The sequence below is a fragment of the Motacilla alba genome, chromosome 4 (assembly GCF_015832195.1).
Source record: "Motacilla alba alba isolate MOTALB_02 chromosome 4, Motacilla_alba_V1.0_pri, whole genome shotgun sequence".
Taxonomy (NCBI): Eukaryota; Metazoa; Chordata; class Aves; order Passeriformes; family Motacillidae; genus Motacilla; species Motacilla alba.
In genome coordinates, this window is record NC_052019.1 from 41975857 (window position 1) to 42120035 (window position 144179).

The 144179-nt window shown below is 39.7% G+C and overlaps 6 protein-coding genes across 7 annotated transcripts; 3 read left to right on the forward strand and 3 right to left on the reverse strand.

The window, feature by feature from the left end:
- Nucleotides 1-9109: 9109 nt before the first annotated feature.
- On the reverse strand, nt 9110-15039 carry LRAT (lecithin retinol acyltransferase). Its single transcript, XM_038135064.1, has 2 exons — nt 14314-15039; nt 9110-13835 (listed from the first exon to the last, which is right to left on the reverse strand). Exons 1-2 carry the CDS (start codon nt 14854-14856, stop codon nt 13683-13685), a joined length of 696 nt encoding a protein of 231 aa, XP_037990992.1. The 5' UTR covers nt 14857-15039; the 3' UTR covers nt 9110-13682.
- Nucleotides 15040-19004: 3965 nt separating this feature from the next.
- On the reverse strand, nt 19005-76797 carry LOC119700908. Its single transcript, XM_038136617.1, has 20 exons — nt 76443-76797; nt 76119-76219; nt 75698-75767; nt 74480-74610; nt 72709-72797; nt 71450-71549; nt 70068-70111; nt 68840-68917; nt 59946-60142; nt 57647-57711; nt 57266-57372; nt 54106-54217; nt 50758-50857; nt 39877-39916; nt 38813-38864; nt 33247-33358; nt 28407-28490; nt 26746-26869; nt 21773-21863; nt 19005-20871 (listed from the first exon to the last, which is right to left on the reverse strand). The coding sequence occupies exons 1-20, from the start codon at nt 76795-76797 to the stop codon at nt 20797-20799; spliced, it is 2127 nt and encodes a 708-aa protein (XP_037992545.1). The 3' UTR covers nt 19005-20796.
- An 8874-nt stretch (nt 76798-85671) lies between these two features.
- On the forward strand, nt 85672-91050 carry FGG (fibrinogen gamma chain). The gene is made up of 10 exons (XM_038136607.1): nt 85672-85820; nt 85916-85960; nt 86375-86558; nt 86663-86756; nt 87713-87843; nt 88481-88614; nt 88749-88933; nt 89662-89939; nt 90285-90454; nt 90821-91050. The coding sequence occupies exons 1-10, from the start codon at nt 85749-85751 to the stop codon at nt 90833-90835; spliced, it is 1308 nt and encodes a 435-aa protein (XP_037992535.1). The 5' UTR covers nt 85672-85748; the 3' UTR covers nt 90836-91050.
- A 4451-nt stretch (nt 91051-95501) lies between these two features.
- Nucleotides 95502-102066, forward strand: FGA (fibrinogen alpha chain). Of its 2 annotated transcripts, none has more exons than XM_038136522.1 (6): nt 95502-95637; nt 97466-97594; nt 98514-98697; nt 98982-99127; nt 99800-100847; nt 101209-102066. In XM_038136522.1, exons 1-6 carry the CDS (start codon nt 95587-95589, stop codon nt 101916-101918), a joined length of 2268 nt encoding a protein of 755 aa, XP_037992450.1. In that variant the 5' UTR covers nt 95502-95586; the 3' UTR covers nt 101919-102066. The 2 variants fall into 2 exon arrangements, with proteins under 2 accessions (XP_037992450.1, XP_037992451.1); XM_038136523.1 differs by having other exon boundaries at nt 99800-100859; nt 101209-101341.
- Nucleotides 102067-103805: 1739 nt separating this feature from the next.
- Nucleotides 103806-110636, reverse strand: FGB (fibrinogen beta chain). The gene is made up of 8 exons (XM_038136524.1): nt 110483-110636; nt 108744-108947; nt 107804-107987; nt 106997-107224; nt 106294-106407; nt 105627-105749; nt 105162-105447; nt 103806-104315 (listed from the first exon to the last, which is right to left on the reverse strand). Exons 1-8 carry the CDS (start codon nt 110555-110557, stop codon nt 104087-104089), a joined length of 1443 nt encoding a protein of 480 aa, XP_037992452.1. The 5' UTR covers nt 110558-110636; the 3' UTR covers nt 103806-104086.
- Nucleotides 110637-116297: 5661 nt separating this feature from the next.
- On the forward strand, nt 116298-132170 carry PLRG1 (pleiotropic regulator 1). The gene is made up of 15 exons (XM_038136174.1): nt 116298-116414; nt 118130-118236; nt 118465-118607; nt 119677-119730; nt 120964-121057; nt 121461-121551; nt 121748-121849; nt 122735-122827; nt 123547-123696; nt 123805-123906; nt 124356-124458; nt 125032-125140; nt 126635-126774; nt 128053-128246; nt 129267-132170. The coding sequence occupies exons 1-15, from the start codon at nt 116406-116408 to the stop codon at nt 129324-129326; spliced, it is 1551 nt and encodes a 516-aa protein (XP_037992102.1). The 5' UTR covers nt 116298-116405; the 3' UTR covers nt 129327-132170.
- The last annotated feature ends 12009 nt before the right edge of the window (nt 132171-144179 follow it).

Sequence of the window (144179 nt, forward strand, 5' to 3'; positions counted from 1 at the left end):
GAAAAGTATTCCGTGTTTATAATCTCTTATTAAACATCAAAGGTGAACATAGGAGCTAAAGACCCCTGCCTTTCTAAAGAAATTAATGATCCCTTTCTTCCTCTGTTCCCCATGTGCTAGTTGGGTATCTGAGTTCCCAGTGCACCCTTGCCCACAGGTGTGAGCTGCTTTTCTTTGATGATCTGACTGTTCACTATAATTAGGCTTTACTGAGAACAACTGTTTATAACCTGTATTTTTCTTGGATTTTGCTGTGACTCGTAATAAAATCTAAGCTTACTTTTTTTTCCTAGTAAGATGTAATTTACAGGGGAATGTAATATTTTTTTATTAAATTAAGAACTATATTGGATAACTTCAGGACTTCAGAAGAGATTTTACACACCTGAAAGTTTTATTCACTTGTTTTTCATGAATTTTTAGAAAAGAATGGGAAAAAAGAACCAGGCCCAAAACATGTTTTGGTATTTATCACAGGATTATTTTTTTTATTGCTCTATTGAATCAGTACCTTAGGACATAGCTGTTTAACTTTCCAACCTGATAAACAGAAACTTATTGTGGGATTATTGTACAAGAATTACAGCATAATTTACCAAAAAGCATTTGGCACCAATTCTGGTTAGAAAATTACCTTAAATTGCAAATAATATACTGTTTGCCCCAAAGCTTTATACAGCTCTTTTAAACACTGAGTTCATTTCCTCACTAATGTCTAGTTGAAACTCTCACGAATCTGATGGATGAGGAATGAGGGCCGAGTCTTGCCAAGATTATGACATTGATTCCTTTGGCTAGATTTGAAAATGTGAAAGAGGTCTTTTTCTTACACATTTTATTTTATAGCACTGCCCCAGACAGTGCTTTTCCTTCTAAGTTATTTTAGGTAGCTGTTACACAGAAGTCCTTGATATTTAACTTCTGTTTTATTGGAATGCTAGCAAAGTCCCACTATATATATCCCTGGAGTGGGATATTACTGCAGTTGTAATATACTTTAATAGAAGCATTAGATTTTTTTAGTCAGAGTAAATTTTACTATGGCCTGAAGCAGAAAAAGAGGGTATGTAGTATTTCTCTGCACTTTGACAGGTTTGATATGTAGGTAGGAGAAATACTTTAAAAGGAACCAGACATCCTTTGAAGTTTAGACAAAGGTCTCTGTAGAAAACCTAGACATAATATGATTGTAAATCTAATTATAGTAAGCTGTCTGGAAAGACTTCATTTCAGTCAATCATTTTATTTTGGGTTTCAGTTTATCAAGCACTGCAGTGCTTGTTTATTAGGATCCTCCTAACAAGGCATCCTACTGCCTAAAGGGTCTTTTTCCTTGAAAAGCATGTTTTGGTGTCATTCAGCTTTCTGCCTTAAAAAGTTGGAATCTTTTTAATTATAAAATTACAAGATCTAATATTGCTGAAATGAGCATTTTGGGGGAACTGAATATCAACTGTAGAAAAAAAATGTAATACAGATTTCCTTTTTTGGTAAACCACTTCGAGACACATGCCGCATGATTTTAACACGCAATGTTAAAAGATATACAATGAAGATGAAAAAATGGATCTTGGAGCAAGTTCTGTCTTCACTTTGATGAGTACAAATGTCAACAATTGCACTGATGTAAATTGAATTAAATCAACTTTAAGCCAATATTGCTGAGTGTGGAGTGATGTAAAATGTGCATTAACGAAGTGTATAAAATCTCTTTTCTTGTTTTTCCCCTCATTACATCCAGAACTATTGCTTTCTGTTCTCTCTAAAAACCTGGGCCCTTCACAACAAAAGCCGTGCCTTTTATCACTGAACAAAATGGCAGTTTTCTGACAATATAGCTAAGCCTGAGAGGGAAGGAGCAGAAGGGAACTGCTGAAAAAGTAACACCACAAAGGGTTGGTGGAAAAAGTGGTGAATGTCAGGAAAGTGAAGTGAGGGAAGGACAGGAAGGAGGGAAGGGCTGAGGGAGACACAGAAAATCCTGTCCTACAGCCCTGTGGTCTTTCGATGTTCCACCATCACAGAATGCTTTCCAGTCTGCTTTTTAGGCATATGTTTCAAAAGCATTCTGAAACAGAGATATATAGGCAGATGTTTCAAAAGCATTTTGAAACAGAGATATATCCTCTTCACCTCTGTGAAGGAGGAATTGAAGAGGATTGGCAAGAAAATGGCTACTGCCGCAACAAGCTTGAAACTAGAGTTTTCTTCACAGAAAGATGTGAAGCACAAAGAACTACAAAGCACGCTTCCTTCGTCACTCCACTGGTGTCTCAGTCCTCACCAAAGGGATTGGAAAGTTCAGACACAGTCCCTGCTTAGTGTTTCATTTCTCTGCAAATATTGCCAAAAAATACTTGAATTTATGGCAGTTTCTGTGAAAATCTTAGAGCATATCTCAGCAGAGAAACCAAATAGGTGTTAAACTTTAAAGTCTTTGGTCATACTGGATCTGACCTAGACATTAGGTGGAAGTTTATCAGGGAGTCTGAAGACTTTTATATCCCGTTAGCTTTTGAATATTAAAAAATTCTGGAAATAAATTACATTGAGTGCAACAGTGGATGAGACAATTTCATTCTACTTTTTCTAAATTTAAATATTGAAAATACCTTTTGAGCAATTTGAAAAGCGGAAAGAGTTCAATGTTTCTTTAGGTTGCTCATACTTGGCTTTGAATTCCTGCTTATACTGAGAATCCTAAAAGGCATTGATGTATCCAGTTCACATCCTCTAAATTTGCAGTCCAGCTGCTGTGAGCCGCTAGCTAGCTTTTAAGTCAGAAAACTCTGGACTGTCACTACCAATTGTAGTTGAACAACTTACAGTGCTTCTGTGTAATTTTCTTTATTAGGGATATAGTGCTCTGCTTGGAGACACAATTAAGAAAGCCTGAAGCAATGTTACCTGTAATTTTGGGTGTTTCTTTCATTTATATATATACACATTTTTATATATATGTCTCTTACACACACACAGAATACCACAATTTCTCTTTAAGGTTTCTCATGGTACTAAGTACAGCTAACAGAATGGTTTTTAAATGCTTTTCTGTATCTAGTTATTGTCTGTCCTACAAAGCCTAGTGACACGACCAAAACTGTGGTGAAAAACTGAGCTAAGAATCACTAACTACATAGTAGGCAACTATATACTATAGTAATAACTATAGTACTAACTATAAAATCAGTGTTATGCAGCTTAACTGTTCCTTCCCGATTTCTGGTTAGATGGTACAGCAGTGAAATATGAATTCAAAACCAACTTTTCTAGACCTACTGAGAAGTTATATCGACTTAGTAAATATCTTACTTACTCGTTCTTTAAATGCGAGTTCCATAGTTAACTTCTCAATTTGCTGGAGACCGTGCATTTTCCTGACTCTAAGAGAGCCACTAGGTGGGAGTATATATCTTAAAAGGTGCTTGGTCAGCCACGGCAGTTGTCATTCTGGAGAAGCTCCACTCCTCTTTTCCGGGCAGCCGGGAGATGCTGCAATTCTCTTCACACCATGAAGAGTTGGTGATCGATTTGGCATTTTTCGACGCTCGTCTCCACACTGGACGCTGGGGAGAAGCTGCCTGCCTCGCTGCACCTCTGGCCCAGGAGGACGCAAGCTGGGGCAAGCAAAGGCAAAGACTTCATAGAATCACAGAGAATCCTGAGATGGAAGAGACCCACAAGGATCACTGATTCCAACTCCTTGCCCTGCACAGGACACCCAAAGAGTCACACCCTGTGCCTGAGAGCATTGTCCAAACTCTTCTTGAACTCTGTCAGTCTTGGTGCTCTGACCACTTTCCTGGGGAGCCTATTTCAGCGCCCAAACACCCTCTGCATAGAGAACCTTTTCCTAATGTCCAACCTAAACCTCCCCTGACACAGCTTCAGGCCATTCCCTCAGGTCCTGTCACTGGTCACCACAGAGGAGAGATCAGCGTCTACCCCACCTTGTCCACTCACAATGAAGCTGTAGATCACAATGAGGTCTCCCCTCAATCTTTACTCTAGACCAACCTAAGTGACCTCAGCTGCTCCTCATATGACTTCATCTTCCTGGCCCTTCTCTGGACACTGTCTAATAATACTACAAGTGCCACGCTTCAAAAAGTCTATCTCATATCCAGACAAAGAACACAAGCTAATTATGTAGAAAGCTCTGAGGACCCAGATGAAAATGGATGCAGAGGATCACCTTGCTAACATAAAAGCTAACAATAACAATAGCTAAACAATAATAATAATAACAGAAAGCTAATAATAACAATAATAACAAAATTTTTTAAATGTCTTGTTAAAAGCCAGGCATTTGCCAGAGATAGAACTGAAAGGTGATAAAGAAAGGGTCTTTTGAGGAAATAGGCTATAGGGAAAAAAAAAGTTGTAGCAATATTCAACACAAAAGTGATAGAGCAGTTTTAAACATCTGCTAGTTCTTTTTTTAAAGGAACAGAGCCTCACATTAGTTTTAAACTGAGAATACAATAAAAGGTATTTTAGCACAGATGAGTAAATTCCAGGTAATGACTGAAGGATGTGTGTGTGTTCAACCCTTAAGATCCAGGATGATACTGTTGGACTAAGAAGTGTAATGTGTAGTAAATTTTGGAGGGCAGCCATGGTAGTAGAAAGATGGTGCCAAATAAGCTGTTTCCCAATGTATAACTTTGGGCAACTCTGATTCTCACATCAGGAATATCTGAGCTGTAAGACTGTAAGTGGAAAAAAAGTACTGCAAATGATTATTCATTGTTCCCTGTAGTACAAGAAGGGGAGAGACAACAAATTTTTAAAAAGTGGTTTTTCATATATCATAATTTATCTTGCCATAGAGCCTTTCAAAGGTCAGGCTGTAAACTAAAAATGAAGTAAGGTAAGTTCACACAGGGTAAGAGTATTAAACGTGCTGAAATGAATGAAAGCTCTAAAGCTGGAAGTTTGCGAATTGTAAACTTCTGAGAAAATATCAAGAATCCATCTGTACCTATACCCTGTCCTCAAGTGTTTACTGTTACTCATCAGTGGAGAATGATACTTTGCTAAACTGACTTCCACATGCTGCCAAGGTCATTCCCAGTTTCCTCTGAGGGTAAAAATCTGGCCCTCATCTATAAGATCAAGGTGCTCAAAGGTAGTAAAGTTGTTAACAGTGTCTGCTTATCTTGCTGCAGCTCTGGATTGAAAGTCCGGTTTTCCTAAATAATAATGGGAGTAGATTTGTTTTGTTCACAGAAAAAAAAAATCTCAGAAGCCACATGAAGGGTGCATTGCCTAGACCAACAGAAAATTTGGTAGAAACAATGGTGGCAGTGGAAAACCATCTGCAGACAGCTGCCTGTAAAGATATGAAAAACTACAAAGAAAGAAAACAAAGCTGCAGAGTTTTTGATGTATAGGATTCTTGGAATCATAATTCTATGCAAAGTTCATTATTACTGGGGTTCATTTCTGACCCTCTGGGGTCATTTCTGACCATCAATATTAAATTTTCACAGGTACAAGATTTTGAAGAAGTCAGGGAATTGGTGGCAATATTTCATACTTAATTTTGTTCTCTATGAAGACAGTAACAAAGCTCCAATTGGTTTTAGCTGGAAGAAACATAACCCAGTGATGCTGTTGTAATAAGCCTGTAGTACTACTTAATTATAAATGTAATGCTATAGCTTTTAACGGTGCAGTCCTAATTATGCAACTTTTTTTAAAGAATTTCTCTTATGATTTTTTTTAATTAGGGTCAAATATTTTTTGTATAAATAGATATCTTGCTCATAACCCATGTTCCCTTCCTGCTCTGTTATATACTGAGCTCACAATTAATGTCACAAATACACTGTCTTTCCCATAAGAACAGACTGTTGCAAGCACAGATTTGTATTTAATTGCAGCATTAAGTACTGTCTGTTAGAGAACTTTTAATGCAAACGTTCTACAAAATTAAAAATGCAAACTAGAAGATTACTGAGGGAAAGTAACTTCTATAACTGGTTTGGGTAGATATTTTCAGCTTGCTAGTAAAAATCTCTTTGCAAGTCATAAAAGCCTCATTATAATTTTGAAACACATTTCATGACTATGCCTCAGCTCTACTGCCTGTGCAGTTCTCAGTGCTTTAACAGTATTAGTTACTGGAATTGGTCAAAGACATCAGAAATAGAAGTGCTCCGTTCCTTGCTGGAATTTCAGTTTATCAGCCAAGCAGAATTACTGCTTTCTCCAGGCAAGTTTTTGAAAAGATATTATACCCAGTCTACACCCTGTCTGTCAATGCATGATGAAATTGTCATTCTAAAATAGTTACTTGTACACTGGAGTGGCTCTTTCTTGCATACTGTGCAACCAAACCTACTTACTGCCAGAAATTGGGAGTAGTAACTAAAAGAATACGAACAGCTGTCTTTACCAATCATCCGTGATAAATGGCTGGTGTACTGGATGAAGAAATGTTATTTTTACCTATTTGTCAAGGCCATGTCCTAGTTTATTACACATTTGGATTTCCAGAGGAGCTGAGGTTTGTCTACATACCAAGGTTGATGAAAAGATGAGTAATGGGATGTAGTAACGTGACTGTGGATATCATGGGCTACATCTTCATGTATACTTCAGGCCATTACAACCTTACACACTTGACAGTCTGAGATGATTTGCAGCCCTAAGTGAGACCTTCAGGCTCCTCTTCCAAAATTTGAAATACTTTGAAAGGGACTCCTGAGATACTGTCAGAGTTGCAACCTGTGTAACTCACCCAGTGTGGCGGTACCAGTTGTCGGTTTCTCTGGGTCTGGATTGAAGGCACCTGAGACAGTAGTTCATGTTCGGACTCAAGTGTTTATTACTTCTTATCAGTAAAACAGTCTCACTACTGTGAGTTTGGCAGCTTTTCATTAGAAGGCACAAAATGGCTAACAATCTCTTGTTGCGAGGTCTTTTAAGACTAAACTATCCAATTAAGAACTGACACCTAGGTTATTTTCCCTTTTAACCCAATAACTGATCCCAAAGAGCCCGCAATGCGGACTGTTCTGCCCAATTACAAAATGCCACCCAAACCCATGAAGAAGAAGGAAGAAGAAGCATGAAGAAGAAACCCAGGTGACACCCTGTGCCCTCCATCTTGCTTCCATCCACAACATACTAAAAATCCCAAAACCTAAATTTCTCACCAAGTGATACACCTACACTACTCTCTATTATCTATTCCACGCTTTTGTGGATTCTAGTCTATCTTGAAGTCTAGAAACATTTCTCCATGAGTAAGGGTCAAAGTCAGTGCTCCCCTGGGGGTCAGGGCACCCCAGAGCAGACAGAGAAATATCCCCGGTGCCCTGGATTTCCACAACCCAGGAATAAAATGAGGCTTGGGATACAATTGAAACAGTCTGAAGTGTATCTGCATGATTCAGATCTCTTGCTTTAGGTGAGCAAGTATGACTGCAATACAGGACAGGGTCACAGAACATTATCTGCTCAGGCTCCAACAGAGACAGAGCTGGGATAGATGGTGCTGTACTGAACAGCCGCCTCCTCCCAGGGCTAAATGCACGGCTCCTTTTTTCACAGCCATGCTGTTTCTGGTTCTGGAGGCAACCAAGTCATCCTTGGCTTCAGGCTACTTACACAGTGCATTATCATGTCATTTAGACACTAAATTAAGCTGTTGAAACCAGTTGCCTTCCTTCTCCTGAATATTCACTTGGAGCTACCTACAATCCAGTCTGCAAATATAAATGGCAAGTTACTCTGTTTAATATCTAACCCTAATATTTCCAGCAGGAGTGCGGGAAATTCCTCATTATCTTCACATCCACATTTCTTCACTTTTGATTAGAACTAATTACTAATTTTTTCCTTCCATGTAGGAGTAGCAGACCCACCCCTCCCTCTGTTTATGTGCAGTACTAAATGGCAACATGCAGGTACTTTCTGCAAAACTACAAGGAACGTGGGTGTAAATCTCAGCCTATGCACAAGCAGAACATAAGGTAGCTTGGCAAGTTAAGCAGAGCATTGCCTTTCATTTGAATGTATTTGTAATTACATACTATAATATGCCTTCTTAACCTCACAGAACTCTGGTTTCACAAGCAGAGAAAATGCCTTCTGGGGAGGAACCATGCATTTTATTTATTGGGTATGTCCAGAGTGAAAAAACATACAACCTTATGCAAATATTAACCAAGTCCTGGAAGCAGCCAGAAATCAGATTATTGTAGTGGTTATAGAAAAGGAAAGAGTTAAAAAAGAGACACTGTAGCCAATAGTTTGGGAGGTACAGGAGGTTATTTGCTTTAATTAAGAGGATTTGTTACAATGAAAGCAACAGTGCAGTAAAGAAGCAGACCTATGATCAAACATAATAGTCTCTCCCTTATTTTTGCCTGAAAATTTTATTAATTACTTCCAGAAATGCCCCAGTCTCAGCAGTTTCTGACTGCATCCAGAGATCTGTTTCCCATTCTGAATGTCACAGAGGCAAATAGACCATGAGAAGTGACACCCTCCTTTGGAGATCCCAAAGGAGCCTGTTCCAACACAGAGTGGACAGAGAACCATTTTGTCCTTCTAACTCAGTCACAGGTGTTGCCTGAGTTGATTAAAAAATAAAAAAATAAAAATCACTGTTCTAACAATGAGACTAAAAATAAAAAAAATTGAAGGGTAGCCACCCCATAGCCTTATCCAAAGTCTTGTAAACTCCTGCAGGATGGACTGAGAAGGTCCTAGGAACAAGTCTCCCAAATCCCCAGAAATTCTGTAACCATCACATTTTTTTCCATTCCTTGTAAATTGGTAATGCTGTTTCCATTCAAAGTGCTGCTCAGTCAGGAAGGGGCTCAAGGTTTTGGGTAACAAATGGGGATGCCTACCTTAACATTCTGGCCAGGGTTATCAGATGAACAAGGTTTCAGGAGAGGTTTGCACATTTGTACATGGTCATCCATGTTTGCATGATTCCAGTTGCAGCACCTGGTGTTCTCTTGGAGCATACTAAGGCATGGTCAAGGGCGGGCTGGTCAAGGCAGGCAAGGCAGGGGTACTCACAGCCAGTAGAGGTGAAACAGTGGAGTAGTTCAGCTACACACACAAGTCACAGTGTACCACCACATAGTCAGAAGATGGACCACCAGTCATTTTATTTACTAGGTTAGATTACAGCCTGTGGCATCGACAGCATACTTCAATTTAAGGGAAGGCAAGTTAATCCTTTTAATCTCTGTGCTACCATGAGATCTTGCAACCCCACTGCAAGCCTCCTAAACTCCAGCTGGGCACAGGAAAGCAGACACAACACTGTGCTCTGCATCTGAGTCTTCAGGCACACACTTCTGCATTCACCCACTAGTCCTTCACCACACTTAATATGCCCTGCCCTTGTAAGTAAAACAAACCCCCATTATCTGCCCGTCACATTCCCACTGCTTTGTTCAGACCAAGCACCAAGTTGTAGGTGTTGTGTTATAATTGTAGGGGACTGTGCAGCTGATTTGCTCCGAATCACACTAGCACAGAGCAGCCACCAACAGTTTTGCAGTTTACAGACACACAATACAGGAGAGGCAATTTCAGAAACAAAGCTACACAGCTAAACAAAGTTGTCTTATAAAAAGGGAAAACCTAAAAAAGATACATAAAGTCTTACAGGAAGTTTTTCTACCCTGTGAGACACAGAAACAGTAACTCCAAATCCCATTTTGTGACAGACAGAACTGTGATACTGGAATCAATGTAATTTTAACTTAAACCTCCTAAAGGTCTCCCCACTTGCCCTCCTTCTCCCACAGTCTCTGAGTACTCAGGACCATATCCTAAATGTTGTCTTGACTTCAGAACTGAAGCTACGTCACAGAATACACCAGAATAATTTTTTTAAAGAAATTATGCCTTTAAAAGCCTTCAAATACTTTTAGTGTTCCATTCCCGCAGGAGAGGAGATTGTTTATTTTACCAGCTCAATGCTCTGAAAGATTTTTGTAAGGCTGACAAGAAAGTGGAATGCACTACAGCAAAGAGCTTCAAAACTACTAAGCGTTTCTATCTTCACTTTTCATTGGAAAGCTCATTCATGACGGTTAAGTACTCAGATGAGTCAAGTCCAAAGCTATTACAAAGCATAATGAGGAAATGCTCCGAGTCACCCGAGAGCTTTTATTTCAGTGGATAATGGAGATGCTAACTAATGACTGTCTAACATGGTTCTGTATCATCCCGTGGTGTGTGATGCTTTATTTAATGTGAGAACATGCAGCAAATAATACAGCACCATATAATTTCTAGGATCACAGTTCTAATGATTCTTGTTGCTGCATTTTGCATTTTAAAACCTGTCTGGATGATGTCAAGTCACACACAAGTTTAATTCCCTCTTCCCTACCCCCTCAGCCTTTAACAAGCATTACTATGATTTTGTTTTCATTAAAAGCCTCAACGATATTTATATGTAGCATTCTCCTCCAGGAGAATGCAAAGTGAAATCAAGCAGCAGATGACTGTTCACCACAGAATGAGTAATCATTTATGTTCCAAGCTAAAATAAATGCAAACAGAAAACCAAAAAGCACACTGTTCTAATGTCTTCATTTAGTAACTTACCTTTTTCGTTCATTTTTTTTTAAACAAGGGTTTTCTAAAAACATTTCAAACCTTACTCATTTTATTTTTGTTTTCTTTGGAAAGCCTGAAGTGAAACATCTATCCTTTAAACCTGATGTCTTCACTACTTGCCTTTTCCAGTGGCACAGAAATACTCCTTCGCTCCGTATAATCCTTCATTACGTATTCTGGTTTAACCACACAGCTTTTCAAAACAGCCCCCACTATAATGAGCTGTGGCTCTGGATTTACCCTCCCCATCACCATCACTTACAGTTACCAAGGAACAATTTCACTTCTAAGCACACACATTTCCCCAACAGCTGAACTGCTCCACAGTTTTCTGTGTTTTTCTTATTGTAACTAGCTCCTTCATTTCAATGGCATCACAGTTGAGCTCAAGTCTGAAATGCAATGCTCCAGCTAGTGCTTATTTTTACTCAAGTAATTACAGAAAAAAAAAGTTGACACTGACATTTACCAAAATATTTCAGAGCACAAACACCACCCGCTGAGCTGAACACGAAAATTCATGCCTGCTAGTCTTGTTTTTCTCCTCAGAGTATGACTGATTTGACTCATGCCTGACTTTAACAAAATTTCCAGATCTTTGCTAGGACTACAGTTGGTAGGAAAAATGCCTAAACATGCAGCTGAAATTCTGCTCCTATGCCATTATTACTTGTCTTTGATGAAAGCATGCATCAAGACATTCTAGACCATTTCATAACATTTCATAAGTTTAAAACTTTGTATGCTGAAGGAAAATTCTCTACTAATACATCTGAAAGCCTGCAAGGAAAGCAGTTGCTGTCATTTCTTTCGTAGACACCTATGAAAATTCCAATTTAGTCAGTCTGGATGCTTTTTGCTCAACAGTGTTAGCAGTGCAGGAGCACAGGTCCTTTGATAACCAAAGCCAGAGCAGGAACATTTCTCTGCCTTCCAAGAGTCCCTCGTGTGATTTGGTTACTGGTCATGACCCCGTTGTTTATTGTATATGTGGATCGTAAGAATTACTGGAATTCTTATAAATCCCAATTAAATAAAAGGTAAAAGAAAAGCCCACCTGTAATCAGACACCATGTAACTGCATGTTAATGGCTTGTTCAGTGCCCTACTGGGATATCTTACAGTAATGCTACAGCATTATATTCGATTTCAAGAGGTCAGTAGACATTTTTAAATGAATAAAATTTATATAATTACAGTTATGACTACCGCTCATGCCTTATTCACAGCAAGTAAAAAAAACACATTGGAGTTTATGTAAATATTACTAATGTATATGCTATGAAAAAGTATCTCGTGTTAATTAAAAAACACCTTAATTTCAAAAGTTTACCAGAAACAGTTACACTGAGCATTGCAATCTTTCAAAGCAGAACAGAAGTTGTTTACAAGGATCCAGCAGTAATTGATATCCAGCTGCTCGGAGCTGGGCTACCGACTGAACATGTGAAAGCTAGACTGAAATCCCCTATTTGATGGCAGCAGGAGTCATGCTGCTCTTTCCTATGAGCTGGAATTTCACCCCAGTCTTTACATTCTTCGTCGGTTATGGTGGAGCAGCCAGAAGACGACGATTAGAGAGTAGCTAAGTAGACTCTCAGTTCTAAAAATCCAACCTTCAAGCATCTGTAAGGTCTAGGGGAAGGAGGAGGGGGCTTACAGCACAGTTAAAAGGAGTCTTTCTGAAAATGGGCAATTGGCCATTTCAGCAACAGAGCTGATGGCAGGACACTGCACACCATTAGTAGAAGTAAATCTGAGGTTGAGTCTTTAGTGAAGACACCATCATATTGGCCTTTAACTAGAAAGGAAGGCAAGCACAGCATGTGAACAAGTAAGCACATGTATGCACACAAGGCATCCATTCCAGGAGCTGAACAATTTCTCTGCATACATAAAAGACCTTGCTAAGAAAAAAAAATAGCAAAAGATTTTAGCATTTAAATAATTGCCTACATGAACTTGATTTCAAATCCAACTTTACACATTCTTGATAAACTGAAAGGCCTCAGCATTGAAGACAAAATGTTTCTAGCACCAGTTACTGTCTTGAAAGTGAATACTTACAAGAGATGAGTCTAGGAAGACATGTTGTCTTTCACTGAGAAAGTGTTTTAAGGCAATATCCAAAATGACAATATAGCCTCCACAGAAACTGCTCCAATGATCCCTGATACTTTACAGCACCTACACAGGTTTCACTGCTGAGGAATGATAGGAACTAAATTGGTGTCTATCCTCCTCCTCCCTGCCATGTGCCCTGGAATGCTGGAAATGTCCCAACATCTGTAATCACTAGTTGACATAAAGCAAGCAAATTTCTTCCTATAGCTCCTAAATTCCTCTGTAGCCATTTATATTAGCCATATTAGCCACTATCACTGGCAAGGAAACTGGTGAGGAACTGCCATCTTTCCTTATCACTAACCCAATTAAAAAGTTGGTCAATAAGGTAGCAAGTATTTACACAATTAATGCAAATGACAGATTCCTGAACATTTCCCAAAAGGGAAACAACTTTAACTGGTCTGGCCAAATGTGCTCCTGCAGCACCCAGCTCAGGGTTGGTTTTTCTTTGCTCTCAGAAAAGAGTCAATTTACTTGCATTTCCACCATGGAGTATTTTAGGAATGGAGACAGTAATTTCTGAATATACACTATATCTACAAAAGGAAGAGGTAAGCAGTTTGTTCTCCATTTCCATCACTTCGTGGAACTCCATCATATATTTTTATTAATAGTTATGGCACCCAGGTATGCAGCTAAAAGACTGAAGAACATGAAGAATGTTATTAGAATCATTTTTGGCTAAGGACAAGGAGCAGAACTGCATCGCAACCCTACTTTTTCCATGATTTAAAGGTGTGTTAAAATATACCAAGATTTTCAGGAAATCTGTTATTTGGCTTACACAGTAAGCTATGCCTTGTGCACTGTGTTCTAGACAAAGTTGTACTTTAAAATGGTGCACAAAGTTAAGAAACTTTACATGATGCCAGTGAGTAATGTGTGCTTTCATAAATACTGTAGTATACATCCTATATACAGACACTGGATGGAAGACTCCAGGAAGGCTGTTAGCCAGCCATCCACAGAAAGAAGGGAATGAAGATGGTGGGGAGTGTGGTGGACGGTGCCACACCTAGGCAGACTATTGACGCTAGTCCCACAAGCACCGACGCGAGGACGCTCCTCTGGTCCCGAATAATCATCTTCACAGTCTCACAGAACTGGAGAAAAAAAAAAAAACAATGCAAAAGATGAGACTTAAAGAGGAAAGCTTTGGCTGCAAAGCTGGCGATGCCCACTCTCTCGGGACAGAGCAGGGTCGCTGCCTCAGCTTTCACAGGGATTCCCCGGAGGGAGGGGAAAAGAGAAGAACTGGACTGGCACCGCATCACCCCTAGCATCAACCCCGCTACTGCCTGTGGCTCCAGCTAGAACCTGTAGCTTCAGAGCATTTTAGATGCGTATTAATTGTTCTACTAATTCAGCTTCACTTTCCTCGCCGCTTGAGGCCAGGCTCGCCGCCGTCCCGAGCAGCTCCGCGCCGGCGGCACTGCCCGCTGCGGGAAGAGCGACATCAGCGGCGGCCGGGCCGGCGGGCGGCACCGGCACCCCCGCCCGGGGCCCGCGGCGGCGGCCGGCACGGCTGCGGGGAGCGGGGCCGCCGGGGGAAGGGCAGCGCCGCCGCTGGCCGGGCCGTACCTTGTCGGTCTGGAAGCTGACGGGGGCTCCGTATCGGCAGTAGGTGACGAAGTGCTCGCAGTTGTTCCAGAGCAGGCTGTAGGCCGTGGCGCCCACCAGCTTCTCCGCCCGGCGGGCCGCCTCCTCGCTGCCCAGCACCTGGTCCTCGAAGAGCCGGTCCATGTGGTTGACCAGGATGCTGCCGCCGTAGGCGAAGTCCTCCACCGTGTCCACCCGGACGCTGGCCGTCCTGGCGATGACGCCCAGGATAAGCCGCTTGTTGGTCACCACCTGCTGGATCTGCCGACGGTCGCCGGTGATGGAGGGCAGGATGTCGGGCATCAAGTGGGCGACGCGGTTCTCGCCCAGGTAAATGCCGAAGTGGATGAAGAGGGTGCGGGGCACCTCCAGCAGGTCTCCTCGCTTGAAGCAGCTGGTGTCGTAGTAGCCGGGTGCGGGCGGTGGTGTTTCCCCGCCGGAGCCCGCGGGCAATGGCCGGATGTGGACGAGGAGCATCAGCTTCTCCAGCAGCAGCGAGGCCGCCTGTGGCACCGGGTTCTTCATGGTCGGCGGGGAAACCCTCGGTGCCTCCGAGCAGCTGCTGGCCCCCGGCACCGCTTTTCTAGGCCACCGGCGGGGCGGGGCGGGCACCCGGGCCGGCCCACCGGGTGAGGGGAGTGCGGGGAGCGCCCGCCCTGAGCACCGGCCGGGCTTTAGTAGGGGCGCGGCGGGCACCCTCAGCCGGCCCGGCGTCCCTCGGTCCAGCCGCGGCGCGGCTCGGCCCTCGGGATGGCGCGGTGCCCGCAGCCTGGAGCCAGCCGCAGCTCCGCCCCGTCTACCGTCCGCGCAGCCCAGGTAGAAGTGCACGGAAAAGTGCGGGTAAAGCCCTTCACCCGCCCCGGGGCGCGCAGCGAGGGGCTCCGGGGGCCACAGCCGCTTCATGCCCCTTCCCCCGCCGGCGGGACCTGAGGGGCTCCGTCCGGGTGCCCGCCCCGGCCGTCGCGGGGTCAAGCGGCGACCGGATCGGGTCCGGGGGGGGCGGCTGCCACGGTGCTCGCACGAAGGCGGGACAGGGGAGGGAGCGTCTGTCTTCCCTGAAAGGAAACAGGTCTCCGAGGGATAGCGGCAAGTCACATTTATAAATTAACTCGCCCCAAAGGTCCGCCAGCTAAGAAAGAGTGGGAAACGGCGGAGCGGCATTCCCGTGCGTTCAGTTTCATGCTAATCCATTATGCAAATAGCTAAATCCTGGCAACGGAGCGCACAAAAGAGGCAGCCCTGTCAGGTCAACAATGCCGCCCGATCGGGGCTCGGAAGTTTCAGTAACCAAGCAGGTTCCCGCCCCCTCGGGGATGGCGGGATGATGGATGGGACAGACATTCATTTTACCTGGAAGATGACAGGGCGCGGAGTGGCAGGGGAGGTGGCCGTGGCTGCAGCCTTTCACCGAGTCCCCGCCGCCGCGCCCCGTCCCGCTGCCATGGATCTTTGTTCGTGCCGCAGCCGCTGTCGCTACGGCTGCAGGGGGGAGCTTTCGCCTCTGAGAAACGCGGAACGGGTGGAGGGAGGGAGAAAGAGTAAGGGATATGCGTGTAAGAATGCTGGAGAAGTTTGGTGGAGCACCTTCCTTTAAACTCGGGCAAACACTGCAACCTCGGGATGCCAAATACGAAACGGGGAAGCGGGAAGAGGAGCGATGGTGTGTAACAGCTTGGCAGCTCTCCACAGGCAAACCGCGTTGAAACAGTAGGCTATTTTTCTTTCCTCAGTCACTTTAAACTCTGTGGAACATAAATGAGACCTCTAGACCACCCCAGAGCTGTAGAATCCCTTTGGTCACACCAGCAAAAAAATTAAAATGTTCACTATCCCTTTTCTTTCCATTAGCAAACAACTCTGGTATGATTCGGAAGGCAAAGGGGATGCAAAGGGGCCAGCAGGTGAGAGCCTTCTACCCTCACAGATTCTGAACCCAGGTTCAGGACCTTGTAAACACGAAAGCTTATTGATGAACCAAAAGCAAGTTTTCCCACTTCCTCAGTAAAGAAAATATTTTAGGGGAGGGGGTTACCTCACTACTTGTCAACAAAAGACAATGGCTGGTACCCTTCTGTTTCCTCCTGCCTGGAGTAGAGAGGAGCTTCCTGGGAAGCTAAGACTATCCTCACCTTGCTTTATCTGCAAAGAAAGAGCCCCCCCCATAACCTCTTGTTCACTTGCTGATTACGGGCCAGAGCCCCAGCACTACTAACAGAGTGATCAGGCCTTTGGGATTTTGTCTGCAGTCTCAGCCAAATTTTTATGCAACAGAGGCTTACCCCTCTTAAGACCCCTACTTCAAATCACATCACTTACAAAAGAGAAAATACCTTTTAGATGTAGCTTATGATGCTTGTACAGGAGCCCTGTGGATTAGCCACACAATTATATAATTAAACCAGTGTATTTTCAAATCCAGCTGTTAAAAAACATATTTGGAAGGTTTCAGGCTTTTGCTACTAGTAAGTATAGGTGGGGGGAGAGAAGGAGGAACTTCTCATTTTTAACTAGTGCATTTTTTTAATGGATGAGGGGAAAAGAAATTTAAACACCTCATTCTCATGAAGGGTCTCACCCATTTGGTGATGGTCACAGCAGGTGGTCCAGAGCTGGAGGCACAGAACGTTGTCAGACTCCACAAAAAGTCCTGGCACAGAAATGTTCCTGTTTCCCTCCTGTGTGGATAAGCACCATTCCTGCCTTGCCCTGCCATCTCAAGACTCCCCCTCTCCCCTTCCCTAAAGCTGTCTAGGGAGTGTCTGAATGGTCTTTGCTGAAACAGGTGGTAGAGATGCTTCAGTCCTACAGTTCAGGTTTCTCTTCCCTGTCCAAAGGTAGGTAGAGGAACTCAGTGAACTCCCTGGCAGATACAGACACTTCCCACTGGGATCTTTCACATGGAGGCAACCTTTGTTTGCTTTCTTCATGCCAGTTACCTTTAATCCCAAAATCACCAGGATCCATTTCAAGTAAATCCAGAAAGGAAACCAGGATGAAACTGAAGAAGAGGAATTGTCATGAGAAGGAGACTCAAAGCCTTTTCACTGCATGGGAGCGTTACAAGTAGTAAGGTGAAAGGTGTGACACTTCTGCTCTGTAATTTCCTCATACCTCAGGGACTGAAGAGCTTCCTCTCTCCCTGCCCCCCAACCACTCACTCACTCTCAAGCCCAGAAACCCCAGCGAACAAGCCCAAAAGGCATTACAGAGCAGACAGGTCTGCGGAATCCACCCAGGTGATGAATGCTTCGTCACTACCTTGCAACTGTTGTGAGCATTACTGTGTGCAAAGCACTTAATACCATGCATCAAAGTAATTCCTGAATGAAACCATTCAGATTCTTGAAAAGCAACCTGCAACCCAACATTTTCTGCTTTCAAACCCAAGGGGCTGCACTTCTATTAAACTTCTACAGTGCAATACAATGTATAGTTATCATAATTTTGCATCTGAAAGAGGGAAGAAAACATGTTTAATGGAAAAACATCTCTACTGGAGATGGCAAAAGTATAAATATACACTGTGCACCAAATACTGGCACAGCTTTGTGGGTGACTTTTGTATAATGGCTTTTGTACCTTTGGTAGACAAATTTAAGTGAGAAAATCACTCTGGAATATTAAATATAAATCTGAAACATGGAGGAAGTATTTGTTTGGACTGTTAAGTGTCGTGAAATAATTTAATTATAAAGCCCATGCTTTATTTTTGAGAGTTAGGCTGAAATGCACTAAGAGAGCTGTGAGAGGTAAGAATGCAGCCTTTGTTTAGTAGTGCAGATGAGCCAAAGTACAAAAACTTAACTAAGAGGTGTAAGCCAGTTTCCATTACACTGAAACTCCTGTATTAGAAGGAACCTTATTTTATGCACTAGACATTACTATTTCCATCCTGCTCTCACAGCTAACACAGTAGGGAAAAAGCAGGAAAGGCGGGGAGTTGGAAGGGTATGTTCTTGCCTATATGAGGAACAGACCTGGTTTAACGAGCAGGCAAAATGAATTATTTAACTGACTGAAGTTAAACCAATGCTGACTGCATACATGCTCACCTTTGTGTATATTTTACCAAACCTCTCTCAATTAGTCAAGCTTTACTTTCAGATCATTTGGGACTGCTGAAATAAGCACAGTTTCATGAATTCAAAACATGTTAAGTTATTCAAGGAGAGTAACATCTTTGGATAAGGGTTTTTGGAGGATATAATTTGCAAGAAAATATCTGAAAAGCAAAGCCATTTGGTTTAAGCTGGTGTGCTGAAAGAAATAATGGACAGGAAACATGTTTTTGAAGGATAGTTTAATAGCATCCAAAAGGGCTACTCTAGAGACAAAAAAATAACACCTTTGTATTCCCATATCCAATCCATTTGAACACTGTACCATTCCTTTCAGCAAATTACAGCTTCCATTACAGAGCTGTAAGTGACCAGCTCTCCAGCTGGTATCATATACTGTATCATTTACAAATGATAAAAATGGTATCATTTACTTTTTTGGTTTTTGTATTTAACAAAGACTAGGGACAGAACAGAAAAAAATCTGAACAAAGACGGGAACCAGCAAGACAATGCATGAAATTGCAGGCAAGTAAAACAACTCCAAACAGAGAACCTCTGAACTAAGTATCACTCTCTTCCAGCAGAAGAAACAACATAAACAACTAAAACAAATTTATACTTTATAAATGTTCACTTTTATTCAGAAACTTATTGCATACACATTTCCAGAGTCACTTAAGCAGCATATTGAGTGAACTGCAAAAATTTACTGTAGCCTTTTTATTCTTCTAGGTTTGCTACTGAGGTGTATCACTTTTTCTTTTTTACTTCTCTCCGTAGGCTTCCAAATTATTAAGGATAGTTTTCTAACAATGACTGTAAACATCATAAAACCTGCATGCCATTTTCCCTTTGAAGTTATTAACTTGGCTATTTTTCTGCAATGAAGTAATGACTTATTTTTTACAACCTGACAATCACGTTGTATACATGGACAATACCTATGACTTGCTCAGGTGGTAATTGTTTAGATGGATAAAGCATTCATTTATGATGCCTTCAATTCAAATGAACAAAACCACAAAAAACATGGGAACAATTCACTGCAGAGTCCTCATTAGCAAGCAAGAGGCTAGGAAATTAGTAACAGTGATAGACAGCACTGGAAATCTAGGAACTAACAGATAGGTTTGGTGACAATTTTAAAAGTCACCAATAATTTTGTCTGCTATTAGTAATTCCTCGTTTTGTCAGCACTAAACAATTAATACAATCTCCCCAAAATAAACAAAAATATTCATTTCTGAATAAAAAATGCCTGAACATGTAGAGTAATATTTTTATGGTTTCTGCAGAGAAAATACAGTTATCACAATTTCTACCTTGCTATTGTCCCAGAAAATTTGATACAGATTTTTAAGTCTGTTCTTAATGAGATGAAGAAGTTCAGAAGTATCCTAATTTGATCAGGCTAATCATATTGTGCAGGAAGGGAGATGGAGAGGTGATAACTGGGAGTCAGAAGAAAGACAGAGTACACTGTGTTCAACATGGTTTTCCTTCACAGCAGAAGACATCTTTTTGTGGGAAGGGCAATGCAAATGACAGTCAAATAAACTTAATCCAGGCATGGCTCTGCGGCACAAATCAAGGATTTAATAGCCCCGGAACAAAAACACCCAGTCCTGCTTCACCCCCTGCTAGGATTGCACCACCACAAGAAGGAGTGAGCAGGCAGACTCTCTTTTCCTAATCTTCAAATTTATTATCACACTAAGATCTGCAATTTACTACTACTCAGTGCTTTCAACTGAAGGATTAATTAGTTAAAGATATTGGAAAATGCAATAAAAAAGTCTGTCATTAACCAGACAAAGTGCTGGAAGTTTGGTGGATCACCACCAAAGGTCAGCATTTATGACCAGTCACTGTATAACAGTACCAATTATTACTTTTCTTTATTGCCCAGCAGGGAAAACTGTTTCCCAGTACCAGACAGTGCTGCCTTCCCAGCAGTGCAGGGCAGGTTACCCAGCCTCACTCACTGCACAGGACAGACACAGCTGACAGGACAGCAGTCCCAGCGATTTTCAAATAAAGGATGAGAGAAGGAAAAGAGAGATGGACGGAACAGGAGGTAATTTCCATCGTGAAATAAAGATTATCTTGTCTCATAATTAAGTGTTATGTTGCAATTTGATTAATTCTATTTTTCAGGAAATAAATTGATTCTTCATCCACTGTATTATCTAGACAGGAAATGTTATCAGGCACAGACAAAGCTATTAGTCTGGTATTACTCAAAACATTTGCCAATCTGTGCCATATAGCTAAACCTGTGAGAAATAACTGTAAAATTTGTACTCTTTAACCTTAAAAAAAAAATCTCATTCAAGAAGCCAGTTCTTGTTTATAACATGTTTTTATACCACATAATGTTAAAAGCATATATATTAAACACCTGTTATTCTATCAGTGATTTTAAATCAGGAACATTTTTAATCTGGAAATCCAACAGCATCTGTCCAAGTGCTTTACCCTGTAAGAAAAAGAACCAAACCAACACTTTATTTTACTATCTAAGTAGACCATCTTTTTAAAATAAGGTTTTTTTGAAATGGTTTCATATGAGAATTTTTCCTATAATCAGAGTGAGAATTCTAAGTTTCTTGAGTTTTCAAGTATCCAAATCTGAACAGATTGAACAGTTTCTTCCATTTATTTGATGCCTAGTGCTAAAATCAATTAATTTGGGGTTCAATTCTATCTATTCATACATAGCATCACCTCACTTGGTGAGCAGTCTTCTTGACTATGCTGCGATTATATGCACAGCAGCATTTCTGAGCATTTCTGAGCCTATGAGCACAGCTGCGTAAGCCACAGCACTACTCGGGACCTCATCTTCAGGTTTAGATGTTTTAAATATTTATTACTCAGATTTTACATTAGCAAAAAAATTTCTTACTTTCAGATTCACATAAAATCATCAACACAAAAGACCTCATATCCATCTGCTTTTCATGTTTATATACAATATTTATCAGTATTTTAACTATAGAAGGCATAGGCTAAATAAGGAGTTGTCCTACAGCACGGTTCCTACATATACTTGGAAACATCAGAACTGTCTAGTAAATCTGCATTTTTCAAAATGAAAAAAAAAGTTTCTGATATTAAATTCTGAAATTAGTTTCTGATTTCCAGTTTTTTTGATGCACCAGCAAAATTAGTTTGTCTTCAAATCAGTAATGCTCTTTACAATGTGCTATCTTATTCGTACCAAATACTCCAAATCCACTTTCTACTGTCCTATGTTGTTTTCAAACCTTACAAAATTAAATAGACAGTATCTATTAACAGGAAATTAAAGGAAGTGGAGTCAAACCCCAGAGACCCATAAAAGATGACTACATTAAAATGACTGCTTTGATACATGCCTGTGGGTCACTTCTTAGGGATGCTATACCACCACCACCAAGGGAATTCTTCAGAACAAAATTTAATCCATGGATTCCTGGTAACTCATATCTGTAAAATAAAAACTGCACATTATTTCTCAGCAGATTTTGGAAGAAACACGTAGAGAACACCAAACAAAAACTGGCATGCAAAATTACTATGCTTCTGATCACATCCCACTGCTGAGTCAAGTACAAAAGGTAACAAGATTAACACAAGGCCTTACTCGCCTTCTTGTTCCTTCCTCTTACTCCAAATTACCAGCCCTTAATAGTTTTAAAGCTGGACCATAAAGTAATCATTCTCTATTCAAAAATCACCAATTTCTAATAGGGCTGTTTCTAGAGTTCTTTCTTTCTGTGAGTTAAAGTCCGTATCTACAAGCCAGAGGTTCAGGATCCAATATGAACTCAGACAACACGATGGGCAAAAGAAAGTATTTGTATTAGCTCCTAGTTCTGATACTGAAAAGTACAATCACTTAATTCCTGGAACTCACTTATGCTAACAAATACTGCCAGCTAATTAGAAAGACACCCTCTTCATTACTGAGAAACCTCTATGAGTCACTATATCAATTCTTACAACAAACAGATAACTTTATGGCAAATTCAAATCAGAGCTTTCCTGGAGCCATGTACTTTGTTCAGATAAAACTTCATTTTAGTGTGACAGACCTGTGTTTCTGTTCCATTGCCACTGTAAGCATTTTTCCATCCTTGCTTTTGACTGGTGGAGTTCCAATTTGGAAAATTCTGCAGCAGTTTGGCAAATGGCTCTGTGGTTTCCTATTGTTTCAAATTCTATAAATAGGCCTACAGTATATTTCCATTTGCCTCTCTTTGCAGTGTTTTGCCATCTTCTTTCTATTGTTGGTTTTGCTTTCCTCCAATATTTTCTTCCTCTAAGTCCTGATATCTTTGCTTTAATTCCATAAGAAAGAATTTTAATCAGAACATCATCAAGCCATGAGGAATTAACAGAGAGAGATGATATCCAATTTAAATCCTGCCTTCTCCAACATCACTTTTTTTTTAGTTCCCTACCTGATCTTCATCTGTTTGGGTCAGATTCTTTATACCTTTCCCCTAATACAGGTGCAATTTCTTGCAGTGCTCTTACACTGCTGATTTTGTCACTTTGAGGGTTATCTCTTTCAGCTCCTTTTGAGCCCTGTGAATACCATGGCTGTTGCTGGTGCTCACAGCCCTGTCTGCCCTTTTATCTTGGGCATATGACCTAAACCTCTTGTGGAAAGAGATGATTCTGCTGAGCAGTCTGGCAATCACTTCCGTTCTTGTTCTAGAAAGCAAGAACTCATTGGAGCGTCCGTGTCTTTCTCCCAGGCAAAAAGTTTTAATGAGTTCCTTCAAATTTTTCATTACCACATTCTACTTTAATATTAGTATTATTAGCTGTTATTAAGAAAAAAAATTGGTGTCGGCGTTCTGTTACCCTTTCTCAAAAACTAGTTGACAGGCACCATTATCATGCTTGAAGACAAATCCACTGGGAAGGCAGGAAAGTAGACTAACCCACCAGTGCTTTATTAGACAACAAGAATATGAAGAATAAAGCAATGCTACAATAAGTTACCTACCTAATTTACTAAAACCATTATCAACTATATAGCATAACTCCGCCCAATTTTCTGAAAAACTAATAAAAATGTCCAATCACCACATACCATGAAAGCCAGAGATCTACCAAAGCAAAGCACTACACTATGAATTTTACTCTGAAAAGCTGGCAAAGATTTCCAGGCAGCAAAAAATTTCATAACTGGAAGAGGTCCTCTGAAGAACTAGACTGATGGAATTTTGATTCCTAATATCTCATCTCTCAAAAGAAGTGTCATGAAAATCAATCAGGAAAACAAATCAGGAGAGAAACTCAAGAGCATATAAATGCAAAAACAAATATGTGGAAGAATTTCATTTCACCTTCTGATGTAATTTTGGCACAGGAAATATGTAATACAAGCAACAAATCTTAATTTGGAACACTAACATGGCATATTAATTCTATTTACTTTGAGAAAGTATTTACAGTGGGGTCATCTAGCTAAAATGAGAATTACAAAATAATATATGATGGCCAACATCTTCACTATTTTAAGGCTTGTCTGTAGCATCTGAGTTTCCAAAATATTTCCACAAAGAATATAAACTTGCACAATAAAAGGAAGAAAAACCACTATAACAATTATAATAGTCTTAAGCAGCAGCAATACATTGACCAAAATGCTGGCAGGCATTTACTCAGCATAATTAAACAATTTAAGCTTAATTAACTGAGATCTAAAGAAAAAAATCTAGTTGTACAACTTAATTAAATGTTTTAAGAGCTGCTTTTAAAAACACAGAAAACAAATAAACCTTTCAAAGAATACTGTATCTGTGACAAAAACCAGTAAGACAAGCAATATTCATTGCTCTAGCTGAATTCCTATGCTTATGCACAACAGAGTGCCTGCCTAACTACTTTCTTTAAAGTGCTGTGCATAATACTCAGAGAATTAATGTCTTCTGGTGAATCTCCCATTAAAAAGCATGGAAATAATAATGATATAAAATTATTTAATGAATTTAAATCAAAGAAAAGACATGATTCTTTTCATCACAGGAAAGCAGGAGCCAAGTCCATAGGCTTAAAGAAGTGTTTGCATATGAGATATACTGTAGAAAAATACTTCTTTTTCTTAGCAAATGTATGTAAAAAAAAAGCCATCTAGAAGGATCAGCATCCACATTTGTTGTTCTTCAACTCTTGGTGAAAACATCGCATAGGAAGAAATCAGCTGTCAATTTTAATATTTCTGAGCATTGAAATGTTCTCAAAACATTACATATACCACATTTCAGCAGATGAAAACAGCAAAATCTTATAGCATAGTTTTACTGTCCTTCTTACATGATTGACCTAGTACCACTGCACAGAAAGTTTCCTGTTCTGCATCTTAAGATACTTGGATCTGTTAAGAATGTACTCCAGCACTCTACTGTGGGAAGCAATGACCTGAGGATTGAGAGCCCATCTTTTTCTATTATTTTACCTGCAGATCTGGAAATTCATGAGTTTTTGGTGTCCTCTACCAAAATAATCCCACCTTTTCTCTGTTTAGTACACCTATTTAATGCCTCAGGTGAGAAAGCATGAAAGGCAGCTGGTTAACAGACTATTCTGTAGTGAGTAAGAGCCAAGGTTGGTATGTTTATAGTAGCAAAACTAATACATAGTTTTTAACTACTCACCAGTTAAATAAAGGAAATTAAGGAAAATCAAACAGTAAGACGACTCTTTTTTTAAATGACAGTTAAAACTAAAAATTAAACAAGTAATTAAAAAAGAAACTACACAATCTGAAGCACATGAGCATAATCCTTATAATCCTAAATATTTCCACAAAAGGTTTTATTCTTTTTCCCCAGTAGCTTTCCAATTTACTCAAAGAGCTCCATTATCACATCATTAAAGGAAGCCAAAACCACAAACAGATAATCTAATTAATCAAATTAATTTGGCTACATCCAAACAGAGCAAATTTCTACTTTTATTTATGAACATGAACAGCATTAAGGAATGACAATGAATCCATTTCTAGAACTATCATTAGGAGGAATGACATTGTTTATTTCTTCTCGTCTCTGCTCTGTTTCTGAGGAAATTAAATTACAATTCTTAATATCACAATTTATTACAGAGATTTATTAGCACTTATAAAACAGTGGGTGAGATCTGCACTGAGCTGCTTATGAAGACAAAACTAGCACTTACAATTCAAAGATCAGGGGTTAAAATAACTCCAAGTTCTCTCTGAGCTTTGAGCTGTACCTTTCTGACTCAAGCTTTCTGAACAAACAAAAAGACAGCCAACAGTTTATCCACTACCCATGGAAATACATAAAGGATTTTAGCAAAATCTCCTTATGTGCAGCATAACTGACTTTGTATCAAAACATGTTTTAGAAGACTGAATGTTTTGTGGCAGTATTCAGCTTTTACTTGTTTTCAAAGAGATAAATAGGTTTAAAATCTGTTGTCTGTTTTAACGGACATCCTTAGGAGATCCAGCTTCATTACCTCATGATACAACAAGAGCAGTTTATGTTTCATTCAGTCCCCAGGAAGGGGGGACTGAGCATCAGCCGTACCACCAAAATAAGAATGTTACATATGTTATCTGCTGGCAGAGAATATTCTTTATTAGGTGAGTATCACATAAAAGCGTCCCATTTAGGATGCATTCTCTTTCAGATTTTAAGAGAAATTAGCTATGTTTTTTCTTTAAAAATTCTGGCTTGGTATATATGGCACAAAAGTGGGTGAGAGTGGAGTCCTAGAAGGAATACTTGAGATAAAGTGAGTGAACATCATAAATATTAAAATGCTTTGCAGAAACAGGGACAGTATGAGGCCCATTTCTAATGGATCATCAGGTAAGTTTGGGCTCCAGACTGGGAGTCCAGTTTGGGCTGTGTGAATGTCTTTCAGGTAGTGTTTTACAGATTTCTAACTCTGAGTTCAGCATTGGCTCAGAGGCTTAGGAAGCTTCAGTTACTAAGGCTCCTGCAGTTCCCAAATGGTGCAAAACTAGAGGAAAGACAAATTTCTCAAAGGGCATTGGAAGCTATTTCTAGTCGGTAAAGACATTCTGTACTGGAACAAAACAAAGGAACAGCCTCAACACTACTATGCTAATTCAGAGAATTTAAATGCCTTCACTAAACGGATTCACGGCCTTTGTCCAGCTTCAAGGGAGGCCCAAGTTCATGCTCTTTCTCAGTGACTATGCTCAAGGTGTTATTTAAAAAGGCAAAGGAAGATACATTAAGAAACCCAAAGAAAATACATATAAGCTGGCAATATTTATATTAACATATTTTAAGATAACTTCCGATACCACCATGTATCTACCATAAAACTGTGGGCTGCACAGCAAGCTACTCACCTTGTTACTAGATCTTCTTCTGGTTTCTCACGTTCTAAAAGGTGTTGAAAGTAATTCTCCAGGGCTTGAGCAGTTAAAGTTTTCTTTAGGTATGGATAGTAGAGGGGATGCCGTGCTATCACACCTGTTAGGCATTAACTGGCATTAGATGAAATAGGAACTGTTAAAACCAATTTGTATTTATCCTTTCAAAACCAATTTGAGGTCCTCCGCTTAACTGAAACTGTACATATGGATCCCCTTTAATGAGCTCCTGAATACAAAACACAACAGTATGACAGCTCTCCCTCTGTCAGTAGAGATGTAGGGTGGAGCATGACACCAAAGAATGCTAAGTTACCACTAAGTGATCACTGGATTTTTTTTCTGCTGCAAACAGTCCCTGCCACTGAAAAGACCTAAAGAACAACAACATCACAACAAACAACCCACAGGCAATTGTCTTCCCTTAAATGGTTTGCAAGACTTAGATATTTAAGTAATGACAATTAACCACAACAAGGAATGATCAGTGACCAAAGGTTTGGTCCTTGCCCCACCTCTTGCACGGGATTCTGACGCAAGTATGACAAATGGCAATTACATTTTTACTGCTGTAAATATGCTTTATAAGCTTCAGCTAATTTTATGCTGAAGCTGAGGTTCCAGAGCAGGATTGGGAAAACAGCTTTGTACCACTGGGACCTTTCTATCTGGACTTAAATTAGAGGTTAAGTTTGTTGTTGTTAGTGTTGTTCCTTAGAAAAGCAGCAGTGTCTTTGTATCTGAAGCACTCTATTAGATATACATCATTCATGACTTAGCAAGGCTACACTGCAACAGTGGTCAATCATGGAGTAAGAAAAAGAAAAAAAGGGAAAAAGAAAAAAAAAAAATCAACATTGTTTCATTGTTCAACCCAAAAAAAACCTAGTTTCACAAACAAGGACAAGAAAACTATATTCCTGAATACAAATGAACAAAATTCATCAGTTTTAGCATGACAGCTAATAGCAAATCAAATCCCAAACGCACCTTTAATTCATACTGAGCTTTGAACACCACACGCTCTCATCTTCCAACAAGTTAGAGAGCCAATTGTTGCATGCAGAAGTAAGGAATAGAAGGAATTATTAAACAATGCAAGAAGCAGCACAATCAATGCAAAGAGACTGCATACTGAAATATACCTTTTGCATTAGCAATATAATAAAAACATTCTTGTACATATGAGAACCACTTTAGTATTTCCTAATACTGTCAATGTTTTAGCCAAAGACATGTTACAAAATTAATGTATGAAAATATTATACATGATCAGACAACCAAGAAATTCTATTATGTAACATACATACATGAAGGAGTAGCAACTGATGTGTAAAAGAAACCTCAAAAAGGCATTTCTTAACTTCTGGGAGCTCAACTTTCCAACCCTAAACAAAAATCTTTCTTTTTAGTATGACATGCTAGTATTTTTTTAGTACCTCAGATTACAAGAGCTGCTATCAGAAGACTACAGATATTTCATTAGTAAAATCCATATTCAATACATATTCTCTTTTGTTTCAGCACAACTATAAAAAAGGTCAAGTGATGTTTAAACAAATTAAGACTAGCACTTGATATATAACTCTTATGTGAAAATGTTACATTGCTTTAGAAAGCAAAAGAAAGAAAAATACCTATGTTTGCAGAATTGCCTTTGTCTCCACTTCTAGTATAGGCAAGATCTTCTAAGCGGTAAGTATGTGGACCACTTGGCAGATCTGTTCAACATAAAAATGAATTTATTTTAATGGCGCTACAAATAATTGCATATTTTGAAGGAATAACTGTCAGTTTAAGTGCATGTTTTTTGCATTGTCTGCAGTACTCTGAAAACATTTCCAATCCTTCTTCTCACAGGAGCACCTAGAGAAAAAGAGGCAAGACTGGGGGGCCAACATCAGGAAGTTGATCCCTCCTGCTCCATCTCCCAAATACCTTTCACTTTTTTAAAGCCAGATGCTCTACCAGGCATCCCCTCTTCCATGGCCCTTCAATATGACTTCCATCTTCGCCTTAGCAATGCAGTATCTCTGAAGGAGGGATAGCAGCTTGTCTTTTCTTAACTAGCCAGTAACTTTTGTCCCCTTAACACACAGATCCCTGCTTCCAGTGCAGGTGGAAAATACCTGCAGTTGCTCCTGTCCTGATTGAATAGACATTACAGAATTATCTGCTAATGCCTGTAGAAAAGAGTAGCAAACTCCTTTTCAAGACAACACATCGCATCTCTCACTTGCACTATACAGCTTCTCATCCAGCTGTATAGAAGAAACCTAAGATTTCTTTAACAAGTTACTAGTTTTGTAAATTCTTAGTATTATATAAGAAAATGTTTGCTTTCTAGGAAACCAGTCTTGATTTTCTAACTTGTTGTTATTATTGGGTGTTCAAGAAACACGGAGGTTGTTGCACTTCACTGAACGAAGTTCATATGAAATACTTTTATCCATCTATGTATCAAAAAGCAAACCCACTCCTGTCTAAATTCAGAAATTTAATATTGTGGGATTCACAGTATATACCTGAGGTTTGACAGTTAAGTTACACAGCAAAGACCTCTTGCAATTTTTGATTCTGAGAGTAGTAGGCTGTCACCATCTACCTCCTGTTCTCTGAAGTGAGAGATGAAGCACCCACTTTACTAATGAGTTTGAGTTACTCACTGATCACAGCATAACACTGAAACTTGAAGCACGGGCTATATCCAAGCTTTAGACAGCAAGAATCAAGTAATTTTCAGTCAGTTTCGCTTCTGATCCAACTTTCCAACACCATATGGACTCTCCTGGACTCCTGGCTTTCCAATCTCACCATCAATAACAGACTGACCTCCACTCCTGACTCACAGTAAACTTCTCATCCCTCAGTCCTTCTCTCCTCTGTTGCCTTCCTGCCTTTTTTTCCATCCTTCTGGATGCAAGTGGCGATTCTCCCCCTCTCTCTGCTCTTTGGACACCAGTAGGGGGAATATGCAGGGTAGGGAAGTGACAGCCTTCCTGCTTTGTGGCAGCTTCTGGTGCAACTGCTGCTAGATGCAGCCAGAATAAGCAAGTCACAAACTTCCTGAATTAAAAGGAATTGAATATACAAGGTCTTGTAAATCAATTATGCTGGACTAACTTCATGTTGCAAGGCACAATGCAATTTGAAAACACATCAGTCTGTCCTTTTTGTACTATTATTGCTTCTGCTGAGAATACCAAACTATTTGGTATTCTCAGCAGAATACCAATTTGGGTTGACTTTTTTTTTCCTTTTAAAATTTTGTTTTAATTTTAGGGAGTAGGAGACCCAGTATTAAACATCTTATGCTCCAAATGCTGGCCTGGGGCATCATTTAGACCATAGTGCACCTACCATGTAGGCATGAGTAGATATGTAGTCTGTGAACAGCATCAGGTGATCAGGTAAACCCAGCCCTAGCCTTATCATCCTTACCTTCAATTCCTTCCTGCCCACAGAAAATTGCTGAGAATGACATGAGCCAGGCTGACCTGGGTAAGAGAGAAACTATGGCCAGATCCTACTGGCTGCAGTTTTCACTGACCCTGTCTGTGGCAGTGGCAGCTGGACAGATCCCCCAAATCCATTTGGATACAGGGTGTTAGACATATTGGATAACAAAAATGCCTTAGTATGACATGACACATAATTTGTACAGTGTATCTGTGTTTGGTTGAAGGAGATCAGTGAACACTCACAAGAGGAGCTCTCCTGGCACGTGTGAGTGGCAATAAAAGGAAAGCATAATGAAGAACTAGGGGTTCACCACAGCAACCTCTGCTACTGGCACACCTGCATCAGAAAATCTTCCCACAATCTGCCCGAACAACTTATCAGCACTGAACTGCTTTAATTAAGATCTAGAGTTTTATCATATCTCTTGGGTCACTGTGAAAGGTGAGCTGAGAGAGTGATTATAGCTCAGTCTGGCACAATAGCTCCTCAGAGGTACAAAGTCACAGTAGCATGAAATTCAAAGAAGCTACAGCATACACTGAAAAAGAGGATCAAAGCAGGATTGTTTTGAGCTTGAAGCTCACAATCTTTTCCACATTCACATGCAAGCAGAAATGTGCCATGAAATGTGGCAGAAAATATTTAAGGGTGTATTTATTTAATTCGGAAATGTTATTCGTGATTAAACATCTCCATTGAGAGTGGAGCTGAAAGTCCAGCTAAAACTCATTGCTCATTTTGGACGAGACTACCACATGTCATACTACAGAAACCATATTAATTTTAATAATTTCAATCAATATACAATTCAAGACAATGTGGTGCTTTATCAAAGGCTGAAATTTGACAATATCTAAATTGCATAAGCTACAGAAGTCCTTTCTCCATCAGACGTTTTACACAGTCCGTCTCTGACAATCTCCCTTTAAACAAAACCAGTTCAAGTCAGTGTTTCTCGTGTTCTCATTTATTATTACCCTAATTGATTTATCTTTCATGATCTGTTTATCAGGAAATTGTTTTCATTTAATAAACATCTTAAGCAAATCTACGAAAGAATTCCCTTCAAAGCTAGGGAAAATGGTAAATACAAATTCCACCCTCCCAGAAGCACATCTAGCACATATTTTAAATCCATTTTCACATATTTCTCTTATCTATTCAACAACAACTAACAGTCCCTCACCCTTGAGAAAACCATGAAACTAAGAAAAATACTTTCCTCTCTAAATGCTTACAGAAAATGCTTTAGCAGAAGTATTCCTTTTACAGTTTAACTCATTTGTCTTTCTCATCCATGCTGTCCTACATTAAGCCACAGAAGTAGGTAAGTATTTAGTCACATGCAGAAAACATTTATATTTACAACCAAGGGCAAAAGTTTAGAGATGCTTCTCAGGGGAAACAACCGGAGAAGTTCTGCTGTCTCTCAAAAGTGGGGTTTTGCCTAAAAAAAGGCCTGAAGAATTCAGTAGTTAACTGCTGGTGTCAGGCACCTCAGAAATTTTTCTCAAGTTATAAAAAAGCAGAAAAGGCAGTAGGGAGTCCAATAGCTTTTTGCTTCTCCAATATTTACCACTGTAGTCACCTTGAAAAAAACCCAAACTCAGGACTTTTGCAAACCCTTTCATTGAGCAAAACGATGACTTCCTATTCCTTAACTCGCCCAGTCTGATGGTGCAAATACCATGCTGCCCCCTCCGGAGAACTCCCAGGGAGCTGAGAGATGCTGGTGAGACATCAGATTTCCAACAGACAGAAGAGCTGAAACCTACTTAAGACTTGAAATTGTTTCCACATGGCACAAATCATTCTATTGAAGAGATGTTTGAATAGATGGGCAAAATGAACACATGCATGGCAATAAGGCATCCACTATCAGTGGCTTTCAAAGGGCAGTAAACACAAAGTCACGTATGTATTTCAAAATTTCTCTATGTGATACAAACATTCCCTACTAGCTCATATTAGTTGTTACACTGTTCTATTGCTAGCTTTGAGAAAACACTGCTCCCCTTTATCTGGAATCCAAAGTAAACCTTAACATATAAATGCCTTAATAGCATTAATTTTTTAAGTATACACAGACTTTATTACCTGAATTACTCTTTCACCATCAGTATTGTTTTCAGAAATTTTTCTAACTTGTAATTTTTAGGTACAGTCACCTGATTCAGATTTTCAAATACCTAGCCACAGCTTTAAATTAATTCTCTCAGTTCTCTGGTGAGCAGAAATAAAATAATGAAGACTGTTTGGACCAAAAGGGTGGAGCATGGTATACTTTAAGAAATACTGTATATAGTTCAGCCATTAGAAATAACAAAATTTTCCAGGTTTCCAGCACTTTAAATAATTGCTTGTATGAGCAAATCTGATTTAACACTTTCTTTTCATTGCAGACATCCTGACCTGCTCCATTCAGCTCACTGGTTAGCGCTTCTCAAGGTTCTTTTCTTTCTCAGAGAAAAGATTTGGTGAGACAAGTCTAGCAGCAACACAGTAACTATCACGCTGGATTATTACCCCAGTATGGTTTCTTTTAAAGTCACCAGTTCCATGTTGATCCCGTTCTTGCTGATTTTGTGAAGGCTGCCATATGGAACAGGAGCAAATTTTAATTATGTAAGTGCTGTGAGTCCATAAGTCATTCTGTTCATCTGTCCTCTATTCTGAACGCTATTTTGATGTAAGATAAACCCAAGTATTCCCAGGATTCACAAAAACTAAGATTACAGTATAATTTGAAATCACATTTCAATTTCAAGCCAGCTTTACATGATCTTCAGTTATATTTAAGGCTTAAAGGTTTTTAATAAAAATTTACTTCCATACTTCTTATAGTCTCAAATACATGTTATACTGCATGACACTTCCAAGAAAACAGTTTTTATACAACAGCCATGAAAATGTATCACATAAGGAGGCAAAATGTATTTCACAGACAAAATCCAACATGATTTACCAGGACAAAGATAGCAAATGATAAATTCACAAGTACAAAGATGAACATACCTTTTAATTCACTGCTAATCTCGGGCAGATCAAATGAAACCACCTCATCTGATGTAAACGTGAGATCCTCCTCAAATATCTCAACATTCTGCCCATTTAAAAATAGATTGATCTGTACAAAGAACACAGATTTTCAAACAGTCAAATCAGAAATCCATTACAATGTGAAGAAATAAAGCATATTCCTAAGTACTAATGTAGTAGACTTCCAGTAATAGCTTTACAGATAAGGTTCTGTTGCTCCCTTTTAAAAGGTCACAGTACAATAATAATTCATTATAAACCTAAAAGAAATCTTTGTTTAAGGAAAAAAATGGTATAAAAAACCCCAAAGGAATTCTTTTTCCAGTTTGGTATTTTTTAAAGGAAGACAAATCTCTTTCCATCTCACTCTATATACTGCAACACTGCATGGAACTTTGTGTCACATCTCTTGACAGCTGAATCTCAAAACTTGAACGTTTCCATCTTTTCCATGATGCAACCCCCTTTTCTTCCTAATGTTGCTGCCTGTATTACAGACAAACTGCTCTCTGCATTCTGTGTTCATCTTCACATATATTTTGTGAAAGCTGCTAAAAAAGTACATCAATACAGGAATTTTGGGCTTGGTTGTTGCTCAGTAGCAACACTTAGAGTAGACTCTAAGTGAAGGACTTTTCAGTTTCCCATGCTCTGCCAGCAAGCAGGTGCACAGGGAGCTGGGAGGGAGCATGGCCAGGACAGCTGACCTGAACTGGCCATAGGGATATTCCACACCAAAGAGAATCATGCCCAGTACATAAACAGACAGAGTGGGGAGTTGGCTGGGAGCTGCTGATCACTGCTGGGGGACAGGCTGGGCATTGGTCAGTGGGTGGAGGGACACTCTACGAGGCATCACTTGTCTTTCTTGGGTTTTATTCCCCTCTTACTTTTTTGTCACCTCCCTTTTTTAATAATACCAACAACTACTATTTTGCTTTAATTATTAAACTGTTCTTACCTCAACTTGTGTAGTTTAATTTTTACGATTTTTCCAATTCTTCTCCCTATTACACTGGGGAGGAAGGAGGTAAGAGAGTGGCTGAGTGGCACTTAATTGCCAGCTGGGAATAAATCCTGACAGGCCTTTTTCATGTCCGGCACGGGGCTTAATGGGTTGAGATAACAACAGATTGGACTAGAATATGTTAGAACAAATTTCTTACAAGCATTTTTTGTATTAGTTTAATAGCCACTGGCCACAATGACTTATTTGCTCACCAAGTTGATGTGTTTGTTCCTTAAGTTCAATTACGTACCGCCTGGCTTGCAGTGTGTGTTCTCTGTTAGGATGTTTATCACCCATGGAAACTAGGCTGAGGTTATCAAGCTGTACTTTGTAACACTGGATAATGATATGATATGATATAATTACTGGTTGTGAAACTAATCTGGTATTTGCACTCTGCATTGCTGTCATCCCTGTACTTGGGAGTCATCTATCAGCAACTATTAATAATTATACCTTTTACCTTTTCTCTTTGGAAACTCAGACCATGGAGGGACACACTTCCCTTCCTCTTCCCCTTATCCTCCAGATTAATTACAATAGATCTTGAGAATTTTAAATATCCTGGGATGTTCAAAGTAGCATGTTCCTATCATTATCTCTTCACAGAATCAATTAGATTGGGAAAGACCTCTGAGATCATTGAGTCCAACCTAAGATCCAACACCACCATGTCAACTAGACTTAAGTGCCACATCAAGTCTGTCCTTAAACACCTCCAGGTATGGTGACTCCACCTCCTCTCAGGTAGTTGTAATGTGTGATAAGATCTCCCCTGAACCTCCTTTTCCCCAGGTTAAACAACTACAGCTCCCTCAGCTGTTCCTCGTAAGACTGGTCTTCCAGATCATTCACTAGCTTTGCCAGCTTCCCTGGACGTGCTCCAGCACCTCAAAGTCCCTCCTAAATTGAGGGCCCCCAAACTGGACACACGACTGGAGATGTGGCCTCACCAGTGCTGAATACAGGAGGATGATCACTGCCCTGGTCTGCTGGCCACACTATTGCTGATACAGGCCAGGATGCCATTGGCCCTCCTGGGCACAGGCTGGCTCATGTCTTGTGAATGTAGTCCAGGTCTTGTTTAAAGCTTAAACAGCTATTTAAGACTATTTCTCAGAGATCAGCCCTGCAGAGAAAGACTCGGGGGTGATGTTTGATGGAAAACTCAACCTCTCATTGTACATTCACAGTCCAGAAAGTCAATTGGATACTGAGCTGCATCAAAAGGAGTGCGGCCAGTCAGCTGCAGGAGGTGATTCTCCCCCTCTACTCTGCTCTCGTGACACCCCACTTGCAGCATTGTGTACAGTGCTGGTGTCCCCAAAATATGAAGGGCATGGACCTGCTGGAGCAAGTCCAGATGAGACCACGAAGTTCAAAAAAGGACTTGAGCACCTTCCCTACAAAGGCAGACTGAGGGAGCCTGGAGAAGAAAAGGCTGTATGGAGACGTCATTGCAGCCTACCAGTATCTGAAGGGGCCTACATGGAAGCTGGAGAGCAGCTCTTTGTCAAGAACTGTAGTGACAGGACAAGGGTAATGGGTACAAACTAAAAAAGGGGAAATTTAGTTAGCTATTAGGAAGAAGTTTTTCACTGTGAGGGTGGTGAAACACGGGAACAAGTTGCTCAGGGAAATTAGGGATGTTCCATCCCTGGAGGTGTTGAAAGCCAGGCTAGTTAAGGCCTTGAACAACCTGATCTAGTGGGAGGTATCCTTGCCTATGGCAGAGAAGGTTGAGACAAGATGATCTGAAGGAAAGGTATCCCTTCAAGGAAAATGCTGTATGTCACCCAGATAAGAGCACCACAATGCAGGGAAGTATCCAGTTCTTGAAAGAATTAGCCATGCTAGAAATTATTTATTGTGACCTAACTAATGTGCAGATTAGTCAGGTCAGATCCAGATGAGGCCCAATTCCCATGACCCACAGGACAGCAATTTGTGTGCAGCACATCATCACTGTATCCCAAGGATTGGCAGCAATGACCTGGAGGGACACAGACGCCCCAGCAGTGGATCAAGTGGCTCAACACCTCCAACAACATGGGGGAAAAGAAAAAAAGTCTTGCTCCCCAATATATTATGGACCAGTATCTCAGCTTTTTTAACAGTAACCATCCTTTTGATCAAGAGGAAGGATGCAGAAAGTACACACACAGCAGGCTTCCCTTCAGTTTTACCTGTGGGACCACTGACAGGACATGAAGAAATGGGATGGAAGTGAATGGCATTCATTTCATCTGTATTGGAGGACTCCCAGTATGAAAGATTCAGACACAATCAGGTTAAACTTCCAGAACAAAACAATATAAATTAACTTAACTGCAGCAGTTATTAGTGCTCAGTTGTCAGCAAATGCAAAATAACTCTACTCAGCACTCTTTCGTAAGATTGTCCTTAAAGAATAACTAATAGTGACTTGTCTTCAGTAGGTTTGCTGCAATTTCTCCCTGTGTAAGTTTTGGTTACCTTCAAAGCACACATGGAAAACAACTACTATTTGAACTGTAAAATCACTGGTGATCTATGATAAAAACAGTACAATTGCATAAAACCAGTGGAAACAACAAACAAAACATTGAATCCAAACTGACACCAGAAAGGCGTTACCTAACACAAAAGAAAAGAACCCACTGTGGCAATGTTAACATAACTCATAATCTGCTTATGGAATTTTTTTTAGTTTTAGGTCAAATGCTGATCTAGAGTAACTAGACTCTTTGTAACTGAACTTCTAATTTAGAAAATCAGTTAATTCATACCATACTCACTCTAATCTCTTACTGGACAATAGTTTTTAAAATACAGCTAGAATTTTGAATCAAGGACTTGAATCATACCACATTTTTACCCTCAATATTACTGCAGGACAACAGTGATAGGACACATTGCATTTTGCTGACAGCACAGCAGTGCTCCTATCAGATTAGTTACACAGAGCAAGGATCTTGGTTTTCTGTATTGAAAAGAGTAAATGAGACGCTTTCTTTACTTGTTAAATTAGGTTACTGTTTAATCTCAACAGCATTTTACCAAGTCTGGAACACAGTGCTAATTAGGTAAGTTAATACTGAATTTGAACAACACATTGGTAGGCTACACTCTTATAAAGATAATAATTTCACACTAAACTTGGCAAAGACAAGCCATTTATATAAGGCAAAATGTAAGTGATGATAAAAGTAATTCAACTTTAGACAACGAGAAAGGTGGGTTTTTTTTTATGTTTTTCCACTGTGAAGAGTTTGTAATTAACTTAGATTAATAACTAAATGGCATCTTCTGTATAAAATTGTAAAATGAAAATATTTTCCTTTAATGAGGAATACTACTTAAAGAACAGGGCTTGGTTGTGCTGAGCACTGTATGAATGTTAAAGAACAAAACCAAAACTGTCCTTTTCTGATCAAGTTGGTTTTTTTGTTCCCCCGTGCCCACTTTTTCACTTGCTGCCTGTGCTCCCAAAGCTTCCCAGAGCCACCCTAAGCAGAAGCCTGTACAATACCTGCGACCTAACACAGACCAACATTCCAGCCTTTGGCCACTTTCTTGACAGTAGATGGGCGAGAAGGCTCTTACTGAGTATTAGGATGCTTTGGCATGAGAGGGATGCAATAGTTACAAGCTACTTGAGAAAGAAGGGCATATATGTAGTTTTGTCTGCAGTTTCCAAAGGATGAATTCAATATCTGATGGCACTCAGAAGAACAGAGACAATGTTTATAAATCCAATATGGTTTCAGCAAAAAACAGCAAGTTTATCTTGAAAACTTTGAACTAGACAGGGGTACCTGCACCACAGAAAAGAAGCAGGCTCCAGATGAACATGTCATCTTACATGGTAATGTCTCACCTAGGGCTGCCTAGACATCTGAACTGTAAATTCTTGGACTGAAAGAAACTACTGCTATGAACTGAGCATGACCACAGAGTCACAGGTTCTTCCATGATAGCACAATAGTAGCACAGGCTTTCATAGTTTTGTCAGTTTTTGTAATACAGGCAAGAACAGAAATTACTACTTCTATTTTTATAGACCTGTTATAAACCTGTTCAATCAGAGGAAATGCAATGATTTGAGTATTTCCAGTATACACAAAATACACAAAAACTCACAAGATGTATTCAAGTTCACAAGAATAATGTTCCGCTCTCGGAACACCCAACTGCCTACTCTTTAAAGAGTCTCCATTAACCTCCAAAGAAGTCTACAGTTTTCTTAAGCACTCTTTGCAAATGCAGTAAAAATAATTCTACAATTCCAGGAACCTGAAAAGAGAAGCTCAGTTTTGATGTAAGATATTTCAAAACTTGCAGTAATTAAAATGGAAGGTTGGCAAGTTCAACTGTTGCAAAATATTCTGTGTGAGTAACATTAGTCTCTCAGGAAATATTTTTTAATCCAAGTCATTAGAGTCACTACTTTGCAGTTTTATTACTGAAAGTCACCAAAAATGCCAGAATCAGCAGGATTTTTCAAATTACTTCCAAGAAAACAGAACTCAGACTTTAAGCAGTAGATCTTACCTGAACATTGCTTTTGGGATAACAGAAGAAAAATGGCTTCAAGACCGGAGACCTAGACACACAAAACAACAAGCATAAATGCATTTACCTCAAAATCAATGAAACTTGCAAATCATACACCTTTGGACTATTCATACACCAAACATGTGGGAAGTCAAATCCATTCAACCATGACTAGCAATAGTTTTTCAACCAACTTTGGAAAGTCTGAGGAGTGTAAAAACTCTTTAAATTCCATTATTAATAATGTAAGATTTTGTTTAAAAAACTGAAGAAAATTTTACTGAGGGGAAGTAGGAAAACCAGCAAAAATATGTTCTTGACAGAGGATGTACTTCTTGACATTGAAGTCTACTACACTGCCAGCAGCCCCACACTGAGACCTAGGCCAGCTACACAAGGCTACTGGAAATACAGCCACAGGTTCTTCTTCCATCTTCATGTGCAGTATTTGCTAAATGACAGGACAGTTTTAGATGAATAAGCATGAAGAGGTAAGGATATATATCACTACAAGATTTTAGCCATATCTAGAAAGAAAGTTAATCAAGCAAAGTTTTTTTTTCTAAACATGCTCAATATTGCTATGTTCAACTCAGTCATGAAATGGTTTCATGCTAAAATTTTGTGGGATGTTCTGGCATTTGACCTTAGATTTCTATGTGAAGTGAATTCATACAAAGGTAAATTTGGTGGGCCCATATTCCAAACTACCAGCGACAAGAGAAAACTGGTCCAGAAATTTGCATGTATTAGTGTGGCTGAGCTACTGCCTTGCCACAAAGTCACATTCCAAGTTTTCCCTACAGCTCATTAAGCAAAGACATTGCTATGAGCTGATCAGAAGCCTACATAACTCATATTTAATTCAATAAAAAATTTTACTATCTGCATGCATACTGTATAGCACTATTATCTTGTTACCAGTTATTAAGCACAGAGTGACACAGGAAGATTTAGTTGCTTCTGTGGTTGCTGTCCGAAGCTGGGGAAGCTTGTGATGGTGACGGGTAGAACATTATCATCACACATTACAACAAGTTAACGGTCAGGAGTTAACTTACACTCTGGGGCGCCCTCCAACAATTCCAGTGAGGCCAGGGGCTGGAAAGGGAAATTAAATTCACAAAAGAATGGTTAAAGCCTTCTTCAAAACATCAGAGCTTGCAGCTTATCATAGCTTGAATTGATCCATTATTAACAAATGCAGGGGAATCTCTAGAAAATTACATACATTCTCATAAATTAACAAAACTGTACATTTATACAAGTTAAAAGGCAAAACACATAACTGTGAATTTGAACCAAAAAAATTTAAATTTGCAAAGTGTGAACTAAATCTTTAGAATCTTTTTCGAAATATTTGTATACGATTGCCATTGAGATAATACATTTGATAGAAAAAGAACAATTTAGTTTTTTTGTCATTCTTGTTTTATTTACTTTCAAAGAGAACAGAGAAACAATTCTGATGAACCATGGTTTCTTTTAGTATTTAATATGACTTTGATTCAAATTTAACAGTTAATCTACACAAGCATTCTCTTTAGCCTTTAAACTAACTTTGCTTTTTTAAGGTGCTGGGTACTGCAGATCCCATTCTCTCTCTGTGGTACAGAGGCAATTCAGGGGTTTAAGGCTCTAGCACGAGCCCAGATCTGTGCTAAGTCAGCACTGTATTATCAGGCTGCCAGGCTCTACTAGCATTAAACCCATCTGCCCAGCTCAGTATTTCTGAAAGAAACAGTTCTGCTCTCCTCATGCTGAGCATAGCTTCTCACCCTGGCATGGACAGCAGGAATACATGATGCATCAGAGCTCCAAACAGTATTTGCAGGGGAAAGAAACAGTAAAATGCATACATTACATCAGCCTAGGAATTAATTAACAACTATGTTAAGCAGTCCCTTTAAAAGAACTGCTGTGGAAAGCTGCCCACATGGTACATTTGGCCAAATTAATTCTGGCTAAAAAGGGCTTCACACTTTCTGCAGGTGCGAATTCCCTCAGTTAGTGCTCCAAGCAAACTAAAAGCCAGGTAACTGTGCTGTTGTGAGACTAAAGCTAACAGTGATCAGCTCTACTCCACTGAAGGCTGTTCTAGCTTGGATTCAGTGCCTTGTCAATGTGGACACATACCAGTGGCAGCAGAGATTACACAGCCTTGCCATATTCATGTCCATCAGAAGCGACTTCCCCAAAAAGTCTATGATGTTTTATAGTACACAGAAAAAAAAAAACAAACCAAACCTTCAAAAGAAACAGCATCACAAATAACCACCTCCCTGCTTACTACGTACTGCTAAAAAGAAATGTGGTGGATAGAAAACCTAAGAATCCCTTATGTAAGTATTACACAATTTCAAGTGATCCAGTGAGGTTTCAGCCCTATAGATCTTACCTATGCAACCATCAAGCAGAACGGCCACTCAGCAACAAAAGCAGCTGCAGAGATTTTATTGAGTTATGTGCCTAGTTTGTTTATTTAGGTTGCTGGGGAAGGAGGGTAGATATGGTAAGGTCATGTTGAAAATACAGGTCCATAAAGCTAGCTAAATTATCTGCAGATTGTCATATGGGTCACTTCCTGCTAGGCAGCTGAACTGCTCATTAAGGATACCAGATTTTGCTCCAACATCAATTTCAACTTCCTGAAAGCTTTTAGAGAAAGCTCTTCATTTGCTTGCTTTCACTCAAGGGATCTTGACTCCCACAACAAAGTAGTTCTCAACACAGACAAGAAAACAATCCAAGTAAGAGCAACAATTGCTCACACCTGGAGGCTAGGATAACCTTTTGTTGGTCTTTCAGAAGTTCATAAGCACAAGCTGCTGTAACAGCAGATCAGTCTTTGGAGGTACTACAGCTATCCCTGCAACTGCAAAGCAAAGCTACACCAATATCCCAGGTGCAACACTATTAAGTTCTATGCTATGATTATTGTTTATGTAAATATAAATATGATGAAGGCAATTTTAAGTCCAATTTAATTTTCATCTCTAAGAAATTCCTAGTTAGGTCTCAAGCAGAGATGACAAAGCAAATCTTCAATTACTGCTTGTAAGCCACAACCAGTTCGTTATTTCTGTAAACAGCACAAGAGCACTACACCTCACCTCAACCCAGGTCTCAGATTCCTATTACATTTCTCCAGTAAACCAAAAGAAAGCAATGGAAGGTGTAGTACAACCAAGTAATAGTGAACTTGTCACTGTGGTCAGACCTACCTTCTGCTAATTAAACTATGATCTCCTTGGATCAATCACTGTCCCAAGAAAACATCTTATAAAAATATCTCCTCATGCTGCACTAATTTATGCTTATGCTGCACTACTTGCTTAAATATCTGTACAGATGCTCTCCCTCCTTTCTGGAAGGCTTATCTTTATCTACAATGACACAAACAATTTGTCATACTTGTAGAGAATATCAATCAGGCTGCAGTCTCAAATCACTAAGATTCTCAGCTAAATTGAAGCTCTTGATCTTACTTTCCCAGAAACTTCACATGACCATTTTCTGTCATCAGAGCTCCATTCCTTAGTGCCCCAAGGAAGATAAAAGTATTGTCTCCTCTGCTACCAGTGAACCTCTTGAACAAGTTGCTTCACTTCAAGCCAATGAACTCACCACCACTCTCTGCCAACTTCTGTGCCTCAGAATAGCATAAAACTGATGCACTGCAAAATGGAGTGATTACCTTTAGATGCATCTATATCCTGTTCATCTGTAGGTACAGTGTTTGTTTGGTGTCAAACTGAGTATCATGACACTTATTTTGATTCAAGCGTTTGATCCAAAAGCTTTCTATTTTCTCACAGAGGCCGGGGACCAAGCCTAAGAACTACAAATTCTCCATGTGGCTGAGCACTTTAAACCAATGAGTACTGGGGATTACACCACTGGGATTCCACTGTTTTTATTAACTCCCAAATATACTACATGGTTGGAAAAACTTAAGGCAGTAAGAATGGTAAATCTACTCCTTTCTAGGTGACTAAGCTCTGGTATGGGATCCTTCCTTCAGATTCTGTGTTTAAAGGTTTAAATCTACACTGAATCTATTAAATAAATATATTATTAGTTAGAAAGTGCTTTTCTTTGAATAATCTGCACAATTCTTCATACAGTCTTATCCTGTCTTTTCATTTTATGACTCCTTCCTCTAGTCTACTTTATGTCTTACTCATTATCAGCCCAAGTATCTTCCGAAAAACAAACCATCATTCTCTGTGTATACACCTATGCATAATTAATTATTTGTCAGGTTTTCTTCCTTTGTCCTTTGTTCATCATTCTTTCAGCACACCTGCCGACTCCCACATTTTGGGTCCAATGGCAAATTTGATCCAAATCTGAAGGATGGAGAGGAATCTCAAGAATACCAAAGCACACTAACACCCCATGACTGGCACTCCCCTGTGAGCAAAGATGTAGGAACAGATATCCATGTAAATAATAAAAGGTGAAGCCCAACACACTTCTTGCTACAACAGCTTGACTATTTCTGGTTTCCCATGTATGTTTTATCTCTCCAGCTGCCTCTTAATCTTTTTTATTTTCTCACCCTGTAAAACCCTTCTGTGGATGGACTTGCAAATATAAATTCTTCTAAAAATCACATATGATGTGCTGGAAAAGAAAGCATGATAAATTTCATGAGCAGAGGTAGCAGGCAAACTAAAGAGTACTTGGGAAAACCAATGTTGCTCTCAGCTAGGGAAATTCAGGGGAATGGATGCACCGATAACCAGGCTTAATAAAAGATGCATAAAATTAGCCCAAAAAGGCATCCATTTCAATATGCAGAACCACCATGTTCTAATACATTATAATCTACATCATATACACCACACCCCATAAAATGCCCCACAGCAGAAAAAACCCTGGTTGGAACTTGCAATCAACCGATGAGATGCAAGTTTCCAGCAAAACAAGCCTCATTCCTTCTAGCTCTCATTAGCCACCACTAGATTTACAAATGGCAGAAAAGCCAGATGTTTTGCCTCCTTAGTATTCCCTCTATCCTACTCCAATCCTACTTGCACAGTCACACCTAATTTTGGATAATTACTTCTTATTCTTTAATCTACTCCTGAAGGAAAAAAAACAACCCTTCTGTAGAATTCCATATATTTTTCAACAGAATAAACCATAATGCAGTAACAAAGGATGCCAGACTGCATGAAGTGTTTTGTAAAATGTTTTGGAGTAAAAAAAGCATGAAAATGCTCCAACTACTTGAAATCCAAAAAGCTTTAAGCACTTTAAGTTTTATTAAACTTAAGGGCGTTTTTTTGAAGTTTCACAGAATTTCAAGATACAGTGATGTCTCTTGCTGAACAGCTTTCAGCTTTTGACCCTTATACTTCCAGTGATTGAATTAGCTCAGCCAATAGGTTATTAATGTATTTACTAAGGAATGAAACATGTTTTTATATATAAAACCAGACAAAGTAGCCCACTTGTCAAGCATTATTTTTTTAAGTGATCACACTGGAGAAACCTGAAAATCTCAAGTTTTATACTCAGCAGTTCTTACAATACAGTTGAGCACCAGTACAAAATGCATACAACATTTTTTTTTACAGGGGTTAATTGTATGTTCTTAATTATTCTATGTCCTCTGAAAATAGCAGATAGTTTATCTTCTGCACTATTATTCTCAAAAAAACAGGGACTGCAATAAACTGCTACAACAAGGACATTTCTAAAAGTATCTTCCAACACACTCAGGACATCAGTCAAAATATTTACATATACTCAAGCACTTTAAAATCTCAAGTTGTATTAACCAGCTGTCATCTTAGTGTCAAACTCCGGTCATTTTAATGTGAAATAAGGGTCAGCACATGATTTCAGCTATTAGTAAAACATTTCTTAGCTACTGAACCCCCGTTAAACTATAAATGCCATATTCCCACAGTAAGGCTCTTCTTGAGTCTCTTCTATACTGCATTTTACTCAGAATAAAGTATCTGAATTAAAGAAGACAACATAAAGACATAAAATCAACAGAAATTATTTAAATTCTAACCATCTGGCTGACTGGAGTGTACATAATGAAGAGATTTTCACTGAGTAATACAAACCCAGGTCTGGGTTTACTAGCTTTTATGAAGTGAGGGTGAACTTCTATGGACTGAATGTTGCAGAACTGCACTGAACTGCCATAGGTTACTACAGATTTAAAAATCTGAGTCTATATGTCTAGGATTCTCCTTTGCCAAGTATAGGAATCTCACTTCACAGAACAGGAAAAAGCTGTGAAGATCCCACTATTGGGACCAAACCGTACTGATGGATTGAAAATTATTATCTTTTTCAGGAGACCAACAAGCATAAAACCAACCAAGCTTGCTGCTTGCTGATAGAAAAATCCTGGCCATTATCAACTTTCAGACTACTGAGGACTACAGAGAATTAATCATTTTATCAATTAAAAGGTTAAAAACAAATATTAATTGCAAAAAAAATTAAAATATGGGATAAGGTGTGTTTGGCCTTTTTTAAAATAGTATGTATTCCTTTAAGTTCATCAGAACAGCATAATCTAAATGAAAACTGATTAAGCGTTTGAACTTGTGAACTAAATACCACACTCAACAGAAGTTTACAGTAAATGTCTTCCATTCCAAACAGAAAATAAACAACAAATCACTCTCCAACATGGCATGTCTATATACAGTAACTTCAAATTCTTCTCTGGGCTTAAGTGTCTCATCTGCAGTTTTAATACTTAAAAACAATTTCAGTGAAAGTATGCAAATGTGTCCTGCTGGGCCTTACAATGGGAATTTAAAAAGAATTAGGAAAAAAAAGTCAGGGAATAACTATGAAAATCTCAGTCAGTCATTGTTGACTATAGAAGCTTCTTAAAAAATGCAACATCTCAAAATTCCCTCTTGCACATCTAACTCCTTGCATATACTGCAGAGCACAAACACACATAGGCTTCAGCCCGTTTCAACATACAGACAACATTCCTTCTTTTTATGCAGAGGATGCAATTTCATAAGAAACTGAGAATTTCAGGTCGGCACAATGCCTTTAGATGGTTCTACTAGTGTGGAGGGGAGGAGGGAGGAATCACAATTTAAGCATTCTTAAATTGATCAGAAGCTATGCAATGCTCTCCTTTTACAAGGCTGGAGTTTTATTATTCTTGACATACACAAATTACCAAAAAATTTATCAAATCCAAAAGTTATATGCTGCAAAGTAAGTCAGAAGTTATTAAATTCTGAAATTAAGACAAAATTTGCTAAAAAGCACATCTGATACTCAAGACCTAACATCCAGTTTTAAGTCTCTGAAGTGAATGATTATGAAGATCACTCCTCAACAAAATTATTATGATGTGATTTTTAATTACAGGAAGGAAAGCAAGTTATTTTATTTTTACTGTTGTTCCCTGCAAAATCTGAAAATCTGAAAAACCACAACTAAAAACACCCTCCAAAGTTTATCAGGCAAACAGGTAGAACATTGTGACTCAAGTGATTTAAATTCAGCCTAAGTGAAAAACACCAAAAGTAGGCTTTTAGTACTGATTATTAAAGAAATCAACACCTCTTTTTACATACGATTTGTAATTTTCATATTATGATATTGCCAAAATAAAACTACCAACCAACTCCAGCTGACAGTTCCACAAGTAGTGACGAGCAGGCTAAAAATCACCTGATGAAACACTAGAAGTGACAGTCCTTTTGGATTTCCCTACAAAAGATGCAGCAGGAGCTCTTGTGACTCTCCACCCTTATTCTGAACCATCAAATCTCTTTTCTCAATCTCTCTTTTCTACCCCCATTCTTAAATTTTAGCCAGCTTGGTCCCCTTAAATATCGGTGGAGCTGCTTTTCAGCATTTCTTATAGGGAAAGCAGAACCAAGGACTCTTGATCCACATTCTTTTGTGGTTATGCTTTCTTTCACTACCTCAGAAAACCATCTGTAAAGCAGACAGAATACTTTCCAATGCTACTAGATGTTAGAAAGCTTAGCTGATCATCTTTACACAGCTTGCTAAAGGTTCTTGGATGAAAGGTGCTATATGTGAAGATTATTATCTGTGCAACTGCCTACACAACACTTCAGACTAACATGCACCAAACTGCTGAGGGGAAAGAATATAGTTTAAAACAGTACTCCTCAACCACTATATACAGTCCAAGCAGAAGAGAAAATATTCCCCCTTTTTATTCCCTTTTTGTCCAGTACAGATCTGAAAGTGTACTTTGTTTTTTAAAGGTCACTCAAATGTCCAAAAATACTGGAACGAAGTGTTTCAGTTCAGGTGACATCACTCTGCAAGTCATCAGCTTCTCCTTCCTCCCTGGTGTCCATTATAAAAGATTTGTAATTTGTTCCTGCTTTCCCTCTGTCCTTCATTAAAAAAATATGCAGAAAAAGAAAGAAGGGTTATCTGCAATGACTCTCAGTCACTATTTCACCTCCTGGAAGTGAACTAACATAGGAGAGTCGGGAGGGCTGTAACCAAGCTGGCCATCTTTGAAACACAGGACTCACTGTTTAAAGGATTTTCAGATGGAAAAGCCACTCATGCTTAAAATCTCACTTGGTGTGTATCCCCACAGCTGCCACCATTTTGGCAGAACAAAGCCACATACAGTTACATCACACAGATCCATGTGCAAAGCACAAAGCCACATCTGACAGGCATGCTCTATCCATGTACGAGACAGCAGCCGCAGCTGTTTTTATTCAATGTCCAGTGAGAAAAAGTGGTGCAGCACAGGACCTCAGGTGCTCACTGCCCAGAGCACTTACACAGGGCATGAGAGGCTCAAGTTCTGGGCTCTGTGCCTGTGGACAGTCTGACCCTTTCATGAAGGTGACTACAGTGCCATGGGGCATGCTCTGCCCCTCACTGAAGCTGGGACACTCTGGAGAATTGTAATCATTTGCAAAAACGTCCCGGTAAAATACAGTGGAAGGGAATAAGCTCAGGGAAAACAGGGAGGGAAATGAACACCAGGTGCTGTTACTAGAGAATTCACCCAGGACAACAACAATCTCAACAGTCTTAGTTCTGGCTTCTGTTCCCAAGATCACTTACCCATCCCTACAAGTCCTGTCTGTGGAGCTGCTCGTTTTAAGGCAATTAAGCATCAAGAATTCCTTGTTCTGCTCTTCACAACAAGGCCTGGAATTCTACACTACTGTCAGAAATTAAGCATTATTAAGCTGGTGCAGTTATTAGTACACCACTAATTACTGTTTGGCAGTGTTGCAAAATTCTAAATCTCACTGAAGAAAGAAAATTAAAAGCATTCTTCTTAATCACTGCTTTAAACATATTCCACATGAACAAGCAGCTTACTAAGCATTCAGACCCCAAATCTGACCCTCCTCTGCTTATGTAAGAGTTTATGGGCACAGGTAATACAGAAATTTACCACATAACAGCAAACGAAAGAAGTGACTGTATGAAGCAGTCCCAGTACATCCTCCACAAATTAAAAAAAAAAAGGAATGACTATGCACTTGGAAGCATGTCAGTAAACAGCCCTGATAGCCTTTGACAGCAATCACTTATGTCACAGAGGCCAAAAACCTTTTTACAGTCCTGTACCTGGCAAGGAAAAGTGCTATTTATCACCAGATGCCTCGGATGATTCCAGAAATAGCCTCTTTCCCATTGCTGTTCATTAGCAGCAGCTCTAAGAATTGAAACAATTTTTTTTTTTTTCTGAGAAAAACTTCTACAGGATGTTCTAGAAAGCTTGAACTGTTCCTTTAGGAAACAAACTCAGCACCCTAACCATCATCCACACAGACTAACCCTATTCCACATAGGAATGCATTTGTTTCATCACTGAAAGCCCTGATAACAAGAACTGAAAGTTTGCCAGCCACCTCAAGGCACAGATGTTCACGTTACAGTAATTCAATTTCAATTCTACATATTTCACCCAACCCATGTACGGCAGATTTTTCACTTTTTCATTCTAGAAAGATCAGTGGGAAAAGGAAAAAATTGAACCCTTAATAAAACCAACACTTTCGGACTTCAAACGAGGTTTAAATACACAGCAACTGCTTTATTAAAAAAACACAGATTAAGAATGGAGAGACAAGTACAGGTCCATTAGCTTTGGACCTTAGAAATAAGCAATGATTTTAAAATCCACACAGCTTTCTTTAATTCAAAAGGATGTTTTCTAGGGCATTGTCTATGCATACATGGAATAAATAGTAAGTCTCCTATGGAGAAATCACTATGAAAAAGGAGAAACTACTTCAGTTATGATTCCCTAACTAGTTACAAAAATGATAGTTTGGTCCAACTGAAAATACTATCCTTCATTCATAAGGAAAACTCCAAGTCTTTAGAAGCAACTTACATCTATGGTAAATGCTGACCTGCTGATCACCACTCAGAACTGCAACATTTTGAACAATTATCTCAATTAATATTTACAGGTAGTTTTACATGATCACATGAATATTGTAGAGACAAAAAGAAAAGGATGATCATGCACTGACCTTGTCACTATAAATACAACTTTAAAGGAAAAAAAAAACCCAACCTGCATTGAACTGTTCTCTGCAGGTCTGTTAAGAGCGTAACACAACACAGAATGTGAGAATGTGCACACCTCTACACAATTTTTAACCAACTGGAAAAAAATTAGTTCCTTAATTGCAAGGCAACACCTAACTATTACTCCATTAATCAGTATTTTAGATTTGCTATGGAACTTCAGGGTTTCAGGTAAAGCCCATGGAATTTAATTTTGAAGATCTATGTAAATCCTAGATATAGTCTTCATTAAGGCATGCAGAAGCCACTGCAAAATATCTAAGCTCTGGTCCTCAAATTAGGCTGCCAAAATTTAAATTCATTTAGAATGGATAATAAAAGTGGGATGATTTATGCACAAAACACATGAAAGAGAGTTATAGTGGTGACACCTAAGGGACTTGGGAGTAGAAGAAAAAAAATATTTTGCTCCAAATAATCACAGAGTAGGTCCCCCTTGAAAATTTAGAGAAACCAATGACATTTACAAAAAACAAACGTGCTTTTTTTTGGAACAAACATTTGGCAAGCAATAGAAGCACAGATCATTTCACATTACATGGTCTTCAAGCAAATACTTAAAAATATACCCTCAAAACTAAGATGGGCTTAAACAGATTCCAGTGGTTTGATTTTACTTCATACATCAATTAAAAAATAAATCTTGCAATTGTTGCATTACATCACAAAATCAAATCCTGAGGACAGAATAATTTGAGGTTAGACTTAATACTACAGGATGAGAATTTAAGTTGGGTACTTAATACGAAATGTGAATTAAGATGCAGATTGTCAGCACCATCACTGCAGTATTTAATTTTTTCAATTATACCTGAACGTTGTTATTACTTACACAAGCAGCTATACATTAAACAGTTGAAAGTACAGTAGCATCAATAAAAATCCTTCATAGCAACACCAGATAATGAAGCATGAAGAGAACCTTCCAAACTCTCAAACTGCGTATCTCTTCATGAGCTGCAGTGTTATAACTGGACACTGAGTATACTTTTGCCAGTTGAGTAACACTCAGTGAAGTCTAATAGCATTACTGTGTTTTAGGAACGTGGTAAAAAAGTAAATCACTGCTGCACATCAGTGTAGTCACATGAAGAAAAACAGACAGATGAGGAAAAGGAAAAAAACCAGGACGGAACAGTAGCAGCAAGGGAAGAATAAAGAATCTAAAATGAATACAAAGGAGAATTTTGAGGACTTTCATTTTATCGTTCTGCTAATGTCTGTCACATTTCTACACCAAGCTTATATACCTTTAAAAATTATTATTGCACTATGAATATAAGGAAGCTTAACATGACTAAGTTTTTGGGTGCTAGTCATGCTCAGAGAATAAAAAAGTAACTTTAAGATTCTTAGAAGATGATATGAATAATTACCCATGCCAGTTCCAGCTGGTGCAATCTCTTTGGAGAAGATTTCTACAGCTTCTCTTTGTTTATGGTGTACAGCAAGCCAAATAACAGCTTCCCGAGGTCCCTGCTTCAAGAAGGGTGAAACTAGATTAGCTTAGATGCAGAACATTGGTTAAATTTACAAAACTGAAAAATAACTGTAGGTCAGTATTCGAGTTAAATCATTCGGTGAATTTTTATCCACCACCACTATCATTTGCTATTAGCTTTTCACTATCTTTATTTTGGAATACCATGGAATCAACTATCGGGTATTTCAAGCCACTAGGGCACTGTGCCTGTTCTCCAGCATTCTCCAAGAATCAAGTACTGTAACTAACAATACCAAATACTTGGCTTCACTGTCAGTGGAACTGGCAAACAAACTTTGCTCTTATTCTAAGAGCACTGAGAGTACTCTGGGGCCAAGTCAGAGAGCCAGGTTCACTTCTCTTAGCATCAAGAAGGAAGCAGATCGGTCCACAGAAAAGAATTCAAACCTAATCCTTGGGAGATAAATGTGAGAACTTGTAAAAACCACCAGGCTTTCAGAGAGAGGAGCAGATGCTCCCTCTAAAGATAAACCAAATGTACTCCCTACTCTAGTGAAAACACCTGTCCTTCCAGATAAGCACTGTCTCTCATTTCAAATTTTACTTCTCCAAAAATTCTATTTTCAGCCCCTGAAGGATCTACCAGTGGAATCAATACACAAAAAATATACAGTCATACAACAACCCCAACAAGTGCTCAATTTTAACATTCAGTGTTCCTAAAGCTATCACAAGATTCATTAAATTACTACAAATAATAATCAACTGGAAACATTCTTGCAAAAAACCATCCTCATTCATTCACATCTGCTTGCTGGTTCTAAACTGTACCATATAATCAACATTCCATTTAAAGTTCCATGTTTACCTCCTTGCCTGCAAATGCAAGGTACAACACTCTATGAAAATCAGCTGAATCCTGTTTTGAGTTGATGAACCAGTATTAAAACTGGTATATATACAGGCTGAAGCAATTAATCTTACAGTATCAGAATTAAAACAAAAAAAACAACAAAACAAAGTCTGAGCAATGTCTTGGAAATCAATTAACAAAGGGTTAGCAGAAAACTAACAGAACACATACAGTTTTTATTTAGCAAACTCTAATGCCTGAGGTACTATTAAAAAATAGCTTACATGAAACATATCCCAGATTTCCAAACCACAAACTCACTGTCACTATCACAACTCCTTCCTCCCCAACAGAACAGAGGATACTAAAAATCAAACACCACTAAAATTACTCCGTGCTGATTCAGGTCCCTTTCTAGCTCAGGCTGGGCTGGTGCTAACAAAGTGCTATCAAGAGTGACAGGCAGCAGCCACGTCAACAGGCAGAGAAGTCTGAGAAAAAGAAGTGCTTGCCACTCTTTCCTATTTCTCAAGGACATTTTGCATTGTCAGGAACAGTCAATACTCCACACAGCAGCTCAGACTACAGGCTGGGAGACACAGTGATTTCACAGCTGCAACCAACCACTGCACCAGTATGACAGATGTGCATGGGAAGTAGTCCAGCCACACCGTATATCGACACTGAGCTCCAAATATTGTTCAGCTTACCCTGTCTTGGTATTCATTTACATATTTGCCTCTTTGCTTCAAATTTAGGTGGTAGAACTTTCAAAGCAAGAACTATTTTCCTCATGTGTTAACATACTGCCTAGCACAGTGTGCTTCTGGTTTTGAGTACTGTGATTCGTAACCCAAATAACCAGGTCTAGTTTTGCATGGAAGGACATGGTAAGAAAGAGTGTTTATGTGACTACACTACCCCTGCCTGAAGCCCCAGTGAGTCAATGCTTTCCTTGGGATTCTATGACTTTGTATTTTAAATGGAAAAGCAAACTCCACTCCCCAATCCTTTTTCTCAAACTACCACGGCTGCTTTCCAGATGAAAGCTCCCCTGGCTAGTTTCTTCTAAAATGCTGGGGAAGCATGAAAGGCAATAGAGTGATTTCCTGTATTTCAGCCTTAGCGCTCACATCCTGTTTCAGGCATGGATGAGAAGCACATACAATGGTGATAACACTCTGTTTACTTTTAATATAAGACCTGGGAACTGAGGCTGGAAATACAGAAAGTACTACAAATATTCTCTTTCACTGAAAAAATTTGTTTAATGTACTATAAGCAAGGCAAACTGAACAATCAGGAGGGAGAAACTGCTCTACTTCAACTCATTATTCACTTTGTACAAAACTTCCTATTTAACAATTCAATTAAAGAACATATTACAATGTGTAATGAGCAGGAGTCAGTACAAACTGAACACAGACAAGTCGAACATCTGTTCCTCTGTTTCAGAATTTTGATTCTGCACTCTTGGTAAGACACTTAAAAGTGCAGGTTTTATGGTCCTAAAATAAAAGAGACCACATTATAAAGCTCAGTCTTCAAGAGGCAACTCTTGCTGCTTTGCTGAAGGAAACTGAAGCTCAACACTGAAATGAATAGCTGCAGATATAACTTGACCAATTTCTAAGAACACTCAATTTCACTAGTAAGAAGTCCACTGAACTTCTCTACACCACATTCACGTTTCCTTTCAGATACAAACTGTTGGATAAAATGTTGGCAATCGTAAGAACAAACTCAGAGTTGAGTTTTGCCACGTGTACCTTAAGAGTTTTGCAAGACTGCCACTGACAAAGAAGAATTAAATGCTACTGTTTTGGAACAAACTAAACTGTCTAAATATTTAAACTGTGTCTAAGTGAGGACATGATTTACGGTCTTCTTCCTTTAAAAAGGACCTTCATTCTCTAGATTAGGAAAACAGACCATGAATATCACAGCTGCAGTGGCTATAGCCATCATTCATATTCTTACATATGCACTCATAGTGCAGAATTACATAGCTAAAGATTATTTCTGAAGTAGTACTCACAGACAATTTGAAGTTGCGCAGGCAACATTCATGCTGAGATTTCCTGACTGCAATATTTATAATGTGGTCTTTTTGCATTACATCTAATACAATTTAAGTCTATACCGCAGCAGTTATTATAATATAGAATTTCTTTAGGAGACCATCAGAACTAAGTACAACAACACTTTTGTAATATTTTGTATCAGTGCTTCTGGAAGACCCAATACTGCAAAGACCTTGTCACTGTTGATTTTGCACAATAAGTAGTGACAGTGAGTTCTTTGCAACATGAAGGGGTGAAATTCCCAAGATGATAATGACTTCCTTTAAAGTTGTGGAAAAGATAACAATATGGAAAGATTAAAAGAGGTCAGTAAAAGTTTAAGAACACTCCACTGCATACTTACACCATCTATATTCCTTCTAGCATGAGGTCCGTATGTATCTTCAGACCCTAAAACCTGTATGTTAACTGCACTGTAATCTTCATACCCAAGTTGACTGAAAATAAGACGAGTCCTGCAACAAATTATATTTTGTATTAGTAAACTGTCTTGAAATTATTATCTGAAGTAGCCCTGCGTGGTCCACAGAAGTTAACTCTGTCAAGTAGTTGTATGAAAGATTTTATCAGTTGAAATACTGGAATTTTGTTAGGATATATATTTTGCTTGGTGGAACAAGCAACATGTTTTGCTTTGGTGGAACATTTTGAAGACACTGCTAATGTATCACTGTTGTTATAAATATAACCATAGCACCTGAAATATGAAGCAGTGTACACGACATTAATACAAATTACAATTTTTTAATTGCTGTAAAGAGATGGAAAGGTGTTCACGCAACACAAATGACTCCACCTTTATTTTTGATGAGATAAAAATAAGACAGACAACCTATTTGCAAACTGTGTCTGTACTAAGTTATTTTAAATTATTTATCTACAAAGATTACAGTTTCAGATACTACAGTTGAAAATACATTCTGCAGGTCATTTTTAGCCCTTTCATGTGTTAGTAATGTAACAGAGAATCATGAAAATAAAAGGACACCAGAGACTATTTCAAAAAGACTTCTTCACACACATATTGCCAAACCCCTTCTGCTTTCAGTAATGAATAAACAAGTAAAGGAGAAGTACACAAGAAAGAAGCAAAATAATTCATCTTACAAGCTGCCGAAGCTGCTCAATGTCTTAGGCCAACAACTAGTTTGACCTGCATAAATGAAGCACATTAAATTTGTGTGCCTTTTCCTGCACTTGCTGCCACTAGACCACTGGACAGAACTTAGCCTAGAACAGACTGGAAGGTGGGGAGTTGAAAGATCACATCCTTAGAACATTCTCTTGAAACAGAGAGACCCAGACAGGCTCGATCAATGGCCTAGAGACAACTGCACGAAGGTCACTCAGTTAGGCAAAGTGCTGGGTCCTGCACTCGGGTCACAGCAAGCTCAGGCAGCACCACGCTCTGCGCCAGGGTGGCCTGAGAGCTGTTTGGCAGACAGACTCTTGGGTGCTGGCTGACAGGCAGATGAACACAAGCCAGAGTGTGCCCAGGCAGCCAAGAAGGCCAATGGCACCCTGCCCTGGATCAGCAGTAGTGGGGCCAGCAGGGCCAGGGCAGGGACTGTCCCTCTGTACTCGGCACTGGTGAGACCACACCTCAAATCCTGTGTCCAGTTTCAGGCCCCTTTTAGAAAGAACACTGAGGTGCTGGAGCATGGCAATAGAAGGGCTATAAGACTTGTAAAAGGTCTACAAAACATGTCTTACGAGGAATGGCTGAGAGAGCTGGGGCTGTTTAGCCTGGAAAAAGGCTACACATAAAAGGAGGGTGTACCGAGGAGGAGGCCAGCTCCTTCTACTGCGCCTGCAGTGAGAGGACCAGAGGAAATGGCCTTAAGCTGAGACAGGGGAGATCCAGATTAGATATCAAAAAAAAAATTGCACTGTTCAAGCTGTCAGGCATTGGAGTACGTTTCCCAAGGAGGTGGTGAAGTAACCACTCCTGGAGGTGTTTCAAGAGATGTCTGGATCTGGCACTGGGCGATGTGATTTAGGCATTATAGTGATGGAGCTGAGTTGATGGTTGGACTTGCTGATCTTAAGTGTCTATTCCAATCTTGACAATTCTATGATTTTATGAACAGAAACCGGTAAAAAAAACTGATGCCAACATTTCTGAAAGAGTTACAGTTGCTGAGAGACCATCCTTTGAGATGGATGAGAACAGCTTAATTCTTAATCTGGGCTGACATACACCAATCTTTTGATGTGTCAAAAAATCAATTCTACATATTAAGCTGTTTAAGACTACATTTGAGATGCAGAATGTGTATATTGTAATTTTCAAAACAGAACTTGCCCACAAGGGCTAGAGGCCACTTCTCACACCAACTAATCAGCCCTCAACTACCTAACATCAGCTTTCCTCTGATGATTACTCAAGAGAGCAGAATTAATTTTCTAGATGTCAGAGACAGCAGCACTACAATCTGTTTCAATCAGACAAAGATTCACATAGTCCAGTCTGAAATAATGTCCAAGAGCAAACATGAAATGGAAAACACACAATTTTTTTCCTAAAATAATCATCTAGGTTCCAGAAAGATGGCTTTTCAGAGGTTCTGAGTCTCCAAGTCTTTTTATTTACCACTTCCTGAAGGGTTTTTCCATAATTTGATTTTCTCAGTAGCTCTTGGACACGAGTTTTTGGCATTTCCAATTACACAGCCCCTATCAACCTGCTCTTATCTGCCATATCTCTTGAGGGAAGTCAGACAACTCCTCCTTCACCACAGTGCTGAACACAGACTCACGAATAATCACTCCAAGTTCACAGTAAACCTTGGATTTCTGTCTTTCCAAGTGTAGTTTCTGCATGGGTCTACAACAGGATGGGAGGAAGCTTTAAATAAAACATGGCACAAGGAAACAGATCTCTTAACTAGAAAGACTGGAGCTACTGGAATAAGTACTGAGAGATTCCTGACATGAAATTATATTTAAGAGGAATTCCTCCTTGTCCAAATATACTGGCATAACAATACAACTGAAGGTTTATCGCTCTGTCTTAGAATTGTAAGTCTGTCCTAGGAAAAAAATGCAAAACAATCACTGGGTCACATTTTAGAAAGTGTGTTTCAAACACAAACTCAGTAAACTTCCTATATTTCATATCAGTAAGGCTTTAATTAAAAAAATGTTGTGAAAGCTGAAAACTAGTTTCATATGAGTATATCTCTGGTATCTAATTAAATTTAATCTCAATCACAGCTCGTTCTCCACTAAATTTGGTTTCTCTCCAGCCACCTGTTTTCAAATGTATTTGGTACTTTTCTCACTGTCAAACCTAACTGAAGGGCACTTACAGACTGAAAACATTTCTTGAAAAGGTTACTTAAGTCTTGAAATGTCATCCCAATAGGAAAACTAGCATCTTCTAGGATTCTTACAAGGTTAGTAATGTTGCCATCATGTGCCACTGTTCTATTTTCATCACATCTGGAAAAAAAAAAAAAAAAGCAACAAACCAGAACCCCTTCCAAGACTCAAATACCAACCTTTGCAGAATAGCTTCTGCAGTGCGTTTTGCTTTTTGTACTGCCTTTGGGCCTCCCACTGGACAGACAGCAGTAGCTCTGAAGCCATCATGATAAGTGGCATTTACCTAATGATAAAGGGATTATGAAGTTACATGGAATTCAGCACTGATAGGCTATAAATGCTCTCTGGCAATCATTATCTATACAAATACACACTTTTTAAACAAAGCAACAGGTTTTTACATACAAAATAAGGTTTGCCTTTTCAAATTTTCCACCTCTTTCTTTCACCCTTGAGGCAGAGAAGATGAGGATAGTGCTAAGTTTTAGCAGTGTCTCCAAAATTTAGGATTTTGTAAATCAAAATATATCTTTCACATCAAAAAAATGAGGTAATACCTTATAAAATGTTGAAGGAGGCAATCCTTTTGCTCCACAAACTTTCACTGCTCCACCATCAAAACCTAGTGGTTAAAAATCAATATTTCAGCTCCTTCAATATAACATCAAAGACATTCTTTTGTGATACATATTAATCAAATGCACTTAATTAAAAAGCAAATCATTGATAGCTGTACTGCCAGAGAAGAGAACCTTTCAGAAAACAGTCCTTCCTGCCTTAGAAAGCACAGCAGCAAACTGGTGACTGAATTTATGTCTGCTATGAGCCTTTTAAAAGGGCGATTGAAATGTTTATTCATGCACTTAAAAATACTTAACAAAGAAAGCAGCCTTAGGACATTAGACTCAATAGTTACATTCCTCTTAATATCCAGTTATTGCACACACACACACAGAGCATACAGTTTGCTGCAGCTGGCTGGAGTGGACTGCAGTCCCTCACTTGGTAAAGAATCAAAGCAAGATGAGAAACCAGTGAGAGCTATTGGCTGAGAGCTTAGTAAGTGAAGGGTAACTTTAGCTTTCTTATCAATAACAGGAACAGTCTGAACATATGTTCCAGGGCAGCAACCATGTCCAGTATTAGGAATATTAATGCAAAAAAAGAAAAGCAGAAAATTGCTGTGATGCCATCAGGTGCAAGCTTGAGCTGGAGAAAATCAGTAGGTGCTACCCCTTGAAAATCAGCAGTGCAGGATTGGCACCTCATGTTTTAGAGCCAGAATTATAGTGTAGTTCACCCGTGCCTAACCTGTGTTTGCAAATATTTAAACAGCAGTTCAAAGCCTTATACAAATACTCTGAAAAGATCAGATCAGAACATATCTAAAGAAGTAAATGTCACTAGTACAAATTTTACACACCACTCAAATAACATCATCACTGTCTCTCAAGACTGACATAAGGTTAATTTAACTCTCTCAACATAGAGCTACATCCCTCCATTCAGGGTGAAGATATGGAAGAGTTTTATGTTCCATGTGAAAGCACAGTATGAAAAAACAAATACCACAAAACCAAATGCATAGCATCCATTGACAAAAAGAAAACAAGCACCTCTCAGCTCAAACCCTGCAATCCAGCAGGACAATAAAACTGGCAATATAAACAGCAAAATTAGATAGCTTGCCTCTTTTTACTGGTGTACGTGTCAAAGCACTTCAAACTAAAATATTTAAGCAATCTGCCCCATTTTCCATCTGTTATATTTCTAAGAGGACTAACGGAAAGTTCATATGAAAGTTCATTTTAAGTTCAAACATGTCATATCAGGTCATTTGCAAGCTAAAAGTTCATAGGAAGGTTAGGGATTCTTTTTTTAAAAAGAGAAAGACTAGGGGCTAAGAGCAGCAAGCTGGCCTTATCAGACTGCTGTTTGTTGCATGAGCAGAAGATTCACTGTACCATGTTATGTACTTTTTTACTCAAGCAAAGTATTTTTATGTTACCACATTTTCAGTTTTATCCCAGTGAATTTTTAATTTGAGTTTTCAATTGTTCTAAGCCTTAGAAAGACACTTGGCATTCTGTCACAAGTAAGTTTCATTAGAAGGAAAAAAATACAATATAGATCCAGTAAAAGGCAAACTTTAGATGACTGTAGATAAAATTCTTTTCAAGCTGTCTTACTCAAATTACAGCTCTTTGAATTTGTTAAGCCTGGATTTTTTTTGTTTTCCTTTTGAAGCTAAATTCTGAACATACAATTCTGAATATTATATCCATCTTAAGTCTACTGGCTGTTAGGTGTTTTGAGGATTGCAAATGGACTTTAAAAAAAAAGATTCTCTGGTGGAAATCCTGTACCTAATCATTCTTCTACCATGATCCATCTAAATGTGTAAGAAAAACTCCATTACCAAGTAGTGCTTTGAAAGACACAGCCAACACTTCAAATGCCCTAAGTAAAACCATGTACAAAACATTTTTTTGAGAAAAGAAATTTAGCTGCAGTTTACAAAAATACTGAAATCATAATGAAGCTGTCTCGATGTTGCTCACACAGAATACACAGTTTAAGGACTTGACAGGCGCAAGGCAGGCATCAAAAAGTAAAGCAAAAGGAGCAGGGATCGAAAATATAAAATAGTCAGCCAGCAAGATAAATAAGATTGTGTTTAAAATTTCTAACTGAATTTCTAGCAGAAGTCCTTGAAAGTATCAGTTTAATACAGCATGACACTAAAGAACTGATTTAACAAGAAATATGCAGAGACTAAATGGAAATTAAAGTAGCTGCTTCTGTTTGATAACACACTTCATTGACACAGTTATCGTTACATGAAAGATGACTAACCTGGAATTTCAGTGATGGAAACCTGGGAAAAATCACATGTAACATCTGGTAAAAGATAGCGCTGAGGATTGCCCAATTCATACACCAACTGCTCAGCTACAGTGCCAAAAGAGATTAGTCCCCCTGTGTCTGGTGGTTTGGAAAGAATAAAGTCTCCTTCAGAGGAACATTCTACAATGGGAAAGCCTATGTTGTGCCTAGAATATGAAAAACATTAAGAAAAAAGCTTTATAAATACGAAGGGAAAGGGAAAAGCAACCTTAACAACACACCAGAATTTCATAGTAATGGTCAATCAAGTAAAACCTGTCAAGAGTTACAATTTATCTGGTTGTTTCTACAGAAACATACACTAAAAAACAAGCCCTGAACAAACTGCTCAACTGAAATAATATGATGATGTAGTCCACTGTCTGGCAAAGAAACATAGATATAACAGGAGATACCACCTGCAAACATGGAGGTAGGGAAGAGAATGGAGAAGGACACTAACAAAAACAGTTCAAGTAAAAAGAAGCTGAATGAATTAGAGGACTATGATTAAAGATGGAAATTTAGAGTAAAATAAACCGTGGTTAATTCTAGCCTCATTTGGCTACAGCAGCACACATAGCATGATGGTGAAGATATCTAAATACACCTTGCACTCTGGATTTGTAAAAAGGCAGTCAAAGCAGGAAGAACAAACTGTGCTGGGAACCTCAGAGATGAAGGGAAGTCGGAAACAGGATTAATCACACTTACAAAGGATAATTTCACAGGTCAATAATAAATTATACACAGGAAAGTCATAATCTGAAAACAGAAAGACACATGAAAGTAAAGATCTTCAGCACACGGAAGACAAAACTAAGAGAAAATTACAAGGCACAGCAAAAATAAAAGCAGTGACATGTTCATAAATTAAAATATTCTTCTTCCTCCCCACATTCTCACAAGCAAAATATACAAAAAGTGATCAAATAACTCATAGTAAGAGGCACATACTGGTCATTACAGTAGCAAGGCAGAGTTTACAGAATTATGTGGACAAAATCCAGACTTATGCTTTTCTAGCTAAAAGGCTTTCATTTATTTACAGAGAATTTGAGCAAAATTAAGAACTTCAAATTTTTCAGAAGTACCTGAGAATTAAAATTAAGAGTGCAAAGATTCTTCTGAAAAGTCCACCTGGCTCCCTTCCCTCCCACAGGAAGCCTGAAATTTATACAAGTGTCCCGCAACATAAAATGAACACAAAAAGAGGAGTTAAGGAGATACAGTCCCTTGCAAAAGCTAAACCATTCTAAAAAGGTCGTAATAATGAAAGGTGGTGAACTTTACCATGCTCGTTAAAGCCAATGACCTTCAGGTCTTCCATACAAACTTAAAACCAGTTAATCCCTCAATTTAATTATTTTTGGGTGGTAGTGGTAACAATGTGCTGAACATACAACTGAACTGGTTATCAGCAAAAGTTACATGAACACAGTTTGTATAACATAAATCCACAAAGTCTGAAAGAAAGTAAGCAAAAATACCAGTGAACTCTTAAGGGACATTTGCAAAAGTTCATGGGAGTTCGAGCAGATTCCTTATCACCGAAATTATTCAAACATAACTCCATTATTTAAAAAAAGATTAAGACACAAGATCTGTTACCAGGGATAAGCAACTTTTAACACTTATAGCAGACAAATTTGAAAAGTATGGTAGCTGGTGGACACCACATCAAATCAGTTAAGATAATACTTCATTTGACTGGTCTTTGAAACTATTTACACCACTAAAAAGATATAGGAAACAAAAAAGCCCACCCTGGTAAATGTAAAGAATTGAATGGAATCAACAATTTCATATACAGGCTATTCAAGGGGGGGAGGGGGGGTGGGTTGAGGGGAAAAGGAGAGAGAGAAGATGGTAGTAGAAGTATGTACTATTCAAAATTTTGAAGTGTGAAATAGAAAAAAACCAACACCAAAAAAAGCCCTCAATTCTTGGTCTGGAACATTTAGTGTATGGTAACTGACTAATGTGTAATTATCCATATTTTAGATGCAAGGAGACACACAGAGGAAGCATCATGATTTGGCCAGGATAACAAAGCAGGATCAGTGACTGAACAAGACTAGAATTAAGAAGCTTTTGCCCTCTCAGTTCCATGTTTGTGCGCTTGACCCTAACACCTATCTGTCCTGTCTTAAGGCAACAGCACCAAGTGTCCTGCTAGCAGGCTCAACGCAGCTTGATCAGATCAGGTACCCAGAAGAGACACCACTCACATGAAGAGATCACCCCGAGCAATCCATCTCCCTGCACTGACAGCCAGTGTCCCTGCTGCAGCCCACTTTGATCTCAGTCATCAGCACATGCAACTCTTACAGTACTCTCCAGTGATCTTTGTTTTGAAGGAAGAACTAAACTGTAGACACTCAACCTCCTACTTTGAACCACTGAGTCTCCTAACATTGATTCAACTCCATCTTGCCCAACTCGCACTCTCAAAACCCCCAAACCATTAAAAACAAAACCCAAATGTAATGTGAGACAAAGTGAGAAATTTCATCCCCTAATACGATCAAAATACAGCAGATATTGTTCCCCCCTTCAGGGTACACCACCACCCAATGAACTTTTCTGTATAGCCAGTTAGTTGCAGAAGATGTGTGTTCCCCCAGGTTATGCCAGCCCTGAAAGCTTCCCTCACTTTAAGAATTCACAACACAGAGCTGCAATGATCTGGATAAGAAGCACCTGGATTCTACCTGTATTGAAACTGGATGACTGGGAAAATACAAATACCCAGTATTATCTTGTAGCAGAGGGCACCCATAATCCACATTAACATACACAAACTTAAGACAAAAATGTATTTTGTAAATTGCTAAAAGACATCACTTTAAATTAATTTTCACCTTGGAAACAAACTGGTCTGTCACTCCTGAGATACAGTCAGATGACAGCTACTTAAATCAGGCATAAAAAGCTCTTTAGCAGCAGTAGCTGCCTGGCTCAGGTACACCACAGGCAGTATAGTCACACCATCACCCTGACCACCACTTTTAAAATAGTGACTCTTTGCCTCATTAACTTGTAGGTTTTGCTGAATGACTACACACCATATGACATCTGCTCTGTGGGGAACGTGCCACCTTTAGGCTGTCCATAACCCATAGCCAAGCTGTACTTTTGTATAGTGTAGCAGGGGAGTAACCACAGAACTATGAACTTTAGCAGCAACTATGGTCATGGCATCTGAAGGTACCTTGGCAAATTGGCATCCTTCATCAATAAAAGAATTTACTCAGTTTAGTGACAAAATCCCTATGGAGGATGAGGCAGTAGCAAGCAATGGAAACAATTCCAAAGGGGAACAAATACAATTCATTCTAATTAAATCGTATCAATTAATAAAGTACAGTATGAGAGACAAATATCAAGCACTATTTTTAAAATATTTAAGCAGTTCTTTTAGCACAGGGTCAACATACAAAAGTAATACACATCAGTTTGTGACAGGAGACAACTACCATTCTTTAATCCAAAAGGTCCATTTCAGGTTGCATGTTTGCTACTTAGCAAGTAAATATATTATATATAAATGTATATATAATATAGACATTAATAAACCAGAGCACTGAATGAGACCAAGCTAAGATTACACCTCAGAAAACCCCTCCAAACTGGGTCTAGATAGGAGTCAACAGTTAAAGCAGATCTTTGTGAAGACCTACAGCACAGGAATAACCAAGTTACAAAGCTAGTTTTGCTGCTGAAGCCTCCATCTCATCAACCTACTCTCACAGCAATCAAGAATCTGAGCTTTCTGTCAAGTTCTCTGCCTGCCAACAACTTACTCTTGGATTTTTTCCATGTAAAATGTTATTTTTTCTTCAGCTTTGGCTCTCAGAAATGTTACAGTTTATGGGCATGTTACAGGTGATAAATTAAGCTGTCTAAGCAAAGATCTCCTCCCTGTCTACTCTGGGACACTATTCAGAAGCCTCTGAGGAGCCATCAAGATAAACTTCCTCCTGGTTTTGCCATACTTCTTACACCACTTGAATCACAAGGCAAGTAAAATCCATGACCAGTACTTTGGCTCAGGGAGAGAGACTTTACTTGAGACAGAACATGTATTTCTCCCCTCAGAAGTGTCAAATCCCTCAAGTACCTCATTCTCGCCACTGCTGCTCAATGGAGATTACTGGCAAGAGAAGATGGAACAGGGAGTGCAGAACATTTACTTGCAGGGGAAGTTGCTGCAAGAATGAAAACAAAACCCCACAGCAATGCATGGTGGAAGTGAACCAGGATCCAAGTAAGCTGTGGTATGAACTTTTAGCTTTACAGCTAATACAGTTGCCTGGGACGTGACTCAGTGAATGTCACACCAAGGAGAGCTCTGAGCCAAGTTTCCCAACTCCTTAGGTATGCATTTTAAGCACAATGCTACTAAGCAAAAAAGCAGAGGCTCCTACCACTTCTAGCAGTGTTTTGACAACAGGTTCAAAACTGATAATACATCAGGCAAGACCAACACAAACTTACAAAGTAAAGGAATAAGCTTCTCTTCACATGTAGGTACCATAGCGTTTCCCAACATGCAATTCTGCTTTAGGCAAGACTTACTGGTTGCATCACTTATCCCCTCTGACTAGGGCATTTCTGACTATGTCTTGCACCTCCACTTCTAATGGCCAGACAATTTCAGGCAAAGCAGACCAGCTGCTTGGTGATCTCGGCTGCCTGGTGATCTCAGCTGCCTGGAATAGATGGTGCTACAGAGAAAAACAACATTCCACACTGCTGAATGGGACTTGCATGCTGGATTTTGTTCTAGTCCCAAATTAAAAAATCTGGATCTAGCTCTTAAGAATCTACAGCTATTGACTTACCCTTTTGGTCATCCCAGGCCAGAGGATTATGCAGTCTCAACCAATGTACACTCTTGGCTTAGGGCAAAATGTCAGTGTTTATCATCTCCTCAAAATGATTATCTACTGATCAGCCTTAGTTTATTCTCTCCTGCATTTCAAAACAAAACAAAACAATGTACTAATCACCCACTGGCACTAAATAATAGAAACAGACAGCAATGTCTGGGGACAAATGAAATTAAATAGAGATCTGTGAATTATCAATGTAGCTCTGGCAGTACAGTTCGTTTTCACACATGGCAAGATTTCCCCATTGGAAGCTGTAGACAATGTAATGTCTGCTGACAGACATTAAATAGGGAGCAGTGATGTATTATCACTTCTGCTGACCCTCTGTTGATGTGTATTACTATACAAATAACAGAAATTGAGTAAGTGCCTTTCTTAATAACACTAACTTAAAATCAGAATTCAAGAATGCACATTACTCTTTCTACAGACTATGAACTAATGGTTTCTTACACTCTCTCTGCCAAACACCAGAGAATCCACAGAAGAGAAGAGTCAAGCACCCACCTTCTCTCCTCCTCTCTCTTCTTTCTCACTGGAAAAATAAAACAGCACCTATCCTCTCTACCTGTCTGTCTGTCTGTCCTCATGAAAACTGGACAAAACCTTACAGCTTCAAGACTGCCACCTGTAAGTCAAATGCACTAAGGAGATACACACAGCACAAATCCCAGTGCCTTAGCTGAACACAAAGAAAGCAACTAAGTTTGGCTTCTACCAACTAAAGTAACTTAGAGAGTCACAAGCTGGAACATGCACTTCACTTGTTTTACATTAAAAACTTACTTTAAGGAGACAACAAAGAAAATGAAATAATAGCTTAGGTTTTAATAATTAACCACTAAATGCCCACACAAATATTTATGACATTCAAAGCACCCTTTTGCAGTGGAATTGAGTTCCCAGAAGTATCTGCATCAAACATTTCAAGAAAATTAAAAACAAACAAACAACCCCCCCACCCACATCAAAAACCCAACTAAACTATGTTGGATGAATGAAGTGGATTAAATCCAGTGCCTCAATACTCACTGAGATATGATAGTAAATGCACAGAACGTAAGCTCTACCTTGCCTGGCTTAATTTACATTAACTGAAGTACTCTTGTTTAGAGAGTTAATTATTTTTGCTTATGCATAAACAATAGACAGATAAGAATTATAAACCTGAAATGCAGCAAATTCTTTGGGTTTTGCTTACAAGTTAGAAAAAACCATACCCATCAGTCCTTCTTAGACAGAAGAGCCATGTGGATTACTGTTCTTGGAGAGAAAAAAACCCCAAAGACAGTCCAAAAAATGACCCCGGCTGGAGGCTAATGAAGCTCACCCTCTGCAGTAAGGTGTGAGGAGGAGGGAGGCTGCCCTCCAGTGTTCAGTTACCACACAACAGGAAGGGATGGGCTTTCTGCTCTTGGGCTGCACAGATGCATTCATGGAGTGGGAAACTCCTCTGTGAAAGGCACATTAATGATAAGCACAGATTTAACTAGGCTTCTTCCCGCTCCTATTTACTGATTTAATTGGTCTGGTTTGGATTTAACATTAGGTACCACAGACACAATGATTTATTGAAATCTAAATTATTTTCACTTATTTTCAGGAGACTGCTAAAAATGTCATTTTTTCTAAAGGAGGGAGAAATCCTTAATAGACAGAGTCAAGTAACTTCTGCAAACCCTGTCAGAGCTCTGGTGACCTATTTACAATATAGCTAGTTAGTGGCTGCAGGTATGGCATGTTTTGGTCACTACTAATACTGAGATACCATGTTATTATTGTACATTATTACAAATGCATTATCTGCATGCACTGAAAACAGATTCAGACTGACTAAACAACGAAAACCCTATGCCACCAAATTTCTTTAAACTCAGGAGAGAACAGGTTACTATTAAACTATTAAATGGGAAACACATTTTTCTGCATCCCAAGAGTGTTCATATCATCTGCCCTCCATGCTTTTGGGCCTAAATATAGCAAACTGCAATTTATCAGGAAGTCAAAATTTATCCAAATAATCTTCTGCCTGCCTTCCTTCTCCCCATATTCTAAGTAGATGTACTGGATCACAATTCCAGTTCAGTTAGAGAAGTGGATCTCCACTCTCCATCTCAAAACTAAAAATCAAAGCTCATACATTATTCTGGTTTTCAGTGCTTTTAGCAGGCTGATGTGTCACATTATTTTATTTCAAGAATTTCACCAATTACATGTCTCAGACTCAAAAACTGCCAACAAACTGACTAGTTTTAAGGCACCATGATCAATTCTTTGGCAGACTTAAACTGAAGGTAAATAAATAACTCTTATATTAGCACAAATACAGTCATGTATGGTTTCTGGGTATGTACGCATATGGATGGGGACAAGATAACAGAGCAGTATCAGGGGTTAAACCTCTATGTTTTTTAACAGAGATTCAATTCAGCACCATTCAGCTCTAAGCCACAAGTCTAGTATGATTTTAGACAAAGTTCTGTGATTGTACAGATACAAAACTATTAGCTATGCATATTCGTGTACGTAAATCCATGTGTAAAATAAGCTATTTCCACTCCAATAGCTCACAATTGCTTCATATATTCCAGCTTCCTTTCTTTTTTAAAGCCAGATTGACACTCCTCACTGAAAAATCCTTAAAAATAAACACCTATCAGTTTAATAAGAAAATTACTGTTCTGTTTTTTCACTTTAATTCTTTTATAAAGCAAGATCTTCTGAAGTCACAGTTACCGAAGATTTTAAGAAGTTTCATGATGCAGCACAATTACATCAGAATAGGAATTATAGATTTCCAAACCAAACTTGTTACTATAAACTCTCTCCTTTGATTTCCCACAGTATACAACAGTGAAGAGTGAGTGCACTTTGTTCAGTAGCCTTCCAGCAGGTGAGAAGAAAAGTCCAATTTCGTTTGTTTCAATGCCATACATGCATTCACCTTTAATCAGCAGTGCTCAGGAACTCAGAAAAGCAGCACACATCTTTTAGGATCACACTCTGAGAATCAGAAGCAGTCTCTACAAGGAGAAGAAAAAATCCAGGCAGCCCTACAGCTCTTCAGACAGCAGGGCACAGTCCTGCTGGGTCACCCACCTGGACCAGAGTCAGCCTGGGAGCAGGAACACGCTGTGTTAAAGCACTCCTCTCCGGCACCTCCCTGCTGCTCTTCAGCCTTTTCCTCCATCACATAAAAGAAGAGCTGCCTTTCTCATGATACAGCACAGGACAAGATTCCTCCCTCTCATCCCAATAAATACAGAAGTAACTGCAGCCAAACCTACGCAGAAAATGTGTCCCCTAACTGTTTTTAAACTACTCTTAAAAACAGGTTGGTAAAAGGCATAGAAAGCCGGCTCCCTCAGCAGGCAGAACAACACACCTACGTGTAACTCTAACTCAACAGCTCTGAACACAAGACACACAAAGAACTTCTTGCAAGGACTGACCATCCAACACATTTGTGTTCAATCAAGTTATTTAGCAGGACAGAACTAGGGCATATATTCATCCCTACCAAAGCAAGTTATGTGAAAATTTTGACTGACCAGCAAGCATCTCTCATCTAACTGAAGACTACTGTAACAGCATCCAAAACATCAATATTGTCTTTTCCAATACAATCATACATCAAAGTCAATAAGTTATCTTTTCAAAAAGCAGAGGATACTGAAAGAAACAGGAAAAAATAGCTTTAAAGGGGAAAAATAATCAAAGGGCTAATTTGTTTTTCAAAATCTGCTGAAGTTAACAAAAGAAAGACCCTGTCTGAGCAAAAAGGAAAACTTCAAAAGGGAAAACAGAACTTGTAAAAAAGTAACATTGAGGTGGCAAAATATCAAGAGGCCCATACTGTGTCCCCAAAAAGAGAAAGGTAGAAGCAGTTGTCATAGCATAGATACAAGCAGAAAACCTCGTCTTTGGTCCACTACAAACATGCATGCTGATATCACGTTTACCTACCAGTCTGGGACTGTGTGCCAATCAGTGAATATTCCACCTGTGCACTGAGCACCACATTCAATGAGATGACCTGCAAGACTGGGAAAATGGCATTAAAGTAACTAAGTAAAATGCAAAATAATTTTTTTAAAATCCAGCTTTAAAATACAATGGAAATAGAGCTAAATAACAAAACATGCTATTTTCTTCCACAAGTATCTAATACAATTATGAATTATAAATTAAGCATAACAAGGGATCCTGAAAGACAAATAGAATGTTTAAAAGACAAAATTTCAAAAGAAGAATTTTCCTACCAAAAAAATGAATACCTAGAAGATTACCTCACACCTAAGACCAAGTTTTCTTAGTAATTTCAAATCTTGATCTAAATTCAGTATCTTTGTAGTCTGCGCTACGTGTAACTAAATAGACTAAGACCATTTTTAAATGAAGAGACAAAAAAATTTACCTCCACATATTATGTATTCACCACAGTGTATTATCATTATTTGTTACTACTTTCAAATTTTGATTGTGATAGTCCATAACTATTCAACAGAATTATGGGGAAAATCTTCATCTCCATCATCCCCAACACAGTGGAGCCTGAATGAATTTCTGTCCCCATTTTTCCTCAAGCAGAGGTTCAAGAACATTAACACTACAGTGTGCTCAGGCCAAGTAATCGCTCTTTAATGAGCACTTCAATTCAGATAAATGATGCACAGCATTAAATTAGGCGGCATAATTCTGCTCCTTTCTGAATCCGATTCCTAACCTCAGGACTACAACAAGGATTTGTAAATGGGAGCACTGACACTGAGCTTCAAAAAAACCATACCAGGATGCTGCCTTCTGACTGAACCTGCTTTTGTGCATCTTTCAGAGTAAGCCCTGTGACCACCCCAACTATGAGCAGTGGCAGCCAAACAGAAAAACCTGGGAATCAGTGGCCTATAAGATTTCATCTCTCAACACAAATGGTACAGCAAGAGAAAGTTAAGCTGTTAAATAAAATCTTTCAACCCTTTCTTCCTTTTCTTGTTTTAAGCTGGTTCCAGAATGAAGTTGCTATAATTTCAATTCCAAGTGAGAGTAGCAAGTGAGCCTCGAAAAAGAACTCAGGACCTAACAAAAACATGCAAATAAATTAATGCAATGATAATATGAAAAATTAGGATGTGCTGAAAAAGCTGGTACCTTGACATTATGATATGAAATATAGATTTCTTCTAATATCATTTACCTTCCTGCAGCTAGCAAGTCATAGTCATCCCTATTCCAGCCAAACTAGAAGAAAAAACACATATATTTTAAATGCACAGAAGTTTCATACAGTACAAAAAACTGCACACCATATGTTCACTGCTTTGAATAACGATGCATTGGATATATTTTAAATCTAAATAACAATAATTGGCAGGCACTGTACATGGATTTGAGTTCCTATACACCAAATCAGCAAAAAAACCTCTGACACATTTCAGTTTTCCTCCTATTGATACGCTCCAACAAATCTGAATTCTGAAAGTCATATCCTCTTCAAAAAAACTGTAAGTGCAACATCCATATTACTTAAAACTGCACAACCTACAGATTTAATAGTATAGTACCTATCCTGTGTCACCTGGACAAATCACTATGTGTCTTCAACTTCTGAAAATTATCAGTTCCTGCAGTACTACCAGTCATCCTCAAAAACTAGAAGTATGCTTTCTGTTTAACTGGAAATTTTAACTAGAATCTTTTCAGAGTTCAACCCGCATGCAATACAGTAATTGTCTCTTATTTAGCACTTTGCAGAAATCTTACTAAATCATTTCCTAAATAAATTAGATAAGGTCTCTCTGGAGTAGGTAATACACACTGACACTTGTTATTTTGAGAATGTAAACAATTAGGAATAAAGTAAGAAGTCATAATGGAAATTATAAATGGAAAATTAATTAGGCAATGTTCGACATGCATGAAGTCAAAACAGTATGATGTCTTAGGAAGTATGTTTTCAACTAGACACATACCCTCCTATTTTTTATTTATCCTCCTTCTATATTTCACCATGTGTGATCCTTCACACTAGTTCATGAAAACTTATTAAAAATACTTCAGAAAACTACATACCACGCTTGTATATTTTTTTTAATTTCAAGGAATTTCAGAAATGCTGCTTTGAAGCTTGACTACTTTAAACAAAACTGCCTACCCACTGAACCAAAAAACCCCAATGTTTTAAACCACCACACATGCTACCCCCCAACCAGAGTGAGCTCTACTATTGACAATTTGTGGTAGAGAAAAAAATACTTGCACACCAAATTTTGCAGAAAGGCAAGGGAAAAAAACCCAAAATAAATGGTAAGAGTGAAATATTGGTGAAAGAGGCTAAGACTTCCTGAACTTCACCTGTGCTTTCCAGCTCAATGGTATACAAGTTAACAAATATGCCTGCTATCAATTTAGGAGAAGGGGAAGCTGACAACTTTTCATGCACGTAAGAAAAAAAACCAGAGATGCTCTGTATCTCCATTAGTATCTACATTTTCATAATGGACAAAAATTGTCTGACAATGACTGCTGAATATTCACTCACATATATTCATTAGCATTTGGAGATTAACTTGTACTTACAGAATGAATGAGTGGTCCTAAGACAATCGCGCTGTCGACACATCTGCCTGTCACAACAATATCAGCTCCAAGGTCTAGAGCTCTGCTTATTGGTCTTGCACTAAAAATGACAAAACACACCAGTAAGTACTTTCATCTTTTAAAGCATCATTTAAAAAGCAGTTCCCTGACACACACAGGTTAAAAATCACTTAAAAATTACATAAGAAATCAATAGAATCTACTTCAACAACCAACTTGTCATTAGGTATGTACATCAGGAGTATTTTAAAGAGCAGCCATCAGGGCACTATCAAATACAGGGACCTAAATAACATAACTGGAACACTTCTCTTAATGTGCATAGAAACTTCCTTGAATAAAGTGCAGAGTAGGACATTTCTATCATCAATTACAGAAAAGAGTGTTTTTCAGAGATTCATTAGCCATTTAATTTTTAGATGAGTGTATAAAGATGAACATTCTTCAGGGATAAAGCCTGGTGACTTAGCCCTCCAATTTTGAATTATCTAAGTGATTTAAGAACTCGCAATATTGTCCAACTTCAAGAGCACTGTGCAAGAATGGGATCACCAGGATCATGAACGGGAAGAGATGCATGAAACCACAGTCTCGTTCGTCGGTCCTCTCCCTTAACTAGACCTGACTAACATTGATTCACCTAAAGTGGATGGTGACAATGAAAATGTGATTTCACTAAGAGGTAGCCAGAACACCTGCATTCACAGAAACCCCATGGTTTCTGGGACCTCTGGAACCCCAAGTATGATAAATAAAGGAGGGAAGGGAGATCTTTCAAAACAAGTGACCATCCTGAAAAACTGGTTTTCAAAACTTCAAGAGTACAAAGCCTGACACAGAGTTCAGAGCAAGGGAACCTCCTCCAGCACTGACTACATCCCAGTACTTGAATTCCTTGTTTGCACTTCTCCAGTGACAACACAGTAAACTACTCCATTCTGCAACAGAATACTCAGCATATGAAAAAGCATTTTTGCAATTGTTGTAATTGAACTAACATTGTTTTGTCTTCAACCAAAACCTGATGATTCACAGATGGTGTACTGCTAAGAGGTAATAACTTACAAGGTTATAACTAAAACCTACAAGTTACAAACAAATTTTTTCTGGATGCCTGAATAATTCAGAGGTGAACCTCATCTACTAAGTTATTCTAACTGCAAAGCAAAACAAATTCCTGTATTCAAAGTGTTAAAATTAGTTGTTCAGAATAAATACACCTTGCTAAAATAACTCACCCAAGATATACATTCATGCTGTGAATATTCTCTGGAAATTGTTTGCCACTCTCCAAATCGGTGATACCAGCTCCTTTTAAGTTCTCCTTCTGTTAGAAAAGAAGCAGAACACACAAGCAATGAGTATTTTGAAGTTTCTACTGTAAGCCTCTCATTAGTACCAAACAACAGATCCACTCAATAGCACCTCTAAGCCAAGTATAATTATTAAAAGTATTAACAATACCAATCAGTTGAATGGCTAAAAGCCTTAGATACACTTTTAATCATAACTTTTTCAGCATACAGAAGATTAAGGTAGTCTTTAAAGAATGTGATGTTCATTTATATATGACCAACAACAATGAAAGCCTATTTCCTAGGCTTTAAACGATCTTTAATTGCTGTAGGACTAAATAAATCAAATCCTGCAAACAGAAATGTATCTGGCACATCTGCAGTGGTGTCATGGCCAGAGAACAAGGTTAATCCTGCAGCTTCATATGGCACTTAGAATAAGCTGTGTTTCCAGAAAAGTAGGGGCGAGGGGAGGGTGTGTTTTTGACCATGAATTAGGCATTATCTTGGCAATCCAGTGGATTGAGGGGACACTGAAGGCATAGACACAACATCCATGTAAACTATAAATACTAATTTATAGGTGGGATCTGTAGTGTGGGGAAAAAACCCCAAACGTCCACTCCGAACTAATCTGGTATTCTACATTAATGACTGAAATCCTCCAAACCACAAGTAGCATTTACCATGTTTCATGCATCAACAGTAGAAGTTGTCTGTAGACCACAAAAGCTGTGTCTTTTTGTTCCTGTATGTTATGCACTGGCAACAGCATAGAAAACAATGCATTTCAGATCAGACACGTCCATAACAAGCTCAAGTAACCACTGTTGTACCAGTAATGAAATTCTGGCCCACAGACAGTAATGTCAGCAGTGCAGAACTTTCTTTAAAAGGAAGTCCAAGCACCACACATAACTTGCAAATGAAGGATCTTATTTGACAATCTTCCACATTCAAGAGCATGCAAGGGGTAACAGATCCTGTGCAGATAAATAATTTTCCAAGTTACAGGCAGAGATTTAACCACAGTGCAAACCTCTCCTCTCTTAACTACTATTGTGTATAAACTCTTTTCCCAGTAGCTTTTCAGATATGGCCACCATTTTTTTTCAGATTTCATAGATAAAGTAAAAAGTAAAGTAAAAAAAAAGTAAAAAAAAAAATCCCATGTATTTAATCTTTCTATTTATTTTTTTTAATATTTAAACTTCAATACTCTAATACTCTCACTTAACATTACCTCACTGGCTGTAAACTAATTACTTAAAACCAGAAAACCAGCTATCTATAAACAAAGTAACATCAGGAAATGCCTGTAAACCACTTAAAAAGCTAGAAGGGATACACATTTGAATGTGTGGTAGCTACACAATATTCAGAAGAATTAACAGGCATGATTATCTAGGTTAGACAGAAGCAGTAACAGCACGTAATAGCTTCTCCTGAAGAGCAGGCAGACCTTACAGCAGATTCACATTTTGATTCAAAAAGCTAAACAGAAGATCCAGAAGCTTATAAAATTGACCCCCACTATATACCAAACAGCAGATGTGCCAAGAATTATATTTATGCACTAAAAAAACCTAAAAGATAATGAAGAACAATGCTGAAGACCACTGCATAGAGACACACAAGGTTCCTATGGGACAGTAAATCCTACCTTCATGCTATACAGACTTTTGCTACTAAGGCTTAAAGCAAAGTGAAATACCTTACTCATCAGATCATCTCCAGCAACAACAGCTATTTTCAAATCAACATCTGCTTTCTTTGCCACCTCCTGAAGGGCAGCTGCACAAGCAAGTGGATTAATTCCACCAGCATTACTGATGACACGAACACCTAAGAGAAAAAAAAAAGGCAAATAAAGTTCAGCAGCATCAGTAATCAGTCACCTGTACTTTATAAAGTGTGCTGGAACACAAGCAAGGTATCACCTTAGCAAGGTAACAAATTCAATCAAGCAAAATATGAAAATCACATTAAAATAAGAACCACAATTAACCTGTGAAAGGATCAGAATAAGCCAGTACAAAATTGTTTAGAGAAAAGTAACTGCTATAGATACTTCTCATCTATCCTTTATGAATGGAAGGAGAAAGTGACCAGAAAGACACACATAATGAGGCGGACAGACAGCATCAAACAACTCTGACAGGAACAGTAATAGACACTGTGAAGCTTTATTAATGTAAACAAAACAAAAAAAACCAAACATAACAGTTGAAAATCATATTGTAGAACTATGTAATCATACTGTAGAACTACATGGGAATTTTGAAAAACTTAAATTCCCTTGAAAACATCTAGCTCTCACATTTTAAAAAAGATCTGTAAAGCAATCTGCCATTCACAGATTGAAGCTATAGTAAGAAACACATGGAAACACACATATGTATTTACAATTGTAACAAATACCTTAAATCAACCCAATTTCACCATCAGACCTGTACCCCACATCAATTACAATGGCATTTTTCACAGAATTCTAGAATGGTTTGGATTAAAAGGACCTTAGAGATCACCTAGGTCCTAGTCCCCTGTTGTGGGCAAGGTTATTCAAGGCTCTATTCATCCTGGCCTTGAACACTTCCAGGGATGGGGCACTCACAACTTCTCTGGACAACTTCTCCACTGCTTCACCACCCTCACAGTAAAGAACTTCTTCCTAGCAACCAATCTAAATCTACCCCAGCTTATGGCCATTCGCGCTTCTTCTGTCACTACACAGCCTTGTAAAAAGTCCAACTCTCTTGCAAGCTCCCTTTAGGTAAAAAAGTCCAACTCTCTTGCAAGCCCCCTTTGCAAGGTGCTGTAAGATCTTTCCAGAGCCTTCTCTTCTCCAAACTGAACAGCCCAAACTCTGTCAGCCTGCTTTTGTAACAGGTGTACTGAATTAACACACAAACTCATGCAAGGAGTAGCGTACCTTTCCTGTGAATATCTTTTATATACGGAGCCATGGCAGTAGAGACAAAATCCGGAGTGTAACCTAAAACCTGAAATAATAAAGAGCTGAAACTATTTCTTACAGGTAGTTCAACCCAAGCCCTCTCCTTGGTTAACACAGAAAACAGGGAAGAACAGCTACCTCTCAAATAATACCATCGTTTGGCTAACACGATGGGAAACGACACGAACATTTTCACTAGATGACACGGAACAGATGCAAACAAATACATGCGAATAAAAAGTACACTTAAGAAACCGTGTCGCCGTAACCAGGTGTGTCTTAAACAGGTACCGGGCACGATATGGGCTGAAGGAGAGCTCGGGAGGTCAGAAAGCACCGCAGCGCACCCGCCCCGGCCAAGCCCAGCACGCCGGGGCCGGACACCGGCACTACTTACGGGAGACCGGGCCTTGGCGGCCGTCAGCAGCGACATGGTGATCTCGGAGAGGTAATCGAAGACGAGGAAATCCAGCTTCCCTCCGTACAGCAGCTGCGGCACTGGCGGGGCAGGCAAGAAGGCACCGTCAGCTCGGGGCACCGCCGCCCGCCCCTAGCCCCGCTGCCGGCCCCGCCCGGGCGTGCGGCGGCCCCGGCCCGGCCGCTTGCGCAACGGGGCTCTCTGGGGCGCTGGGGCCGCCGCCCGCCGGGCTCGCCCGGCCCCCGCCGCCCCGCCGGGTCTCCCGGCCGCCCCCCGAGCGGCCGCTGCCGCCCCACCGCCCACCTGCGACCGCCGTGTCCCCCCAGAAGCCCGAGGCGCAGCCGATGCGCACCGCGGCGCCCGCGGGGGGCTCGCAGCCCGCGCTGCGCCGGCGGCTCCAGCGGGGCGGGCGGGCGGCGGCCCCCAGGAGCCGCGGGCCCCGCAGCGCCAGCAGCGCGGCGCAGCTCATGGTGGTGGCAGCGGCGGCGGGAGCGCGGGCACCGCCCCGGTCGGGGTTGCCTAACGCAGGGCTGGGGAGGAGCTGGGGCCTGCGCAGGCGATCGGGAAAGGGGGCGGGAGAAAGTTTATGAACCCCGGGTGCGCGGGGCAGAGCGTCGGGAGCTGCGCGGGAGCAGCGCGGTGTTGCGGCTGTCCCCATGGGCCAGTCAGCTGTAGGGCAGTGATGGGTCCAGCCCGCGGCGCGTCCGAACGGGACCTCTCTGGCTTGCGCTGTGCCCAGCCCCATGCTGGACACGGGTCGGTGGCGGGGCTGTCGCATCCCCGAGGAGCTGCGGGCTTGGAGAGCACAGCTGTGTCACCCCCCCGAAGCGAGCGGCGGAGTATCGGGGGAAAGCCTCCACAGTGGAAATCCCGTCATGAGGCTCGGGATAGCGCCAGAAGCGTGTCAGATAGCCCGGTTATAGAGTCCTTACGAAACCTTTTCCTCCTGGCCTAAATACAAAATGTGTTTATTAAAGAATAAGGCTTTCTGTGTGGGAGTGCCCGTCTCTGTTCTGACATAAGGCGTTTCTCAGGCCCTGGACTGAATTTCTAGTCTGTGGACGTGAGGAAAGTGTCACCAAGCCAGGAAATTCCCTCATGTATAAGGAGGAGCGATTTCCTGGTGTCTCTGCTGGAGGGCTGTCTCTGGATAGCTGCACAGAGGGTTATTCATGTACAGGTGCTCCAGAGCGAATCCTCCGTGTCTGACATCAACGAGGGCTGTGCCTGAACCAGTCTTACGTGCTACTCTGACCCCGCAGCTTGGCTTTCCATAGCAAGTACACTAATATTCCAAGTGGGTTTGAATTACATCTTGCAAATGGTGCAATAATAAAATTGGGAGGCTTTGCAAGAGTGATGGGAAATAAAACGTTTGGTGTAACACTGGCAATGCAAAGTATGTGGTGATGATGAGAGGGGGTTTTACTGATATAAACAGTAGTCATGTTGAAAATAAATAAGTACTTCTGGAAATTGTTGATAAGACTTCTAGTTAGACTATTTCCAAATTGTGATTAGAAATAATGCAGTTGAGAGAAGATAGGAAATAATCATGCCGAGATCTCAGAATTTGGTTCCTTATTTAGCAAGGTACGATGTTTTCCTACAGCAAAGAAGGGCTATAAAGCACCATTTTATGTTCCCAGGGCCTGAGTGATGAACAATTCCTGTCCTAATCTATTAAAGAGGCAGAACCAAGGAGGTCATAAAGAAAGAAAATTTGGTTCCCTATACAGATTATTATTACACTATGGAAGTATTTAATTATTATGTTGAAAATTTGCAGGTTTTGAGTCCCTATAAACTAGTAAACATGCAAATAATCACAGTAGGGGAAGAAAACCACCAAGTAATTTATGCATATTCGACTCCAGAGAGCTTTGTCCTAAATATATATTTATTGTAGCTCCTTAAAGTTGGCTTCAAATCAAGAATCAGAAGGAGCACTGTCTGGTACAAAATACATGGCTATCCATATAGACATAAAGACAGATGCTTTCTGTAAATAAACTTTAAAGTGTCTTCCACGTGTGTTTTGATACGGAATGCATTGCAGTCAGATGCCAACATATTGCAGTGTAGCAGGAGGCATGGCTAATCCTCTGCAAGTCATACAACCCTCTCAAATCCTGCGGTGAAATTCAAGTGTGCTTCGCCTTGGCTGACACACGATTACCAACGTGCTGCAGTCCTGCCTTCTGTGCTTGAACGCATCCAGAATAAACGCCAATCCCTGATAAAGAGAATCACTGATAACCCATGGATGTAAGTCACAGTTCCACTGGAATGGGTTGTGTCGCGGTGCGCTAAGTCCCGGCTAGATGATAACAGGGGCGCGACAGAGCCCCCCTTTCGAGCTCCACAGAATCCCAGCTACCAGTGGAGGTTCGGCACACAACTTTATTCGATGGTCCCCAGGACCCCGAACTGAGGGCAGACAATAGCTTATAAACAGGGGGAGGTCTCAGGGGAGGATATAATCTTTACCTAATCAGGAGAACTGGGGCGGGGGAACACAAGGTGGGGATTACAATGTGTAAACCAGTGAAGGATTTCAAGGGAGGAGAACAGCTTTAGTACACTAATGGGGTTTCGAAAAATACAAAATTAATAGGGAAGTTTCTAAAGGGAAGGGCAGGTTTGCGGAGGGATTGACATTTAATGGAAGGAGGAGTAAGGAAGTTTCTGGGGAAAGGGTAGGGACAGGAGGGGTTAACAACTGGGAAGGGGAGGGGGTTTAAAACTTGGCAGGGAGTAGCTAGGTAACAAACAGAAAAATTGACACTTAACTAAACTAAACAACAATGAGGGAGCAAGTGTAATTTTAGAAACATAAGATACAAAATGGGAAACCTGTGCCACTCTAAAGGCAGGGGGAGGACAACATAAGGGAATTACAAAATCACAAATCGAACAGTAAGCATACCAATAAAACTAAAGAAAACACACAGCGACAGGTTGGGCCACGTTTTCATGCTGCAGAACTGAACTCCTGGGCATGAGAAGGGCTGGCTGCTGAGGCCAAGGGCTCAGAGGCCGGTAGGTGGCTGTGTTTCACCACTGTCTGCACCCTCCTCGCCTGCAAAACAATCCCCAGCCCCAAAACCAGCCACCTGCTCCACCAGCGTCCTCTGCGTGGTTCTGTCTCTCCAGATGAACTGGGCATTTTGTCTATGTTAAGAAATAAATATTCACATGCACATGTGTACGTTGGTAAAACCGCCTTGGACTCTAGAAGGTGCTTTATTCTTTTATCTTCTCTCAAGTGTTTTCATAGCATGGATTTTGACAGCCACTGCTCATGGTTCGGGGGAAGGACTGGATCTCTCTTGGTCAGAAACCATTTCAAGGTCCTTATGGAACCTTAAATACAATTTTAGCAAATTTGTATATGGATGTTGACAGCTGTGTGAGACAATATTCAACATGTATTTAATATTAAGACACATCCATTAGTTAATCTCCCAAAAACACAAGGAAAGGATTTAGGACCATTTCCATTATTTGCAATGGTGCAGTGAAGTGATAAAGGGATCAAAGCCTGTATTCTGTTGGTTCCTACAGTGAATGTGTTTCTTACTCAATTTGTACTTGTCCATAAATAAGTTGACTATTTAATAAGCTTATTGAGATTCCAGCAAAATCATCTTTTTTTTTTTTCTTTCTGAGAAAGTATACCTCTATCCCCTCCATTTCACAAATTATTTTCTTAAAATATACTGTATTTTCATTACCATCATCATTCCATCCTGAGCAGTAATGGTTAGCTCAGAAACCATTATTTCATACATGAAGTTAGGATTGTTTGAATGAAAACGCAGACAAATTACGTAGTGGTTCTTTTCCAGGTAGACTTAGGAAGCAATGCTCTGTGATGGTCAAGTCTTTATTTTGAGATTTTTTTTTTTTGAGGTGATTTAAGAGATTTTAGGAACAGTTTATTGCTCTTTGAGGACACCAGATGGCACTGTGTGGTTGTCAGTGAAGCCCAAAAGAAACCACAATGGGTATCAAGCCTATGTGGAATTCATAGATAGGAGGTGCTAGGAAGGGCTTGACTGTATTTGTGACCTGTGTAGGGGATTTGGGTCAACAATAAAAGCTGTCACAACTCACTCACGTGATAGGAACCCATTGCTTAATGTAAAATTTTTAAGAGTAAGCCAGAATTCCTCTCATAATTTGTAAGAAGAAAGCAAGATAAAGAAAAATCTTCTGGCTTTGTTTTTTATGCCAGAGAAAAAGAAAAAGACTACAGATTAAAACAAGAAGAATAAAGAAGACCTTTTTTTTTCTGCTCATGGTTTACATGTAGATAAATCTGAGCTTCTCTTTCCTTCAGTGACCCTAAATACCTATATTTACATTTAATCAGCTAGTGCTAATAATGTTTCAAACATATGCCTGTGCTTCTCTTCCTGTAAACAGGAAGCAGCATGGAGCACAGATAATATGTAAGAGAACTGTGGAATTCATTCTTCTACTTCCATCATCCTGAATTAATGGCATTCAAGCCTAATCCTGGAAGTCAGGGAGGACAACACAGTGCATTTTTCCAAAACAAATACACTTTCTATTATATTTCTAGGATTTTTCTGACAGTCAGGCTTCCTCTGATTGCTTAAAAAAAGTACAAGCAAAGTATTTCCCAGGCCAGAGGTTTATTGTGAAATACATTAATTTTTTGCTGTATTTCCTTTAATGTTATTGTCAATAAATTCCTGTCCAAACCAATAATATCAGCCTATATGTTTGATTACTGAAGCAGGCTCTGTCCTCTCAACTAATTACAAAATACTCAGCAAATATTTGAATTTACTACTTATCTCATTCCCACAAATAAGTGTATCTCTCTGTTTAACAAATAAGTTCACTGTTCTTGCCCTCAAGGTAAAGCATACACTGCAATCTCTCTTCTGCAGACAGTCTGAATACCAAGCTTTTCTAAGTGAATCAGCAGTTGAAAATGGTTTCTGTAGATCAGTAAAGGCAGAGAATTTTGTTGCATCAAATACCCCTAAATAAGGCCCTAAATAAGCTCAAAAATGATGTTTCACTGATCATGGTTTAGGGCTTTGTAGTAGATTTTTAGAATTTCAAGTTATAACATCCTGTACTACAGGATTCAGGAAAACTTCAGCCATGACAAAACAACAGAATGAGTTATCTTCTGAATCATCTTGACTCCATTCCTTTATATCACATTCCTTTTTTAGCTAAAAGATCACTCTTAATACCTTAAGATTTGAAAGAAGTTTAAATAAAATCTTTAATGCATCAAATTACGTAAGCAGAACTAACTAAACAGAAAAACAATAGGATTTTTTGAAAATAAGATAATAGCTCATTCAATCCATCAAATATCAGGCTTAGGGATATGAGGTGTCTTCAGAAGTATTATGATAATGAAGTGTCTTGATTTTTGACGCTTTAATTTTTACATATTTTAAATATGCTTTAATTTTTACATATTTATTTACATTTGTTTGTAGTGATAGTTTAAGTCAAAATAAGCACTGTGTATTGAAGTGATAAGCGATAAGCCTTGGTTATTCTTTGCCAAAAACAAAGCATCTTTTATGTCATTAGAAGTGCTGATATGAACAGTCATGAATCAATGTTACTTCCATGTTTTGATTTAAGAAAATACATTTGCCTATAAGTATTAAAGAAGACACTCTAAAGTGCATATTCCCAGTGTGGACGCAGCAAAATAGCCCATAATTTCTTTACAAAATGAAAGGTTCTGCCTGACATGAAGTACATACATTTCTTACTGTTCTTCACTTGCAAATTTTCAAAGAAACAACTATTTCCAGCCAGTATTTGAGCTGAAGCACAGCAAATACCTGTACTGGTGTCACAAGTGTAAAGAAATTAAAGGCTCTCCTTTGCACAGCTACTGATTTTTGTTGACTCGCTTCAGGAAGGCTGAGGAAGAAATGTGCTGCACAGAGTGGACTGTGCAATTGGAAAAAATGTTATTTACCTTCCACCCACATTTTGAAAATTGAAAGAGAAAGATAAATTACAAAACAAATTACAAAACTTTTTTTCATTTTCACTTTAGTGCACTAGGCTTTCTCGCCCACCAATGGCATAGCTTTGCTAATAGACAGCTTTTTAGGTGTCTCTAGTTCTCATCCTAATTATCTCGCTTATTGATTGACCTAGCAAAGGGGATTTTTCCCCCTAATCTGCTTAGTAATGCAAGCAGGTTGATGCGTATTGGTGATGGATAGCAAAGCATTGTAGGGATTTTTTTTTTCATAATTTACCATTTGGTATTTTTCAATATTTATTTGTTTTTAAATAGGAAAATTATCTTCTGGACCATATAAAAAATGCAAGTTCATGTCAAGTCCACTGAACACTTTCAGTTAAATAGTAATAAAAGCCCGTTGGAAATCTTAAAATTCATCACTAAACATTTCTAAAATGTTGTGGACTGATTTCTCAGGTTAGATACTTAAGGCAAGTAAGTATAAGCTTAAAAACCAGATGTTTTTCCAAGGCAGCCATAAGGATATTCTGATATTCAGAAATTAATTTAGAGAGACAAATGTGTTTCATCTGGTTTGTTTTTCTGAGGAAAGGTTTTCTATGAATGATGGGCAGGTGTTGGCAAGTGTCCCAGTGGCTGACAAAAAATACTAATCAATATTTAGTTGAAGAAAGCTCTTTCAAACAAATAACGATCTTTACTCTCTCCTCAAAAATAAATTTCAGGAAAAGAGTACACTGAGTTTGAGAACTGTTCCTTCCACCTGTGCTACCACGAATTGTTCCTCATCTGTTACCACACCAGCAAACAGACTTAAACAGACTTACTGGAAAGAACACACTGACTGGAAAACCAACATGGCTAAATTAGGCTGGACATGTCTGAGGGTACAATTAGGTCTCTAGCACACTGGTTTGGTAAGTGGGTCAGCTGTTTTGCAACCAGGACCCACCAAGACAAAATAGTATGTAGGAGAGGAAAAATACCACAGAGTAATTCCACTAAGAATATGTACTGCTTTCAACTTAATTAAAAGTAGGAATAAGATCTTTCTAAGTAATGAAAGGTGAAGTAACAGAAGAAAATAAAAAAGAAGCAAATATATGAAATGATTAATTATTCATGACTGTGTAATCAGTAAAGCAAACAAAAATTTCCTGAGGTTTAAATATTTACGTCTTCTGCTGAGAAGTACCACAGTTGTAACCACAAATACAGCTAAGCAACACTTATAATTGCAGTGTGCAAATATTTGGTAATCATTGAGGCAATGTTGAAAATTGACTCCTTCATGAATGTAAATATGATAATTTTGTGTAACATAAGCATCTGACTGAAAATTCAAGTTTCCTATTCCTAACCCATTCATAAGGATAATGATCCTTTTGTTTTTCCCACCAATTAGACATTTACCTTGAACATTGAAACTCTATTTATATAATGTTATTATGTCATTATAGCCGTTCTCATACTTTAATAATAAAATCTTGGGAGTTTTAACTCAAGATGTGAACTAGGCTTTTACTGCTAGAGTTCACTGTTGTCATCTTCTCTGACTCCTGAAATTCTTGCCTAGGAAGACGAAACTTTTTTTTTTTTTTGTTTTCCTTTTCTGCTACCAAATAGTCTTCTGACAGAGTTTCAAGCCTATATGTACTACTAGTGACAAAAGGGAAAGATGTGCTCTTTATTCTGTCAGAGGATGAGGGATACCTGAATTGTGCTGCATGGTTCACCTATTGCATCACGAACAGTACGTGCCCATCTGTATGTACTCTGCAGTGCACATCTGTGTTCAAGCTGTTACTTAACAAAGTTCATACCAGCAACCTACTCATGCTATCTTGTCATATCTAAGGGAATCCTGCTGGTGCACAGCCTCTGGAATGGTATCTCTAGAACCCCGTGGACCCTTGTGTCATGACCTGCAAAGATAAAGCAAAGCAAGCTCGGTGTATGAGCAGCAGTGACAAGGAGGTTCAGAGGCGGTTTCCTCAGCCCACATTAACAGCGCCAGTGAAGCAACAGTAAAAAACACAACAGCAGATAGACTTCTGCCCAGTCCTATTTACTTTATTTTCACACTTTAGGAAACAGAAGTAACTCTGTAAAAGGTGGAAACATGTCCCATTTGTATCAGTAAGGTCAACAAGAGCACATTCTGCACATAGCTCTTGAAGGTAATTAATAGCAGATTTGGAAACACCAACCTTTAGCGTCAGTCGTCCTTTGGAAAAGACTTTTGGCAGCCTGGTAACTAACTCACTGGTCATCAGTACAGTTACTGGAAAGCTGACTTTCCCAGGCACAATGCTTACAATGCTTCAGCCTCACTTAAGTGTCACATCAGATTGATTTTTAGCATCTTAAACGCTCACATTTCCTTCTGGCAATATGTGGGTGGATCTCTGAACATGATGGGAGCCTTCTGTTTGATCCGATTTGACCAGATTAAAAGAGGATATACAGAAACTCTCCATGTTTCAGGGCGTCATCATATCTAATTTTCAAATAATCTGTTTCCTATAGAATGTTTTTTTTCAATTTTTAAAATTCCTATTAAGCCAAGTTGAAACATTGATCCTGCTGTACAGAGACGAAGCCGTTTGCCTGAAATCACAAAGCTGATTCCAGTAACAACAGATCTATCCATGAGCCCCATTCTCACCATTCTTCTCATCATCTGGTCAAACACGTAACGGAGTCAAAAGCCTCATTCAACACTGCCTTATCGCACATTGTGCTGTACAGACACAAAATCAGCCTTTCTCTGCAGAAACCATAGTTCAGAGACTAGGTCTAGGTCATGAGTGGAAAGGTTTTAATGCTCCCAATACAGAGGGCATGCAAAAGGACATACTGAAGTAATTTGCTGGAACAAACCCATGGCAGAAGACAGGGCTTGTCATAGCAATATTGATTGAATAAGGCAGATTCCAACAACATTGGTTCCCCAGCAAGGAAGCATTGACCAAAGTCGTTGGAATGGACTCACTGTGTTGAAGGATAGGGAACATTCATTGCCTGTGAGAAATACCACAGACTTCTTTTCCAGATATGCCACTGCCCAATGACTTCACACCTTTCTCTGCCTTAGTTTTGTCATCCACAGAATAGGGAAAATGGTGTTGTCTCTTTGCAAAACATGAAGAGATCTGTGGCGAGAAAGGTCTACATAATCCTAAAATATCATTTGTTGTTAGGCAATTGATAGCTGGTACAGATAATTCCAATTGCTACTGTGGCTTTTCCCTGTGTTATTAGAGTGAAACTTCTGCCAGCCCCCGTTACCAAGTGATGTGTGAGTTTGATTATGCTTGTGACTAGGTGTAGCATCTCCATGCCTTGTCTCACCTTCCTGCCTCCTCTGTGACCTGGCTGAAGCAGAGATCAGGCAACTAAGTGCGAAGCGGGTTCTAAAAATGGGAGGAGTGTATGTGCAAATTCTGGGAATCCACCTCAGATCCCTACCCCACCTCTTCCCACCACCTCCCAGTGCCCGCCCCCAGCTTCAGCCTGCTGCCTTAAACTGCTGCCACCCTGCGCTAGGTTGAACATTCTCAGCTGCTGACTGCACAAGTGCACCTGGTGGGACAGACGTGATGGGGCTGAGGTTGTGCAGCTGGGCTCCCCTGGGGTCTCTCCTCTCCCTGCTCTTTTCTACCAGCGTGGCGGTAAGTGAATAGACAGCGTTTAGGGAACGGCATCTTAGCGCAGAAAGTGGTGTTGGAGAAAATCCACTAAAAACAGCCCTCTTTCTTCTCTTTAGTACATTGCTACCAGAGAAAACTGCTGCATATTGGATGACAGATTTGTAAGTACCTGAACAATCTTCTTTTATCTTAAGAATGTAACTAAAGCTTTTCTGTGTTGATTATTAACTAGCGTTATCCCTTGAACCTCATCCTTTTTTCAGTACTTATTAAGTGTGCTTTGCTTAAACCTGTTGTTTACTGATAGCAATATATGCTTGGTAAAAGTGTATGGGAGGCTGCACTGTGGATGAAAGCACATATCCAGCAGATTCTACAATAATGGCATGCACTGTTTTCTTGCTGTATGCACGTAGTGTGAAAGTAAACTGTCTCTGAAAATTCTGCTGGGAGTGCCTGCCCTTTTTTATCCTTTATCATTTGTGTCAGCAATGACTGAAAGTTCCTCTGCCCAAACATTCTGCTCTGCTTGCTTTCCCCCGAAACATTGCCAGCTGTGTCTCTTTACTCCTTAGGGTAGCTTCTGCCCAACAACTTGTGGCATTGCAGATTTCTTTAGTAAATACCATTCCACTGTGGATAATGACCTGCTGGAAATGGAGAGACTTTTGCAGCGGATTTCTAATGCCACAGTAACAGCAGACCATCTGATCCAACACATCCAAGGCCTCTATCCTTCAGAAAAGCAGACATTACCAAGTGAGCATATAAAAATAAGTACACAACTGAAAAATATTATGCTGTTTTCTTTTTTTTTTTGATTTGCCTAACTACAATTGTTTTGTACCTTTTCTGTTTTAAAGATGCAATTGATGATTTCACTCAAAAGTCAAGGAAAATAATTGAAGAAATTATCAGATATGAAAACACTATATTGTCTCATGAAACTACTATACAGTAGGTATCTTCCACTTCTTTTATCAGTGATAATACAATTTGTTTTCTTTCTGTTCTTTTGTCAAGTGCCAAAAAGCCTCTCTCAGAAAGGATTTTGTGCTGTTGTGGACAGTTCTGCCCACACTGCCATTAGTAGCTGCCTAGCAAGACACAGAAGGATCATGAGGATCTGATACTGAATTCTCTGCTCACCTGGATAAACTGTTAATTGTGCAAGAAGTGCAAGATAAGAATGCCATGAAGCCTGGCAATATTTTTATTTATGTTTCTGCTGCTGTGCCAGCTATCCCTAAATTTTTTTTCATGACCTTTGGAGGTCATGAGTTTTTGCTGTAAAGTGGAGCATGTGGAATGTTTGTGCAATCATTTACTCTGGCCAATTTTTCTGCATACATCCATGAAAATTAGCTCAATTACCTAGTTCTACATCATAAGTAACTACAAACTTAGTGATAGTCTTTTATAAGTTGACATTGGAAATAGAATTGAAAACATCGTTAAAGTTACTAAATCTTAAGGATACGTTTTTTGACAGATCTCCACTTCTATGACATTATGTCAAAGATTTTTTAGGCATTCTGACACTTACAGCAGTTTATTTAGAGCACTTATGCTTTACAAATACATCCATAATTGAAGAGGAGTTTATCATGTACATCAGGAGAGCAAAGTAAAACTTTCCATGGAGTTATATTAATACATTAATTACTGCTTAGAGTTTTGCTGATTAGAGTCAAGTTTTGCATGTGGTTAAGTTTTGCATGAGGTAAAGCCTGTGCTTTCCTATTTTGCTTGTCCTTAACTCTGAATACCTGTGCTGAGAGAGGCACCCCGTTTCACAGGGTTGCATGTAGCAGCACGTCAGATCCATGAGGCGTGTGTCCAGGAAAAGGAATGAGTATTACACATTCTCAAACGGCAGATACAACAACCCATTTTTGTGTCTCTCTGTCCAGACAGTTGACAGACATGCATATAATCAATGGCAACAGGATCACAGAGCTGAAACAGAAGATTGCCCAGCTTGAGTCACTCTGTCAGGAGCCGTGCAAAGACCGGGCTGAAATTCATGAGACGACTGGAAGAGGTGTGCAAAATGCTTCCTGTATGGTGGAGGGTTAATTCAGCTACGAGTGCTGCTGCTTGGCATCACAGCAATGATTTACTTGGAATCTTATGGGTCACAGACTTCTGCAAAGATATATAAAATTGCACATTAGAGAACCAGTCAGTACAAGTTAGATGATCTGCAGGCAAGGATTCAAATGGAACTTAGTTCTTGCTTGGCCTTTTTAGCCAAGCTACGATTATCCCAAAATGTGTGCTAAACATGAGGGACATGACTAGAGTTTCCATGGGCGAGGGACAAAGAGAAGATAACTCATCACATTTCTACTAAGCTATGTGGAAAAAAAAATTAATTATTCTATTAGGTCCAGAAGTCTCTTTCTTTGTTGCTGTACAAATCAATGCAAGGACTATGTTTTACACTGCTTAAACTCTATGTGAGACTAAATTCATCTTCATCTTACACAAGTCCTGTGACCCTCGGTAGGATTTTTTATGGCAATGACATTGAAGTATGTGGACTATATAGCTAACTTTGCAACAATGGTATTTAGATAAATTGCATTTCTTGCACTAAGAAAGTTACAATATAAAATAAATGTAAGGATAGAATTGTAGCTAGATTGAAAATGATCTTTGGAATATCTTTACTTCAGATTGTCAAGACATTGCAAATAAGGGTGCAAGGAAAAGTGGTCTGTACTTTATCAAGCCTCAAAGAGCCAAGCAGTCATTCCTAGTCTACTGTGAGATTGACTCATATGGCAATGGCTGGACAGTACTACAAAGGGTATGTCACTCACGTATTATTGCTATGAACAAACTTTTTGCATGAGCACTGTTTTTATTTACCTACATGTGATACATATCTTTTTGACTGAGGTTTTCATTTTTGTTTTTGATGTTCTTGGGTTTTTTCTCCAGAGACTGGATGGGAGCGAAGACTTCAGTAAAAATTGGGTTCAGTACAAGGAAGGATTTGGACATCTATCTCCAGATGACACCACTGAGTTCTGGCTGGGCAATGAAAAGATGCATTTAATAACTACACAGTCCACTCTGCCATACACCTTACGAATAGAGTTGGAGGACTGGAGTGGCAAAAAAAGGTATTTGCTTATTATGCTCCTGAGAATGACAGCTTAAAACCTATTGCTCCCACTGCTGCCTCAGTTTGTACTGACAAAATTTCACTCCTAAAAATGTATGAACTCTTAGACCAGATAACGTGTGCATGGACCTGCTTTGGCTCCTGAACTTACAGCTATGGGAGCAGTCCCTGGGTGTTACTTTTTGCCAGGCACACGTGCCTGTCAGAAGGCCACATGCTGTCAGCACTCATTTATTAGGCACAAAGAATCTGTTTCTTCTCTTCAAGTTTCTTTCTTTGTCTTACATATCTTATGGACTACATGATTATTATAGGTCTGGTCTACACTGTTCTGTTCTGTTCTATTATTTTATTTTTTATTTCTATTTCTATTATGAACCTGGGAGATTATATATATGTGTGTGTGTGTGTGTGTGTGTGTGTGTGTGTGTGTGTGTGTGTGTGTGTGTGTGTGTGTGTGTGTGTGTCTGCATGTGTAGTGATAATGTAGATATTTCATACATCACTAAAGACTAGTAGTCAGAAAATATGTCTGGTACTGGAGCACAAAAGTTGATTGGATATGTGTCACTAAACTGAGGCCCACAGTCCCATGAAAACAATTCGCTCTAAAATGCTAGGATGCAATAAATGCCTTTTCTGCAGTTTTAATGCTGATGCATTTTTCACTCGTGCATGTGCTGGGAATGCAGCATGCTCATATTCAGCACTGCCCTCTGTTCACAGCACTGCTGACTACGCTGTGTTCAGAGTGGGAAGTGAAGAGGACAAGTACCGACTGACTTACGCCTACTTCATCGGGGGTGATGCTGGGGATGCCTTTGATGGATACGATTTTGGGGATGACCCAAGTGATAAATCCTACACCTACCACAATGGCATGCGGTTCAGTACCCATGATAATGACAACGATAACTATGAAGGCAACTGTGCTGAGCAAGATGGATCTGGGTGGTGGATGAATAGATGTCATGCTGGCCACCTCAATGGCAAATATTATGTAGGTAAGATGTCTTCTAAGAGCTTATAGTCCAGGACACCACGTTTCAGTGACAAAGGAAAATGAGTCATGTTTATGGAGTACACTTTGCCTCCTGGATTTTCCAAAGCTGGCACAGCCCATTCTTTGCAATAATTGTTAACACCAGTAGTAGGAGTTTATGACTGTTCTCCATTCCAAAGTGGGAGAATCAATCCTGAGAGAAACAAAGTAGGGGGAGAAAGGGGGTGAACAGGGTCTGTTAGGACACCCAGGGGTGCCAGGGAGGTGTCAGGACCAGAAAAATGTATGGGCACAGTAACCATTTTAGAAAGCAACCAACTGTTTTGCTCCAACTGGTGTTTCCTAGGTGGTGTGTACACATCAGAAGATGCTGGTCCATCTGGATTTGACAACGGCATTATCTGGGCAACCTGGCGTGACCGGTGGTACTCCATGAAGAAATCTGCAATGAAAATCATCCCATTCAACAGACTGTCAGTAGATGGACAGCAGCACAACTTAGGCAATGTCAAACAGGTTCGACCACAGGGCCGAGGAGATATTTAAAATGAACACAGAACATTGTAATAATTTCAAACAGTGAGCATGGACAGCTGAAGTTAAGCCCACTGCATCTTAGAGAAGTTGGCTTTGTTTACCATTTTGTCACAAAAGTATTAGTACTTTAATTTTAGTGTACCTTCTACATTGCTGTTCATTTTAATGAATAGATAAATGGACAGTCTCATGATCAGGAGATCCCTTGCCTTTGTGTATTTTAAATGCTACATTTTTAATTCCCAGTAATATAATTATTTATGAACACTATCAACATGTCATCATAGCCTTATGTACTTCTTTCATTAGAAGAACATTAAAATACTCCTTTTTTTTCTGTTTCAGGTTGGAGACGCATAAAGGACGATTTGACAAAGACCACTCTGAACAGGAAAAGCACATATTTTCTGTCTTAGACACTCAACTTAGCAAACATTACACAGTTCAGTTTTGACCCTAAAGCAACAGTGACTGTAAGATACCCAAACCTCTTCCATAAGCAGTGCTTACCTCTGTAGATGGTTATTTTTTCTGTACACGTTCTCAATAAATTTTTGATTATTAAAAAAAAAAAAGATCTGAGTTTGTTATCTGTGGTCTACAGCTGGCTAAACAAGACTAAGAAACTTTTGATAGTTGGATCAAGCCTACTTGATTTAGTCATTCTTGAATTTCACACCAGCAGCTCCTGCTCTTTGTTTAGAGGCATGTGTTTGACCTATTTCTCCAAAAATGTGTCTAGTATCCATAAGTTTTCAAGTTTTATAATAAAGTTTTTTGGTGACATAGATCAAAGTACATGGCAAATTGAAAGTAGCCTATTTTACTGCTGAAGACTATTTAACTTAGCTTACCATTAAGTAACGAATACATTTTCAGTTGGAATGTGCTAGCTAGTATTAATGACCAAGAAAAGGTATTTTACTCCAGACCATACATATTAACGAGTTTCTAAAATTTTACTTGGAATAGGTTTCATTTGCTATATGACACATAGCAGTACATAAATATTTTAAAATTACTTCAACATATTCAATACCACGCAACCAAGAAATGTTAGAATTTGCAGCAGAAATTAATTGCATTTTACTTGCATTTTCTCTCTCTGGATCTGATAATAATTTCCCATGTGATCCACATAAGCAAATCCACAGCACAGGTCATGACCAGCAAAGAGTTTGCAATGCTGTGTAAATGTATCTCCTCAAAATCTGATGAGTGCATTTGAGGGGCGTGTAGCAAACCAAATTAGGTTTGTGGATGAACGCTCAACAAAAGATACACCCAGAGCTAGAAACTATCACTATCTCAAGGTGATGCACTAAGAAATAAAATAGGAAGTGTATCATGGTCTTTATATTTTTAGCTACTTATGAAAGACCAGAAGTTTGCCTGGTATCTCTAAATAGCACAGTCAAGTGCTTTATTCTAGAGACAGGAGGACATTGCAGTGATAAAAGAGACCTTACAGTCAGTTCATGCTGCCTCAGCAGTTTTCCAGTTTTGATGCCCAGATGCCTCATGAGGCTGGTGCTGAGCATCTTCCCTGTATCTGAGTCTCCACATCACAAAAAACTACCAACTCTTTCTCATTTTTATTAAGATTTTGACATAGTTGAATTTTTACTCTTGGGCCAAAATCTAAGAGAAAAACAGGTTTCTCAGGAGAGAAGAAGGCATCATTAGCTAGGGTCAGATGAGGTTAACAATAGCTTGAGAGCAGGGGTGACCCCTCCACACCACTAAACTGGTATATTTGCATAAGTCTGTTGCATCCATGCAACGAGCCATGATGCACAGCTCCCTGCCAGCCTTGACACTCAATTCCTCACCAAGCAAAGCAGTTTTCCTGAACATTTTGTGCTGTAAGGCCTCTCCTGTTGCTCCATGGAGCTGAAGCAGTATGTGTAGAGAGGCTGGAGAGAAGGATGAAAGGGAAGGGTTGGCAAGTCCAGTCTCCTCTTTGTTCTGCAAACAGCAACTTGAGTTGCATTGGGTGAGTCCCTTCCACTTTCTGTTTTCAATTTATGCCACCTATGACATGACTTTAAGTTGATATTATTTATATATTTGCAACATGGATTTAAAAATATTCCTTTCATGTCTGTCACTTTGATATCTCTATTTACACTCTGCTAGATGAGAATTGTTATTGCCTCTCCTAGTTTAGGTTTTGGCTGCAATTTGATGGCCATCTGCTGTAATTACACACATTTCATGGATATGAGCTGGCATTTTATGGATTGCTCACCATTACTAAGAGCAGCTTATTCTTCCAATTGGTTTGCTGATGGGTGTCTTTAAGTTTTCAAAAATCATTTTAATCTTTGGAGAGGAGCATTTGCTCCAGTGGTCAGAAGGGTCAGAGTCAGCAAATCCAAGAAGCCTGATCTTTCAATGAAGTTCTATGCCAGAGTTAATCTGTGAGTCTTCAGGGTCCAAGCCCACTGTTGTGTTCTCTGGGCCCTGAAAGAAATCTTGCAACACTCATGCCTCTTGAAACTCTTTGCTAAGGTATCCAATACCATATTTATCAGAAAGAGGCCAGAAAAGACCTGGTTTTTCCTAACTCTTAAAAATAGAATAATACTCTCAGTATTATTTTTTGCAAGCAAATACATTGCAATTGAACTTACTGCCCCTATTTTGTATGCTGAGAGCTGAACATATTTCTCTTTTCTAAATCATTTTTATCGTACATGACCCTCAGACTGTAGCCTATAGTAAAAGTTACCTGTATTTAGAAAAGTCTGTACCTCTCACTTTATAAAAGTTTATTAAAAGATTTGGTGGCCAAAATTTCACACCTTGAGCTTGCAGTGAGTCTTCCAAAGACCAGTGGAGCACAAAAAAGAAAAATCTCACTCCAAAGGCAAGGGAAAAAAAAAAAAAAAAACTGAATGAGAAAGATGTAGAGGAAGAAATAATCAAATAAAGTGGATGGACTGCAGGACTTCTGGGTTCCTCAGTTCTGGGATATTGCATTGGGAAAATGTGGGACAAATTGCTGGGACTGACTAGTAATGACTTCAGAAGGGTTAGGTAGTCTGAGGAGCATATGAAGAGAAAGTGAAGATGAGAGTTGAGTCTGAAGGAGCATGAAGTCTAAGACAAAGCATCCATGGGCAGGTCATGAATGAGCAGGCAGGAGGAGCAGAAGGCACCACTTGGAAGCTGATGGTAGGGCAGGAGACACAGAGGGCACTGGGCAAACAAGGTGGGGCTCACATCTAGGGCACACAAACCACCTCTAAACCCCAGACTCCCCGACTGTTACTGTGGCATTCAGCCAAAAGCAGGGCAGATGAAGTAGTGAACTGCACTTCTGTCCTTTGATCCTGAATTAAAGTTAAATCCAAAGTTTATCTAGCTCTTGGCCTCCAGCCTTTCAAACAAACACCAAAAGAAGTGACTGAATGATTGCAACATGAAAGCAGAGGTACAGGCTGAAGGTCAGGCACACAGATTCAGCCCCTGACTGTAAAGCCTGACAAACTCCTCCTTCACCCCAGCTTCCCCCAGCAGGTGCCTTCACAGCAAGCAGGAAACCCCTCTTAGCTTACCTAATGTTTATGATCAGATATCAAGTTTTTTCCTGTCCCTCTAGCCTTAGTGGCTAAGTTTTACTTGGACCAGAGTTAATTTTACTGTGTTTGACTGTTACCAAAGAGCTGTGCCATCCCTCAGGGTCAGAAGAGGTCTGGAACATGCTACTTGCCATGTCCCCTGTTACCCTGGTGACCGGTGCCTGGAACATCACCTAGCAAATTGTCACATCCTCTGTCAGCATGGTTGAAAAGGCAGAAATCCTTCTGCTTTATGTGCTCTTACTACTATTGATTTTTAAGGCCCATTAAATTACAAATATAATGTTGTCATTATTGATGATCACAAAATCAAGCATTAACAAACAGGGAAAACTTAGAGCCCAAGTGACATATCCCATCTGCCTTGTGAAGGATGCTCTAGTTGGTTCATAGATTGTAACACACGTAGTTAGCAGGACAGGGTGGGGCACAGTGGTGCCTTACTTACAGCTGATACCCTGCAGAATTAGGTGCTATTTCTGCCCTGATCACCCAGTTCTGTGGGACCAGAGGCAAGACACTCCTGTGTCTCAGAGTGGGCTGCCAGCTCTTCCCCCTGAGCCATGGTGCTGGCCCAGAGAGGCAGCTGCCAGCAATGGGATCTGCACTTAGGGTGTGCTCTGAAGACTTCAGCCTATCAAAATGGATCCCAAAAATTAATAGCTACTTTTTGACTTAACTTTCTCACCTGGTTTCTACAACTTTGAAAAGGGGAAGGTCATGGCCCGGGAATGAATGTAATGTACCATAGGAAAATCCTTGAAGCTTTAAGCAGTCTGCAGAGCATCACCCTACAATGAAAAAGAGCGTACAGCTCTGGGCAAATGATTCCTGTGGAGCACCATCCCCCTGCTCAGTGTGAGGCAGAAGGGGTTCAGTGGAAGAAATATCATATGTGATCCTGTGGTTAAGCACAGTCCATGACTGTATGCCCAAGGAGAACCCACAAAGACTGCACCTGCAATTCCTGTGCTCCTGAGCATGATCACAAGCTTGTGATTTTTCACTAGACTTTTGTGTCTATTATAGTGTTAAAAATAGAGCTTTTTGAGTTTGACTGGGAGATTCTCCATGGACCTCAGTATGTTTTGTTCAACACCAACATGCAGGCAAAGCAATGACTTCCTTTTTCAAATATCAGCTCTTTGTTTATGCTGCTAAATGACCATCACAGCGAGTGTGTGTTTTCCAGCAGGTAAGCACTGCTGGATCCCACTAGTTCTGACATACATCTTGGTTGACTGCTTAGTTACAAGAAACAGTTTTAGACAGAATTTTTTCCTGGAATTCTCGGTGTTGCCCGCATGTTGGTGTTGAACAAACTTATCTGGAGCAAATAACACCAGAAACTTGTGCAAGAGGCCTTAAGTAATCACTGAAGGGGGATGGGGGCATGTGGTGTGTTTTTTCTACAAACAGAAGGGAGCATAATGATTAATCTCAGCTTCACATTCAGGTTTAAATTGCACCAAAAGACTGGCAAAAAGCATCCTTTCAGTCAGAGTTCTTGCTCTTCTCCTGAAGATGATACCTGTGAGGATCCTCTGTGTGCTCCTGTGCCTCAGCATAGCCTGGGTATGAATTTGCTTACTTGATTATTTTTGTATCTTTCTGCTTTGAATAATAAGCATTTCTTTAATGTTCATTCATGAGAGATATAATTTTTGTCTATCACCTAGCTTGTAAAATTCAGTGCACACACATGCAGCAGCGTAGTTTAACCACGTCACTGATGAAGTTTCATCACTACTTTTGGAGTATCTGGCCCTCTATAGTTTTGCTTAACTCAGTTTTGCTGAATCTGCCAGGCTTCAAGAGCAGCAAAGCAAATCCATTTACATGAATTCAAAAACTCATAGGTGATATTCTAAGTCTTAAACATAACTGGCTGGATGTTAGTAGCTCCAGCCATTCAGGAATTTTCATGCTTATTGGGATGAATGGTGCTTTCCTTTGGACAGTATTTCAGCAGGATCTTCTACCTACAAATGACACACAACACCTTTATTATGAAAGACACATTTAAAAACAAGAATTTTTGTAGCAGCAACATCAGCTTAAACTCCAGCTAAGTAAGAATCAAATTTTTGATAAGGAAGGAGATTAACTTGATTTTCAACTGTGCTAATATAACTTTTTTTTTTCCATTGAGGACTCAGTCCCTAATCTTATGTTATATTCTTTATATTCTTTACATTTTTCTTTGTGACTGTTGGTTTGGTTTGTTTTGTTTTGTTTTGTTTTAATAAAGTGCCTGTTTTAACAAATGACAGAAATTATATGAAGCAGTTGGACAAAACAGAAGCAGTCATACTGGAGTTGTCAATGACTGAAGGGCATTTTTGGATATATGTGCTACTTTTAGGAGGCACTTGGGCCAGATCAAATTAATAATTACTCAAACTAATAAATTTGAATCTGCTGATTTTAATAAAAACATTCCACTTCCTCAGAGCGGTTCTGACCCTGGAGGTTAGAATTAGGATCACTTTCTCAGCTTCAGAATTGATCATCAATCGTAATAAGAAGTAGTCATTAATATTTTCAAGCATTAATTATAATGTTTGAAAAGCACAAAAGGTGCACAGAGGATTTCAGCCAGACCTAATTACATCTTAAACACAGGTTTCTTTAATGAAAAAAAAAGGAAAAAAAAGGTCTTTTATTAAGTGATAACACTGCAGGAATCTTTATTGTGTTTTGGCCTGGAATTAGCTTGTATATCGCTTTTTCTTCTCAGGTTTGAAGAAAACCTCTGTGTATTTATTTTTCTTCTTTCCACTAACACAGTGCAATCCATCCATCACTGATTTTTTTTTTTTAATTGTGTTAGTAGCTTTCTTGCTCTTTTTGTCAGACAAAACCCTGTTACAAGCTTCCAGTTAACAACTGTGATTAAAATCAGAAACCCTAGTGGAAAAATTCATGTATCTGTAAGCTGCTTTTGTGTAGACTGAAGGTGGTAAAGTGACAATAAGGATTTTAGAGTATTGCAGATAATGGGAATAGTCTTTTTAAAGTATTTATTTTTTATTTATTAGTAAATAAAAAGTAAAAGTATTAATTTTTACTTTTCCAGTTTCAGTTTAATTTCAAGTTAATTTTATATTTACGCACAGGAGAAAATATTTCTGTGGATTAATATTATCACAATATATCCTGAGCATCACTAGCTCTCTAGATGAAAGCATGAATTTTAAGAGATGTAAAGCTTTATCCTGACAAAACAAACAATATAATATCTTACAAGAAAGGTTGGAATAAAATCCTTGCACTGCTGGGTGTGATGCTTACCAGATGGCTGCGATTGCCACCCACCAGCTGTGCGAGGACATCAGCATTGAGTTTCTTCTTCCTTGACAGCTGTTCACTGAACCTTGGTTTTCCTTTTTCCTCCTGGCAGGCACAAGATGGAAAGACTGCCTTTGAGCAGGGGGGTGCAGGAGTGCGTGGTCCCAGGATTGTGGAGCACAAGTCCCCGTCCAGCTGCCAGTCTGAGAAGAGCTGGCCCTTCTGTGCGGATGACGACTGGGTGAGCCATTGACACTGGGGGGAAAGGGGGACCCGTCCATAGGGCGCCCGTGGGCCTCAGCTGGATCAGCAACTGGATCAGCAGCTGGATCAGCAGCTGGAGCACTACATCAGGTGCCACAGGCCAGGACAGGTTTCAGGGTTAGGGCCGAGGTAACACTTCGGTAACACTTCAAGTTGGGGCAGCCTGCACTGATCTCCTGTGGGAAACAAAGGAAAAAAGGGAAAAATGAAGACAAAATAAACAGGGAGAAGTTTGCAGTGGTGCAGAATAAGAAGAGAAAGTAAGTCTGGAAAAAAACAGATTAAATAAATAAAGGCTCACTGTAGAAAAACATAAGAACTGTTTCTTTTCAAAATTTTTATATTGCCACTTTCGAAGTTCATAAAAGAAAGGCACCAGAGAGAGAATTGTGAGAAAAAGAAAAGAAGTAGCAAGAAATCACATACTCACAATCACTCACTAGTTAATTTTTAGGAAGTCAGATTACAAGATGCTCGGTAAATGTTTCATAATAATTGGCCAGATGTTTTTGTATATAAACTATTAATTTATCTCTTTCTTGCCTCTTGCATCTCAGTCCTTTTCTATGCTACATTTATTTGATGACTTCTTGGCAAAGAGCTTAAGTCTGTCAGAACATTAAGCTTTTCTGAGGAAAACTTTGCTTAAAATTGCTGGCCTCTAACATCCTCCCTCCAACTGGATGACAGACTTCTTACAGCAGGCCTTTAGGAGATATATGTATCTACAAAAAAATCTCACCCATGAGGAACAGAGGAGAGGGGAAACTAAAGGTTTACTTGTTCCACACCCCACGGTTACAGCAGGCTTCTGAGTATGTGCTTCACAGATTCCATTATACAATATGTTTACTCTTGAGGATTTTAGCACAGTTATTTCCCCCTTTCAATTCTAGGGTACCAAATGTCCATCAGGATGCAGAATGCAAGGACTGATTGATGAAAAGGACCAGGAGTTCAGTCAAAGAATAGACAAAATCAAGAAACTGCTTTCAGATAATCAAAACAACTATAAGAAATCCAATCAGATAATTGTGGAAACTGTAAATGCACTAAAACCAAACCTGGACAGTGCTCAGGGTGAGTATCTCGTGCCCACTTTTATTATCCATTACTGAATTACTGCTTTTTTGTGAATAAGCCACATGTAGTGGAAGTACAGTCTGCACTGGATATTATTATCAGGAAACAGAACAATCATATTAACAGACTCTTAACTAGTAAGCAAAAATTGATTTAATCTGCTCAGAACTATGAGAAATATGTTCTCAATTATGTGTTTAATTACATATTTTAAAATATGATACGTATTTAGGAAAGAAAAGCACATGGGCATAGCTGACTGTGAGGCATTTTTGTTTCAGAGCTTGATGAGACTTACGGTCGCCTGTCAGGAGAACTGAGACGGAGAATTATGACATTAAAGCAGAGAGTTGTCACTCAAGTGAACAGAATTAAAGCTCTGCAGAGCAGCATCCAGGAACAAGTGGTGGAGATGAAGCGCTTAGAGGTAGGTTTCTGCTATGCTCTTCCCATTCTCTCCAGTGCTTAGCTACAGAAAGGGGATCTGTCCATTATGGTGAGCAGTGCTCCAGCTGGGAGAACTGGGTACAACTCTCACAGGACCTGACTTGCTGAGACAAATGCCCAAATGAGTTGCTACCCATCCGTCCTGATTTTCAACTTCTGCTCTGTTGGAACCAGCGTGAGTTCCGTGAGTTTCTAGTCCTATCTGCTGCTTCTCTCTCAGGCCACAAGGATGCTCCCTCTGCTGATAACTGCTTCTGTATGAGGTGCTTCTCCTCCTCTAAGGAGCTGCTCAGTAGTTAGAAAGGGGACATGCTCTGTCAATCCCCAGTGCTGCCACTGCTGCCCACAGCTAGGGCTGGCATGAGAACCTGTGTTCCCAGGTTGCAGCCAGTTCTTCTGATGGTAATGCAAGGAAAAGTCATGGTACAAACAGTGGTTTTGCTCAAATGCTCATTTTGATTCCTAGAACAGAAATCCATAATTTGGATCGTTTGAGAAAGCAATGGTAACCCCATGATGGAATCTTCCCCTCTCAGCTGTAGGTGGGAGGTAGTAGGGCAGCTCTCATCTTTCCCCTGTTCAGTAGAAGATATCCTTGCTTGAGAAAGTTGGGAAAGATCCCTAACCAAATTACTTCTCTCTGGTTATATAGGTGGACATTGATATTAAGATACGAGCTTGCAAAGGAACCTGTGCTAGAAGTTTTGATTACAAGGTGGACAAAGAGAGCTATGAAAACATCCAGAAGCAGCTTGTTCAAGCCAACTCCATCAACTTGCACCCAGAGCTTCAAACAACCACCTTGAGCACACTGAAAATGAGGCCACTTAAGGACTCTAATGTTCCTGATCATTTTAAGCATAAGCCTCTCCCAGAAATGCAAGCTCTGAACATAATTAATGACATCAAGCAGATGGAAGTGGTATTAGAAAGACCAGAAACAGACACGAAACTCTCCCGAGGTGACAGTTCGTATCACACAGCAGAAGCAAGGGGGGATGAATCTTCATACCCCAGCAAATTACTTATTCCTACTCATGGGAGAGAAACCCTTAGTCTGGAAGACAAAACCTCCTCCGCTGTTCGTAGATGCACCAAAACTACCACCAGAAAAATTGTCTCTGGGCCTGATGGCCCTAGAGAAGAAGTAGTTGAGAAAACAGTCTCTTCTGATGGCTCAGACTGCACCTATTTACCTGGAAACATTGGAGGGGAAGGGACCACCTACCATTTTAGTGGTGCAGATGGCTTGCACAAGCTAGAGACTGTATTCCCTGAGCTAGAGTCATTTTTTACCCCTGACTCTCCATCCACCGCTACTAAGCACGTTAGCGGATCGAGCAGCTTCACAACCAGCAGACGCACAACTGGCACAGGCAGTAGCCACACAGGTACAGGAGCTTATGGGGGAAAAGATAAATTTGGAGACTTAGGAGACGAGGAGGAAGATGACTTTGGAAGACTTCAGCCATCTGGATTCCCATCTGGCAGTGCAAGTCCCTCCAAGACTGTAGCGACCAGCTCTTCTAGTTTCAAGAAGGGAGGCTCTACTTTTGAAACAAAATCAGTAAAGATCCGTGAAATTAATGAGCAGCTAGGTGGGTTGGAACATGATCAGAGTGCAGAGGATATCCCAGACTTTCAGGCACGCAGCTTCAGATCGTCAGGAGGGAAGCGAAGGACACCCAGCACTGGGAAAGGTAGTTATTGAGGTAATGGAGCCAAACTCCGTCCATAACCAAACTGACACATTGATTTTAGATGCTGTAGTACAACAGTGTGATGATTAAATGCAAGCACTGTGTCTGTTTGTTACCACCTCGGAAACAAAAGGGAAAATATTTCATTAATACTTGGGTATTACATAGACAATTCACAATTTAAGAAATGTGTAAAGTTCCCTTTCCTGAATTCTTTCTAATGTTGCCTGTCACTATACCTAGCATAGTCCAAGACGTGTTTAACAATTTTCCTCTGAGCTGTTGGTATTTGGATTCCTCTGAACCTTTTATTAAATTTTGCTGATATCTTCTGTCAAACCAGATCAACTTTTTTTTTTAGACTGTGATGATATCCGCCAGAAACACACTTCTGGTGCCAAAAGTGGCATTTTCAAAATCAAGCCAGCGGGATCCAATAAGGTTTTGTCAGTTTATTGCGACCAAGAGACCACTTTGGGAGGATGGCTATTGATCCAACAAAGAATGGATGGATCAGTGAATTTTAACCGGACCTGGCAAGACTACAAGAAAGGTTTCGGCAGCGTGGATGGCAGGGGGCGAGGAGAGTTTTGGCTGGGCAATGAACACCTCCACTTGCTGACTCAGAATGATACTGTGCTTCGGGTAGAGTTAGAGGACTGGGATGGAAATGCTGTGTTTGCAGAGTATCTCGTGCAGGTAGGGTCTGAAGCTGAAGGGTACACCCTGGCCGTGTCTTCCTACGAGGGCACCGCCGGGGACGCCCTGGTGGCTGGCTGGCTGGAAGAGGGCACCGAGTACACGTCCCATGCTCAGATGAAGTTCAGCACCTTTGACCGGGACCAGGACCACTGGGAGGAGAACTGTGCCGAGATGTATGGGGGGGGCTGGTGGTACAACAGCTGCCAGGCTGCCAACCTCAATGGCATTTACTACCCGGGCGGTCACTATGACCCCAGGTACAATGTCCCCTACGAGATCGAAAATGGTATAGTATGGCTGCCATTTAAAGCCTCAGATTATTCCCTAAAAACTGTTAGAATGAAAATCAGGCCCATAGAAACCCTGTAGAAAGACAGGCCTTTAATGTGTGTTATGACTACAAGTTGAAAAGATTTTTTTATATATGTATGTATGATGAACCTTTACCCTGTGGATTTGAAGGCAACTGAGCACATTTGGAAATTAAAAAATAAACTATGATTAATTATCAACAAGACTTTTTTGATTTTTATTTTAACTGACGAGAAAACATTGATTTAAAAACCCTTTTGATATGAACTTTGTTCATGTCTTTGGCAGCTCACACATTGACTTGAGATAAAAATTTTTAATTTGAATTATTTACTTTGTTTTAGGGGTGCTAAAGAAGTAAAAGTATTTAGAAGTATGCTCACAACAAAATCCTGCCTCCACTGACATGGACTGTGAAAGTCTAACCAAGTTCAACATTCACACTCTCATTTTCATTTCAAGGGGAGCACAACAGCAGTGGGAGTCAGCTCTCAGACAGAGCCAAGGGTGGTGTGAGTTCTCACTTTTCCCACACACCCCACATGGAGTACACTTTGATAGAGAATGCATGCATTTGAGGACTAACTTGTAAGAATCTCCTAAGCTTTGATTTTATAAATATGGACACAGACCTTCCATCCCATTGATGAATCCTAGATAGCTTACCATGCATACTAGTAGTTTAAAATAAGACAACTCCATGATACCTCAACTCCCAAAACAAGCTATTATTTTCTAGTAACCACTAAAAGATTACGACTAAGAAGAACAAGCAAGATGAGGAACTACCTGAATGTTTCTCAGCACATATGCCAAGCAAGATTTCTCCTAAGGGTAAGGGGTTTAAATCAGCTTGCTGACAGTGTGTGGTAAGGATCTTCTAGAAAAAAGCTGGCTGCATGGAATATCACTTATATTGGTCACACAATTACGGAAGACCACATTGTATTTACCTTAATACTTTATGACATAAAGTTACACAAGTATTTACACTGAGTAATATTTCTGTGCTTCTAGAAAGAGGCATGAGCAAGCTCACCTCTAATCTCACTGACATGTTTCATACCATTTAACAAGGTCATCAAATACTGGTAAAGCAGCTCACTTTTAGCCTTTTTTCAGTTCTTCTCAAATACAGCCACTTTCTACTCTTTTCAGAAAGATTGCTGAAGAGCAAAGACATCTTTACATTCATGTGTGAGGAGGGGGGGTCTGTGCTTTTGGAAAACAGGTTTCCACTTGCACATGATGTTTTTGTTCCTTAGCCTCAGTGGAAGCCTGCCTATGTGGATACTGAACATCCATGTGCTCCTCTAGTGAGAAGCTGCCATTATGTCTCCTTCGTGTCCTCCTGGGCTTCACAGATGAAATAAACACTAAAGGTTTCACATGGATCCATCCACCCCTAGTGATCTGGGTCCCTTCCTTTGTGGAGGTAGGCAGACCCCTTTGAGAGGTGTTCATCCTGTCTACCAGGGTTGGGAAGTGTTGTCTTTGCTCAAGGGAGCATAGACTACTATGTTTGATGAAATATTCAACCTCCACAACCCTATGATGGGAGACTCTAATTACTCTCGTCCCATGATAGGGATTGTGTAAAAAACACATCTGTGTGAAAGCAAATATGTGACCAGGTCCCAGAAAAGAGCATATTTTATCCAGCAACAGGATTTGAGCCGAGGGACCAGTGACCTACTGGTTTGTTCAATACTCTTTTCACTTTTATTCCTTCTCAACTTGTTACACAGGTAGTTACTGTTACTTTTATAATACAAAAGAAGATAACTGCCTCTTATTTAGTGCAAAGCATTTCCTTCTCCCCCGATTATGCATGAATACTTAAGAATAATATGAAGAATACTTTAGTTTTAAGATTTCATTAGTTTTTAGAAAACACTTAGAAATAATCCTCTCCCTCTTTAAAAAATATACAAAAGACCTTTGTAAAAGACTGAAACAAGTTGGTTTTATTTTATCAATGTTATTCTATAACAGTTACTTCTGTCTTATGCACAAATGAAAAATGGGAAAAATACACTGGTGAGTTATTTTCATTGGACAGATTTAGATTTATATTTGACACAGCTTTTCACTTTAGGTCACAGTATGTTTGTACATACAGATTTGGTTCTCATATGTAAAGATAAGACTGAGTACCATGCTAAAAAGACAACCATGTACAAATACTAAAAGAAAACCCCCGATTCTGTACATTTTGATAATGGTTATTGTGGAAAGTATGGCCGGATTTTCATGCTCATCTTCTTCATTGAATACCATGACCCTTTCCAGTTCATCCATACGACACCATCATCTGTCCCATGTTTTGCCATGTCCCAGCTGTAGGTGCCTCCCCAGTAGTATCTGCCATTGGGGTTGGCTGAGTGGCAGCGGTTGTACCACCATCCACCACCATCTTGTTTGGAACACTGTTTTCTTGGATCTAGAGTTAACCTGATGAGGGGGGAAAAAAAGGCATTGAGAGTGACATCTGTAATATTGGCTAACAGATCAACAGAGTACATATACCTGCCTATGTACCGAAATATTCAAATCATAATAAACAATTTAAGTCCCCTCTGAACTTTCTATAAAGGATTGACCATCACAAGTGTGTGCTACAAGGTGCACTCAGAAGATAAAGCAGCTAAGAAAAACAAATCAAATTTTAATTGCACCTCTTGGGGAATATTATTTTAGTTTACTGACAGATCACTGCGGTTATTTGTAGTTCATGATAACTACAATATCAATGAAATTTAAATATAGAAAGCAATGAGAAATGTATGTCTTTCCCAACCTAAACAACTCCTTTATTCATTAATATGTAATCAGGTATTAAGTACAGATTAGAGATACAGCGCTCTATTATGTACTTTTACAACTGAGCTCCTGTCTTCTGAGTAAGCAGAGCATTGCTTTTTTAATGGATGTGCTACCTGCGTTTTTCTTCAGGATCCATTATATTTTACTGGAGTAAGTACCAATATTCCTGCTTAGTGTCCTCAGCACTGCTGCTGCTGCTGCTGTCAGTCTCTGACTATGAATATATTGCATCCAGATTTGCTTTTTTATTCAGCATGCTTGCTTCTTACTTGGCTGTGGACTGTCACTAAGCTAATATGTAGTTTTACCTGTCCTTGGCTATGCCAAGAGAACTCCATAGACATTTAGCTGGTAACTTGCAGGGACATAGCATATTTTGACATACTACAAAATGCTGTGAAACTAATGGCAAATTACAGAAATATTATATATTCAGCCCTATTTTTATTTTAAATGTCTAGTGCAAGTACATACCATCCATCATTGTCTCTGTCATAAGTACTGAAGTACATGCCATTGTGAATTGTCATCGTCCTGTTTTCTCCGTGCAATTGGGAAGCTCCTTCCATCAGCGCATTGCCTGCAGTGCCTTTGTAGTTACTAACTGAAAGCTGATACTTGTTTCCTTCATTCTGTATGGTGAAACCTCCATAATGAGCTGATACTTTATCACCATTCCAGTCCTCCATTTCAATTAGAACTTCAGTGGGCCCTATTTTGGTAAGCTGGCTGATCTTGTCATTTCCAAGCCAATATTCACCTGAGAAGCAACAAGTGAGAGCTCTGTGAAACAGACTTCGCAATATACTTTCTTATTTGCCTATAGGTCTGCTGGAGTGGATTAGTTAATTTTAAAAATATCGAAGAGCTTCAAAAAAAAAATAGGAGGAAACTGTTTCAGTAAGAACAGCTCTTTGCATTTTGTGCTCAGTGTTTTACCTGGTGTATCACAGTAGTTCTTCCCTCCACTCTTTGCAACATTTCCAAATCCTTTTTTATATTGATCCCATACTCTTCCAAAATTAACACTGCCGTCCTGGCGGTTCTGAATCAAAGTCCAGCCTGCAGAAGCAAGAGTATTTATATTAAACTACCAGTACGAAAGGAGCATCTGACATTAAGATGCAGCCCTTTTAACTTTACCTCAGGACCAGAGGAGCATATGGCTTCCTTGCAGCAGGTCCTTTCACTGCTTTTGAGCTCAGCTTTGCCCCTTTTGTTCACATTTAAGTGAACCTTGAAGAAGAACCTTGCTTCATAAGGAAAGGTGGAAAAAGCAGAACTTGAAGGGTAGCCCTGGTCTTTTGTCAAGTGACAGGGTAAGAAATGAGCCAGGCTGTCCTCGTCTGCCCACCTATGCACCATCCATGATGGTTATAGTAAGATACATACACAATTTATTTCCAGTTTCACTACAGAAGTATCTTATTCTGCATCAGCAGATGACCTCAACAAGACTTCCCTGAACGAGTCAATCAGATTTGATTATCAAGTAATTACAAAAGGTAAAATTTCATATTTCTCGGTATAAAATACAAATTACTAATATGATTTTTGGTAGCATTGATAAATTAATATTATAACAACATAGTTATTTCACACTAACCTCCATTGTCTGTTTCCATGTCACAGTACACTCTGTATGGCTTGACGAAAGGATCTGGCTGGATGAGGTACATTTCGGATGTCTCACCTCCCTTTCTGATGATATCCTCACATTCTGCAAGAATAAAACAGAGACTATTACTGAATGATCTGTGAACTTGAGCAGTTTTCTTATCGTTTGGTTTGCTGTTATATGGGAACATTTTTAAATATCTATAAATAATATTTTACTTTCATTTTGATTTCTGTAATACATCAAGTGAAAGAATCATGGAAGAAAGAATACTGCACTGTGCAGCAAAATTTTCCAAAGAGGAATTTCTGAAACTTCAAACTAAGTGATGCAACACTGTACACCTTACAATGACTTCTTGAACTAGACAAGCTTTTGAAAGAAGAACCTTTCTTGACCAAAAAAAATCAAGAGTACAACTATGATAGTCACAAAAGTATCACTTCCACCTTAGAAAGGCCCTGAAGCACATATTTCTTTAAAATCCAACTAGTCACTTATGAAGACTGATATTGGATAAGAGGATCTTTGGTCTGACCAGTATAGTGACCCAGAAAAGATTTTTTTTTTTTCATCTAGGATTTCCATCTTTCCTAATACCCTAAGCAATTGTCCAGGCTTCAGATGCATCGATCAATTTGCACAGTGACATAAAGGGGGAGAAAAGATGTCATTAGAGTTGAATGAGTACCTTTGCCTGAAACCACAGGAATATTACAGGAAACAGTACATGGGGAACGGCAGTAGTCCACCTGGGTTGCAATGGCATTTTCCAGTTTCTGTATCTTTTTATGTAAAGTATCCACAACTGCGCGGAGGACCCTGAGGCTAGATGGGATGTTATTGTCCAGATTATCCTTTATATAACTATACTGCAATTCCACTTCTGTGTTGTACTGAGAAAGTAAATCATCATTGTCTAGAAGAGCAAAGAGATAAGAAGCAGATTAGTTTTCAACATATTTCCCAGTTAGAAAATGATGAAGAGCAGTTTATAAGTACAATTTGAGATGCCACTCGGAAGGAACACAGGAGGGGCATTTCTTTTGTTTACTTTTCTACAGTGTGCAAAAACTATGCAGATACTCTCAGAGAAGTGGTACATGTGTAATGTTGTTTCTTTGCTAGCTAATAGGTTTATCAGTGGTGCTTTACTCTGCCAAAGAGCAGTAATTCCCTTCTTTCTGGAGAGCCATGCTGCCAGTTCAGAGGCTGATCATAAATGGATCGGATGGACATAGGAAAACAGGCAAGGGGAACATGTGAATGATGTACATTTAGAGGCCTCATATGAATCTTGCCTTAGCATGAAATCCATTCCTTTGCCTCTCTCAAAGGATGTTTTTTAAGATTTAAGAGGTCACAGTCACAGAATCCTGCTTTGCTAGATATTCCATGGTATTTTAAATTTTTTAATAAGTCCCACTAAAAAGTAACTGTAGGAAGGCCAATAAAACTTCAATGCCATTTACACTAGTAGTTCATAGAAGTAGCATACCTTTTCTTTGTTTTTGCCTCTTTACCAATTTATCTTCTAGAACGGTCACATATTCGTAGAAAGTAGAAGAGCTCTCTGAAAGTGTGTTCACTTTAACTTTTAGATCATTAACAACTGGTTTCACTGATTTTTCCTGTTTTAACAGTGTGGTGCGCAGCTCACATCCAGTTGGACACAGCACTCCCTTAAAAGAAGGAAAAAGGGCTATGAATAAAAGAAGTTCCAGTCCCATCAGCGAACAGCCATACCTTTGAACACAGCAAAGAGTTTGTAATGGGAGAACAGATATTTAAGCATCTAGATAAGCTTTAACAAACTTCATTTGTTGGCAACCTCCACACTCAAACTTGTGCTCAGTCACTAAGATGCCTCTCAGCGTTGCTACAGCTCGCATTTTCCAGCAGCGATGATGGCAGAGACAGTGTGACAGGCTGATGCAAGGCAGCAAGGGGTGTGCTGGGTTTCCAGCATGCTTGTATGCAGTAAGGGCTGCAGCGGTGACTGATGGTAGAGTAGAACTACATTTTGAAACTAATTTTAAGAAAAACATGGGAGGACGGGGTTTTTTTGGTCCCTAGGGTTCCTTAAGATTGTCTGAAACTGAATCCAGCACTTCTGCAGAGGTTTTTCCTGTCCTGCATAGTTACCCATGCAAAACCAGGCAGAAAGCACAGGCTAACCCACAGATATTTCCTTTCCTGGTTTACAGTTCAACTCTCATCCCCCCATCTTTGCTGTAGGCTGACTCTGACACTAATCCCATGGACTCTGACACATCAACCGTCTGAATGCAGTCCTAGCAAACCTAAGCAAAGTGAGGAAAAGCTGGACTGCATTAAATGAATGATTGTCCCTTATATGGCAAGGGAAACTCCCATGTGGGGTGTACTAGAAGGAAAGGACAGTATGTCACCAGCTGCCTCAACAGCCAGACACCCACCAGCTCGTCCAGCGCGTGCTTGCAGCCTCCATCATCAGGATAGACGATCCGTTCCTTCTTGTCCCCTGTCTTCCCACGCTTCGGGGGCCGGGGCCGGTATCCGGCCCCGCTGATGGGAGGTGCCACAGGTCGGACCGTGGGCGCCATTTCACGCCTTTTGTCCAGGGGTCGGTGGCCCCGAGGGTCAACCACGGCGCTCTCATCCTGCACAGCCAAGGGGAGAAGAAACTCTCTGAATCTGGGATTGCTACTGCAAAACGGGCTGCACAGGGTGGAGGCATCCATTCAGCACTCTTTAGTATTTTAAACAGCAAGGAAAACCAGGGAATGGAATGAAGAAGCCATAATGGAATTGTTATACTGACATTATGTAAAAGTCATTGCTATCCCCTCCCTTGTAAGACTAGCCACATTCTTCATACCTAGATATAGATAAACTAAAAAGTCTTCAAACCAAAGTAAAATAATATTTCAATAACCACGTTTGACCAAGGAACAAATCTTACATAGTTCAAAGCTACTAAGCACCATGAAACTTGAAGTAGTAGGCTACAAAAAAAAAAGTAATTAGACATCCTTGGGGCTAAGAAGTGTATTCAGAAGCATATTTTCAGTGTCCCAGTTTTTTATTGGGCTACAGGAATATTTGTAAAGTCTCAGAAAATCAGACCACAGTCAAATACATCATCAGGTCTCGAGCCACGTAGCAGCTGTTAACTGGTGAAATTAGGAAAACTATTTAATAAAATCTCTCAAAATAGGTTTGTAGAGCTCTCTCTGATGCATACATTCCCCATATCTGCCAGAAACGGCAAAGCCTAAGAGGATGAGCAAGGAAAACATGTCTGGTCCCTAAGCATTTTTTCAAACAAAACCACTCAAATTAATAGTTGCTTGAGCTACTGAATCAAAACCTACAGCTGTTTCCAATCCCACTGAGACTTAGCTCCAAATAACAAACATTTGAACGGATCCAGCATCAGAGGCTTCAAGTAGTTTCAAAAACAAGCAGCATACATAACACAGAGTTGCTGAAAGTTATTTAACACATTACTGTTATCAGTAGTCAATGTGCAGACACAAGTGCTCAGATTGTCAGAAAGTCTGACCAATTCAATTTTTACAGGGATTTTCAAACAATAAAAAAGTGCACCAAAATTCTTAATTATGTTTCCCATTAAAATATTTTACTTAAATAAAAAAATATATTAAACCATTATTTTATATTGATTCTCATTGCTTTTCCTTCTGTTTAGCAATTGTTACCTCTAAATTTCCAGTGTTAAGCTGTATGAACTGGTTGTTTGGCTTCTTTTTTTTTTAATGTCTACTGACTGCAGAAAAGTTTTTACTGTCTTTGAGACAGGACATGATTTATTACACACTTCTACTCCTTTATACCTAACACTAGTTGTATGTAACATCATATGTCAACACTGCTAAATTAGTATCCTTAAATAAATTAAGCTAAATATCTAATCTTATCATCAAACATTCCTCATTCCCTATAGAAAAAGAAATAGGAAGAAAATATATCCAAACTCGGAAAATAACTATTCTGGAGTTACATATAAAAAGTTAATTTTTTTAACAATTCAATCAGAAAAAGAATATGCACTGGATTATCTTTTCCCACAACTTCTAATTTAGCTAAGTCACATAAGCTGAGGAAGTCATGCATGCAATTAAATTAAATTAATTATTAATAACTAATTATTAATCAATATCAGTATTACAACCTCTTCGTCATAGTCAGTAGAGCCCTGGGACTGAACGGAGGAGACACAGAGCAGGAATAGCAGGAGCAGTTTCATGGTGCTGGCTTGCTTGAGCAGCTCAGTGATCTTCTCTTTCCATCAGCTCTGACAGGGAGAGGTCTCCTCTGTTCTTTTATATATATGCAGCAGCACTAATTTCCAGCTTCACAGTGATGGGGTCAACCCTTCTGAGCAATCAGAGTTTCTCTGTTAATATTCAACTCTTCACTCTGTGCCTGAATACATCAGTTGTTGAGCAATTCCTCTGGAAAACTCTTATCTATATGTCCCAGAGACCTCTGTTGATGCTGGCATCAAATACATGTTCAGATCCCTAAAAGTACCTCCTGCTCAGATTGCACAAGGTCATAGTTTTCTCAAAAATCACAAGTGTTTTAAAGCAGCTGGAAAAGTGAATGGCCAAAGGGAAAAAAAATATTAGATGCCATGTTGTGATGGCTCCTTTTTGTTTCCCTGCTGAAAATATGAATGCTTCAGAAATATCATATTAAATGTGAAGACAACTCACACCATATGGATTTCTACATTTTTTTAATAGTTCTATGGTGCCTGATAGGTATTCAAATCTTTGGATCTTTTAACATAAAAGTGAAAAAAGGTGTATTATATTCATTACATTAATAATTTTGAGTAAAAGCAATGTTTTGATTTATTAAAGATCAGATGAATACTGTAAGCATAAGCCAATATTATTCCATTAATATAGCCTTGTGATATTGTAAATGAACTAAAATAATCCAATTTTACATATTAATTTGCTGGTTTCCTTTTTTAATACAAAAATTGCATCTTTCAAGTATTATTTGAATGTTTTCCATAATCTTTTAAGAGAATACAGCATGAAATTACTTGAAATCATAGCTAAATACTCAAACATACTTTCTAATGTTTTATAGGAAGTTGCATATCACTGCTCTCATATTAGCAGAGTTTTAACATTTCATTGTGTTTACATCCTCTGATTTTCTCGGGCATTATAAATGACCATAATGTACTGAATTAAATTAAATCTACCAAGTGGGAGCCAGCCCACTTTTCTGAAGTCATTCATATCAATGCCTGAACCAATGAAGGGATGCAAACTGTGGTCTGAGCTTCCATTTCAAAGACTAACTTGATGGAGGAGAGGATTTTACAGGAAGCAAAGTTAAGAACAGCTAAAATTTATTGGTTTAGGCTTTTTCCTGTATTCGTGCTGTTGTCAGAATTCTAGTAAACTATGGAGATTGGCAAAATATGAAAACTGTTTAACCTGACTGGTTTAATTATTAAACTGTTTGGCCCCAAATCAGCCATAGCTCAAGGAGCTGAAACTCCACTGAGTTGGATCTCCTGCATGAGGACATCACCAACACTATTAGACTTGAAAGAACACAAACTTCTCCCTACAGACATTAAGACATCTCTCTAAGGCCAAAACTGACATCATTAACAAGTTATTTCCACTTATGGATGTTAGCCAAAATGTACTAATTGATTTTGGGAATATCCTAACTTTTAATACAGTTTTCACTCCATGTACCTCTGAGGGAAGTTCAGCCACCCTCATCTTACAGATGGAAGGGACATAGTCATCTTGAACCTTTGCCCAGGGCTCACAAGTAGCCTGTGGTACAGTGGAACTAAAGCTAGGTCTCACTATTCCTGAGCTAGGAACTCAAATTATCCCAGCTCTGTTCACAAAAATCTTAATTAAATATTAATAATATCAAGTGATATTTGTGCTAAACCTGTTTTGAAACCATCAGCATGTTCTGCAGTAATTTATGGTGTCCTCCTTCAGGCATTAAGTTCTGTTTAGCTCCTGATGGAGAGCTCTGGTTGTGTCTGTGCAGAGGCTGTTGGAGACTGGATGACGAGGGTTGGCGCAGGAGCCACCAAGCCAACTGCAGAGCCCCACCATGGGAAACCCCCAGGCGTATTCTGCCTTCAGATGGGATTTCCCCTTTGAAACTCAGCCTTTGACCCTCCCAGCCCCAATACCTTTCTTTGGCTTCCCCTGGAAAGTTGGGTGGTTCTGTCTCCATGAGGATTCTCCATGAGCAACATGTGCATGTCACACCGCAGCAGGCTGGCGGCTACGCGCCAAATGACCAGATGCCTCAGGGCAGGGATCGTGTGACTGTCCATCTGGTGAGAAGGGCCTTGTCTGCACTGCAGAGGTTGTGCCTGGAGACTTTTATCAACAAAAACGGTCCAAATTTGGACTGGCGTACAGAGGAGTCTATCCTGGCACACATACACACATACAGGAAAGCATTTTGGCAGCAGAAGTTAATCTCCATTAGCATCTTGGTTATGAGTTGTCATTTTACTCTCATGCTTGCAACCATTACAGTCAGGCTGACACTTTATAAGGATTGAATAAAGCCTTACGAAGAACCAAAACTATAGCTTAAATTTCTTCTAAAAACTATATCAAAGAAGCTCTCTCTTCAAAACAGAGCAAACTCTCTTTCTTCATACTTCTTCCTCCAATCACATGGTTAATGAGAAGAGCTAATGTGGTGGTGATAGCACAGCACGTCTGCTAGAAACTGCAATAATACTCCATGGACCTGTTGGTGTTCCAGGACACCCCTGTGTACAGCTTTTTTTACTAAAAAGGCACTTACTGGCAGAGGCGCGTGTGTGTTTTGAGGAACGACTGTTTGCTCGCTGCCCTGGTGTTTGTAGTGCTGGCCAGTGATGCAACCCTCTTTACACAAACCCCCCAGCCCAGGAGAGTCATGATCACCAGATCATGGCTCTTCAGAGCTGGATGGATCCCCAGAAGAGGTCTTGGGGAACACAACCTTCTTGGCTTACATTGAGATATAGTGTTTCCATTTAAAAATAGCTATTGATTTAGAAATGTCCTTTTAAGCCAGTAGTGTTGTAACAGTGTCATCCTATGAAAAGAATATCATGAACTTAAATGTTCACCTCTGTTGAGATGAACATCCTTTTTCTTATTTGCTTTTACTGGTAGCAAATATTACTTCAAAGGTTTCTTGAAAATTATGATGAATGCTATCTCCATGTTCTGGGAGCAACATTAATGACTGGGCTATTCCCCTTGGCTTTAATATGACACTAAAAGTTCATCCAATTTGCTGGTCACCTTCTATGAAATAGTGCTTATAAAAAAATACACAGAATTCTATTTCCAGAATTGCAGCTGTAGCTGACACGCAAGAGCACATCAAGAAGCCATGTGCAAGAAAGAAAATTAATGAAGTGCATATTCTTAATAATATTACTGACATGATTTATTGATGTTCCAGGACTAAATTTCACCCTAGAGTAAACCTTCTAGAAAAAAAAAAAAACCCAAACAAAACAACAACTAAAATTTGTCCTCTAACTGTATTCTGAAATCTCTGAAAAAATTAATTTGTCTTCTGAGTTTCTGAAGCATTACAAAGATAACAGGAAACAAGTTCAGATTTTACATTTCTGAGAGGAATGTTTATGTGTATAAAAATTTGAAAACTACAGCAACTCCAGGGCCATGTGAATACTACTATTGATAGTAATAACAAGCACAGACAAGTTTTTCTGCTAAATATAATTTTTTTAAATTTTTTTCTTTCAGAGTGCATATCTCAAATTTGGTTTTCCTTTAAAAGGCAGTGGAAATAAGTCTGATTTCTTTCAACAGAAAATAGGAAGGAAACAACTCTATAGACAGCCAGAGACTAGCCTTTAAACCATTTCCACACATCAAATCCAGCAGTAAACTGAGTGATCAAACAGGCATATGCTACTCTGTGTGCAACCTTAAAAAAGAAAGATAAACCTGTTTGAAATTCCTGGCTCTCCCCAAGTTTCCTTTCAAATGTTGTGCATCTTCAGTCTAACCTCATCAGCCCAAGAGGATGTGAGTCTTGCCCCATTTTGACACACTGCCCTGTGGAGTTTGCACTCTAGGTTGCACTTTAAGCAAGGACAATGCTCCCCCTCCATAAGATGCTGTGCTGGTCTTTATGGGAAGCTCTGAAATCCAGCAGGAATTGCCAGCTGCACCAGAGGGACTACCAAAATCGGCTGACATGTTAAACATGAAACCTGTCTGCCTTGGCTTGAAGCTGAGCTGGCAATAGTTCTCCACTATTACTGACACAACGTAACTGGCATATCTTCCCCACCTCTACCGAGAACCGGAGCTGAGGATCAAAGCCATTTCAAGCACGTTTCCGTCACTGTGTCTGAAGTTACTAAATACAAACCACCAGCGCAGCCACCAGAAGTGCCCCACCAACTGCAGAAAAGACACGATATTTATGTCAAGCAGGCACATTGTGTGCCAGAAATAATCCCAGGCTAATGCTGTCCGGTAGCTAGTAAAGACAGCAGGTTTGAACCAACTATGTTGCACTGAATTACTTCTAGCTCAGATTGTTTTGTAAACTGGTCACAAGTCAAGCACGCAGGCAAGCAGACAGAGTGGTGGTAAAGAAGAGCACCATGATGGAGTGGCTGCAAAAGATGAGTTGGCCAAATCCCAGCTAGTGCTCAGGAGGACAAGACTTCCTGGAATTAAGAGCAGATAAGTGTATGTGGAGAAAGTAGGTGCCTACTTGAAATTTGCACAGATGCATTTGGTTATTCTGCTCACGAATGGAAGTGAAATGTCAGGTGGAGTACCAGGGTACGTTTGGAAGAGATTTACAGCCTCTGCTCTTTCACAGACAACGCTTTGCCATGAAGTGCGGGGGTTGCCAGCTCGTTCACACAGTTCACTCTCCATGGAAATGAGGTCCCGTGGAGCCAAACCAAAGACACTCTTCCCAAAAGATAAGCTATAATGGCTAACATCCAATATCACCGCGCTTCAACACTGTATGGCTTTACCCTTAAGAACTCACGAGGAAAGCAACACATGAAACTTGCAGCTCCACGGCCCTAAACATTTGCAAAGTCCGACAATTCCAGACCCAAAGCGGGCCTGCCCGGCTGAGGCTCAATCCCTCATCCTGACGAGGCGGCGCACGGGCCCCGCCGAGGGCCGCGAGCCGGGCAGCGCCGGCGCCTGTCCCGCAGCGCCACACCGCCCTCTGCCGGCGCGGCCCGCGCCGCGCCGCGCCCGCCGCCGGGGACGCCGCACCCGCGGGATGGCCGCGGGATGGCTCGGGCTGGAGGGGGCGCGGTGAGTGCGGTCATCGGGACTCTCCAAACCTCGCCACACCTGCCGGGTCAAGGAGGGCCATCCCAGAGCACGCGGCACAGGGCTGTGTCCAGAGAGTTCTTGAGTGTCTCCGGTGAGGAAAACTCCGCTGAGAGAAAGTGAGAAGGAAATAGAGGGCAAGACCACTGTGGATTGCAACTCCACAGGCGTGGGAGGTGGGAATATAAGCCATACTGGACCTCTGTTATTCCTGTTTCTGTCACTCATTTGTTGTTTTTTCCCTTTCGGGATACCAGCTCTCCTGATATTATGTTCATTAGCTGAGGTGTTGTTTCTGTTTCACCTGACTAATCCACTCAGTTATTCAAAGCACACCGCTGCACCATCATCTGCACAGCAAAGCTCTTCCTCATGTTCAGGTGGAACTTCCTGTGCATTAGTTTCTGCCCACTGCCTCTTGTCCTGTTGCGTAGCATCACCGAGCAGAGCCCGGCTCCATTCTCTTTATATATTTATACACATTGATGTGTACAAATACACAAATACAAATGAACCAACTTCATTGATGGAGTGACTCGCACGGCCTGCTCCGGCAGCGCAAGCGGGGCTCGAACCCGCATCCCCCGTACACCGAGCGGCGGCGTTGCCATAAGCCCCGCCCCTCCGCTTTGGCGCTCCGTCCATCTCCCTCCTTATGTGTCTCTTCCGGTCCGGCGCGGGAAGGCGCCGGAAGTGGCTCCATAGCGGCCGAGGTTGGGGGAGTTCGGCGGCGCCATGGCGGAGGTGAGGGACGGGGGAGCGGCCCCGCGCGTTCGCTCTGTCGCGCCCTTGAGGCGCTCTGGACGAGACCAGGGAGCGGGAGCGGGTTGGGGCCGGGCGGGAGAAGCGCCGCCCCGCACCCGCCACCCTCGCTGTCCCCCGGGTGGGGAAGGCCGCTGTGGGGGTGGTCCGTGGCGGGCCCTCCATCTGCGCGGCCCCGCCCGGTTCGGCCCGGGCACAGCGAGATGCCCGCAGAACGCAGCGGGTGCTGGTGATTGGAATGTGCGTGTCTGGGCGGGAGTGAGCAGCGGGCAGCGGGTTTGCTGTGCCAGACTTGTGCCGAATGCGGAATTGGGGGTGAGAGGCATCAGACACAGCATCGCCAGCCTGTCAAGAGAGGGGATTGTCCGCTGCGCTCTGCTCTGGGGCGGCCTCACCTCGAGTGCTGGGTATTGTTTTGGGTACCACAATACCAGAAAAACGTGTAAAGGATATGGGGATGAATGGTCTAGAGGGAAAACCTTATGAGGAGTGAGTGAGGTCACTTGTCATATTCAAACTGTAGAAGAGGGTGAAGGGAAACCTCATTTCAGTTTACAGCTTTCTCATGACGGGGAAGCAGAGGAGCAGACTCTGATCGGATCTCTCTGGTGATCAGTGACAGGATCCAAGGGAATGGCCTGAAGTTGTGTCAGGGGTAGTTTAGGCTGCATATTAGGGAAAGGTTTTTCACCCAGAAGGTGGTTGGGCGCTAGAACAGGCTCCCCAGGGAAGTGGTCACAGCAGCAAGGCTGACACAGTTCAGTGAACATTTGGACGATGCTCTTGGGCACAGCGTGTGACTCTTGGGGTGTCCTGTGCCCGGCCAGGACTCGATGATCCCTGTAAGCCCCTCCCAGCTCAGCACATTCTGCGATTGTGGGGAACTGATGCTGTGGTGTTTTACCACCAGAGAGCTATTGACTCTGTTAGCCCATAAGGGAAACCTCATTTTTTTCTGTGAGGGCTTGGGAGCACAGCTGTGGAGAAGGCCGCTGGTTTTATAGGTTGTAGAATCCTTACTGTGGGGTGAGTTTCATGCACTTCTGAAGTCATGTGGGGCTGTCAGGGTTATAGAAGAAGGTGCAACGACTGCTGCCTGATGCAACACGATGAGCTGGTGTTGTACAGAAAATCATCTGTCAAAAATTGCTGGCAGAGGTTTCTTCCCCGCTGGGGAGGCATGGTGGTACCTACTCCTCCATTTGAGGTGTCAACAGCTGCTCTTGTTGGGTGGTAGTTAGCTGTGTTAACATGAAGTGGTACTGTGCACAGAAACTCATGATGCTCATGTTCTTTTTTACAGTGGTAGTGGAAGAAACTTCAGAGGATTTTTTTTCCAGAATTGACTTCTTTATTGCATATATATAAAAACAGGACTGGGGAGGACGTGGGATAAAAGCTTTTGTACTCATGGATTTGTCATGCAGATACCAGTGCAGAGAGTTTGATAAAAGTTTTTTGCTTGCTTTTTAAAGTCTTGTAAGTTTTCAAGGAATAGAATATAATTTTGAATAAACAACTGACATAATAATTTAATTTTTTAGGTTCCAAGAAAATTAGTGTCTTTTGTGAACCAAATGGTTGCGTGTCCTATAACAGAACTGAGAAATTGCTACTCAGCTCAGTTTATGTTTCAGTGTTCAGTTTTTCATTCAGATTTGTTCAAACTTATTTAAATACTCTTTTCTTTATTTTAGGAAGTCCAAAAGCATTCTGTGCACACACTCGTGTTCAGGTCTTTGAAGAGAACCCATGACATGTTTGTTGCTGATAATGCCAAGCCTATCCCATTGGATGAAGAAAGGTAGGTGCTGCTGCACTCAGTGAAGTTTTAACTCTGTCAGTGATTGTCAATTTCTGACTCAAGTCAGAATTTCAGATGTTTCTGTACTGTCAACAGTGTAGTCTTGACAGGAGAGAAATATTAGCATTGTAAAGTAAGTTTTATGACATCAGCTGTAAAATATTTCAAAACTTGGTACCAGTTCAGAAACTGGGGTGCAGTGAGGGTTTTGCTTTACTCTTGCCACAGTCACAAGGTGAAGATGGCAGTCAAGCTGCGCACGGAGTACGGCTCAGTGCTGCACATGCCCACGCTCAAAGAGAACCTGAGGGAGAAAGGAGGTCCCAACACCGGGGATCCCTATGGACACAAACAGTACTCTGGAAATCAAGGTTAGTTTGCCCTTGGTGCTATATTTGTCCTTTCTTTTGTAACAGTCTCACTGATGTAAAAGCTGCAGAATGCAGTCCAGTGTTAATCTACTGGAGATAAATACAGAAATAAAAAAACCCTTTTTTGATTGGTATTTTTCTTGCTAGGGTCCACAGGAGGTAAGTGATTCAGAAAAAGGGGAAAGCTGCTTTTGACAGAGGAGTTACTGGGTGCTGTGGATTTTTCATAGTGATTAATTGGTGAAAAGAGTAATTTTTGGTAACGTTACTGTGGTGTATTAGGTGTTAGAGTTGAGTAATGTATTTCTTATGTTTGCAAGTTCATGATGATTAAGGGCATGCTCTTTTCCTGACTTTTGTTTATTTTGGCATTTTTGCGTGTTGTTTTTTGTTTGGGGTGGGGTTTTTTGTTATTTTAGTTTTGTTTCATAGTATATTTACAGTCTTTTAGGTATGCAGGTTTTAAACCAGAAAATACTTTATTTCAGATCTGTAGAGTTTTATTCAATATATGTTTTGTGATGTATAAAACATGTAGGTATTAGTTAGATCTTGTATGAAAATTTCTTTCCTAAAAACGCTGCTTTGTTTCAGTTGATGTAGTTGATACTCAGTTGATACTGAGATTCTGCCCAAGGTGCTTTATTTTGAAGTATTGTGAAAGGGAAACATGTTGAGAGAGAATGAAAAATCTTTTAAGAAGAAAAGAACCTTTTCAATTCTGACAGCACAGACAATCAACTGACTAGCTTACATTTCAGACACCTGTGCTCTTGAATACATGATATCTGCTTCAAAGGCAGTATGAAGATTTTTTCTTGAGTCTCTTGGTAACAGGTAGCTTCACCATTCAAATTAATTATTTTTTACGGTTGAGTTTTCTAAAATGGAGATAACCAGAACAGATTAAATTACTGGAAATGAGAAATGTCAAAGTACATTGGAGGTGATTACTGGTTTCTTCTGCTGTGTATGATCTGCTCTCTTTTCCTCAATTTGCTGTTTGAGTGCATTGTTTGCAGTGCAGTATGAAATGTAATCATTAATATAGCCTTCTCTTGCTCTTTAGGGCAAGAAGTTGAGTATATGGTAACTGGTACTCACCCATACCCGTCTGGGCCTGGTAAGTAAAATTTTGCAAGTGTTTGTGGATTTTTTGAGTTCTTGTATGAAAAAGATATCCTTCATCCTAGCAGGAGCAGGCTTCCTCTTGATGTGAATCCATAATTAGTAGTAGTGGAATGTTGCCTGCTTTTCATCTCCAGAGCAGAAAGGTGCAGGTTTCACCACCTTGCTCTGGGGAAGAGACTTGAGGCTGTAATAATTTTAGTGTCTTTTGCTTGTGCTTGTAAGGGTTATGTTTCTGTGTTACACTGGCCATTGCTCATTGCTGCTGCTACTGACTGATCCTGCTCTGTTCTTGGAAGAACTTTGTTTTAGCTGTTGGTCTTTTATTGTGCTTGTTTATTATGAGTAGAGTGGAAAATCTGTTGTCTTGATTTATAACTTAACAGATGTGAGTGTTCAGTGGACCCTCAACCATTAAAAAGCCAGGCATAGTTGTTTCTAACTGTGGGGACAAGAATTGCTCACAGTGGCTTCTTTAAGTTTAGTGTTCTTTTAATAGAATCATTTGTATCGGGGTTGAAAATCAGATTTCTTTCTTTGCTGTTTCTTGTTTTAACCTGAATGTTTTGCCCAAATACTGAGGTTGTTGTCAACTGACAGAAGTTTGGTTAGGAAAATAAATAAAGTGATGAGTTAAATTCACCAGTCTGTGCCAAAACTGTACGTTTCAAAGAGTTTTTAATATTTTTAGATAATATTTGCTGGTTTTGAGATAAGGTTAAAATTCTGCAGATGTAGCCTGAAATTCTCACTTCAGTAGGACTAAACCTTTTGTAGTTCTGGCACCACTGTGTGATGCCAAACACTGCATAGGGATGGATTATAAATTGTGCTTAAGGGCCTAAGTTAGGAAATGCTTCACAAGATCATGTTTATTTCTGTGGTGTTTGGATTTCCATAGCAGTTAAAGCTGGATATAAAGATGGATGCTGCTCCTAGTTAACTTTTTTTTTTTTGTTTCCACTGACATACTGTTTTATACTCTAGAAATTTTATGCTCACGTATGTAGTAGATCAAGATCTAAAGGATTTGTGCCAAAGTAAAGATCTCAGTAGATTTGAATTGGATGTAAATATGTTATTGAAGGATGAGAATTTATATTACAGGTGTATCAGGCCCTTGTTTGCAGCTATATGTGCATATGTATATATGTTTGTATAATACATTTCTGAGTTCCTGTAAAGGAGTTGTCTTTGTTTCTGATGTGGGTTTTTTTTTTTTTCCAAGGTGTGGCTTTGACAGCAGATACTAAGGTCCAGAGGATGCCAAGTGAATCTGCAGCACAGTCCTTAGCTGTAGCACTTCCTGCTTCCCAGTCCAGGTACTGCTATGTTACCTCATCGACACTGTTATCTATTGGAATTGCAAGGCAAATGACAGAAGCTGGGATAAGAGCTACTTGGAGTAATTAGAATATTCTTAAGGGAACTGCTTTTAGTGTGGACAGGCATTGTTTTTCTGTATGCTTTTTATTTTCTATTGTCATGAGAGGCAGTGGGTGGAAGCTGGGACAAGGGAAACTTGTTTAGTTAGAAGAGAAGAATGTGAAGCTTCGTGGTGTCTGTACCTTGGAGCGGTCAGGTCCTGGATAGGGTGCCAAGAGAGGTTGTGGACTCTCCATCCTGAGAGGTGTACAGCACTCAGCTGGGTGCAGCCCTGTGATGCCTTATTACTTAGCAGGAGAAAGTCAATTGCAACTCATGAACCATTTTCACTCCCCCTAGGCTGGATGCAAACCGGACAGCTGCTGGTGTGGGTGACATTTACAGGCATGCTGGAATGTCTGAGCGTTCCCAACCTCCTGGGATGTCTGTGGTGAGTCTGTTGCACATCTAACTTGAACAGTACATGATGTTGACCAGATTGCTTCTGGATCCGTCTGTGTGTTGTCTGGAGATCTTCTGACTGACTACATTTAATCGGTATTGAGAAGGCAGAATGAGAAGGTTTTAGGCTTTGGGCAAAGAGATAAGCTACACACCGGAAGAGTAACCCTTCTTTTAACTTACAGGCTATGGTGGAAGCTGGTGGAAACAAAAATTCTGCATTAATGCCAAAGAAGGCTCCAACCATGCCCAAACCTCAGTGGCATCCGCCTTGGAAACTGTACAGAGTAAGTTAGAAATTATATGGCACAAACGTGCATATAAAACTAAACATACTTTATGTACGACCTCAAATCATAATTTTGTTCTCATTCACAAAAATATAATCAAATATTATTTTAATATGTGATCAAAAAGTGATCGCAACTAAGTTGTGTATACACACAGTCTCTCTTTGAACCTCTCTTTTACTCTCGCAGCTGTGTTATGATAAATTTGGTGGAAGGTTTGCTGTATTTCTGTCTAAGAAGCTTCATTGTGTTTTAAATCTTTTGAAGTAAGCTGTAAGACAGTACATGAAACATGACATCAGTGAAACCAGTTATGGGGTTTGATTTTAGCTGTCTGACTTTGGAGAATTTAGAGAAACAGGCTGCTGAAAGCAAAGCATGTGTTGGCAGAGTATTTCTTGTGAGATCAGGTTCAATTATTTTATTATTGGAAAGTGTCCCACTCTCATATTATCCCTGTTTTGGGCCAGAGAAGGTGATGGTGTGCTTTAAGAGGTTATTATATAGAAATGTGATTTAAAAACCAATGTTCTTATAATTGTTCTTTGTATAAGCACTATACAGCAGCATAAGGAATCTGTGCTCAAATACAGTCTTTCTCTGCAAAGCTTCAAGTGTTGAGCCACAGTGTTATGGACTCTCAAAGGATGTGGAAAAGTTGTTTATACATGCAAGGTCTTTACATATTGCAGCTTCCCCAAGTCTGGTGTATGTAAATTTCTAGTTTTCTCTTTAACTGAAGTAGAAATCAAGCTGTCTTCAGAGCTGATTTCACATTTGACTTTTCTTGGTAAATGCTAGCAAATTTCAGTGTTGGAGAAAGAAAATTACATCAAAGGTTATTGTATTATTTCTGATAAAAATTTTTTGTTCTTTCTGAAGGTTATCAGTGGTCATCTGGGCTGGGTGAGATGTATTGCAGTAGAACCAGGAAATCAGTGGTTTGTTACTGGCTCTGCTGACAGGACCATAAAGGTAAGAGGCTGGAAGAAATGACTGACAGTTTGCAGGGGTGGGTGAAGGAACCGTGGGTTTCAGGCTGTAAATTCCCCCGGCTAGTTTGGGATTTAAGCCCGCACGGATCCTACATGGACGAAGTAAAGGACGAGAAGCGCTCTTTCTCCATGTGGTTCTGATGTCCTGTTTATTAGCTGGAAGCGGACATCTGCTGCGTAGACCATCCAGGTGAAAAAAAGAGAGGCTAGATTCCAATCTCAAGGGACATTTATACCCGCGGAATGGGAGGCGGGGACGGAAGGCCGCAGCCAAGGGGACACCAGTGAGGAGGGGCAAAGGGAGGGGCTACAGGGGACAGACCACCTTATCCGAGGGATACAAGGGGAACAGTTCACCCAGTGCAGAACATCTAAATACCTATATAGTGCATCACAACAGGTGGGGTTTTTTAGTGCATTTTGGAAAAATGTTTCCAGCCCTTGGAAACAATTTCTTGTTTACTGTTTGCAGAATAATGAACTGCAGAACGTTTTTCTTTTGTTACCTTGTCATAAAGGATTTGTGGAGTAGCACTAGTTCTTTTCTTGAAATTTCATTTATTACATGGTAGTATCTGGAGAGTAAGTGTTTATGTATTTTTGACTGACATTGCAGCAGGATCAATTACACCTGGGCTGTTTACCCAGATTCACTGTGTAGCTTTTTCCTGTCTACCTTAAAATACCTAATTCTTGCAGATTTGGGACCTTGCTAGTGGCAAATTGAAATTGTCTTTGACGGGACACATCAGTACTGTACGCGGGGTGATAGTAAGTGCAAGAAGTCCATACCTCTTTTCTTGTGGAGAAGACAAACAAGTGAAATGCTGGGATCTTGAATACAATAAGGTAAGCTGCAGTTTCTTTAATTGAAGGGATTGGTAGTAGCAAATACAAAACTCAAAGCATTTAGAATATTCTTTCAATTACTAGTTTGTGTGGGTTTTATTCATCTAGGTTATCAGACATTACCACGGTCATCTAAGTGCTGTTTATGGCTTAGACTTGCATCCAACAATAGACGTGCTGGTGACATGCAGCAGGGATTCAACAGCACGAGTAAGTATAGCATTGTTGTGTTTAAACATCTTGATGTATGTATTTCAGTATCTTCATTTGTAAAAATGAGCACTTAGCAAAAGTTATCATCAATTTAGATGAAATACTAAGATGATCTGTGTTAGCTTTGTCTTATATTGTTGGTAAAATTGAAGCCCAAATGCATGAACGTGCCATGTCCCTTCAGTATAATGTTTTATTTCTTAATTTAGTAGGCAGACTACATAGTTTATGTAGGATTGCTTAGTATTTAGAAGGTTGTATGGGATTATGGTGACTTGAATGATCCGTGTGCCTGGAAGTTCACTGGCAGTTTCCTGCTCCCATTGAAATTTGCCAGCTGAGGCAGTTCTGTATGGCAAGGAAATTATGTAATTAATGACAGTACCTAAAATACATTGAATATGCACCTGTTACTGACCTCTGACTTATCTGCTGTGAATTCATAGATTTGGGATATAAGGACAAAAGCCAGTGTGCACACACTATCAGGACACACAAATGCAGTAGCAACTGTGAAGTGCCAAGCTGCAGAACCACAAATTATTACAGGTATAGTACATGTGGTTTCATGAGTAACATGATTGGAAAACTTAATGGTGAATGTGTTTGTTCAGTAATTGTGTGATGTTCATGTTGTCTTGGTGAATTTGCTCAGATCTTGTACTAGTTTCTGTTGAAAATGGGCCATGCAATGGTTATTACATACTAATAATGGAGTGTTTAAGCAAATATGGCTGTGCATTGTTTGAATGCTTTTCTGCACTTCCTTTTTTCCTGGTGTTTTCATTTGTGTTGTAATATGTATTGAGACTTGAATTTTCCATGATATTTCAGTTAAGGAGTGTCCAGTACTGTGGTTAAGTGTTCATCTTCATTCCCATTATGGCAAATCCAGCTTTGCAGTGTAACTTCTTAGTTCTTGTATTTAAGACTGAGTAAAAATCCAGATCTTTTTCCAAACTGCAAATCTTTTGCAATCTGGCATCATCTTCGTCTGAGGTGGCATTAGCACAATATTTATGTCTCTCTCACATCATTCTGGCTGCCTTAGCAAAGTAATGATTATGATAAAATTAAGGTGATGGTTTTTACTGGTTTTTTTAAATTTTCTTCTCATTGTAGGCAGTCATGATACTACCATACGGCTCTGGGACTTGGTGGCAGGAAAAACTCGTGTTACTTTAACAAATCACAAGAAATCTGTAAGAGCAGTAGTGCTACATCCAAGACAGTAAGTTTTCTTTCTTCTGTTGCACTTCCACAGTTTTTTGAGAATTGAAGAGAGCCTATGTGAATGATGATTTAGAATGGTAGAGCATAATAATGTGAGAAACTAATGCACTAATGCACTTTGGATGATGCAAAAATGTGCATATCAGTTACCAGATACATTTTACTGCCCTGATTGTGTTTCACTAGTATTGGCATTGGTGTACATTAGCAATCCTGAGAATGCCTTATATCCCACAAAGTTACTTAAGTGTGTGCCTTTCATTCAGTCCTTAAAACTCAGTGATACAATGCTCATAAGGCTAATAATAAATATGTAACTGAATGGTTGTGAGCAGGAATTGTAGTAGCTTTGTAATGGGCCAATGCACACATGTGATTAATGCTAAAGGAGACAGTGATTAACAGAATGGTCATTCTTTTGAATATGTGGTTCACTGCACAAGACATTGCAGTCTAATTGGCCTTAAAAAAATTCAGTGTAAAAATTGAAGCTTTGAAACAGATGTTCTTGGAAGTGCTCTGAATTTAGATGCTGTATTTTGATGCACAACAATTGCCTGTTTGGATCCCCATTAAAACAATGGAGAAAAGGTGTTCACATAGATCTTGATTACTTCTGTGCCTTTAATATTTTAAAATTACATTCTGTCATTTCTATCAGAAATTCAGAATTGTTGATATGAGTAAACTCTGTTCCAGTGTGTGCCTGAAAAATTATATAGCCTGTTAACTATAGAAAAAGCCTCTATTTTACTTATATTCTGAAAAAAAAGTAATTCAGGGTTCAGCTTCATCAATTACACCTTTCTGAAAATAAACTTGAAGCGTTCTTGTCAGACAGTAGCAACTGTCAGCCTATAGTTCAGTATTTCTATTTTTTTTAATGTTGTGGTATTTTCTCGTAATACTCAACTTTTTAATTTGTGGTATCTTTTAAATAGACAGCACATTCTCTGGACATTGTGGCAAATGAAAGTATTCCTACAGGCTAGCCAAATAACCATGTAACTGCTTGCACATCTTAAAATGTAGGACATTTTTATTTTGGGGTAACTCAGTGGAAGAAATATCTTTCGTAGTTACAGTTTTGCAGGGCTTTTTCCTTGCTGATGTAACTTTGGAAGACTAGCCATTAGCTTGGGGTTTGTTACCTTTTTATCCTGTTATCTTTGCTGGTGATGCCCTGATACCTGAAAATTTGCCAGAATAACAACTGAAGAGAACTTGATGTGCATTTTAAATATTTGTTTGCATATTAAATCCTACAGCATACAGGATGTTATAAAGTTTAATTTATGAAGTAGAAAGAAAACAGTAGGAGTAGGTAATTCATGACTTCATAAAATTGCTTAATTTCACGTGAAGTAAACGGAAAAGCAGTTTTAATATTTAGTAATTTTGCAACTAGCATTTAGCAATAGTTTTAATGAAGGACGTTTGCTCTCACTACAGCTATTTTGAGCTTTAATATACTGTGTTTATTTTCTTTCAGCTACACATTTGCATCTGGTTCTCCAGATAATATTAAGCAGTGGAAATTCCCAGATGGAAACTTCATCCAGAATCTCTCTGGTCACAATGCTATTATAAACACACTGGCTGTAAATTCTGATGGTGTTCTGGTCTCAGGAGGTAAAAATGAGAAATACACATTCTTCTCCTCTCCCCCATGTACATATGGCTGGAGGTCCTTAGGCAGATATGCTCATGGAGCTCTGCTTTATCTAGGTCTGACAGCCTGCTGCAGGACATAGTTTCATTTTGTAGTGAGTAGGGCCGCTTTCATGACCTTGGATGTTTCTGAGCTGCATGCAAATAAAATAAATTTGAAGGACTTCTAATGTACTGCATGGAAGAGGTTTCCTCTTCCCAGCTGGCTGCTGCTGCAAGGCTCCAGAGTCCATCTTTTATGATCTGCTGGTCATTAGTGCCTCCTCTAGAGTTAGCTGCATGTTGAGGCAGTGACACTGGATAGAGGATATAGAAGCATCTTGATAAAGCTAAATAGGAATAAGGCACTTGGTCCAATGTGCCATTGGTCCTGTAGGCTAGGGATGTGGAGTAAGATGGAAATGTGCTAAGCAGGATCTGGAAAACAGCCAACTACATTGTCACCTTACTTTGGCTATGTTTCCAACTATGTGTAAAAGGGGTCCTTGACTTTAAAATTTGAGTGTCCGTTATCCCTTTTACATCCTAATGCTATCTACACAGCTTCAGAGAAGGTGATGCTGAATCAAAATAAGTTGATTTTACCTTGGACTTTTCTATGGTAGAAGCACCCTTCCTGGAACATTTGGATTTCTAGTCTATCTGGCAGTTGTGGAAAAATTTAAGTTTTAATAGATCTGTTTTGGCTAGATAATGCTTTTGAAGAGTATTGGGTTTTGTAGCTGAAAAATTTTCTTGAGAGCATCCCTCTGAATAGGGAGTTCAGATTGCTGTGAATGCCCTGTAGCTGATGCCAGTAGCAGCAATACTGGCAGTGGTTTAAACTGGATCTGAAATAAAATCTCTGCAAACATTAAACCTACTTTGCATTAAGTCCTTAATGTCCTAATCTCTTTGGGAGGATGATGCCTCCTCATTCAACTTCAGTGGAGCTACTGAGCAGGGAGCTTGATATTCAGAATACCAGTCCTTACTGTGCTTCCAAAGCAACTTGCTGCAATTGCCCCGTGATGTAGTCTGTCATCTCTCTGGGTTATCTGATAAAAATCTGGATGGGATTCTGAGGAAGGAAACAGCAGAAAATAGGAAAATTTATAGGGTGTACTGAGCTATTCTACAGGAATGTTGTGTGATGTATTCCTGATGTATTTACTAGTTGTTCATGATGCTGTTTTTAGAAAACGGATAGAAATCAGCTGGTCAAAATGCTAAGTTTGCTTGTTTGTTTGTTTGTTGTAGCTGATAATGGCACCATGCACCTTTGGGACTGGAGAACTGGATACAATTTCCAGAGAGTACATGCTGCTGTACAGCCGGGTTCTTTGGACAGTGAATCAGGAATATTTGCTTGTGTTTTTGACCAGTCAGAAAGCAGATTGCTAACGGCTGAAGCTGATAAAACCATAAAAGTATACAAAGAAGATGATACTGCGGTATGTCAGAGTCTTCTTAAAGTATTTTCATAAAATCAGAAAAATTCAGACAAATATAACACGTCTGTAGGGAACATGTTCAGACTTACCTAATCCATTTTGTTGAAGTTTGAAAGACCTCTGTATTAGCATTAATAGGACATTAATTAATAATTAATTAATTAATACCTAATTTCTGCATTCCTAATTATTGTTATATGCTGTAGTACAAGTAAGTGTCAGGTCTGTGAACTCTTCTGTAAGAGGCCTTTTTGGTGAAGTTTGGAGAAATCTGAATACAATCATGTACGTTGGGTTTTGAACCCAGTGGGGAACTGTGTGGGGTTGTGTTGATAAAAACATGGGAATCAGCAAAAGGATTGCACTTTTAAGGTTTATTGTATTTATTTATATGATCTGGATTAGTTATTGGCCTTGACAGTTTTTAGAATTTAGAGTCAAGAGCTTATTTTCAAACTGTTATTCTAAAATCTGAATTGATTTACCAGTGGAGAAGACAACAGATGGTTGTATAATATATCAGTGTATGTCTTCAATATAAAGAACTTCTTCAATATGAGAATTTTTATTAAACCTTGGAATTTTGCATTGAATGAGACTAGGAGTAACTCTTAGATATAAAGAATCAGGAATTTTTTCTGGTTTGAAGTTGGGCAAAATACACTCCACGACATCTGCTGATACTGATGTAGATATGTCTGGAAGGGCTGTCACTGGCAACTCCTGCTCATGTGCTTTGATAACCACAGTGTTGTTTTGGAAATGCCACTGGCAACCTGGTCATTTTCCTTGCTGGAAAAAAAAAGACAAGTACAGAACAAGTATTGCTATCTACTTCAGATAGTGAGATGATAGAAAATTTAATTTGGGTAAATTAATTACATTGTAGATTAGGTATTAAAAATGCTACATATGAAATAGAGTATGTGTACTTCATAAGTAGTATTTTAAACTAAACCTTAATTATAAGTGAGTTTCAAGTTTAAAATAATGCTAATGAGATTATTTTTTCCCCTTTAGACTGAAGAAACCCATCCTGTCAGCTGGAAACCAGAAATTATCAAGAGAAAGCGATTTTAGTGTGGCAACATACTACTTCTGTAATTTTGTTTTGGATTTCCTGAGAACATTCAGTCAGATTTTGTTCTGCCTAGAACAGCAGAGCAAGAAGTCAGCTAAGTCATTGCTATTTCAACATGTTTTATAATAAATTTTATTTCTCTTTCCTTTTGTCTTTTTTTTGTTGCAATTCCAGCAAAGCAGTTGAATCTTAACTTGGTAGCATGTATGGTTCATGAAAAAGATAGGTATGCAGGTGGTTATATTTTTAGTCTTACACTCAACAGATTCTTATAAAAATATTTTGATGGGCTAGGTTGCCTGAAACACCCTTGCTTGACCTCAAAAGTTAATTACAAATTTATGCATAGAAATAATCTTCTGGAAGTTCCTTGGGGACACTTTCAGATTTTAGACCAATGTTTATTGTACATAGGCTAAGTCTGTACTAAATTAGAGTTACTGAGTAATTTACAAACAAGCAGGACAACACAATAATAAGGCAGTTTGCTTTATAAACATGGCCACTGAGCATTGCTGGTACTGTGTTGTTGAATGAAATGGATCTTCAGAGTGTACCTTCCCCAGGAAAGTGTTCAAATGGAAGCACTCATCGTCTCTTAGTTATATCAGAGAGGGCCTTCTGTAGCAAGGACTGCTGGTGAATCACTTTGTTTGCAGGACCAGTTGACTTTTTTTGTAGATGAACTGTTTGCTTTTTCTGAACTGCTTTTTGCAGTTATCTAAAGCATATATGACAGTAGAGTGCAGTGAACTTTTGAAACTCAGCTAGAGGAAAAGCTCTTAAGTAATTTAAGCCTTATTTTACAGGTTGCTGTCTTCCCAGGATCTTAGGAAGGAATTTAAAATAAACTGTTACTGAAAGGTAGTTTGTACTTCTGGAGGGACAAATCTTTCATTGGCTCTACAAACGGTCACGTAACAAGCAGTAAACATGTAAACCTCCTTGATACTGCTTATCTCTGATGTCTGTGCTGCTCTGAAGTACTTTCTCTTCACAGGGCAATGGAGAAAATCATTGTCATCTGGCCATTCCGTTATTGGCAAATTTGCTAGCAGTGTTAATAGCTGCATTGGCTAGAGAATTAGTCTGTGGCCTCATTGATATCAAGCAAGCATTGATGTCAAGCAGTTCACAATAATTATTTCAATTCTCTAGCAGTTTGACTTCTTTCAGATCTAGGATTTGTGTTAGAGAAGTGAGTTATTTGCAATGTAATTTACAAAAAGCTAGTAAAATTCTGTGTTGTTTATATTATGACAATTTTGGTCTTTTTTATGATACATAGGAGGTCTTGTATTTATAATCTGAATGTTTGACAATGTCATTTTAAGGGAGTCCATGCTGCATAAATATCTGAATAAGCTACTATCGGAAGCAACTTCACAAAATAGGAGGGGGAATATTTGGTATATACAAGTTGGATTAAACATCTTTTATTTGAGTGGTAATTAGATTTTTTCTGGATCTCAATTACAGTTCTTTCCATGTTAACTGATATAACAGTTAAAAATCCAGATTGTGGCTTATGCATGTTGTATATGGCTACTAATGCTTCATTCCAGAAATCAGTGAATTATTGGTGTTACACAGAATTTTTTTGCTCACAGCGAAATCCTATTTAGGAAACCAGAGCAGAGAGAAGCAACTTAACTTGAAAAGAGGTGGGATTGCTGAGGAATTTTTTTTATTTCATTTTGTTTTGGGGTTTTTTTAAGAAGTGTCTATATTTTTTTTTGATAGTTTGGAATGAGGAAGGAGAAATTACATCTCTAGCTGTGGGCCACAGTTCTAGCACGTCTTTTCTGTACTGGCACTTTACTTTAGAAACTGCATTTATTTTACTCTTTGTCATTGTGAAGAGAGATCAGAAAGTATCCTTAAGAACCTGTGTTTCTTCTCTGGATGTCAGCAGGAATCTGATATCTTGGGACAGTGGTTATGAGAGCATATTTTTTTGTGCCCTCAGTAAAGATTTTGTTTATACATTAAAGGCCGTGCCCTATTACTTGGGATAATATGTTTCCTTTTTGGCCCTAGCATAGGCTGCCCCAGTTCTAAGTGTGATTTTTTTTTAAGTGTATTCTTGAACATTTGATTGACTTGTTAATTTCCTTCCCAGCAGTTTTTTCTTCCCCTTGACAGTAATGTGAATATCATCACATGTTTTTATGTAAGTATTGTTTATGGTGCATTGAGATTATCAGATTTCATCAAAGTACTTCTCTGGTGCTGAGTAAGCCTGGATAGTCCGTTGTGACACACATAGGCCTGATCGTGTAGGATACACAGTGACATTAGGTTTGTCCGTGTCAGTCAGAAGGTGAAGCAAAAGAGGAGGATCTGATCTACTGGATAGATTATCCATGCTTCTGGAAAGGGTCACAGTGCAATGTCAGTTTAAGTAATCTTGAATGGGAGTCTAATCACAGAAAATAATTATTGTCCTTAATTCCATAAAATTTGATGTTGTCTTCTGTATGGGCTCAAATAATTTCTACCACAAACCCTGAGATTTGTTTTATACTGTGTATAAAATTGCAGAGAAGTGAGGAAATGGGTTTTGTTTGTAAAATAAAAAAGTGTAACTGGTAAAAGTGATGAATTGTCAGATGACTCTTTGCTTATACTGAGGCATACAGTGTAAGCTGTGCAGCTACAACGCTGTTGTGTTGCTGGCAGCATGAGAGTTGTGCAGAGCAATATGTATTTGGCAGGTGAAAGGCTTACAGACACAAGTGTCTAACAGCAGCTTCTTTTTAGTTTTGATGGATTGGAATTAAAGTGCTATACCTGATGTAAGTGACAGCAATTTAGCAATCAATAAAATCTTCTATACAATATGAATTCATGTCTTTTTTTCATTAAGGTTTTTATAGTAAGAAGAACAAAAAACAACTGTATTGAAGTGAAAGTAATTCAGTATCGACATGGACTGTTTCCCATAGCACAGTAACAAATATTTCTGCACATCAGCTGTAATGGGAAGAGAGAAACTATTGATTGCTCTTTCATGCAGAGCTTCCTGTCTGCATGAAGGCATTAGCAAAACAGATACAGAATTGTTCATGCATTTTCTCTAGCGTGTTTTTATAAAACACAGAAACACCTCTGGAGTTAAGCATGAGTTCTAAGATGAGTTCTGGGTGAGTTTTGTGGCAGGATCATCCCTTAGGTGTTACTGTCTTCCTATTGCTGCTTGTCTTAAATCTGTGTGATAGGCTTTGTAACATTTGGTTGTGTACCTAAGTCAGTAACTTAACATTCACGTGCATGTTAGCACCAGGGTTTGTTAACCTTACTTTAGGGTTTTTGTTTGAATATATTGAGTACACAAGCCCCAAACTTGTATCTAAAGCATGGGTTAATTGGAGGCACTCACCTGCAAATTAGACCTCAGCAGTAAATTAATTGAGCTATATGTCTGTCTCCTTGCAAGGAAGGTTGAAATCACTGACAAGAAAACTGTAGTTGAAAATGCTTGGGAAACTTATATTGTGCTGGTTTTTTTTTCTTTCTGCAAAAAAAACCTGCACACCTTCCCCCCTGTGTTTGAGAAGTGCAGGTAATGTGTGAAATGCTCATTTCTGCCAATGTGTTTTTGCAACCTTTGCTTTATTTTCTAGGGAGAGCATGTCTGCAAGACATGTCAGCTTTACTCTTTCTGCTCCAATAACAATTTTTGAGTTTTTAGATGCTGCAAATGTCTTTTTTTTTTTTCCCAGGTGATGCATCACTAAGGGAAGGGATGAAGGGTTAAGTCCTTCAGGGCAAAGGAGAGTCAATGCACATCAGTATGAATTATGAGTACTAAATGCTACACGTAGACAAAAATAAGACTTCCCAGAGATCAGATAAGAAAACTGTAATTAACTGAAACCTCTCAGGGAGGTGAAAAGGATAGTGGAAGAATTAAGACTAAAGGAGACTGGAGCTATGATATCTGAAAGGAAATATTTGAAAACTTGCTACATTTACCTGGCAGGCTGGAGTAGAGAAGGATTAGAATGGAATTAGAATTAGAATTCTGAATTAGAATGGAATAATGAAGGGAGCAAGGTGTGTTAATGTGGGTGCAGCCAATGGTGAAAATGAAAATGTGGGCACTTTGATGCAAATAAATCTTTTTACAGCTAGCTATAAATGCATTTCTGAAAAGTGCAGGTATTGTATGTATCTGCATGTTCCAGTGTCCTCATGCTCCAAATTAAAACTAAGTGTACTACAGAAAATTCAGTGGCAGGTAAAGAATTGTGGATCCTTGCAGAATGGTAAGTCTGAAGAGATGTGCAGCTGCACTGGGATTTTCACTGAGAAGGTGCTTGCAAGCACAGTTCTAAACAAGGCTTAAAAGAGTGAAGCCAAAGTTTGCATGGTGAATATCTTAAAAAGTAGGCTGATTTTTTTACAGCTGATTGAATGCGGGAATTACTTTACAACACTGAGTTTGGTTTTTTCCTGACAGGTAAGTGGGGAGCTGAGGAATGAGAAGTGAGTTTATAGCCACAGAATATCATTGCTGAGAGGATGCATTGCTGTGGGGAGACTGTTGTGATAAGTAAGAGTGTAGCTCGTGTAATCAGAACAACCTTTGTGCTACATCCAAAAGTGTTTTGCTTTTTTTTAACTGGGAAAAGACACTACAAATCATAACATGACTTAACTATTTCCAAGTAAATCCCCTTGACAAGCAAACTTCCTGCACTGACAACTAGAGATCTGCTCTCAATAAAGCAGCAATATAGATTATGAATATAAGAACTCCATACAAAAATTTGAGCATGGCTTCAGCTGCCAGATGAGTCACATTTCATGTCCTGTAGGTATATTAATTCTTTCCTGCTCATTCAATGTCTTTTCTTCCCATGCAACATGCTAATGAGCATGTTTCTTTTGAAGAAAGCTTGGCAATGCAAACTGACCAGAATCTATTAATTCTGTTAATGACTTTGTTGTATTTGGAAATGAAAATCCCAGTGAAGGAGTTTTGTGTTACCCTAAATCAAACTTTAACAGGAAATTCGAAAGTAACTAGCAATCAATCACAGTAGCTAAAGGAAAGCATAGATAAAATTGCTTGCTGCTTACATAAATTATTGTAGTGAAGTGCATTTTATTTGTTTTCCTGGGCAAAGCTGATTGATTTTTCTTGGTTTTTTGAGGGGTTTTTTTTGTTTGTTAGATTTTTTGTTTGTTTGTTTTTTAATTTTTAGGTGAGGTTGTAGATGTCCTTTAATTATGTAAGAGGAAAGAAAACTTCTCCTGGTGTTTCTGCAGTTTTAGTTGCCATGCAGTTGCCAGTTCAGTGATGCAGTTTTTCTGGAGCGATTGTAATAGAAAGACTGTGCTTAAAATGGCACAATGAGTTTCAAAGATTCACATGCTGAAGAGAGGGTCCACACACTGCCTGTAACATAACCCTGTGGCAGTGCAATTTTAGTTTTGTATTCTCTCACAGGTTTCAATTTCTCAGTTTTTGTTCTTGGGAAACTTTAATGGTGAAAACACTGCTAATAAATTGGAAGCTATCTCTAGCCTGTATCTCCAGCCTGATTAATTATGATCTGATAGCTCCTTTCTTTTTTCCCTTTTCCCTCAAACTTGTCCTGGCCTTCTTCCATCAACAACATCCCTGAGGAGCCTGTGAGATCCTCAGCTGTTCTGGAGAGCTTCATGTTGGCCAGGTGCAGCGAGCAGTGCTATCAGTTGCTTCAGGTCCCTGTGTGGTTCATCCTTGCTGCATCAAGCACTCTGACAGAACTGTGCAGGGGGAGTGTTTTGTGGTGGGAAGTTGTTCTTGGAGACAGAAAATACTGACTGAATAACCTGATATGCAGCCCAGTGTTGATAGATAATTGTTCTGCCTCCATCCTCAAGTTCCTCTCACCCTACTTGATTTTTCTTGAGAAATCATAGTACTACAGCACACTGATGCACCAGTGGTTGTTAACAATGCCTCATCCTGGTTTTAGTAACAAAATCTAACAGTTTTCACATTTGTGAAAACAGGCAGGCAGTAAAGCCTGAGGTTGAATGAGACACACACAAAGGAAACCTAAACCAAAGTGAGGAAGATGTTCAAGTAAATCATGTCTGGGTTTCTTCTCTTTTAACGTGTTCAGCTCAGCAGTGTGCCCAGAAACACTTGCTAAACCTCAGCATTCCACTGAGAAACATTCAGGCCAACCTGGCTGAAAGTCCTGGCAGATGCTTTGTATTGGTGAAGCTGAGCAGGGGATATTCTGGTGGAGGAATGCCAAAATCTCTGAGAGTGAAAAGCTGTCCTTGTGATGAGAAAATGTCTAGCTTTTTTTCTGTTTCACAATTCCTTAGTTTCTTAAACCCCATAAATAGTTGCTGTGAATAGTAAACAGATCTAATATTGCAAGTAATAAAGACCTTTAAATTATGGTCAAACTTCTAAATTGTCTTAAAATTTTGGACTCAGGAATATTCCAGGAAATACAAGTCTCACGATAACACAGTATCTATAGAGAAAAAGAAGAAAAAAATCACAGGCAAGGAGTCATTACCAATAATGGTCACAAGTAGAAAATGGGAGAGCTTTCTGCTCTGGAGGATATTGCATCTCCATACATGTCTTCCAAGAAGAAAAGCCTAAATGTTGTTTCTCTGTTCAAAGGGAAGACAGAAAGGATGGTGAGGTGAGGTGTGCTTATAAAATGAACAGCCAGAACATAAATGTCTGTCTGCTGCTCTGTGTGTGCCTTACACCCTGCTTATACTGCGGCAGTTAATTTGAAACAACTCTGGTGATAACTGATACCTGTGTGGAGAGGTGTGTGGGATGTGACAAACAGAACTAGTGATTTTCTGCAGGACACACCTCACAGTTAACCACTAGGAGCCAGCATGTTTTAAAATAACACAGCTGTTGTCACTCCTACCTCAGGGCAATACTGTGTTTTCATACTGGTTTCCTTGCTTTAAAACATGTCAGTTCTCACTTTTTTTTTTATAACGTGGTGCTTTTCTCTAGTGTAGACAGGACCAAAGTAGTATGTGGTTGAATTTAGAAATGTTCCTGTATAAAGAATACACTTACACTTTCCTCATCCATTTTCCTTTTCTTTCTCCCTTTTTTTTTCTTTTCTGAAAGGTTTTCCTGTATGTTCTCACATGCAGTTCATGTGAAGTCACTGCTCTCTTTCAGTAAAACGGGAACATAATTTGTATTATGCAAGAGAGAATAAAGTTAATGTTCCCTGAGAACCTTACCTTGGAAAAAATTAAAATGTCTTAGCCTCACATTTTGATGATAAGTAGTTATAGTCTGCTGAGCCTCTTGCAAAAATGCATTTGATTCTCAGCTTTTTAAATTAATTTTCACTGCCTTTAGTTTTCCTTAGACTGCTGTAATTTGCCCCTGTGCTGAGGCTGATTAGGACAGTGGTCAGCATAGTGAGATGCTGCTTTCCACCTTCCTACCCTGTCCTTCCTCTTTCTCAGCCTGCCCCTTCCAGAATGGAGGGAGGTGGGGGGCAGAGACACAGCCACATCACTGTAGTCCCAACCCAGCGCTCTGCCCCATCTTCCACTCCTACCAAAAGCCTCTTTGCTGACTCATGAGCAGAATAATCTGTTGTTTCCCTCCTGGGCACCAGAGACCATCAGAGAAGTGAGTGTTTATTGGGGAAAAAGAAATGGATTTCTTGATGCCTAGAGGTTAGAAAGGGATCACCTGCTGGAAACACTGGAGTTGTGTTTATAGGGTCATGTTTTCTAAAATTCACTGTGGAGTTTGTAGAGACTCTAAAGCTGTTTTGCCAACAACGTTGTTGTTTCTCCTGTCTGAAAGCATCACAACAATAAGAATAATGGTTGGGATCTAAATTTGCCACAACTATAAGGTGTACTGAGCATGGAGTTACATTTTTCACATGTTTTGCTCCAAATAGCTTTGTATGCTTTTTTTTTTCTTTTTTGCATTTGAAATGGGACTGAGAAGTGTCACTGATTTACTCCATTGGATTTCTAAATTTTGTTTGGCAAGGTCAGTGCAGTTTGGGAAACAGAAACTCTACAGCTGTTTTGCTCATTGCCTCCTTGCAGTGATCATTGTCCCTAACAAATACACAGCCTGAGCCGTAACTAAGCATAGCACAGAAATGGATCCTGCCCCATGGTGCTATGCTTAGTTCCTGTTCAGGGGCTGGATGACTGTAGTTACATGCAAAGCTTGTTTCTTACAAATCTCTGGAGGTTGCTAGGATGGTTTTGCATCCAGGCCATTGGTCCAAATATTAGTATTGAAGTATTTTTGCTACTAAGAACCAAAATGTTTCCTACAGGGCTCAAGGTGGCTACCAGCCCTGGGGGCCGTGTCTCAGTTTGGAGGTTTTCGCACAGGTACTGAGGTAGATCCAGCCTGTGCTGCTCCATACATGTCCCACCTCTTGCCACCCTTTCCTAGGAACTAGGCAGTGATAGCAGCTTCAGCAGGCCAGTGTCAACTATTTGGAAATGTGCCCAGCTCTTTGGGCTGTTTGCTGCCTGGTCATCCATCCCCACTAACACACACTACCAAAACCTGGCCATGCAAACCCCATACAACCATCTACTTATCATGCTGGATATTAAGGTTGGAGAAAATAAAGCATATGCACGTTCCTGAGGAAATAAATTTTGGGAAGCTAAATTTGCAGTTGCTATTTCACATTCTTTTCTCCTTTTAAGTCAAGACTGTTGTGATATGCACTCTGTGTGTATGGTGATCCTTGTTGTTGCATCCCATAACAGAAGGAGGGAGAGGAAGTGTTCTTGTATTTGCTCTGCTCTGAAGTCTTCTTTGTCTTGCCAAAATTTCTTCTTTGGCATTTTTTCCGTATCTGGCTCATCGAAGCCATGCATTTGTTTTCCATTAGGTGCCTCAGTTAATATGATGAGTTTCTTTACTATTATTTTTAAATACTACATTTTAAATAAAAAAACACTCATTCAATGGTCTGATAAACTGGTGTGATTTGCTGTCTTTGCTTCATGTCCTTCTTTTCACTAGTTTTCCTTCTTTTTCTCTTTGATTCACATCTTTGAGCCTGCTTTGCTCATGCATACGTCATTTAATGTGTTTTCATGGGTGTGGTACTGCACACAGAAACCCCCAGTGTGAGCCCAAGGCTGCTGTGAACTCTGCCCACCTCACCTCTGTGCTGGGAGCAGGATGCTGGAGGTACCAGGGACAAGATGCTGAAAAGAGCAAGGTGTGCTTAAGAAGCACTAACATTTTTGTAATATCTGTCTTGGCTGGTTGATTGACTCACTTTCCATCTATCTACATTTTCCACATCTGTTCTCGGCTTCTTCTCCTTTGACAGAAGGAAGTAGAAATAAAAAGTGCACAAGAGAATAAATATTGAGAAGTAACACTAAAGCAAGATTTTTCACAAGCTTTTTGTGTCCTATAAACCCACCACAGAAGTAGGGCCATAGGATCGAACCTCCCAAACTTCATACTATAAAGCTTCCTAATTTTTCCTCTTTTCCCTTAAGTAGAGATTTAAGCCAACAGATAAGTCTTGAGTCTTGCCTCATAGACCAAAGGTAAATAAATCCACCCAGCATACATTGGCAGAGAAATTTAAAAGTTACATTGTCCTCATGGCTGCATTTTCTAAAATGTCTTTTCTCTGCCAGCACTTTTGGTCATAAGCCCTCTTCAGCAAATTCTGCAGTCACATTTATGCCCTCAGCCTGTACTAGTCATAACAGGGGAGGTGATTTCTATCACATTGAATGGTTTTGTATTTCAAAGTATAATCATTTACAATCAGTAAATATTTATTGGGGGGAGGCAGCCAGAAAGACTGTGCTGGGGCATGCTGGGATGGGGCGTTTCAATTAATTCTGAGCTGTTATAACTGCATTAATGTACTGCTTCTTTCTTTCATGTCCTTTCCCACCTCAGAAAGTGGTGAACCGAGGGATCAATATTTGTTCTGTCTAACCATCAGCTTAAAATTCCAGTTTGAACCATTTTCTTATTGTTGTGCCTTTGCCTTTTCTCTGTGTTTCTTCAAAGAGGGGAAAATATCCCCAGGCTGAGATATTAGTCAAAGAGTTTTGTCTCTCTAGCAGGTCAAAAAATGTGAAATGGCTTCTGAACTTGGGCATACAAAAGCTCCCTGCACTGAATGGCTGCTTTAGATGAAGGTTTTGAAGAGGGACTTGCATCTCCCAGCACTCTGGTGAGGCTTTTTAATACATTAATTGATGGGCAGAGGGAAAGCCAGGCATGAGTTTACAGAGGAGTAATTTAGTAGGAAATCAAAGTCTCCCAAGAGAGAATTTCAACACTCTTTATCCTCCCCTAGAAGATAGTTTCTTTCCCAGTTATCTTTACCTCTCAGGGAGTTTTTTACCTGTGATCAGCAGCAGTTTGATGTCCCTGGATATGCCGTGTTGCTGTCCATGACTTGAGTGCATGGGAGAACTGGCTGCAATCCCCAGATAATCACCCATGTACCTGCCTGGCCTCCATGCCCGGGCCAGAGGCAGCCCTTGGCAGGAGCCTGCCAATGTCCCAGCCTGTCGTGATTCACTGCTCAGTTTATTGGTGCAAATTGAGGCAGCTGAGGTTAACTCACAGAAGTGTGAACTGGAGCAGATGAAAGGCTGGCCTGCATCTTGTGCTGTGGCTGTGGGGCAGCAACCTGTGTGGAGGAGCAGCAGAAAGCAGTGAGAGGCAAGTCATACGCTGCTGCAAGGATGGCTAGGCATCCTCTCTGAACAGATTTTTCTGCCCCAGTTTAATCTCCCTGGTGCTCAGGTCATTGCCCTTTTACTCACTGAGAAGAGTTTTGATGCATTTCCCCATCCTCAGCCTTTCCACTTTGCCATTTATTCCTTGTTTCATGATTAACTGTGTTTGAAATTGGACACAGAGGCATGTGCAAATGGAAAACCAAGAGAGAAGTCCCAAACTGTGCTGTTACTATTAATGGCAGGGCTAGCAGCCAGCGAGTTCACTTGGTTATGCCAAACCCAGATTAGACAGTACAAACCCTGACAATTTGGTATTATTTTCTGAAGAAATTATTCAAAGTCTATTTTCTAGTGGGGAGACAAGTCTGCATTTTGCATGAAAAGAATAACTTTCTTTAGCTGTTGAGCAAACACAGAGCATCTGCCTAATATATATATCCAAGAAAATGTAGGCAGAAAATGTTCATTTTGGAACTTAGTGGATGAAATTTTGTCCCTTTGGAGCAAATGGGAGATTTGCCATTGACTCCAGTCAGGCAGGCGTTTCACCCGATACTTTTTACATATGTTTTTATATGTTATGATAATTCGTGAATGAACTAAAATAGTCCTGTAGAGACTATATGAGGATTGTTCTTCTCTGGCTTAGGGGGAGCAGCCTTCATTTATATGGGGGTCCTTGGAAAGAAATATGGATGGGAGAGTCTTTACCACATTAACAATACATACTTCATCTTGTATCTCTGTTTTGTGTAATCCATCAACAGCAGCATTGCACAGAGTTAGCTGAGAAAGGAGCACAGATGGGAAGAAAATGTTTGAAACCAGATCTGAAGGAGGCTGAGGTGAGTTTTCTGGATGGAGGTTGTAATCAGCAGAGAAAGCAGAGTATCTTGCCCTTTGAGGGTGTCTGTCTTAGGTTGTTCCAAGTCTATGATCCAAAGGCCTAGTTGGGCTTCCAACCTCATTCTGGCTGGATTTCTAAATGCTCAAGAAATCATTAGTAGCCAGGAGATCTTTGGGGAGTTTATTTGTTTGTTACCTGGCATAGGGAGATTCTGAAGAATCCTTGCAGACACAGACCTTGTCATTTCAGCCAGGTTTCTGCCTCCCAGCATCAGGTTCCTTCAACATGCTCCTCATGAAGATGCATCTTCTACTTGATGAGAAACGGATATCCATGGACATTATGGGCTGGTTTTATCCCCTGTGAATGCACAATGCCTGTGCTCCACAGTCTGCTTTGGCCACCTCTTGCCTTGATTGGAATATGTTAGTTTTGGCCTGGGAAGTTCCAACAGTCCAAAGGAGCTTGTCCTTTCCTGGCTCAGCCACCAGTCAGGGCTGGCCCTCAGCCTGGAAGGCTGCTAATGTAAGAGAGAAAAGGGGTAGCTGGAGAGCCATTTCTGTTCTGTTTCTGGAAGAAACTTCCATTCTTGTCCTGGTCAGAACATCTCCAGAGGATGAATAAGTGGTTTGGAACTTAGGGAAGGAGAGAAAGAGGATGAAGTTAATGCCACGATAATTTCTGTTGCAGGACTCTGGTTAGCAGGTAATTGGGGGAATCCTCCATTATTGTAACTGCATTTAGCTTAAATATGCAGTGAAGAGACCACCTAGAGAAAATAAAACCATAGCTAATATAAAGCCCACGTAAATCAGAGCATGAGCAGATATTACAAATAGTTGGTAGGATTAAAAAGTTAGTGGTGCTGTTGACTGCAGAGTAGAGAAGTCCCAAACTTTTACTGACAGATCTGCTTTGCCCAGCTTGAGTGTGAAAGCAGTAGAGTTGTTTGGATGGTATTGTGTGCAAGTAAATAAGCTTGTCTTTTCAGAGAGACTTGGGTGTCTTCCTGTTGCTGTGGTATGACTAATCCCAGCCATAATAATTTGCTTCCATGTAGTGGAGAGACATCTGTATTTCCAAGTGGATCCTACAGTTATGACTACATGGCAGCTACTGCAATTAAAAAGGTGTGGTTAAATTGAAACATTACTTGAGGGCTTTTTGCTAAAAAATTGCATCTGTTTAGCAGCCTAACAGTGCACAGTTTGGAGTGGTTTGCATTTTTCATTTCCCTGGTACACTACTGAGTCCTGAAGCTGGTACTTCTGTTATAGCCCTGTGCCGTTAACCTAGGCAGTAATAGCATAAAATTGTTGCAGTAAATAAAAATTTCAGATGAATACTTTAGTGTTCAAGCAAAAAAGCCTATGGGAATATTTCAACTTATTCTGATTTCCTTTGAATATCATCATGGCCGCAAAATACTATTATTTGTCCTTGCAATATGATTTTTTTCTGGAAAGATTTAACACAAATTCTCTTGTATCCTATTGTCATGTAATAAATTTTCGTGGTTTGGCTGATGTTCTGGTTTAAGCCTGTTCTAAAACAGAAGGAAGAAAAGTAGCCTAAAATAGCAATTACAAGAGAGATTTGAGGGTTATGAATTATTTTCTATTTCTGTCACTAGCTTAGCTCTCAGCTCAGCATGCCTTGAAGTTGCTGGAAATGTTTTATTGATTTCAGTAGATCTTGGTTCAGGTGCTTTTAGTTTAACCTTGGACAAGTCAGGTGCCTTCTGTGCTTGGGACTGAAAAGTATGTGTTCTGCTTACCCCTCCAATGGATCACTACAAAGCTTCATTCATTCACATCTGTAAAGAGCTTTAAGGCTTGTAAATAAATGCCACTTTCTAAAGTACAAACTATTATTTCAATGTAGATGAATTCATTTTACCTTCCCACCAGCTGCCAACAATCTGTTTAGTGCAATGAAATTCTGACAGCCTGTGTCAACAACTGAAAGCTCATTCATGACAGAGAGAAAAATGAAAGAGAAAATTCAGACCTGAACTCTTCCCCTAGCAGAGAATGGCTTTGTGTATGAAAATAAAAATTTTGTCTATCATTTCAAAAGGCCCTCTCATAAAAGAAATGCCCATTAAATTAAAACTGCTGTTAGTTTTTCATTCCATTGCACTACAGACCCCTCCTGGCTCTTGATGAAGAGTGAGGTGAAATATCGCACGACTGAGCTACAGAGAAAACAGCAAGCTGTTCCAAGTGCATAAGCCAAAATGAGCATTCAGAGAGAGATCACCCTGTCATGAGCTCATGCTGGCAATATGTTTTTTTCTATGGGTGTAAACTGAGATTTGAGCCTGAGAGAGACTCCATATTCAGCCCTGCAGGAGCGCTTTTGTGCGTGTTGTTTTCTTTAGAATAAGCGAGGAAGTTGTGAACTGCTCCCAGACCTAGAAAAATACCTACAGCCACAGTGAGTTTGATGGCCTCCTCCCCTTCCCTCCCCACCACGCAGCAATAAACTGAAGATGGAGGCAGAGAGAACCCATGCAGGTTTTACTGAAGGGACAATGTCATTTTGCCCTGTGTGATTACCTGGGTTTGTGTGGTGTGTGAGCATTTTGCCTGTTTTCATTCGGGAGGTAGTAGGCCGATGTAGGTTTGGGGCGGGCAGAGGCAGGGACACGGTGGTCAGGGCTGGGAAGCTGAAAGGCAGAGCAAGTCCCTGTGTGGGGCGAGCACGATCTGGAGCCTGATGTCCCTGCAGTGGGGAGCCCATCTGTACCATGAGTTTGGGCAGAACTCAAAGTCAGCAGAGTGCCCAGTTTCTCTGGTCTCTGAATTTTCAGGCAAATAAGTACTGTGCTATAGAGAAACAACCAACAATGTCATTTGAATTTACTAGGATATTTTATACCCTTCTCAGTGCTGGTTTATTTTTGCTAGATGTGAACAATGCTGGGATTTCTGGTATAAACTGCCCCTTCCAGGCAGTCACACCTCCCTCTGCCTGAGGTCTACTCCCTCAGTGTGTGATCTGTTGCACATCCTGTTCTAGACCTAAACACTTCACAATTCCTTTCAAGAGTGTCATATCATTCTTATTGGTAAAGTCTGAAAGCATAGCATTAATTCTTTTCCTGGGTGACCTAAAAAAGGCTAGTAACACTTCTTAGGAAAAAAAGGTATTTAAAAATAGATGCACTTTCTAATCCCCAAAATGCTGGCACCCAGTTTTAGAGTATGATGGTGGCTGGGGGCATCGTGGCACTGGGAGAGGCCACCCCAGCTGTGCTGTACCCAAGACACCTACTCTG

Excerpts from the sequence above, each read along its gene's own strand:
- LRAT (XM_038135064.1), bottom strand. The coding sequence starts at position 14,856 with ATGAAGAACCCGGTGCCACAGGCGGCCTCGCTGCTGCTGGAGAAGCTG. Across the intron at positions 13,836-14,313 it reads TCAGCTTCCAGACCGACAAG|TTCTGTGAGACTGTGAAGAT; the intron begins GTACGGCCCGGC and ends TTTTTTCTCCAG.
- LOC119700908 (XM_038136617.1), bottom strand. The coding sequence starts at position 76,797 with ATGGGGACAGCCGCAACACCGCGCTGCTCCCGCGCAGCTCCCGACGCT. Across the intron at positions 71,550-72,708 it reads AGCATGAATGTATATCTTGG|TGCAAGACCAATAAGCAGAG; the intron begins GTGAGTTATTTT and ends TGTCATTTTTAG. Across the intron at positions 21,864-26,745 it reads GAAGAAGATCTAGTAACAAG|ATATGAGTTACCAGGAATCC; the intron begins GTGAGTAGCTTG and ends TTTATTTTACAG.
- FGG (XM_038136607.1), top strand. The coding sequence starts at position 85,749 with ATGGGGCTGAGGTTGTGCAGCTGGGCTCCCCTGGGGTCTCTCCTCTCC. Across the intron at positions 88,615-88,748 it reads GCTGGACAGTACTACAAAGG|AGACTGGATGGGAGCGAAGA; the intron begins GTATGTCACTCA and ends TTTTTTCTCCAG. Across the intron at positions 88,934-89,661 it reads GACTGGAGTGGCAAAAAAAG|CACTGCTGACTACGCTGTGT; the intron begins GTATTTGCTTAT and ends CTCTGTTCACAG.
- FGA (XM_038136522.1), top strand. The coding sequence starts at position 95,587 with ATGATACCTGTGAGGATCCTCTGTGTGCTCCTGTGCCTCAGCATAGCC. Across the intron at positions 95,638-97,465 it reads TGTGCCTCAGCATAGCCTGG|GCACAAGATGGAAAGACTGC; the intron begins GTATGAATTTGC and ends TCCTCCTGGCAG. Across the intron at positions 97,595-98,513 it reads TCTGTGCGGATGACGACTGG|GGTACCAAATGTCCATCAGG; the intron begins GTGAGCCATTGA and ends TTTCAATTCTAG.
- FGB (XM_038136524.1), bottom strand. The coding sequence starts at position 110,557 with ATGAAACTGCTCCTGCTATTCCTGCTCTGTGTCTCCTCCGTTCAGTCC. Across the intron at positions 107,225-107,803 it reads GAGGCAAAAACAAAGAAAAG|ACAATGATGATTTACTTTCT; the intron begins GTATGCTACTTC and ends TTGCTCTTCTAG. Across the intron at positions 105,448-105,626 it reads GAACTACTGTGATACACCAG|GTGAATATTGGCTTGGAAAT; the intron begins GTAAAACACTGA and ends GTTGCTTCTCAG.
- PLRG1 (XM_038136174.1), top strand. Across the intron at positions 119,731-120,963 it reads CCCATACCCGTCTGGGCCTG|GTGTGGCTTTGACAGCAGAT; the intron begins GTAAGTAAAATT and ends TTTTTTTCCAAG. Across the intron at positions 121,552-121,747 it reads AACCTCCTGGGATGTCTGTG|GCTATGGTGGAAGCTGGTGG; the intron begins GTGAGTCTGTTG and ends TTTAACTTACAG.